Source organism: Ornithorhynchus anatinus, chromosome 17 (genome assembly GCF_004115215.2).
Source record: "Ornithorhynchus anatinus isolate Pmale09 chromosome 17, mOrnAna1.pri.v4, whole genome shotgun sequence".
Lineage (NCBI taxonomy): Eukaryota > Metazoa > Chordata > Mammalia > Monotremata > Ornithorhynchidae > Ornithorhynchus > Ornithorhynchus anatinus.
In genome coordinates, this window is record NC_041744.1 from 2,719,359 (window position 1) to 2,857,473 (window position 138,115).

A 138,115-nucleotide genomic window follows, 5' to 3' on the forward strand; every position below is an offset into this window, starting at 1 on the left:
CATCTACCCTCCCCAGGTGTCACCTCTCCAACTCCCACCCGGGCCACCTCCGGCCCCGGCCCCTCCCGCGCGTCTCCGCTGACCCGCTCCGTGACTTGGGCACCCGCTCCTCCGCGGATCCATTCTCTTTTCCCTCGTGGGCGGGAGACGAAACCCGCTTCTCTCTTGTACTTTCCCGAGCGGCCCCGGGGCCCGGCCGACGTTGCCGCGCCCCGAGGCCGCACGGCGGAGCCGCCGCGGGGACCCGGGTCCCCCGCCTCCCGGGCCCGGCCGCTCGGCTTCCGGCCTTTTGCGTCCGTCTCCCCTGCTAGCCCGGAAGCTTCTTGAGGGCGGGGATCCGTCGACCGGGGGTATCTGTCAAGTGCTTATAATAATGTTGGTATCTGTTAAGCGCTTCCTATGTGCCGAGCACCGTTCTAAGCGCTGGGGTAGACACAGGGGAATCGGGTCGTCCCCCGTGGGGCTCACGGTCGTCACCCCCATTTTCCAGATGAGGGAACTGAGGCCCAGAGAAGTGAAGTGACTCGCCCACGGTGGCAGAGCTGGGATTCGAACTCATGAGCCCTGACTCCAAAGCCCGTGCTCTTTCCACTGAGCCACGCTGCTTACTCTGCGCAGAGCGCTGTGCTAAGCGCTCGGGAGGGTCTAGACCGGTAGACCGGTCTAGAGGTCCCCTTCTCTCCCCCCGACTCCTGGATTTGGACAATCCCATCTCTTCCCTCCCCGGCCTTCTCACCTTCGTCGACCAATCCGTCCGCTGATAATCTGATACTGGCCGTCCGCCGAGCGCCGTACTGGACGCTCGCCGGGACGAAGCGCTGTGCTGAGAGCCCGTGGCGTGCAGAGCACCGTGCTGGGAGCCCGCGCCTCGCTAGGGGCCCGCTCTGGGCAGGGCTGTGGGCAGAGCGCTGTGCTCGGAGCCTACCGGGCTAAGGGCCTGCTGGGAGCAGAGCGCTGTTCTGAGCGCCTCCTGGGTGCAGGGGACTATGCTGGAAGCCCGCTGGGCGCCCGTTGTTGTGTGCGGAGAGCTACGCCGGGGGCTGCCGGGCGCAGAGCGCCGTGCTGCGAGGCTGCGCCGGGGAGCACTTACCTTCCCGGCACCTCCATGCAGGAAGGGGTTCACCGAGCCCCGGGGGCAGCTCGCCCCAGACACCCCCTCTTCCGCGCCGAGGGGGCCGGGAAATCTGCGCCCCGCTCCCCCGACGACGATGCCCACGTCGGCGGCTCCGCTGGGCGACCCTGGCCGAGGCGCTGGGCTTCTCTGGGCCCGGGTTCCTTCACCTGTAAAAGAAGATGAAGCGGCGGGGCTCAGTGGGAGGCGGAGGACGCGGGTTCTAATCCCGGCTCCACCGCCCGTTCGCAGCGTGATCCGGGGCAAGGCACTGAACTCCTCCGGGCCTCGGTTCCCTCGTCCTTAAAATGGGGATCGAGACCGTGACCCCCACGTGGGACGGGGACCGGGTCCGACCCTCCCATCGACCCCAGGGCTTAGAACAGTGCTTGGCACAGAGTAACGCTTAACAGATGCCACCGTTACGATTAAGAAAACGGGGATTAAGGCGGCGGGGCCCGGGTGGGACGGGGACGGTGTCCAACCCGATTCACCTGCGTCGACCCCGGCGCTTAGAAGGGTGTCTGACAGATAGTCGGCGCTTAACAGATCCCACTGAAAAAAAAAAACCCACAAAACAGGCCGGGGTCTGGGACCCAGAAGACGTGGGTTCTAATCCCGTCTCTGCCGAATCCTTGCCGTGTGACCTTGGGCAAGTCACTTCACCTCTCTGGGCCTGTAGTTCGCCTGTTCTCCCTCTTCCTTAGACCGCGAGCCCACGCGGGACGGGGACCGTGTCCAACCGTGTAATCACGGTAACGATTACGGTCCCGGCCGAGCGCTTACTGCGTGCCGAGCACCGTTCTGAGCGCCGGGGTAAAGAACCGTATTGGTTAAGCGCTCACTGCGCTGTACTAAGCGCTGGGGTGGATACAAGCGGATGCGAATTACTCAGGTTGCAGCCGTCTCCATCCCACGCGGGGCTCACCCTCTTAATCCCCATTTTCATTCATTCGTTCGATGGTATTTATTGAGCGCTTCCTGTGCGCAGAGCGCTGTGCCGGAAAGTACGGACGAGGGAACCGGGGCCCGGAGAAGTGACTTGCTCGAGGTCACCCCGGCGCTCGGAACGGCGTCGGCCCTCAACGCGCGCGGGGGGGCGGAGGACGGGAAGCAGAGGGCGGGCGGGGGGGGGGGGGCGTGTGGATGTTCTCGGGGGCGGGACGGTGGGGGGATTTGGGATCCTTCCATTTCCCCGGATCGGGGTCGACCTTTAACGCCCCCCTCCGGGGTCCCTTCTCCTCCCCCCGGGCCCGCGGCCCCCCCCGGCCCGGCCGGGGCCGCCTGCGGGTTTCGAGATGAGAGCGGCCAACCTGGCGCCGGATTGCTCGTCTGTTTCCGGGGTTATTTTTAGGGGGCCCATCCTGCGTCCCCCTGAGTCACCGCCGCCTCTCCCGCCCCTTCCGCGTACGGACGGTGGTTTTGGGCGACGGGGGCGGCCCCGGACTGCCCCCTCCCCTTAGCCGCCCCTCGGAACTGCCCGGGATCCCGGGGAACCTCGATCCCGCTCGGGCCGCGCCGGGTGACCGAGTCGTCGCGCCTCTCTGGGCCTCCTTCGCCTGTAAAATGGGGCCCGAGACCGGGGTCCCCCGCGCAGCGGCCCCGGCGTTGAGTACAGCGCCTGGCGCGGAGGAAGCGCTTAAAACAGAGGGAGGCGTGGGCCGGGCCTTGACGTCGGGAATCGTTAAGCGCTTACTACGGGCAGAGCACCGTTCTAAGCGCCGGGGGAGAGACGGGGTCGTCGGGTCGGCCCACGTGAGGCTCACGGTCTTCATCCCCATTTTTTCCAGATGGGGGAACCGAGGCCCAGAGAAGTGAAGCGACTCGCCCACGGTCACACGGCGGACGCGTGGCGGGGCCGGGATTCGAACCCACGACCTCTGACTCCCAGGCCCGGCCTCTTTCCACGGAGCCACGCTGTGCCTCTGCCCCACCCTCCCTCTTGAGCGCTTGCCGTGCGCAGAGCGGCGTCCCGAGCGCCCGCAAGGAGCCGGGAGAATTTGGAAGGTTTGATGGCAGTCCTCTAGACTGTGAGCTCGTTGGGGCAGGGAATGTGTCCGGTTATTGTTACGCCGGACCCTCCCAAGCGCTTAGCACAGTGTTCCGCACACAGTAGGCGTTCGATAAATTCGACCGACAACAGCCCAGACTCGAACCCGTCTCCCCAGAGCTCACGGTCCCCACGGACCCGTCCCGGGCCCCCCGCCCGCCCCCCGGACTCGGCCCAGCGGGCCGGTGGAGAGGGCGCGGCGCTGGAAGCCAGGAGTCCCGGGTTCGAATCCCCGCTCCGGTCCTCGCCTGCCGCGTGGCCTGGGGCGAGTCGCTTCTCCTCGCGGCGCCTCGGTTCCCTCGTCTGCAAAATGGGGATTCGCTACCCCTCTCCCTCCCTCTTGGACCACGAGCTCCGCGCGGGGGGCTGACGAGCTCGTAGCTTGCCCCAACGCTCAGTACAGCGCCGGGCACGCGGTAAGCGCTGAACAAACACGACGACTGTTCCTAGGGCCGCCGGCTCTTTGGTCTGGCGGGAAACGGGATCCGTCTCCTTCACCATCTCCGGGCAGGGGTGGGCCCGCTCTTCTGAGCCCGGGCAGATCGCCCGCCCGCATCCATTCAGCCGTATATCCACTGAGCGCTTACCGCGCGCAGAGCACCGTACTGAGCGCTTGGAGTGTACGATCCGGCAACGGATGGAGACGACCCGGGGCCTCTAATCCTCTGAGGAGAGCAGGGTGGCCTAGTGGAGAGAGCACGGGCCTGGGAGTCAGAAGGACCCGGGTTCCGATCTTGCCTCCGCCGCCTGCCTGCTGCGTGACCCCGGACAAGTCACCTCCCTTCTCCGGGGCTTCATCTAATAATAACGTCGGTATCCGTTGCGCGCTCGCTCTGCGCCGAGCACCGTTCTGAGCGCCGGGGTAGATCCGGGGTCATCGGGCCGTCCCACGTGAGGCTCACGGTTAATCCCCATTTGACAGATGAGGTCGCTGAGGCCCAGAGAAGTGAAGCGACTCGCCCACGGTCGCACAGCTGACAGGTGGCCGAGCTGGGATTCGAACCCGGGACCTCCGACTCCAAAGCCCGTGCTCTTGCCACTGAGCCGCGCTGCTCCGTCTGCGAAACGGGGATGAGGACCGCGTCCAGCCCGATCACCTCGGATCTCCCCCAGCGCTCGGTACAGTGCCCGGCACCTAGTGAGCGCTTAAACACGCGCCACCGGGTAATTTATCTCATTCGTTCAGCCGTACTTACGGCGCGCTTACTGTGCGCAGACCGCTAACGTCCCTCTCCCCTTCTCTCGGCCGTAAGCTCGTCGCGGGCAGGGGACGCGTCTGCCTACCGTCTACACGAGAAGCGGCGCGGCGGGAAGAGCCCGGGCATGGGAGTCAGAGGTCGCGGGTTCGAATCCCCGCCCCGCCACCTGGCAGCTGGGTGACTGTGGGCGGCGAGTCACTTCTCCCACTCGCTCCCCGGGGTGTCCGGCAGCGTGGCTCAGTGGAAAGAGCACGGGCCCTGGAATCAGGACTCATAAGTTCGAATCCCGGCTCTGCCACTTGTCAGCTGTGTGACTGTGGGCGAGTCACTTAACTTCTCTGGGCCTCAGTTCCCTCATCTGTAAAATGGGGATGAAGACTGTGAGCCCCACGTGGGACAACCTGCTTCCCCTATGTCTACCCAGCGCTTAGAACAGTGCTCGGCACATAGTAAGCGCTTAACGAATACCAACATTATTATTATTATTATCTTCATCTGCCTCCCTCGTCCCGGGGCCCCCGCCTCCGCCGCGGCCAAGAGAGGCGGTGGAGAGGAAAGTTTTCCACGCGGTCAGGGACGGCCGCGGTCACCCTTCGCTCTTCCCGAGACTCTCCCCGCCTCTGCCCTGCCCTTCGGGGAAACCCCCGCCGCCGGCCGGGCCGGGAGGGTGGGGATAAATAGGCGGGCGGGCCGGCCGGGAGGGAGGACCGGGACCCCCGACCCGTCCCGCCCGGAGACGTCCCCCGAAGAGCCGAGGATGAGGTCCCGCTTGTCCGCGGCGCTGGCCGGCCTGCTGCTCTTCTGTCTGTGGTCCCCGGACGTCCGGGGCGAGAGCAGTTGAGTGCCGGGAGCCGGGTGGGGTCATCCGGTCCATCCCCCCGCCTCCGCGGGGGCCACGGAGGCGGCCCGGCCCCGGGGCGGGGGGGGGGGTCTCTGGAAGGCAGAGGGGAGACCCTGCGGCCTACGGGACGGGCCGGGGGGCGCCGGGGGGCGGGGGGGACACGGCGCAGGGGAGAGGAGCCCGGAGGGGACCCGTGGCGGCGGAAAACAACAGCGACGATAATAATTCGGCCGTCCTTTAGGCGCTCACTAGGTGCCAGGCCCCGTCCCGGAGAAGCGGCGTGGCTCGGCGGAAAGGGGGCGGGCTGGGGAGTCGGAGGTCGCGGGTTCGAATCGCCGCCCCGCCGCCAACCGGGCGACTTGGGGCAAGTCGCTTCGCTTCCCTGGGCCTCGGGCAGCTCGTCTCTAAAATGGGGACGGAGACCGTGAGCCCCGCGTGGGACAATCTGATCGCCTCGTATCCCCCCTCGGTGCTTAGAACGGTGCTTTGCGCAGAGTAAGCGCTTAACAAATACCATCGTCAGTGATTACTCTTATTATCGAGCACCGGGGTAGATACGAGACGATCGGGTCGGCCGCAGTCCCCGTCCCACGTGGGGCGCACCGTCTCCGTCCCCATTAGAGGAGGGAACTGAGGCCCGGGGATGTGACCTGTCCAAGGTCGCCCGGCAGACAAGTGGCGTAACAGTATCTGTCAAGCGCTTACTATGCGCCAGGCACCGTACTAAGCGCTGGGCACAAGCAGATCGGGTTGGACCGCCGCCCCCGCCCCACAGCGGACTCACCTGTAAAATCCCCGTTTCACAGAGGAGGGAACCGCGGCCCGGGGAAGCCAAGTGGCTCGCCCGAGGTCGCACCGCCGGCGGAGCCGGGATCAGAACCCGGGTCCTTCTGACTCCCGGGCCCGGGCTCTACCCGCTAGGCCACCCTGCCTAGTAGAGGGGGGAGCGATGTGGCGGCGGGGGGGGGGGGGGGGAGCAGAAGGTCACGTGGCTTTCAGGCCGTTTACCGCTCTTTCATTCCTTAATTCATTCGGTCGTATTTATTGAGCGCTTACTCCGTGCAGAGCACTGTACTGAGCGTTTGGGAAAGAACAATTCGGCAATAAACAGTGACGATCCCTGCCCCCAACGAGCTCGTGGTTCGGGGGGACGGGGCGGGACTTACCCCCTCTATTTATTCCCCCCTTTCCCCGCCCCGGACCCTCAATCGATATCTGTCCTTCGATTTATTTGCGTTTAAGTCCGTCCCCCCGCCGCCCCAGACCGTCAGCTCGTTGCGGGCGGGGAGCGCGTCTGTTCGTCGATCTATCGGCCTCTCCCAAGCGCTCAGTACAGTGCCCCGCACCCGGCGGGCGCTCGGCAAATATAACCGATGGACCGACCGATCGGACTTCCTTTCCAGTCATCCACCAGTCCCCCAATTGCTGCTACCGGTTCCTGAAGAAGAACATCACCCACCTGGTCAGGGGCTACAAGCTAACGGCCTCCTCGTGCCCCGAGATGGCAGTGCAGTGAGTAATGATGCTAACAATATTAATACTAATAAGAGCGGCGCTTACTACGTAGCACCTGTTACTTACTACGTGCCAGGCCCCGTACTAAGCCCCCGGGGGGATCCGAGCCGGTCGGGGCGGACACGCGTGGGGCTCGCGGTCCCCCTCCCCGTTTGACCGATGGGGGAACTGAGGCCCAGAGAAGCGAAGTGACTCGTCCAGGGTCACGCGGCCGACGGGCGGCAGAGTCGGGATTAGAACCCGGGGCCCGCCGACCCCCGGGGCCCGGGCTCTGGCCACCGGGCCGTGCTGAGTCCCCGGGCCCTGGGCTCCCGGCCCCTCGCCCTTCCTGCCCCGGGCGGACCCGCTCTCCTTCCAGTCCATCGCACCGATCGGGCGCTTACTGCGTGCGGAGGACCGTACCGGGCGCTTGGAAGAGGACAACAATAATAAAACTGTAAAGATGGTATTTGTTAAGCGCTTACTATGTGCCAGGCACCGCGCTAACAGACGCGTTTCCAAGCGCTCAGTACAGTGCACTGGACTCATATAACAGACGCATTTCCAAGCGCTTAGTACAGTGCTCTGCACCTAGTAAGCGCTCAATAAATACTACCAAACGAATGAATCTCCTGCCCCTAAGAAGCTTAAAGTCTCGGGGGCGCCTGGGGTCGGGTGGGCCCATTCTGGGCTCCCTCCCACCCCCCACAACGAGGGTCCCGGGGGGCCCGAGTCTCCACCCGACTCTGAGAGCCGGTCACTCAACTGTATTTATTGAGCGCTTACCGAGAGCCGAGCACTGTACTAAGCGCTTGGAAGAGGGCAATGCAACGATACAACAGCAAATTCCCTGCCCCACAGGGCCCGTTTTTTCCTTTTTTTAAAAATGGTATTTGTTAAGCGCTTACCAGGTGCCAAACACTGGACCGAGGGATGGGGCAGATACAAGCGAAGCAGGTTTTTTTGAGGTATTTATTAAGCACTTACTATGTGCCAAACACTGGACTGAGGGTTGGGACAGAAACAAGTGAAGCAGTTTTTTTTTTAAGGTATCTATTAAGCATTTACCATGTGCCAGGCACGGTACTAAGTGCTGGGGTACTTACAAGCTAATCAGGTTCATTTTTAGGTATCTTTTATGGTGTTTATTAAGCACTTACTACGTGCCAGGCACTGTACTAAGTGCTGGGGTACTTACAAGCTAATCAAGTTCATTTTTAGGTATCTTTTATGGTATTTATGAAGCACTATGTGCCAGGCACTGTACTAAGTGCTAGGGCACTTACAAGCTAATCAGGTTAATTTTTAGGCTTTTTTACGGTATTTATTAAGCACTTACTATGTGCCAGGCACTGCACTAAGTGCTGGGGTACTTACAAGCTAATCAGGTTCATTTTTATGGTATTTATTAAGCACTTACTATGTGCCAGGCGCTGTACTAAGTGCTGGGATACATACAAGCTAATCATTTAAAAAAATACTATTTCTAAGCACTTGTTACGTGCCAGGCACTGTACTAAGCGCTGCGGGGAATAGAAGCTAATCAGACTGCACGATAATAATGACGATGGCATTTCTTAAGCGCTTCCTATGTGCCGGGCACTGTACTAAGCGCTGGACTCGCACGGGGCTCCCACCCTTCAACCCCGTTTTTCCAGATGAGGGCACTGAGGCCCGGGGAAGGGGGAAGGGACTTACCCGAGGTCTCCCAGCCAAGGCGTGGCGGAGGTGACATTGGAACCCAGGCTCGGGCTCTTTCTTCCTGGGGCGCTCAGTACACTGCACATTCTAAGCGGCGGAACACTGTAGGGGGTGGCGCCCCCTGCTGGACCGACCGCGTCACTGACGCTCAGCCCGCTGACACTTTTCCCGGGCACCGGCAGGGGGCGCACGGGGAGGGCCCTGAAACAGCGGGGAGATGGCGCCCCCTGCTGGACCGACCGCGGCACTGGCGCTCAGCCCGCTGACATTTCTCCCGGGCACCAGCAGGAGGCGCACGGGGGAGCCCTGAAAAAATGGGGAGACGGCGCCCCCTGCTGGACCTACTGCGGCACTGACGCTCAGCCCGCTGACATTTCTCCCGGGCACCAGCAGGGGGCGCACGGGGAGCGCCCTGAAAAAAGTGGGGAGACGGCGCCCCCTGCTGGACCTACTGCGGCACTGACGCTCAGCCCGCTGACATTTCTCCAAGACACCAGCAAGGGGGCGCACGGGGAGCGCCCTGAAAAAAATGGGGAGAGGGCGCCCCCTGCTGGACCGACGGCAGCACTGGCGCTCATCCCGCTGACATTTCTCCCGGGCACCAGCAGGGGGCGCACGGGGAGCGCCCTGAAAAAAATGGGGAGAGGGCGCCCCCTGCTGGACCGACGGCGGCACTGGCGCTCATCCCGCTGACATTTCTCCCGGGCACCGGCAGGGGGCGCACGGGGAGCGCCCTGAAAAAATAATGGGGAGACGGCGCCCCCTGCTGGACCGACCGCGGCACTGACGCTCAGCCCGCTGACACTTTTCCCGGGCACCGGCAGGGGGCGCACGGGGAGGGCCCTGAAACAGCGGGGAGATGGCGCCCCCTGCTGGACCGACCGCGGCACTGGCGCTCAGCCCGCTGACATTTCTCCCGGGCACCAGCAGGAGGCGCACGGGGGAGCCCTGAAAAAATGGGGAGACGGCGCCCCCTGCTGGACCTACTGCGGCACTGACGCTCAGCCCGCTGACATTTCTCCCGGGCACCAGCAGGGGGCGCACGGGGAGCGCCCTGAAAAAAGTGGGGAGACGGCGCCCCCTGCTGGACCTACTGCGGCACTGACGCTCAGCCCGCTATTTCTCCCGGGCACCAGCAGGGGGCGCACGGGGAGCGCCCTGAAAAAAGTGGGGAGACGGCTCCCCCTGCTGGACCTACTGCGGCACTGACGCTCAGCCCGCTGACATTTCTCCCGGGCACCAGCAGGGGGCGCACGGGGAGCGCCCTGAAAAAAATGGGGAGAGGGCGCCCCCTGCTGGACCGACGGCAGCACTGGCGCTCATCCCGCTGACATTTCTCCCGGGCACCAGCAGGGGGCGCACGGGGAGCGCCCTGAAAAAATAATGGGGAGACGGCGCCCCCTGCTGGACCGACCGCGGCACTGACGCTCAGCCCGCTGACACTCGTCCCGGGCACCGGCAGGGGGCGCAGGGAGCACCCTACAATAGCGGGGAGGATGGCACCCCCTGCTGGGCAGACCACGTCAGTGCAGCAGCGAAGAGCCCGGGCTGGGGAGTTAGAGGTCATGGGTTCGAATCCCGCCTCCGCCCCGTCTCAGCTGGGTGACTGTGGGCCAGTCACTTCACTTCTCTGGGCCTCAGTTGCCTCATCTGGAAAAGGGGGATGAAGACTGGGAGCCTCTCGTGGGACCACCCGGTGACCCTGCATCTCCCCCAGCGCTTAGAACAGTGCTCTAACAAATACCAACATTCCAAGCGCTCAGTACAGTGCTCTGCACATAGTAAGTGCTCAATAAATACTATTGAATGAATGAATGCTCAGCCGGCTGACACTGGTCCCGGGCACCGGCAGGGGGCGCAATCCTGAAATACTGCAGCCATGCAGGGCAGGGGAACGGCGCCCCCTGCTGGACAGACCGCGTCATTGATGTTCCGCCCGCTGATACTTCTCCCGGGCTCCGGCAGGGGGCGCAGGGGAGCACCCCACAATACTGCTATAATAATTAATAATAATAATAATAATGATAATAGTTAAAAGCTTACTATTTGTCTCAAGCACCGTTCTAAGCGCTGGGGTAGATACAAGACAATCAGATACAGGACCCACTCCCTATCCCACATAGGGGTCCCACTCAAAATAATAATGGCATTTGTTAAGCGCTTATTATCTGCCAAGCACCGTTCTAAGCGCTCGGATAGATATAAGGTTATCAGGTTGTCCCACTTGGAGCTCACAGTCTCGATCCCCGTTTTACAGATGAGGGAACTGAAGCCCACAGAAGTGAAGTGACTTGCCCAAAGTCACCCAGCTGACAAGCGGCAGAGTTGGGTTTAGAAGCCATGACCTCTGACTCTCCAGCCCGGGTTCTTTCCACTGAGCCACGCTGCTTCTCTAGTCCCCATTTTACAGATGAGGGAACCGAGGCCCAGAGAAGTGAAGTGACTTGGCCACGGTCACACTACAGACGAGTGGCAGAGCCGGCATTGGAACTCAGGTCTTTCCGACCTGCGCTCTAACCACTGGGCCACGCTGATCTCAGTCAGTCGATTACATTTATTGAGCGCTTACTGCGTGCGGAGCACTGTGCGAGGGGCTAGCCGGAGTCCAGTAGAGGACTGTAAGGGAAACATTTCCTGCCCTCCCAGGTTCACGCTGAAGGGGGGGAAGACGTTCTGCGGCAAACTCCAAGATGACTGGGTCCAGAAATTCGTGAAGGAGGCGGAGGACATGAGAAGGAACAAGCACAGCGCTGACAGAGGGTGAAGCACAGCGGCCGAATCCTCTCCCTGGGCCTCGGGCGAGGGGATGGGCCAGTACGAGACCATTATATTTATGGTACCGCCTGCGCCGTTCCCTCTCCCCCCAACCCGGCTGGCTGGACCCAGCCAAGGCCCCCACCTGGGTGCTTCGGTGATTTAAGCTACAGATTTTAAGCTCCAGAAATAAAGGCAGCGGAAGAATGGTCTATCTCTCGTGGTAATCACTGGGGCATTCGTCCAACGCTTACGACGTGTCAAGCGCCGTGCTAAGCGCTGGGGTAGATTCGAGATCACCCGGTCCCGGCTGGGGCTTGCGGTCTAAAGAGGGGGACAGTTGTTGAATCCCCTCTCATGCCAAACTACTTGCTGTATGTCGAGGTCGTCTCTCTCGCTGCCGACCCCTGGCCCACGTCCCGCCTCTGGCCTGGCATGCCCTCCCTCCTCATATAATAATAATAATAATGTTGGTATTTGTTAAGCGCTCACATATGCAGAGCACTGTTCAAAGTGCTGGGATAAATACAGGGGAATCAGGTTGTCCCACGTGAGGCTCACAGTCTTAATCCCCATTTTACAGATGAGGTCACTGAGGCACAGAGAAGTGAAGTGACTTGCTCCCAGTCACCCAGCTGACAAGTGGCACAGCTGGGATTCGAACCCTTGACCTCTAACTCCCAAGCCCGGGCTCTTTCCACTGAGCCACGCTGCTTCTCATTTAACAGATGAGGTGACCTGAGGCCCAGAAGTGACTTACCCGAGGTCACAGAGCAGACGTGTGGCGCAGCCGGAATTAGAATCCAGGTCCTTCCGACTTCCGGGCCGGGCTCTACCCGCTGGGCCACGAGTTTCGTGACTCCCTCGTGGTCACCCACAGCAGAAACGTGATGGAGGCAGCATTAGAACCCAGGTCCTCTGAAGCCCTGGCTCTATCCATCAGGCCATGCTGCCTCTCATGAGGCAGTCGATTAGACTGTAAGCCCGTCAATGGGCAGGGACTGTCTCTCTCTGTTCCCGATTTGTACATTCCAAGCGCTTAGTACAGTGCTCTGCACATAGTAAGCGCTCAATAAGTACTAATGAATGAATGAGGGACCCAGGTGACCCCTCACCCCCAACAGAAAGATGGATGTCTGAGGGCGGGACTGAAGGATGGCGGGAGAGGAAAGAGACCGTCAGCCCCCTGTGGGCAGGAAACGTGTCTGTTTCGTGTTGTACTGCGCTCTCCAGGCGCTCAGTACAGTGCTCGGCACACAGTCGGCCTTCAATCCCTATGATTGAACGAATGAATGGCTGAGGGGCCCAACCGGAAGTCCTCTCCCTTGGCTTCCGGTCCCCTCACCAGGCCCTACTTCATCATCCCCACGGCGGCTCCTAGGCCCGTCTCCATGGAAACCCCCGGAACGCCCTGCCTTCCCCCTCCCGCCAGTTACCACGGCAACCCCAGCCCCCCACGCATGCTCGGACCGGCGCGATGCCTTCTGGGGAATGTAGTTCGGAGAGGCGAAAAAGGCGCCGTTTCTGCGGCGCTCCCGCGCAGGCGCGACGCCGCCCGATCAGCTGATTGGCTGGCAGGGGCGGGGGGGGCGGAGCGAGGCTGGAAGGGCTGCCGGAGCCGGGGGGAGGGGGGCGGGCTGGAAAGGGTCGGGCAACTTCCGGTTTCCCCCTCTCGCCGGGCCCCGGGGATCTAAGGTTCCCAGGCAGTGCGGCCCCAGGGAGGTGAGTCCCAACGGAAGGGCCCGGGGGAAGGGAGAAGAAGGGACACCCCACCCTCCCCATCCCACCCAGCAGAGCACAGGAGTCAGGACTGGCCGGCCAACCGACGGGGCTGGAGCTGCAGGGGAAACTGAGGCCCGCCGCTGGGGAAGAGGAAGGGGCGGGGGGCCTGGTTCGGTCCAGATCCGCCAGCTCCTCGGGGAGGGGGCATCCCTGTAGGAGCCCAGGCAACGTCACAGGTGGATTGGAAGTCCCAAAGAGGTTGCCAGGGGGAGGGTCAGGGAGGGACAGGGGAGAGGCAGGGGTGGGGGAATGGTCCGTGCATGGGGCAGTGGGGAGAGTTGGGATGGAGAGGGGAGTGTTGGGTGGTCCATGCTGGGCCACTGGGGGAGAGTTAGGGATGGAGAGGGGAGAGTCAGGGGTGTGGGATGGTCCATGCTGGGCCACTGGGGGAGAGTTAGGGATGGAGAGGGGAGAGTGAGGGGTGTGGGATGGCCCATGCTTGGGGCACTGGGGAGAGTTGGGGATGGAGAGGGGAGTGTTGGCTGGTCCATGCTGGGCCACTGGGGGAGAGGGGAAGAGTGAGGGGTGTGGGATGGCCCATGCTTGGCTCACTGGGGAGAGTTAGGGATGGAGAGGGGAAGAATCAGGGGTGTGGGATGGTCCGTACTAGGGTCACCGGGGAGAGTTGGGGATGGAGACGGGAAGAGTCAGGGGTGTGGGATGGTCCATGAATGGATCACTGGGGAAGGGTCAGGGGTCAGGGATGGTTCGTGCTGGGTCACTGGGGGGAGAGTCAGGGATAGAGAGGGGAAGAGTCAGAGGTGTGGGATGGTCCATGCTTGGGTCACTGGGGAGAGTCAGAGATGGAGGGGAGAGTCGGGGGTGTGGGATGGCCCATGCTGGGTCACTCGGCGAGAGTCGGGGATAGAGAGGGGAGAGTCGGAGGTGTGGGATGGTCCATGCTGGGTCACTGGGGGAGGGTCAGGGTGAGGGATGGTTCGTGCTGGGTCACCGGGGGAGAGTCGGGGACAGAGGGGAAGAGTCGGAGGTGTGGGATGGTCCGTGCTTGGGTCACTGGGAAGAGTCAGAGATGGAGGGGAGAGTCGGGGGTGTGGGATGGCCCATGCTGGGTCACTGGGGGAGAGTCGGGGATGGAGAGGGAAGAGTCAGAGGCCATAGGATGGCCTCTGCCGGGTCACTGGGGGAAGAGTCGGGGATGATGGATGGTCCATCCTTGATCATGAGTGTCCGGGGTATGTCCAGCCCACCGACCTCCAAGGGTCCTGACACGTCGGAGAGAGATCGTGGGCCAGATGCCCCCCGTGGGCCGGGCCGGGAGGGCGGGGTGTCTCTCACGGTCTTCCGGCCTCATTTTCCCTCGGTCCCCCCCGCAGGTGGAGGTCCCCTAGAGACCCCCGGCTCCCCAGGGAGAGGACCCCCAGCGCCCCGGGAGCCAGATGATGCCGGCCACCCTGAGCCCCTCGGTCCCGGCGGCCCGGGAGCAGGAGGCCGCGGCGGCCGCGGTCAAGCTGGAGCAGGGGTGCGGAGCCCCGCCGGACGCCGAGGGGCTCCGCCGCCGCTTCAGGGGCTTCCGCTACCGGGAGGCGGCCAGGCCCCGCGAGGCCCTGAGCCGGCTGCGGGAGCTGTGCCACCAGTGGCTGCGCCCCGAGGCCCGCAGCAAGGAGGGCATCCTGGAGCTGCTGGTGCTCGAGCAGTTCCTCACCATCCTGCCCGGCGAGGTCGGGGCCTGGGTCCGCGAGCAGAGGCCCCAGAGCGGCGACGAGGTGGTCGTCCTGCTGGAGGACCTGCAGAGGGACCCCAGGAGGCTGCTGCGATGGGTGAGGATCCCGGGGGGCGCCCCGCGGGCCTGGGGCAGGGACGGGGGCCACCGGCGGTCGGTCGACGATCCGTATCGAGCGCTAACTGGGTGCAGAGCGTTCGTTCATTCAGTCGTGTTTCTTGAGCGCTTACTGTGTGCAGAGCACTGTACTGAGCGGTTGGGGGATACATTCCCCGTCCACAATGAGGCTTCAAGCCTTAGGCCTCACCCTTCGGTGGGTCTCGGACCCCACTGGACCCCAGGAAGAGGGGACCGCGGGGGACGGGGGGCGGTGAGGGGCGAGGTGACCCGCTTGTCGTGGGAACCAGCCTCGGCTTCAGCCCCCAGATCTCTCAGAACACTCCCTCCCCACATTTTTTCTGTTCTGTTTGCTAAGCGCTTCCTTTGTGCCAGGCACTGTACTTATGCGCCGGAGTAGACACCAGCTAATCAGTTGGACACCGTCCCTGTCCCACGGGGGGCTCACAGTCTTAATCCCCATTTAACAGATGAGGGAACTGAGTGACCGAGAACTGAAGGGACTTGTCCAAGGTCATGCAGCAGACAAGTTGCCAAGCTGAGATTATTATCATAATTATTATTACTGTTGTTAGTCGTTAATAATGATCGTTATGGGGCTCGTTAAGCCCTTACTATGAGCCAAACACTGTTCCGAGCACTGGGGTAGATACGAGTTAATCAGGTTGGACACCGTCCCTGTCCCACGTGGGGCTCACCCCCTTACCCCCATTTTACAGTTGAGGGAAGAGAGGCCCAGAGAAGGGAAGTGACCTGCCCGAGGTCACACAGCAGACGAGAGGCCGAGCGGGGATCAGAACCCAGGTCCTTCTGACTGTCGGGCTCAGGCCGTAGCCCCTAGGCCACACTGCTTCCCCCCACCCCGCCCCCCGCCCCTGAGATAGGACCCCGACCTGACTGGTGCCCCCCAGGTGACAGCCCCGGGGCAGGGGCAGGACGTCCTCTTGGAGAAGATGGCGTCTCTGAGCTACCTGCTGGGCCGAGCCGGGCCCCAGCCCTGGGAGGAATCGGAGCGGCCCGCCCCGGCCCCACGGGACCAGCCCGGGCACGGCATTAAAGAGGAGCCCAGCGCCCTCCCCAGACACGGTGAGGGGCACCGGCCGGGGGTGGGGGGCCGCGGTCAGTCCGTCGTATTTATCGAGCGCTCACCGTGTGCGGAGCACTGTACCAAGCGCTTGCGAGAATCCACTGGAACAGACACATTCCCTGCCCACAACGAGCTAAAAGTCTAGAGGGGGAGGCGGACGTTAATAGAGATTTAAAAAAAGTACAGGTATGTACGTAAGCGGTGTGGGGCTGGGAGGAAGGATGAATAAAAGGAACTAGTCAGGATGACGTAGAAGGGAGCGGGAGAAGAGGAAAAGGGAGCTCAGTCAGGGAAGGTCTCTCGGAGGAGATGGGCTTTCGGTAAGGCTTTGAAGGGGGGAGAGTCATCGTCTGGCGGTTATAAGAGGGAGGGCGTTCCAGGCCACAGGCGGGATGTGGGCCGGAGGTCAGTGGCGAGATAGAGGAGATGGAGGGACAGCGAGAAGGTTGGCATGAGAGGAGCGAAATGTGCGGGCTGGTTTGGAGCAGGAGAGCAGCGAGTGAGGTAAGAGGGGGCAAGGTGGGCCGGGCTGGAGGTTGATGGCCGCCCCCCTCCCCGATTCTGTCCCGCTCTCAGCTCTGCCTGCGCTGGAGGGCGGCGCTGGAGACCAGGAGGTGGTGCCTGCCCTATTCCCCGCCAGGCCCCAGGTGAGGCCCCAGCTCCCCTCCCTCCCACGGCCCCCATGAAGGAGGGGTCCCGGGAAGGGGGTGGAGGGCACCTCAGGGGTTCTTGCCATTCCCCGTGGGGCCCCGGGCATGCGGGCTGGGGGAGACCCTCCCCTCCCGGGAGCTCACGGGTCAGGCGGCTGGCCCGGCCGGGACCCCGGACCCACCCGAAACTGCGGGGACCGAGCCTGGGCACGTGGAGGGCCGGGAGGGGCCCGAGGGCAGCGGGGAGGGGCCTGGGGGAGAGGTGGGCAGCAGAGTGATTAGGTCCTCCCCTCCCCGCATTACCCCAGGAGGAGTGGGGGGGCCTGGATGCCAACCAGAGGGAGCTGTGCGGAGACCCCGAGCAGGACAAGTTGGAGAAAATCATCGCCCTCAGCCAGGAGTCAGGTGGGGCCGCCCCTACCCCTGCCGTCCCCCCGCGGCCCCCACGATGCCGGGGAGAAGGGGTGTCAGGAGCAAAATCGTCCCCACTCTCTGGGCCCGGCTGCCCACCGGAAGCAAAGCGGGAGGCCCGGGGCCCCTGGGGGAACGAGATGGCGTTTGAAACTCCGGGGGGGGACAGGGGGTGGGGGGAAGCCAAGAGCACTGTGGGTGCACCCGCCTCCCCCTTCCCCGTCCACCACGTCCAACCCTCCGCCTCCCCTCTCTCCCCCCGGCCAGCGGGGATCCCCATCCCCCACCCGGACCTGATGGCCATGCTGGAGCGAGGGGAGGACCCCTGGGGCCTGGAACCTCACACCGTGCAGGAAATGGACATCCCCAGAGGCGTCTGTCTGGGTAAGGGTCCGCGACCCCACCTCCGCCCGCTTCTCGCCAACAGCTCTGCCCCGCGGTCCTCCCGGATTCTCTGGTGGTCCCTCGGGCACCTGCGGCCAGCTGGGCGCTTCGCAGGGCATCCGCCGGGGCATCTGGTGAACGCCAGCTGCCGTGCTGGGCATCTGCCGAGTGCCGGGCACCACGCCGGGCGTAGGGCGCTGAGCCGGGCACAGCCGAATTAGTAGACGCGATCCTGCCCTCGAGGGACCTGCGATGCGGTAGGGCAGGCAGACGCTAAAGGAAATCCCCCCCGGCCGGGAGGAAGAAGGAACGGAGCCCCATCCCACCACGTCCTCAACGGGGCAGCCGACCGCTCCCCAAATCTCGGCGTGGATCGACACGGGGCCCCGGCCGTCGCCGGAGGCGTGGGCCAACCCTGTGGTGGGCAGCCCCCAGGCTCAGTCAGTCAGTCACCTTTCTTGGGCACTGTACTGAGCGCTTGGGAGAGTCCAATGGAACAATAAATGGACACGTTCCCCGCCCACAACGAGCTTACAGTCTAGAGGGAGAGGCAGACGTTACTAGAAGTAACTAAATTTCAGATAAGGACATTCATTCGTTCATTCAGTCGTATTTACCCAGCGCTTACTGAGCGCAGAGCCCTGTGCTGAGCGCTTGGAAAGTACATTTCAGCAGCAGAGAGAGACAATCCCCGCCCGCAACGGTGTGGGGCTGGGAAGGGGGATGGATAAAGGGAGCGAGTCAGGGTGACTCAGAAGGGAGTGGGAGAAGAGGAAAAGCAGGCTGAGGAGGGTGGTCTCCTCCCCCCTGCCCCGCGCTGAATGGCGTCTCGTCCTCCCCCACAGGGCCGGGCAGGAGGACCCCGAGGGACAACTGGCCGAGGGAAGAGCCGAGGGCCTGGGAGCCGGAGCCGGAGCCGGAGGGGATGCCCCCGCCCCGGGCCCAGGGGGCCTCCTGGGAGGAGGCGGCGGGGCGGGAAGCCCCCTCCGTCCCCGGGGAGGGAGCCGAGGGCGCCCGGGGCGTCCGGGCCCGGGGGGCCGCGGGCGGGGAGAAGCCCCACGCCTGCCCCGACTGCGGGAAGAGCTTCGGCCAGAAGTCCAAGCTGGTCCGCCACCAGCGCATCCACACGGGCGAGCGGCCCTTCAAGTGCCCCGTGTGCACGAAGGGCTTCAGCCGCGGCTCGGGCCTGCGGGCCCACCAGCGCGTCCACACCGGCGAGCGCCCCTTCCGCTGCCCCAGCTGCGGCCAGGGCTTCAGCAAGAACTCCCACCTGGCCCGGCACCGGCGGGTCCACACGGGCGAGAAGCCCTTCCACTGCCCGGTCTGCGCCAAGGCCTTCACACGCAACGCCAACCTGCGAGCCCACCGGCGGGTCCACACGGGCGAGCGGCCCTACCGCTGCCCCATCTGCGGCCAGGGCTTCAGCAAGAACTCGCGCCTGCTCGGCCACCAGGCCCGGCACGGCGGCGCCGAGCGGCCCGACGCCCCCCCGGCGGCCGCCCCCGCGGCCCCCGACCCCGAGGAGGCCGCCCGCTGCCTCGTCTGCGGCCTCGGACCCTCCGCCCGGCGGAAGGCCCGCCCGGGCGAGGGCCTGCCCGCCTGCCCCGCCTGCGACCCCGACCGGCCCGGGCGGGGCCCCCAGGGGCCCGGGCCCTTCCCGGGGTCCGCCTGCGCCAGGGGCTTCCGGGAGAGCCCCCAGCTGTACCCGCATCCCAGGGGCCAGTGGGACGGGGGCCGCGGAGCCGGGGAGCCCGCCGAATAAAGCCCCCTCCGACCGCGGACGTCCGCCGGGCGCCCGGGAGAGGAAACCGAGGCGGCGGACACGCTCCCCGCCCTCCGGGGGCTTGCGGTCCGGACGGAAGGACACGGCGATAAAGCGCCGGTAGGAGGACCCGACCCGGTGTCCGGGCGGGGAGGTGGCCGCGGCGGGGGGCGTGGGAGAACGGCGCTTAGGGACTGGCCCAGTGGCACTTGGAGGGGAGAGGTTAATCGGGGAAGGCCTCCCGGAGGAGAGGGTCCGGGCAGGGCTTTGGAGATGGGGAGGGCGGTGGGAGGGAAAGTGGGGAGGCAGTTCAAGGCTGAAGGAAAAAACTGCAGAGAGAGAAGATCCTACACACCCACCCACCCTCTCCATCTCCCCCCCCCGACCCCCTCCTTGTCCTCCTCGCTTCTCTCGTTCAAGACGCCCAACTCCAAAGCAGCCCAGCAGCCAACAATCCCCAAGAGCCCAGGGTTCAAACAGGAGACTCAGCTCCCCTTGGAGAGGGTCCGAGGGTGCGGGGGAAGGAGGTCGGGGTTGGCGGGGGGGCGTCCCACCCTCAAACGCTGCTCTGGAGCCTCTCTGGATCCCTTACGTGAGAGAACTGAGGTCTGGGGGTTACAATTATTATTTTTTAAATGGTATTTTTTCAACACTTATCATGGGCCGGTCCCTGTACTAAGCACTGGGGTAGGTACAAGATAATCAGGTGGGTCACAGCCCCCGTCTCCCCTGATAATTCTACTAATTGTGGCATTTTTAAAGCACTACGGGCGCTGTACTAAGCACTGGGGTACATACATGATAATTGAATCCCCATTTTGCAGCTGAGGGAATTGAGGTACAGGGAAGCGAAGGGACGCGCTCAAGGTCACACTACAGACAAGCCAAGATTAGAACCCAAGCCCTCTAACTCCCGGGCCCGGGCTCCATCTACTAGGCCGTGCCGCTTGCGGCACAGCAGGCAGGCAGGGGGGTCGGGTTTCGAACCCAGGTCCTACAACACCCCAGCACCCAGCCAGAGCCGCTGGCACTCCTGGAAAGGGTGTCGTCCCACCGGAGAAGCACCTGCCCGCCACACCTCATTCTAAATTCTTTTCAATAATAATTGTGGTATTTGTTAAACGCTTACTATGTACCGGGGGTGACCTAAGCGCTGGGGTGGATACAAGGTAAACGGGTTGGACACGGTCCCTGTCCCACATGAGGCTCCCAGTCTTCACCCCATTTTACAGATGACATAGCTGAGGGACAGAGCAGTTAAGTGACCTACCAAAGGTCACCTAGCAGGCAAGTGGCGGAGCCAGGATTAGGAGCCAGGTCCTTGTGACCCCTTGGCCGGGGCTCCATCCACCGTAGGCCACGCTACTTTAATCCGCTCATGTGATCACCAGCAGTGACAAGGCCACGTCCCCTGGATGTCACCTCCGGGCTGGAAGCCGGCGTTTTCCCTCCTCTCATCTACCTGGACCTCACCCTCTGCCCACGGAGAGGCCGAACTTACCCTTGGACTCCCCCAGGCGCATCGTCTCCAGATTTGAAGGGTCTGCCCTAAAGCAGTGGACGAGCCCTTTCCGGTAGCCACCCAGGGGAGCAGGGCAGCCTCACGTCCACCCGCTCCTCCCCAGACCCGGCTGCACCTGTCGGCCAAGTGACGGTAAGATGGCAGCCCGGAAGGTCCCCACGCTGGGTTCCTGGGGGAAAGGTCCAGTCCGGGATGTTTTAGTCATAATTCTGGCATCTGTTAGGCGCTTACTCTGTGCAGAGCACTGTTCTAACTGCTGGGGTTGATAAAAAGGTAATCATGTTGTCCCACGTGGGGCTCAGTCTTTAATCCCCGTTTTACAGATGGGGTAACTGAGGCACAGAGAAGTGACGTGACTCGCCCAAAGTCACAGCTGACCGTAGAGTGGGGATTAGAACCCACGACCTCTGACTCCCAAGCCCGGGTTCTTTCCTCCAAGCCACGCTGGAAGGCCCCGTCCCGGACTGGGCCACGGGCCGGGCCTGGAGAGAAACTGAGGTCACGAGGAGTTGCGGGGGGATGGGGTGGGGGGGCGTTCCCCTCAAAGTCAACTTGATTCTGGGATATGAAACCATCACCCTAGACGGCCGGAACACGTGACCCAGCAGACAGAGACTGGGCCCGGGTGTCAGAAGGACCTGGGTTCTCCCTGCCCTGCCAGCTGCTTGCTGTATGACCTTGAGCAAGTCACTTCTCTGGGCCTCGGTTCCACCATCTTTAAAATGGGGATTAAGACCGAGCCCCACGTGGGACAGGAACTGTACCCAACCCAATTTGCTTGTACCCACCCCAGGACTTGATACAGTGTCTGGCACATAGCAGGTGTTTACCTTACCACAGTTATTATTAATGAGTCACTTTGCTTCTCTCAGCCTCAGTTTCCCCAACTAATATGGGGATACCTGTTCTCCCACCTACTTAGACTCCGAGTTCCACAGGGGACAGGGACTGTGTCCGACCTAATTAATTTGTACCTACCCCAGCACTTAGAACAGTGTTCGATACATAGTAAGCGCTTAACAAATACCATTAAAAAAACCAAAAAACCCAAATCCTTAGGCTCCATCGGCTGATCAATAGGGGCTCGTGATGCAGTTCGGGCATCTAACCCTTAGAGAACAGCTTAATTTTCTTGTGATTTCAGTTCCCTGTGAGGAGACGGGGGGGGGGGGGGGGGGGGCGGCCCTGGACCCCTAGGATTATCCGGGGGGCGAGGGGGAAAGAAGCAGAATTTTCCAGGGTGGGTGCCCGGTTTCAGAACTTGGAGCACGGGCAGTGGAAGTGGGGAAAACTCTGCACATGCTTGGGATCTGGGATAGACTGTGAGGCCGTCGTTGGGTAGGGATTGTCTCTGTTGCCGAATTGTACTTTCCACGCGCTTAGTACAGTGCTCTGCACACAGTAAGCGCTCAATAAATACGATGGAAAAGAGGAATCCGGTCCCTGAATCCCAGGGGCTTCAAGCACTCCCCTCTTCCTCGCTACTCTCATATTTGTTATGACTCTAAGCTCGTGATGGGCAGGGAACATGTCTCCAAGTCCTGTTGCATTGAGCCCTCCCAAACGCTTAGTACAGTGCTCTGCACAGAGTCAGCACTCCATAAATACCATTGATCGACTGATAGGTGATATTCATCAAGCACTATGTGCCGAACACGGTGATAAGCCCTGGGGCAGATAACAGATAACCAGACATAGCCTTCACTAATAATAATAATAATCATAAGTCTAAGAGGAGGAAGGAGTGGGAGAAGCTGCATGGCCTAGTGGCTGGAGCCTGGGCCTGCTACTTGTTCGCTGTGTGACCTTGGGTGAGTCACTTCACTTCTCTAGGCCTCACCTCAGCGAATAATGTTGGCATTTGTTAAGCGCTTACTATGTGCAGAGCACTGTTCTAAGCGCTGAGGGAGATAAAGGGTCATCAGGTGGTCCCACGTGAGGCTCACAGTCTTTGACTTGCCCATGGGCGCACAGCAGGGAAGTGGCGGAGCGAGGATTAGAACCCAGATCCTTGTGACTCCCAGGCTCTATCCATTCAGTCGCGTTGCCCCTTAGCACTCAACAAGTACCATAATAGTAGTACAGACAATTATTATTGATGACATTTATGAAGCACTTACTAGGCGTCCAGCAAGGTGATAAACCCCGGGGTGGATAGAAGATAATAATGTTGGTATTTGTTAAGCGCTTACTATGTGCATAGCACTGCTGTAAGCGCTGGGGGAGATACAGGGTCATCAGGTTGTCCCACGTGGGGCTCAGAGTCCTCATCCCCATTTTCCAGATGAGGGAACTGAGGCCCAGGGAAGTGAAGTGACTTGCCCACAGTCACCCAGCTGACAAGTGGCAGAGCCGGGATTCGAACCCATGACCTCTGACTCCCAAGCCCGGGCTCTTTCCACCGAGTCACGCTGCTTAGTCCCGCAGGGGGCCGACTCCAAGAGGAAGGGGGAGTCGGAGGGCAGGACACCCCCGTAGAAACAGACAAATCTGCCAATGGACATTTTCTACATCCAACAATCCCCTTGACCCGATCTCCTCTCCCGCTGTCTGCGTTTCTGGCTGCCTCCACCCCGGGGGGCCGGCAGGTTGATGCTGCTGGTACTGGTTAAGCGCTTACTATGTGCCGAGCACTGTTCTAAGCGCTGGGGGAGATGCAAGCTAATGAGGCTGTCCCACGGGGGGGGGGGGGGAGGGTGCTCCCGGTCTTCATCCCCATTTTCCAGGTGAGGGAACTGAGGCCCAGTGAAGTGACTTGTCCAAAGTCACCCGGCTGACACGTGGCGGGATTAGAACCCAAGGCCGGGCTCTTGCCACTGAGCCAAGCCGGGGCTGGCGTTCGCCCACCGGGTCCAGGGGAGCTGCGGCTGCTCCTGCTGTGCGGTACGTTGTGCCAAGCCGGCTGCGAAGGTGGGTTTCGGTCCCGGTCCCGCTCCCGGTGACCGGTCCTGAGGTCGGACCGCAGACCCGCTCCGGCTTCGACCTCCGCCGGCCCACGTGGCAGGCGGCGGAGGGATCTGCGCCTGCGCCGACCCAGAGGGGCGGGGCCATCCCTCTTTATGCAAATGAAGCGAAGGCCGCGACCAATGGGGAGCGGGCCGAAGCCTTCAGTGGGCCAATGCCCACGGAGGGGGCGGGGCCTTGATTCCCCGGGAGGGAGGGGGAGTTCAGCAGCTGGAGACCTTTCATTCATCCATCCATCCGTTCGTTCGTTCATTCATTCATCCATCCATTCATTTGTTCATTCGCTCATTCATCCATTCACCATCCGTCCGTTCATTCATTCTGTTCGTCGTCCGTCCGTTCATTCATTTCATCCATCCATCTGTTCGTTCGTTCTTTAGTTCATTCATTCATTCATTCACCACATCCATCCATCCATTCGTTCATCCATCCATCCATCCATCCATCATCCATCCATCCATCCATCCATCCATCCATCCATCCATCCATCCATCCATCCATCCGTTCATTTGTTCATTGGTTCATCCATCCGTCAATTCATTCGTCCATCCATCCATCCATCCATCCATCCGTCCATCCGTCCATTTGTTCATTTGTTCATTCGTTCATTCAGCCATCCATCCGTCCATTCGTTCGTTCGTTCGTTCATTCATCCATCCATCCATTCATTCGTTCATTCATTCATTCATCCATCCACCCGTCCGTCCGTCCGTTCGTTCATTCATTCATCCATCCATCCATCCATTCGTTCGTTTGTTCATTCATCCATTCATCCTTCCATCCATCTGTTCATTGGTTCAACCATCCGTCCGTCCATCCGTTCATTCATTTATTCATCCATCCATCCGTCCGTCCGTCCGTTCGTTCATTCGTTCGTTCATTCATCCATTCATTCATGTATTCATTCATTCATGCATGCACTCACTCATCCATTCACTTATTCACTCATTCATTCGTCCATCCATATTGTGAGAAACAGCGTCACCTAATGGAAAGAGTCCGGGCTTGGGAGTCAGAGGTCGTGGGTTCCAATCCCGCCTCGGCCACGTGTCTGCTGTGTGACCTTGGGCAAGTCACTTCACTTCTCTGGGCCTCAGTGACCTCATCTGAAAAATAGGGATGAAGACTGTGAGCCCCACGTGGGACAACCTCATTACCTTCTATCTACCCCCGGGCTTGGAATAGTGCTAGGCACAGGAAAAGTGTTTAACGAATGCCATTATTATTATTTCATTCATTCGTATTTATTGAGCACTTCTGTGTGCAGAGCACTATATTAAGCATTTGGGAGAGGGCAATAGAACAATAAGAAGACACATTCCCTGCCTAGCCCCGGGGTCAGGGGTCCTCTCAGCATTTAGAGACCATCCATCCATCCAGTCATTCATTCGTATTTATTGAGCCCTCACTGTGTGCAGAGCACTATACTAAGCGCTTGGGAGGGCACAACAGAACAACAAGACGACACATTCCCTGCCCATTCCGGAGGCCGGGGCTCCCCTCAGTAGCTGGAGACCTTCCATCCATCCATCCATCCATTCATACATATTTATTGAGCGCTTTCTGTGCGCAGAGCACTGTACTAAGCGCTTGGGAGAGGACAATACAATGGACACATTCCCTGCCCGCTCGGGGGGGGGGGGGGGAGGGGGCGAGGAGGTCCCTCAGCAGCAGGAGACCCAAGGGAGGCTGCCCGGGGACCCCCTCTGCCAGGGATGATTACCTATCCGGGGCCCGAGACTCAGTTTCCCCTCTCCTCTCCCGGCCCCCTCCGGGTCTGCGATGCTGACGAGTGCCTTTTGCTAGATTAGTCTTAACTGGACCCTGTGGTCAACCCCTCCCTGGCTTGGCAAGCTCGGTCCTGCAAGAGATTCACTCATTCCATCTTATATATTGAGCACTTACCGTGCGCCCGGCACTGTACTAAGCGCTGGGCAGATCACACTATAGCATAGCTTAGTGGAAAGAGCTCGGGCTTGGGAGTCAGAGGTTGTGGGTTCTGATCCCTGCCCCACTACCTATCAGCTGTGTGACTCTGGGGAAGTCACTTCGCTTCTCCGGGCCTCAGTTATCTCATCTGCAAAATGGGGATTAAGACTGTACCTACCTCAGCGCTTAGAACGGTGCTTGGCACCTAGGAAGCACTTAACAAGTACCATAATAATAATAATTATTATTAATAAGAATAACAGACATTAGAGAAGCAGCCTGGCTTAGTGGCAAGAGCCTGGGCTTGGGAGTCAGAGAACGTGAGTTCTAATCCCTGCTCCCCCACTTGTCTGCTGCGTGACCTTGTACAAGCCGCTGCATTCATTCGATCGTATTTATTGAGCGTTTACTGTGTGCAGAGCACTGTACTAAGCGCTTGGGAAGTCCAATTGGGCAACAGAGACAATCCTTACCCAACAACGGCCTCACAGTCTTGAAGTGGGGAGGCAGACAACAAAACAAGTAGACAGGCATCAATTACCTCCTCTGTAAAATGGGGTTCAGACTGTGAGCCCCACGTGGGACAACCTGATTACCTTGCATCTACCCGGACGCTTAGAACAGTGCTTGGCACATAGTAAGAGCCTAACAAATTCTCACCTGTCCCGCCATCGGCCCCAGGCCCAGGTCCTACTACTGCCTGGAACGCCCTCCCTCCTCACATCTGCCAAACTAATTCTCTCCCTCTCTTCAAAGCCCTACTGAGAGTTCACCTCCTCCAGGAGGCCTTCCCAGACTGAGCCCTCCCTTTCCCTCCTCCCCTCCCCACTCCCCCTCCTCCCTCCCTCTGCTCTTCCCCCCTTCCCCTCTCCACCGCCCTTGTGTATCTTCGTATATATTATTTACTACTCCATTTATTTTATTAATGATGTGTCGATATCTATGATTCTATTTATCTTGATGCTACTGAGGCCTCTCTACTTGTTTTGTTTTCCTGTCTGTCTCCCCCTTCTAGACCGTGAGCCCGTCGTTGGGCAGGGATGGTCTCTATCTGTGGCCCAACTGGACTTCCCGAGCGCTTAGTACAGTGCTCTTCACACAGTAAGCGCTCAAGAAATACGATTGGATGAATGAATAAATACCATTATTATTATTATTAATAATAATATTATTATTAAGCAGGAGCTCTGTGCAAAGATAGGGAAAGGCCAGAAGGGGGCGTCACCTACCCGAGGAATCCGGGTCCGGAACCGCAGAAAAGCAAATTTTCCCGGATTTCTCTGCCAGGATGAAAGGAGGTCAGGCGGGCCCGGGCCCTGAGGGTCAGAAAACCCGGAGTTTGTATCCCACCTCCGCCACCTGCCTGCTGTGTGACCTTGGGTGAGTCACTTCACCTCTCAGTGACTCAGTTTCATTCATTCAATAGTATATATTGAGCGCTTACTATGTGCAGAGCACTGTACTAAGCGCTTGGAATGGACAAATCGGCAACAGATAGAGACGGTCCCTGCCCTTTGCCGGGCTTACGGTCTAATCGGGGGAGACGGGCAGACGAGAACAGTGGCAATAAACAGAGTCAAGGGGAAGAACATCTCATTAAAACAATAGTAAATAAATAGAATCAGGGTGATGTACATCTCATTAAACAAAATAAATAGGGTGATGAAGATCTATACAGTTGAGGGGACGAGTACAGTGCTGAGGGGATGGGACGGGAGAGGGGGAGGAGCAGAGGGAAAGGGGGGAGAAGAGGGTTTAGCGGCGGAGAGGTGAAGAGGGGGTAGAGGAAGCAGAAGAAAAAGGGGAGCTTCAATCTGGGAACCTGTGCAGTGGGATTCAATTCCTGTTCTCCCTCCTATTCAGAACAATAACAGTAATAATAATGGTAATAGTCAGTCAGTCGTATTTCTTGAACGCTTACCATGTGCAAAGCACTGTCCTAGAAGCAGCTTGGCAGAGTGGATAGATCACGGGCCTGGGAGTGAGGTCATGGGTTCTAATCCCGGCTCCGCCACTTGTCTGCTGTATGACCTCGGGCAAGTCACTTCACTTCTCTGGGCCTCAGTTACCTCAACCGTAAAATGGGGATTGAGACTGTGGGCCCCATGTGGGACAAGGGCCGTGTCCGGACGCGATTCGCTTGTATCCACCCCGGCGCTCAGTACGGGTGCCTGGCACGTGGTAAGGCGCTTAGCAAGAATACCTCATAATTCTAAGCACTTGGGAGAGTGCAATACAACAGTAAACAGGTACATTTCCTGCCCACAATGACCTTCATCGTGGAACTTATGTTTATTGATGTACCAGACACCAATTCCAATGCTGGGTAGAATCAAGATAATCAGGTTGGACACAGTCCCTGTCCCTCGTGGGGCTCACAGTCTTAATCCCATTTACAGATGAGGACTGGAGGCACAGCAGAAGTGAAGTGACTTGCCCCAAGATCACACAGCAGACACGTGGCGACCTGAGATAGAACCCGGTCATTCTGACTCCCAGGGCCCGGGCACTGTCCACTTCCAGCTCCACCACTTGTCTGGTGTGACCTTGGGGCAGACACCTCACTTCTCTGGGCCTCCAGTTCCCTCATCTGTAAAAGGGACTGAAGGCCCATCTCCTCCAAGAGGTCTCCCTGACTAAGGCCTCCTTTCCTCTTCTCCCACTCCTCTGCGTCGCCCTGACTCGCTTCCCTTTTCTTCATCCTCGATCCCAGCCCCACAGCCCTTATGTCCATAACTGTCATTTATTAATTTCTATTTCATGTCTGTCTCCCCATCTAGACTGTAAGCTCATTGCGGGCAGGGAATATATCTACTTATTATATTTTACTCTCCCAAGGGCTTAGGACAGTGCTCTGCACACAGTAAGAGCTCATAAATATGATGGACTGATTGATTGACTATCTGTGGCTGTGGTCCTTCCCTTCCTCTCCGGCTCCCTTTCCCGAGGTTCCCCTGGAAGTCCCCTGCCCGATGGAGGAAGAGCAGATCAGGGGCCGGGACACGGGCTGGGCATTGTGGAGTCCACCTTCAAGTGGCTTTTGCAGTTGAAAGGTTTTGCTTCTTGGGAATTTCCATGCTGGTTTCCCCTGCACAGGGAAAAATCCCAGAAACAACTTTCTCTTAAAAAGAAAGAAGTGGAAAACCAGGTTTCCTGCCCGCTGACCCGAGAAGAGCCACTTCGTGGCCTTTTTGGGGCACCTGTCAGGGGCTTGTCCTGCTCTCCTTGCATGTCCTGCTCTCCTTGCATGTCCTGCTCTCCTTGCCATCGGGTGCCCAGGGGCGCCTCAGTGCCTACCCTACCTCTCTGCCCCCAAATGGGCTACCCCTTCTGAAGGGGGCGGGAGATGGGTGGTGGGGGAGGGAAGAGCTGAGGGAAATGAGAGGAGAGGGGGGTGAGGTGGAGGAGGAAGGAGGAAGAGGGAACGAGGGAGGAAGGAAGAGGGAAGAGTGGGGAGAAAGAGGACGGAGGGCAGAGGGAGGAAGGAAGTGGGGAGGATGGGGAGGAAAAGAGAGGGGGAAGAGGGGAAAAAGAGGGGAGGAGTAGGTAAAAGAGGGGAGGATTAGGGAGGAAGGAGGGAGAAGGGGAAGAGGGGGGAAAAGGGAAGGAGTCGGGGAAAAGAGGGGAGGAGTGGGGGAGGAAAAGGGGAGGAGAGTGGAGAAGAATGCAGGGGAGGAGGAACAGGATGAGAAGGAAGAGAAGGAGGAGGAGAAGAAGAAGGCGTGTGAGGAAGAGGAGAAGATGGGGAAATAGGAGGAGAGGAGGTAAAGAAGGAGAAGGATGAGAAGGAAGAGGAGGAAGAGAAGGAGAAGATGGGGGAAAAGGAAGGGGATGAGAAGGAAGAGAAGAAGAAAGATGAGGAGAAGGTGGAGGAGGAAGAGGAGGAAGAGAAGGAGAAGGTGAGGGAAAAGGAAGGGGATGAGAAGGTGGAGGAGGAGGATGAGAAGGAAGAGGAGAAGGATGAGAAGGAAGAGAAGGAGGATGAGAAGAAAGAGGAGGAGAGGAAGGCAGGTGAGGAGGAGGAGAAGGTGGGAGAGAAGGAGGAGGAGGAGAAGAAGAGGAGGAGGAAGGATTTTGCTCTTGGATGGACGTGTCCCCTTTAAGCACCTGATATTCACTCCACCCTCAACCCCACAGCACAGCACATAGGCCTCATTTCTTTGTTTATATTAATGTCTGTCTCCCCCTCTAGATTGTAAACTCATTACTGGCAGGGAACGTTTCTGCTAATTCTATTGTACTGTACTCTCCCAAGAGCTTAGAGCAGTGCTCTGCGCATAGTAAGTACTCCAATAAATACCATTTGATTATGTGCTTAATTCACATCTTAAAAATCACATCTCCTCCGAGGGGGGCTTCCCCAACCAAGTCTCATTTCCTCTTCTCCCTCTCCCTTTTTTTTTATCACCCTTGCACTTCGATTGGCTCCCTTTATTCCCCCCTCCCTCAGCCCCACAGCACTTACTTCCATATCTATTTATTTATATTATTGTCTGCCTCCCCAGTTAGACTTTAAGCTCATTGTGGACAGGGAACCTGTCTGTCAACTCTGTTGTCCTCTCCCAAGCGCTCAGTACCGTGCTCTGCACACAGTAAGTGATCAATAAATAGCATTGATTGATTGCTAATGAGCATCTGGGAGAGGACAGTAGAGTTAGAAGATACAATCCTTGCCTTCAAGGAGATTTGCTGATTACTGTGTGCGGAGCACTGGGACTGAACAACTTACAAAAAAATTATGGTATTTGTTAAGCACTTACTGTCTGCCAGGCACTGTATTAAGCAGTGGGGTAGATAAAAGCTAAATCAGGTGGGCACAGTCTCTGTCCCACATGGGCTTCAGGTCTTTAATTCCTTCATTTTACAGATGAGGGAACTGAGGCACAGAGAAGTCAGATAATAATAATAATTATTGGTATTTGTTAAGCACCCGCTGACTCTTCCAAGCCCATCCCTGCTAACATCCCTGACCCCTCCTTGCCTCTGCCCTCACGGTTGAAAAATTTGGCATCTCTGGTCCCAGAAGGGCTGTGATAGATACTCGGTGAGTCAAGTAGTCAGTGAGCCTCAGAATACGTGTCCCAAAATGGGCTTGTCTCAGAGTCATGGATTGGAGGAGTTTTTTTCCTGGATTAAAAAAAAAATGGCATTAAGTGCTTATTATGTGCCAGGCACTGTACTTGGTGCTGGGGAAAATAACGGGCTTATCAGATTGGACACAGTCCCTGTCCCATGTGGGGCTCACAGTCTTAAACCCCATTTTCCAGATGAGGGAACTGAGGCCCAGAGAAGTGATGTGACTGTAAACCCCTTGAGGGTAGGGGTCATGTTTTGTGGCTCTACTTCTGCTCCCAAGTGCTCAGTATAGAGCTGTGATGATAATGTTCATCCAGCACCTACTATGTACTAAAGGCTGGGGAAGATACAAAGTAATTATATGGGCCATGGCAAAACCCTCCCACAGGTTACCCTGATTCATTCATTCTTTCAATAGTATTTACTGAGCACTTACTATGTGCAGAGCACTGTACTAAGCGCTTGGAATGGACAAATCGGTAACAGAGACAGTTCCTGCCCTTTGATGGACTTACAGTCTAATCAGACCTCCCTCATCTACTTGCCTTGGAACACTGGGCCATTGTGCAATTCCATCGCTGGAATACCGGGCCATTGTGCAATTCCATCCCTCCGATCCCCAAATTCCCCACTGTGGCAATTGGAAGAGCTGCTGGCAGGTGATAAACAGGCCTGAGTCACTGAGATGAGAAGAAAACGAAACTCAGTATCTTACTCGAGGCCAGAATGGCCTTCCCCTTGACCACAGCTGAAGTCCTCTTGACCACAGGGGAGAGGCGGGGGGGGAGATGCAGTGGGAGCGGGGCAGACTAACGCCTTCATGGGTTTTCTTCCAGTTTGTCTTTGAATTTCAGTGTGGCTTAGCCGCTCCCCCAAACAAGCCCCCCCTCAATCAATCAATCACTGGAATTTACCGAGTGCTTACTATGTGCAGAGCACTGTCCTAAGCGCTTATTTTATGGCATTTAAGGTCTTACTATGTGCCGGCCGCTGTACTGAGTGCTGGGATAGATTCAGTCTAATCAGGTTGGACACAGTCCCTGTCCCACATAGGGCTCACAGTCTTTATTCTTATTTCACAGTCTCATTAGACTGTGAGCCCGTTATCGGGCGGGGATTGTCTCTATCCGTTGCCAAATTGTACATTCCAAGTGATTAGTACAGTGCTCTGCACATAGTAAGCGCTCAATAAATGCTACTGAATGAATGAATTTCCCAGATAAGATAACTGAGGTCCAGAGAAGTGAAGTGACTTACCCAAGGTCACAGAGCAGACAAGTGGTGGAGCTGGGATTAGAAGCCAGGGAGTTGCTTGAGTAGGAAGGGAGGGCGGGGAAAGGAGGTGGAGAGGGGTTCAGGGGGTCATTGGTAAAGCAATTTATAAGCTATGATCTTCTTGGGGGTTCCATTTTTCTACCTCTGCCCTCCCACCTTGGATCTTGGGTTCCTGAGAATTGGCCCTTTCTGATGTTCTTCCCAATTCCAGCATAACAGCTAAAAATAACTGTGACATTTGTTTCACACACTTACTATGTGCCAGACACTACACTAAATGCTGGGGTAGGCTCAAGATAATCAATTGATTACAGTCCCTGTCCACCTGGGACTCACGGTCCAAGTAAGGAGGGAAGACAGGTATTGAATCCACTTTTGCAGATAAGGAAACTGAGGCACAGACAACTTAGGTGACTTACTCAAGGAGAAGCAGCGTGGTCAATGGTTAGACACGGACTTGGGATCAGAAGGACCTGGGTTCTAATCCTGACTCTGCCACTAGTCTGCTGTGCAACCTTGGGCAAGTCACTCTGCTTTCTGTGTCTCAGTTCCCCTCATCTGTAAAATGGGGATTATGAGTTCGAGCCCCATGTGGTACATGGACTGTGCCCAACCTAATTAGTTTGTATCTACCTCAGTGCTTAGAACAGTGCCTGGTTTACAGTAAGCGAACAAATACCTTTAAGAAAAAAAAATTCACACAGCAGGAAAGTAGCCGAGTTAGGATTCGAACTCAGGTCCTCTGACTCCCAGGCCTGCGTCCTTCAATACTCCAGTCCTCTGCACACACCAAGCGCTCAATAAATATGAGTAATTGATTGACCATGTTCATCCTGCAGAGTATCCTTCCAATCGGTCAGTGAATGGCTCCTCCCCGAGTCCTGGATGATGGATCGAGGGATCCATCGGTTTGCTGGGCTCTGCAGCTTTTGTTGTGATTCCCCGAAATCACTCAGCGTCCACTAGACATTTCTTGTCAGCCATGAGACTTACAGGAGTTGAAGTCTTGCCCGGGAGTTATGCAAGACATAAACCAGGCAGCGCTACCCCAGACTCTAGATGATTTAAAACCAAATTGGAGAGAAAAGCAGGATGAAGGAGAAAGAGAAAGAAGGCGAAACAGTGGAAAAAACCCAGGGCTTAGGAGTCGGAGGACCCGGCTTTTAATTCCGGCACTGCCGCTTGCTTGTTGTATGACACTGAGCAGGTCGCTTAACTTCCCTGAGCCTCAGCTTCCTGTTTTTGGAAAATTGGGATTCAATGCCTGTCTCCCTCCCACCCCTTTTTTTCTGTTGTTACGTTCTTACTGTGCCAGGCTCTGTACTGAGAGTCGGTGGAGATACAAGATAATCAAGTTGGACACCGTCCGTGTCTCACACGGGGCTCACGGTCTCATTTCCCTTTTTACAGGTCAGGTAACTGAGACCCAGAGAAGTGAAGTGACTTGCCCAAGGTCACACAGCAGACACGTGGCAGAGCTGAGATTAGAAATCAGGTGCTTCTGGCTCCCAGGGCCGTGCTTTATCCAAAAGGCCTCGCTGCTTCTCAGCCGAAACAGTGTCATTTAACCTGGGAGTCCCAGGTCGGGCAGAGAGTGTGTCTGATCTGATTATCATCTTGTTCATTCATTCCTTCAGTAGTATTTATTGAGCACTTACTAGGTGCAGAGCACTGTACTAAGCTCTTGCCAGCCCTTGAAACGTAGGAAGGGCTTGACAAGCCCCACAGTTATTAAGGAAAACGGGGGCCAAAGTTGACGGGAGTATTTCTTTTTATCTCCATTTTCTGCGCCATTTATCAGCGTGGCCCAGGCCCACCTCAACATGGTCGGCAGATGGAAAAGGGCAGAAGTAGGGGAGACCTAGATGAGTGAGGTTTTGGACTTGAGAAGCCTTCAGAAATCCCCCACACTAGAAGTGCCCAACAGGAACCCTGAAAGCAGCCAGCCAACACAGGTTGTGGAGACCAAGTCATTATTAATAGTAATAATAATAGTAATAATGTTTATAATGACTGTGGTAATTGTTAAACACATACCATGTGCCAGACCCAGGACTAAGCACTGGGGTGGATACAAGTTAATCGTTTTGGGCCCAATCCCTGTCCACATGGGGCTCCCAGTCTTAATCCCCATTTTCCAGAGGAGGGAACTGAGGCCCAGAGAAGTAAAGTGACTCGTCCAAGGTCACCCAGCAGACAAGTGGCGGAGTCAGGATTAGAAGCAGGTCATTCTGACTCCCAGACCCGGGCTCCATCCACTAGGCCACTCTGCATTTCACTGACTATGGCAGAGAGAGAGAGAGAGGGAGAGAGTGTTTGTGTGTGGGCCTGATGTCATGCAGTTCATTCACAAATCAAGGGTTTGTCTTGGAATGAGTCATTTCCAATTCAAGAGGAAGCTCAGGCTGCTCTCTCTCTGTCTCTGTCTGTGCGGCGGCTTCCAGCCTCCGCTCTAAATTCAGAGCTGAGCTCAGACCCGGTTTCCGGCCGCTCTCCTCTCTTCCCCTGCCGGCCCTGGATCAGCAGATCACTTTTCCCAGAATTTCTCCGTTTGCTTTCTGAGGCGGTCGGCATGTTGGGCTGACTGGCAACAGGGCATCGCATGCCCGGATTCCGGGAATCCCCGATGCCGCTCTGGCCTCTGCAGGGAGGCCCGCGTGCGAGGTCCTCCCCCTCCCCACCCTCCTGTTCAGATGGGGAAACTGAGGTTCAGAGTAGGGGGCAACGGGCCCATCTAAGGGCCCTAGCCAATGTGGGATGGAGTTGGAGCTCAACATACAGCTCTCTTTATAATAATAATAATGATAATGGTAACAGTAATAAAGAGAAAACAGTGTTTGTTAAGCACTTATTACGTGTCAGCCCTGGGACTGATATAAGATAATCAGAAAACAATTATGGTATTTGTTAAATGCTTACTGGTGTGCAAACACTGTACTAAGTACTGGGGTGTATACAAGAAAATTGGGTTGGACACAGTCCCTGTCCATGCGGGTCTCACAGTCTCAATCCCCATTTCAGATGAGGTAACTGAGGCATAGAGAAACCAAGTGACTTCCTCAAGGTCACTGCAGATGAGTGGCGGAGCCGGGGTTAGAACCATGACTTCTGACTCCAGGCCGGTGCTCTATCTACTTCGCCATGCTGCTTCCTCATCCTTCTCCTATTAATAATAATAATATCATCATCATTATTAATAATGTTGGTATTTGTTAAGCACTTACTATGTGCAGAGCACTGTTCTAAGCGCTGGGGTAGACACAGGGTCATCAGGTTGTCCAAGTGAGGCTCACAGTCTTCATAGATTGAGGTAACTGAGGCATAGAAAGTGAAGTGACTTGCCCGCAGTCACAAAGCTGACAAGTGGCAGAGCCGGGATTCGAACCATAGCCGCTGACTCCCAAGCCCGGGCTCTTTCACTGAGCCACGCTGTTCATGATAATAACAGTGATTGCTAAGCACTTAGTACATGCTAAAGGCTGGGATAGATGTAAATATCAGTTCGCACATAGTCCCTGTCCGACACGGCCTCACAGTCTAAGTGGAAGGGAGAACAGGAATGAGACTGCATTTTCCAGATGAGGAAACTGAGACACAAGACGGTTAAGTGACTCACCCAAGGTCACCCAGCTGGCAAGTGGCGAGATGGGACTTCGACCAAGGTCTCCGACTCCCCGTCTGGTACTTTTTCACTAAAAAGAGCAAGAGTGGTATTCGTTAAGCCTGATGAGCCAAACTCTGTGCTAAACAGTGGGTGGATAGAGGATCATCAGAATGGACACGGCCCCGGTCCCACAGGGCTTGCGATCTAGACTGTGAGCTTGTTGTGGCAGGGATGTCTGTTTATTGTTGTACTGGACTCTCCCAAGTGCCGAGTACAGTGAGCTGCACACAGTAAGCGCTCTGTAAATACATTGAATGAATGAATGAGAACACTGGACTCTTAATAAATTAAATATACAAGTTCTTAATAAGCACTCAATAATAATCTTAAGAGATATTAATAAATTCTGGATGTGGACATAACCACTGCAGGGCTGAGGTGGTGTGAATAAAGCGAGCCCAGAAAGTTGCCAGATTCCCTTAATATTATGATATTTATTAAGGACCTGTGGAATACACTGAACTCAAGTAGATAGGCGACGATCGATTGTACACAGCCCTGTTTTATTCATTCGGTCACTCATTCATTTATTCATTCGTATTTATTGAGCTCTTACTATGTGCAGAGCACTGTACTAAGCGCTTGAGTGAGTATAAATAGAAATAAACGGACAATTCCTACCACAATGAGCTTACGGTCTAGAGGGGTGGTGGCGAACATCGCAGAGAGCTTACAATCTAAGCAGAGGAAGTCCGATATCTTGTTCCTGTTGAGGAAACTGAGACCGACCGAGGTTAAACTTGGGGCTAGAACCTGGTCTCCCAACTCCCGGCCTTCCCAGTCTCCTATAGTTTCAACGGCATCACAAAAGCCAAGTTTTTTTTGGCAAGGGGAGGGGGGTTACGCTTTTTGACGTGCTAGTCAGGTTGACACAGTCTCTGTCCCACGTGGGGCCCACAGTCTCAATTCCCATTTGACAGATGAGGAAACTGAGACCGAAAAGCGAAATAATAATCGTAAATGTGGTATTGGTTAAACGTTGGGTAAATCAAGCAAATCCATGTGGGCTCACAGTTTTCAATCCCCATGTTCCTATGAGGGAACAGGAACACGGAGAAGTGAAGTGACTTCCCAAGGCACAACACAACAAGGGTCAGAGCTGGGATTGAAGCCATAATATATGAACTGGACTTGCCCAAGGTCACAGCGGAAGTGGATTGAAAACCACATCTTCTGCCTTTCGGGCCTAGCTCTATCTCCGAGGCCACGCCACTTCCAACTGTGCCCTCCCAAGTGCTCAGCGAGCACCGTCGATCGAAGGATCGAATGATTCGAGGAATCCTTTGAAGGATTCTTCCCTGTGACTCGGTTTCCAGGAATCGCAAGGTACCAAACTGGTCCCCGGTGGCCGGTTGGGAGAACCAAGCATTCAACAGTGATCCATGGGAGGGGGACTGAAGAATGGAAACTTAGCGAGCCGGGGGGGGGGGGAAAGGGAACTGGAAAACAGATGTTAGCAGATGAGTCTTACGGGGGGCTGGGGCGGTGGGTTTGGGTGAAGTGGACAGCTCTAGCTTGCAGCACATATCCGAGAATTGAGAATTAGGACAGCCGCTCTCTGGCTGAAAACCCGGGAGGACGGAGTAAAACCACAGGGATGAAATTTGGATTCCCGGCTCCAAACGGACCATCGTTGAGCAATGAGAGAGAGTCTGTCCGGTGATTGGCTCAACTGGAAACCATCCTCTCCTCCTCGTCTGAGATTGGCTTTCTAAGTTTCAATGGGCAGCTGGGTCGGATTTTCCTGGTAACAGTGATAATAATGATAAATAATAAGTATTAATTAAGGAACGAGTTAAGCATTACCACGTACCAAGCACTGTTCTAAGCGCTGGAGAAGATACAAGTCAATCAGGTGGGACACAGTCTCCTGTCCTACATGGGACTCACTGGCTTAGCTCAGTTTTACAGATGAGAGAACCGAGGCACAGATAAGTGAAGTGACTTGCCCAAGGTCACACAGTGGAGAAGCGGCAGAGCTGGGACGAGAACTCAGGTCCCTCTGACTCCAGGCCCGTGCTCTATCCACTGGGCCGCACTGCTTCTCCATTGATGCTGATTCCCGGCTCCACTACTTGTCCGCTGTGTGATCTTGGGCAAGTCACTTAACTTCTCTGCGCCTCAGTTACCTCATCTGTAAAATGGGGATGAGTCTGTGAGCCCCAGGTAGGACAGGGACTTTGTCCAACCCGATGAGTTTGTATCCACCCCACCACTTATTACAGTGCTTAAGTGCTTAAGAAATACCATAATAATTTTATTAATAGTGAAAATAATAATAATAACAACGGTGCTTACTATGTGCCAAGCCCTGAGGTAGATACGATAAAAATTAGATCACCTGAACCCCTGCCCAGTTAAGGTTTACGCATCCAATGGGGGAAAAAGAACAGGTATCGAATCCCCATTTTACAGATGAGGACACTGAGAACAGAGAAGTCAGGCGACTCGACCAAGGTCACGCGGCAGGCAGGCGGCAGAGCCGGGATGAGAAGCAGTGTAGCCTGATGGATAGAACACAGTCCCAGAAGTCAGAAAAACCTGGGTTCTAATTCTGGTTCCCCCACTTGCTATCTCATCTGTAAAATGGAGATTAAGACTGTGAACCCCATGTTAGACAGGGACTGGGTCCAGCCTGATTAGCTTCTATCTACCCCCAGGACTTAGTACAGTGCCTGGCGTGTGGTAAGCGCTTCATCAACCTAAAAAAATTTAAAAGGGAGCAAGGGAAATGGGGGAAACTGGAGGAGAGACAGTGACAGAGACCGGTTTTTCACAAGGGGAATGTTTTGGGAAGATCAGAGAGAGCATCCAAGCTTTTTGACCCGGAGGGCAGACACAGAGTCCAACGTCTTGACTACTTTATTGTGTTTTCTTGATCATATCTTCAGTGGGCGCAGAGCCTCAAAGTTACTGAAAACCGCAGGGCAAACAGTCCCGTACAGCTAAATCCTGGCTACTAACCACTGTTCCAGCTGGGCAGTTTCCTTTCTTGCAACTCGCTTGGAAAATAGAATTTCCCTTTTATTCAAGTAGCTTTGAGGCAGCATAGGCTGGAGGTTGGAGTCCGGGCCTGGGAGACAGAGGGCCTGGGTTCTAATCCCAGCTCCATCACTCTTCTGCTGTAAAAAGGGGATTAAGACTGTGAGCCCCAGGTGGGACAGAGACTGGGTCCAATCTGATTAGCTTTTATCTACCCCAGAAAAGTGCCAAGTGTCATTAAAAAAAATGATGCAACCTGTACCAAAAAGTGGAAACCAACTCTATCCCCGTCCCTGTCCCACAGCACTTGTGTATATATGCACATATCTATAATTCTATTTATTTATTATTAATGCCTGTTTACTTATGATGTGCATGTAGCTATAATTCTATTCACTTATACTGATGCTATTGATGCCTGTTTACTTGTTTTGATGTCTGTCTCCCCCCTTCCAGACTTTAAGCCCGGTGTGGTCAGGGATTGTCTCTCTTTATTGCTGAATTGTACTTTCCAAGGATTTAGCACAGTGCTCTGTACCCAGTAAGCGCTCAATAAATACGATTGAATGAATGAATGACTGAATCTAGCACCAGCGTGTGCCGCTTGGACATATCACTCTCCCACCCCACTGTACTAAGCGCTTGGGTCTCGCCCTCTAGACCGTAAGCTTATTGTGGGCAGGGATTGTGTCTGTTTATTGCTATTTTGTTCTCTTCCAAGCGCTTAGTACAGTGCTCTGCCTATAGTAGGTGCTCAATAATTGCGATTGAATGAACGAGTTTACCGTCTAGAGGGACGGGGGCTGTCCCACGTGGTAGATGGACTGTGTCCGACCCGATTCGCTTGCGTGTACCCCAGTGCTTAGTACAGTGTTCAGCACACAGTAAACGCTGAACAAATACCACAGTTATTATCTGCTAAGGCAACGCATGCTTAGGAATTTATCAATCAATGGTATTTATTGAGGGCTCTGGGTTCTGGTCATTCTCCTGCTGTGCAACCCAGAGCAAGCCACTTCATCTCTGTGAGCCTCAGTTTCCTCATCTGTAAAGTGGGATTAAATCCCAGCTCGCCCTCCCTCTTTGACCGCAACCCCCCCGTGGGACAGGGGCCGTGTCTGGTCTGACTGACCCGGGTTCTAATCCCGGCTTTGCCACTCGCCTATCGTGTGACTTTGGTCAAATTACTTCACTTCTCTGTGCTTCGGTTTCCTCATTTGTTAAATGGGGATTAAATACTGTTTCTCCCTCCCCGTTATACCCTGAGTCTTCTGTGAGACAGGGACTGTGACTGATATGATTATCTGGCATCTACTCCAGTGCTTAAGAATCCTCACTTTCAAGCTAGGATGAGGGGGTGGCCCCAGTGAGAAGCCACCCTGTGTGACCTTGGGCAGGTCATTTGACCTCTCCGTGCCTCGTTGGGTCGTTCATGCAAACGAGCAACTACCCTCCCGGGGCCAGAGGTGAGGAGTGGAATTATGAGATCTTCAGAGTAAAATAAAATTCTAGATAAATGATAGGCATCATTTCCTCTCTTGGCCTCTCACAATCCTCGGCGTTGGGACGGAGAGGACCCAGGGCAATAATGATAATTGTGATATTTGTCAGGGGCTTACTATGTGCCAAGCACTGGGGTAGATGAAATACAGTGAGATTAGACAGTCCCCATCCCTCAAGGAGCACGCAGTATTAGGAGAGCGCAGAATCTCCCTTTTACAGAAGAGGAAACTGAGGTTCAGAAAAGTGAAGTGACTAGCCCAAGGTCACCCGGCAGTCAAGCGCCAGAGCCAGGATTAGAACCCAGGTCCTTATGACTCCCAGCCCCATCCCCTATTCATTAGGCCACATTGCTCTGACTCTTGGGGAGCCCCAAGTAGCGCCTCTGAGCCTGAAAGGTTTTACGCTCTGGGTGGGGGGAGCAGGAGAGGAGGCTGGGGAGGAGGAGGAGGAGAAGAAAGCCAAGACGGCGAGGTGTGGGGGGGAGTTCATCATGTTTCGAACCCACTCCCCGAGTTCGAGCCGGCTCGGGGGCCGAGGTCCACCGGGGCCTCGGCCTGTCCAGGTCAAGTCACTTTCGCTTCTGCTCTTCCTTGTGGTGGGATCCCTGAGGCGGGGGTGGAATAGAAGTGTGGGAGGATATGGAAGAGGATCCTGGGGTCAGAGTTAACCCTCAAGCAGGAAACCAACGGTTTTCAAACAGGAAGAAAGTTTCCATTCTTCAGAATGGTGGGGAGTGGGGGAGGAGAGGAGAGTTGCAGAATGGAAACTTGGCAAGGAGGGTGGTGCACACGCTGGAATGCGCCTCTTTCCCAAAGAGCCAGAATCCATCTTTATCTCTGAGAGGGTCAGACGGAGAAGGCTCGGGGCTCCGGAGAGAAGAGAAAGCCTTGGGTGCCATCCAGCATTCCTGGGCTCTCAGCCCAGAGGCGAGTTTGTGGATCTCCTTCCAGGACTTTCCGGGGCTGCTCCAGTCTGGGAAACCCCTTCCCTCCCTTGGCCCTGGAAAAGACTCACGGCCCGGTGTCGTGGTCCCCAGGAGCAGGGTTTGAGGGAGCATCAAAGGGAAGCCTTTGTTTGGCGTGATTCACCTCTCACCCATCAGACATGATCGCATCCGGTCTGAAGCCAAAGAGCCGGCATCACCATCATTGTTCACGATTGCCGAGAGCGCCGGGGTCTCTGTTTCACGGAGTGGCGTGGCTTAGTGGAAAGGTGCCCGAGCCTGGGAGTCAGAGGGCCTGGATTCTCATCGCGGCTTTGCCGCTTCTCTGCTGGGTGACCTTGGGCAAGTCACTGTGTACTAAGAGCTGGGGTAGATACCAGATAATCGGGGTGGACACTGTCCCGGCGGGTCTGGATCCCCTTCTATTCTCCATCTCCACCCACTCCCTTGGAGAACTCATTTGCTCCCATGTCTTCAACGGCCACCTCTGTGCGGATGACACTCAAATCTCCATCTCCAGCCTTCATCCCTCTGCAGTCTCGCATTTCCTCCCGCCTTCGTGACATCTCCACTTGGATGTCCTCTCGTCACTTCAGACCCAAAAATGTCTAAAACAGACCTTATCTCCCCACCCAACCCCTGTCCTCCCCGTGACTTTCCCACCACAGAGATAGCACCACCATCTTCCCTGATCCCTCTCTCTCACTCAAGCCGCATATTCAATCCATCACTAAATCCTGTGGGTTCTACCTTCACATCACTAAAATCCATCTTTTCCTCTCCATCCAAACTATCCCGTCCTATCCCGTCTTAATTTCTGTACCAGCCTCCTTGCTGACCTCCCAGCCTCCTGTCCCTCCCCACTTCAGTTCCTTCTTCACTCTGCTGCCTGGATCATTTTTCTACAAAAACGTTCAGGCAGTGTTTCTTCACTCCTCAAGAAACTCCAGGGGTTGCCCATCCACCTCCGCATCAAACAGAAATTTCTCAATTCCTTAATAGAAGCAACATTTCATAGTGGATAGGCCACAGGCCTGGGAGTCAGGAGGTCGTGGGTTCTAATCCCAGCTCTGCCACTTGTCCGCTGTGTGACCTTGGGCAAGTCACTTCACTTCTCTGGGCCTCAGTTACCCCATCTGTAAAATGGGGATTAAAACTGTGAGCCCCATATGGGATATGGACAGTGTCCAACCTGATTATTTTGAATCTACACAAATGTCCAGTACATAGCTTGGCACAGAGTAAGCGTTGAACAAATGCCAAAAAAAACCCCAAAACCCCAAGAAACAAAAGGGCATCTTTCAATAATAATAGTCCCGGCTCCACCAGTGTCTGCTGTGTGACCTTGGACAAGTCGCTTCACTCCTCTGGGCCTCAGTTCCCTCATCTCTAAAATGGGGATTGAGACCATGAGCCCCATGTGGGACAGGGACTATGTCCAACATGCTTAGCTTGTATCTACCCCAGTGCTTAGCAGTGTGGCTCTGTGGAAAGAGCACGGGCTTGGGAGTCAGAGGTCATGGGTTCGAATCCCGGCCCTGCCACTTGTCAGCTGTGTGACTGTGGGCAAGTCACTTAACTTCTCTGTGCCTCAGTTACCTCATCTGTAAAGTGGGGATTAAGACTGTGAGCCTCACATGGGACATCCTGATTACCCCCTAAATCTACCCCAGTGCTTAGAACAGTGCTCTGCACATAGTAAGCGCTTAACAAATACCAACATTATTATTATTATTGCTGTATAGTGTAGCGTGGGGCACATAGCAAACATTTAACAAATACCATTTTTTTTTTTTAAAGGGAGGGAGATCCAGGCTGGGTGTTTGGAGGCAAGAAGTGGCCAAGTCTGAAATTGAGGCGAGTGAATTCTTCAGCTCCTCCTCCGCCAGGCTCGGCTGCCCCACCTGGAGCCATATGGGCAATCAAGAACATCTGGCCTTCGATCACGTCATCATCATCCCCCCGTCCGGCCTGCCTGGCAGAAGGCGACAGGCTGGCGTTTACAGGGAAAGGAGTGGAGGAATCTGAAATCGAGGGACAGCCGATTCTTCAGCTCCTTCGCCAGCCTCCGCCGCCTCACCCGGACCCATCTGGACACGGAGAACATCTGGGCTCCGATCACATCATCGGGTTTCCCCTCAGTCCTCCGCCGGCCTTTGAGAAGTTAACCGCCCTCAGATGAGTAAAGCGTCTCGGACCAGGGAATTGAAACGGGTTGGGAGCCCTAGGCCTTCTCCAGCTGTCCATGCCGGCCCTCGTGGATCCAACGGCTCTGAAGCGGCCGGCAGGAGGAAGAGGCGCTCTGGCCCTTCCGTGCTGTAGAAAGTGCGATGTTGGAGGTTTCATTTTCGGCTTTTACTTGAGGTTTTGTGGAGAGAGTTTCAACCGAAAGGAAAGATTACAAAACCGAACTGGCTCGGGACTTAAGTACTCAACCTCGAATCCCTAACCTTAGCACTGGTCTGCCCCCCCGGTCAGTTAATTTGTATATTCAGTCACTGAGTAAGCGTTTGATAATAATTATGGTATTTGTTAAGTGCTTACTATGTGCCAAGAACTGTTCTAAGCGCTGGATTCATCCTTATATGGTCCCTGGTGTAACTCAAACTCTCTACCCCTCTTCAAAGCCCTGCTGAGAGCTCACCTCCTCCAGGAGGCCTTCCCAGACTGAGCCCCCCTTTTCCTCTGCTCCTCCTCCCCTCCCCATCGCCCCGACTCCCTCCCTCTGCTCTACTCCCTTCTCCTCCCCACAGCACTTGTGTTTATTTGTATATATTACTCTATTTTATTAATGATTGTATATATCTATGATTGTATTTATCTAGTTTATCTATCATTAACCTATTTATTTTGTTAATGAAATGTACATCGTCTTGATTCTATTTATTTGCTATTGTTTTAATGAGATGTTCACCCCCTTGATTCTATTTATTGCTATTGTTCTTGTCTGTCCGTCTCCCCCAATTAGACTGTGAGCCCGTCAAAGGGCAGGGACTGTCCCTATGTGTTACCGATTTGTACATTCCAAGGGCTTAGTCCAGTGCTCTGCACATAGTAAGTGCTCAATAAATACTATTGAATGAATGAATCTATTTTGATGGTATTGATGCCTGACTGCTTATTTTGTTTTGCTGTCTGTCTCCCCTTTTTAGACTGTGAGCCCGTCATTGGGCAGGCATAGTCTCTGTCTGTTGCCGAATTGTACAGTCCAAGCACTTAGTACAGTGCTCTGCACACAGTAAGCACTCAATAAATACGATTGAATGAATGAATGTCTATCTCTCCACCTTGATTTTGAGCTCACTGAGGGCAGAGATGTGTCTGTGTATTGTTGTAATAATAATAATAATGGTATTTTTTAAGCACTTACTATGTGCCAGGCACTGTAGTAAGCATTGGGATGGATACAAGCAAACTGGGTTGGACACAGTCCCTGTCCAACATAGGGCTCACAGACTCGATCCCAATTTTACAGCTGAGGTAACTGCGGCAAAGAGAAGTGAAGTGACTTGCCTACGATCACACAGCAGACAAGTGGAGGAGTCAGGATTAGAACCCATGACCTTAATATCGTACTCTATCAGCGTACAATGTATCTACCACCTCTGTTATATCTTACTCTCCCGGGAGGTTAGTAGAGTGCTCTGTGCATTGTAAGCTCTCAATAAATACGATTGATTGATTAGATGGTTGGAGGATCAAACCCTGAATTATGGTACGGTCCAGATATGGTCTCAGCCCCGAACAGTTTTCTTCCCCTCCCTGAAAGAAGTGAGTGTAATGGGAATCCAGTCACTTGATTGACTTATTCATTCCTTCGGTCGTATTTACTAAGTGCTTAATGTGTTCAGAGCAGTATACTAAACGCTTGGGAAAGTACAATACAACAATAAACGGTGGCATTCCCGGCCCTCAACAAGCTCACACCCTCGGCCCCCCGGGACTTAGGTCCATATCGTAATTTTTCATCTGTCTTCCTGCCCGTCTAGACTGTAAACTCCTCGGGGTCAGGGTATGTGTCTACCTACTCTGCCATATTGTATTCTAAGTGCATAGTACAGTGTTCTGCACACAGTAAGGGTTCAGTAAATACGGCTGATTAAGTGTCACTGTGGGCAGGGAACGTGTCTACCAACTGTGTGTTATAGTGTGCTCTCCCAAGCACTTAGATCAGAGCTCTGCACACGGTGAGCACTCTGCGTCACCCTGACTTGCTCCCTTTACTCATCCCCCTTCTCAGACCCACGGCCTATTTACTTGTTTTGATGTGTACATAATTCTATTTATTTATATTGATACCTGTTTACTTGTTTTAATGTCTATCTCCCCCCTTCCAGACTGTAAACCCGGTGTTGGCTGGGATTGTCTCTCTTTATTTATTTATTGCTGAATTGTACTTTCCAAACACATAGTAAAGTGCTCTGCACACAGTAAGCGCTCAATAAATACAACTGAGTGAAGGAATGAGCACTTATGTCCATATTTGTAAATAATTTATTCATATTGATGTCCATCTCCCCCTCTAGACTGTAAACTTGTCATGGGCAGGGAATGTGCCTATTGTTTTGTGCACTCTCCCAAGGGTTGAATATGGTGTTTTGCCCACAGTAGATGCTCAATAAATATGATCGAACGAGTGAATGAATAAATACGATTGCCTGATGAAGCCAGCCTTGGTCTTCTTGAGGAAGTGTGGGCTACATTACATCACCCTCTGCTATGGTAACTGCATGACTTACTTAAACCCCCCCACATGCCACTGGTTTGGGGCTGGTGAAATGTATTTCCCTATCTGCAGGGTCCACCCCCTGCCCCCTCACCCCCATGGACTCTTAACAGCAAATCAGTTCCATGAGCCTCAGCAGCTCCTCTGGGTCAGAGGATGGACCAAAATTGGGGGCCACCATCTGGCTATTCCCATCCCCAGAGACGGAATTCCAGGTTGGATAAATTGCTGATTGAGTATCTAATAATGATGATAACTGCGGTTTTTGTAAAGTGTGCCAGGCACTGTACTAAGCCTGGGGTGAATACGAGCAAATAAAGGTGGGCACAGTCCCTGACCCTGGACGCACTGACACATTAATACCGGGAGCTCTTTTGTACGTATATTTTTATTTGTTTTGGATATTTATTTCTACGCTGAGGTGTCGATTCAATTATTCGGTTCTATCTTGATGTATGTGTCTGACTTCCTGACTTCTTTGTCCCTCCTCCTGTTCCCACAATTTGTAAAATTCCTTCATCTGTGCCTCCCATCCCATTAGGCTGTAATAATAATAATAACGATGATGATGATGATGGTGGTATTTATTAAGCACTTACTATGTGCCAGGCTCTGTACTAAGTGCTGGAAGCTCCGCGAGGGCAGGGAAAGTATATCTTCCTATTTTTGTCCCCTCCCAAGCACTCAGTTTAGTGCTTAGCCCTCAGTGGGTGCCTAATAAATACCACTTATGCCAATGATCTCCATTAGATTGTAAGAGGGCAGGGAGAACATGTATCTTGCTACTGTTGTCCCCTTCCAAACACTTAATACACTGCCTAGTTCTCAGTAATAATAATAAGCCCTTATTATGTGCCAAGCACTGTTCTAAGCTCTAGGGTAGATACTAGGTCATCAGTTAGGGCTCATAGTCTTAATCCCCATTTTTACAGATGAGGTAACTCAGAGAAGTGAAGTGACTTGCCCAAAGTCACACAGCAGACAAGTGGCAGAGCCGGGATTAGAACCTTTGCCCTCTGACCCAAGCCCGGGCTCCATTCTGCTTCCCAGTAGGTGCCCAATAAATAGCACTGATTGACCAAAGGCATTGATCTCCAATAGACTGGAAGTTCCTGGAGGTCAGGGATCATAAATCTTGCTACTGCTTTCTTTTCCCTGCAGTTCATCAGTTCCCAGGAACTTACCATCTCTCGGATGAGACAGACAAAAATTGATTTATAAACTGTGGGAACAGGAGGAAGAATGAAAATGAAGTCATTCGATTATTTATTTGGCTTGTCCTATCTTTAAATGAGAGGCGGGTGGGACAGGGGTCTATACCTGATCTGATTATTTTGTACCTACCCCAGAGTTGAGCAGAGTGTTTGGCATGCAATGAGCCCTGATGAAATAATACCAGAGTGGAAAGAGCACAGGCCTGGGAGTCAGAAGACCTGGGTTCTGATCCTGGCTCCGCCACTTGCCTTCCGTATGACTTGGACAAGCCACTTCACTATTTTTTAAAATGGTATTTGTTGAGCCACCTCTCAGGGTCGCTCCTGCCGAGTTTCCAGTACGTTACCAGTCTCGACTACAGGAGGGAGAGTAGAGCAGAGGCCTATCCATTCCACTCCTAGCTCGGCCAGTGGCCAGCGAGCGGCAGGCCATCGGCTACAAGTCAAAACTCCCCTGTTCTGGGCAGTAACGGCACGGGAGAAAGTCGAGAGCGGTGACTCAGGTTTACTATGCGGAAGGAGGCCGTGGTAAACCACTTTCAAATTCTGACCAAGAAAACTCTACGGATCCACAATCAGAACAATTGCAGATGGAGGTGGGGGGTTCTGGGAGAGAGGTGTCCACGGTGACGCTCTGGGTCGGAGACGACTCGACGGCGCTGAGGAAACTGAAGCCCGGAGAGGTTAAATGACTTGGCATAGCCGGGATTAGAACCCAGGTCTTCGGCCTCACAGGTCCAAGCTCTTCCCACTAAGCAATGCTGCTTCTCTGGGCCAGTTTTTTAATCTGCAAAAGGGGGATTCGATCCCTGTTCTCCTTCCTCCTCTGACCTCAAGCCCGGCGTGGGGCAAGGACTGCGTCCAAACTAGTGATTCTCAATCAACTTCAGCACTCTGTACTGTGCTAGCCATGCAGTAAACCGTTAAAAAAATAACAGAGTTATGAATAGACACCCGAAATTTCGAAGAATGTTGCTCCCAGCCCGGACCGGAGAAGTCGACGAAAGGATTCACTTCCCCCGGTCAGTCTCCATCACCCTGCTGCTGCTCCTTCCGGCTCCAGAGTGGAAACACGGAGTCATAAACCACAACTTCCCTCTCCCGTTTCCTGGCAAACTCCCTAGGGCCTAATTCCTCAGCTCAGCAGATCTGGAATCTAACGGGTCACCATTTTTGGGCCATGACGTGTCCAGAGCAGAGCTCCGGCCAAGGGACTTCCCCACCGCCCGCTGACTATAAAGGGAGGGGAGCGAGTTGGAGAATTCATTGAGGCGGTGAACAGCCTAAAACAGCCTGCTCCCTCCTTCCAAACTCTCCTACCTCCAGAGCAGGAAATATGAAGGTCTCCGTGGCCCTCGCCTCCGTCTTCCTGGCTGCTGCTGCTACCCTCCTCTGCTGGCAGGCTGAGGCTCAGCTTGGTGAGTTTCCTTCAATTTCTCTCCTGAACTTTCTCTTCCTCCTGTAATAGCAAATCCTCATCGGCAAATCCCCCTTTAGACTGTCAACTCGCGGTGGGCAGGAGATGTGCCTGATTATCGTTCTCTTGTACTCTCCCAAGCGCTGAGGGCAGGGCTCTGTGCATGGCAAGCACTCGCTAAATTTGACTGACTGAATGAATGAATCGGTGGTATCTACTGAGCGCTTACCAGGTGCCGAGCACTGCACTCAGCGGTTGGGAGAGAAGAGAGTCGGAGGATGCGTTTCCTACTTGCAACGAGCTCACGGTCTAGAGAGGGAGCGTAATGGTAATTGTGGCCTTCGTTTAAAGCACTTATTGTGTGCCAGACACTGTATTAAGTGCTGGGGAGATGCAAGATAATCAGGTGGGACACAGTTCGTGTTCCACGTGGGGCCACCACCTGAGAGGGAAGGAGAAAGTGAATTCTCATTTGTCATGGGCAAGGATGCTGTCTACTAACTCTGTTATATTGTATTCTCCCGAGTGCTTAGTACGGTGCTCTGCGCACAGAAAGCGCTCAATCGATCATATTTATTGAGGGCTCATTATGTGCAGAGCACCGTACTAAGCGCTTGGGCAAGTACAACAGAATTAGCAGACCCGTTTCCTGCCCATAACGAGCTTACAGTCTAGAGAATACAGTTGATTTTACAGATGAGAAAACTGAGGCACAAAGAAGTCAAGTGACTTGCCTCCGGTCACACAGCAGACCGAGCAGGGATTAGAACCCAGGTCTCTTGACTCCCTATCCCTGGTCCTTTCCGTTAGGCCAAACTGCCTCTTTTGGCTGTGGTTTACATTGGCATTCATTGACCTCTGATTGTGAGCAAGACTAATTTATTTTTTCGATAAAAGTGGTGAGGTCCAGCTGGGAGTCAGAGGTCGTGGGTTCTAATCCCGGCCCCGCCGCTTATCGGCTGGGTGACTTTGGGCAAGTCACTTCACTTCTCTGTACCTCAGTTACCTCATCTGTAAAATGGGGTTTAAGACTGTGAGCCCCACGTGGGACAACCTCATTACCTTGTATCTACTCTGGTGCTTAAAACAATGTCTGGCACAGAGTTAGAGCTTAACAAATGCCACCATTATTACTATTAGACCATAATCTCCTTGAAGACAGGGTTTGTGTCTTCCAAATCTGATCCGAGCGCTTAGTACAGTGCTCAGGGCGTAGCAGATGCCCAAAAAATGCGATTGATTATCATTTCCCAAGGTCCAGGCTTTCAAAGAAATCCCTGAATCCACTGTTCCTTCCAAAAGCCCTAGACCCTTTCCATCAGCAGCTTCCACATGGCTCAGAGGAGCGAGGAGTTGTCATCGAGGCACAGAGAGTTTAAGCTCTGGTGGCCGAGAACCGTTTGGGTTGGGGAGGCTCAGAACACCTGTTTCTTTTAGGTTGAGGATTTTTAAAAAAGCAAAAGCCTCAATCCCCCCCCCCCCTTTAATTCTTTCAGAAGGAGTCAACATCCCTCAATCCTGCTGCTTCAGCTGGTCGAAGAAGCCAATCCCTCTCCACCTGCTGTCTGGCTACTTTGTCACCAGCTCCAAGTGTTCCCTGGAATCTGTGATGTAAGTAAAACCTTCCCCTCTCCCCTACCCCAAGTAGCCCACCTCTCCCAGATCCAGGTCAAAAGGAGGGTTAGCCAGGATCCTTATGGTCTGGTGGAGAGAGGACGGGAGTCAGGAGCCTCAATTTTTTTAAATAGTATTTCTTGTGAGTTTATTATGTGCAGACACTGTACTAAGCTCTGGGGAAGATACAAGCTAATCAAGTTGGAGAGTCCCTGTCCCATAAGGGGGTCCCAGTCTTTATCCCCATTTTACAAACGAGGTAACCGAGGCCCAGAGCAGTGAAGTAACATGCCCAAGGTCACCCAGCAGACAAGTGGCGGGGGCGGGATTAGAACCCAGGTTCTTTTGACAACCAGGCCCGTGCTCTAGCCACTGGACCACACCGCTTCTTCAAAACTCCCTCTTTTACCTCAAACACCTGGCTGCTAATCCCAGGCCAGGGTAACTGCTCAATAAATCTTTCTCCGATTGGCTGCTCTGGAGCAAGGCTTGTCCCTTCCCAAGGGCGGCCAAGCCCAACGGATGAGCTAGGCAGAACCCAGTGGCACAAAGTCTTGACTTTATTCCCTTCCCTCAACAAATTTCTCTATCCCGGGGTGATCTCACCAGACCATCTTTTCTCCACAGCTTCAGAACCGTGAAAGGGGTTGAAATCTGCACGGACCCCAAGGAAAAATGGGTTCAGGATCGCATAAAGCGTCTGGAGTCCAGGCGCAAGAAGCCATGAGCCTTCCCTTCGACCTCTCCAGATCCGCTCAGACTCCGAGTTGTGGCCGAAACCTCCGAAAAGGCCTCCTTCTGCTGCTCTCTGGGAATTTTTATATAATATTTGAATGTGTTTCATTTCAACATGCACCCGTATTTAAATTATTATCTTGGTTTATTAAACCCTATTTGTGTTTTTTTTTTTAATTTCACCTGTCACATCCCTTGGTGTAGTAGAATATTTATTGAGTACCTGCTGGGTGCACTACTCTGTAATAAGCACCTGTTAAGTGGGGAAAATTGTACCTAATCTCCCTACCTCACAGGATATCACAAGTTCAATGAGATATGTGAAAGGTTGCAGAGAAAAGGTTGTGTAAAACTCTGAGAAATTATTATTTTTAGCATTTTTATGGAGAAGTTGCTAAAGGAAATATGAATTATTTTGTGTATAAAATCCTGGTGTTGTGTCTTCTGTGTGGGAAGCTGAGGGAGAGGGGTGGTTCGGAGAACGCACTGTGGGGTTAGGGAGGCCGATTACTGTTTCCACAAAGTTGGGCTTCAAGGTAATGTTATTGATTACAAGCTTACTGGGGTAGATTCAGGGTTTTCAGATCGCAGTCCCACATGAGGCTCACAATTTATCGGAAACTCCATTTTACAAATGAAGAAACCAAGGTCCACAACGAATCGGCGATTTGCCCCAGGGAACCGAGCAGGTGATTGGCAGAATTGGGAGTTGAACCCAGTTCTCCTGACTCCCGAGCCTGTGCGCCTTCCAATCAATCAGTGGTATTTATTGAGCGCTTACTGGGTGCAGAGCACTGTACTAAGTGCTTGGGAAAGGACAATGTAACACTATAACAGACATTCCCTGCCCACAACAAGTTTAGAATCTAGAGGGAGAGATGATAGAAATAAATAATAAATAGAAATTAATATAAATGAATAAAGAAACATTACTATGTGTCAAACACTGTTCTAAGTGCTAGGATAGGTACAAATTAATTAGCTGGACATATGCCCTATCCCTCATGGGGCCAAAAGTCTAAGTATGTGTGAGATTAGAGCTGGAATGTGAGTCCCATGTGGACATGGACTGTGTCCAACCTGATTCTCTACTCTAGCGCTTGACACATAGCGCATAACAAATACCATCATTGTCTTTAACGTGGGACTAAACCCTGTGCTGAGTGTTGGGGCTTCTTCAATATAAGGCACTCTCATTGCTCAGGAGTAGAGAGTTTCCCATGGCCCCCCAAGAGACTCCCCCCAAAAGTCTCCCACACAATCCCTACCCCCTAAAAACAGTCCTCCAGTCCCAAAGAGGTGGAAGCCTTGGCCCGGCCCCACCTCTGCCAACAGAATGATGACCCCAGAGAGACCACCCCCGGTCTCTGGAATGTTCCCTTTTGGTCAATGGGGCAGGAATGGAGGGTGGAATCACTGGACACAGCCCCGTCCGGTAGCACAAATGAATTCAAATAAGCCTACCTGTGATTCCCTCTCCTCCAAGAGGGGAGGCTGGGCTCCGGGAAAGGAAAAGATGGCTACCTCCTGAGGAGATGTGGAAGGCAGTGAGGCGAGGGTTGAAAGCAGGGTTGACTCTTGAATCCCCTCAGATCCTGTGTTGGGGTGGTGGTATTTATTAAGTACTTACTATGTGCAAAGCACTGTTCTAAGGGCTGGGGGGAATACAAGGTAATCTGGTTGTCGCACGTGGGACTCACACTTTTAATCCCCATTTTACAGATGAGGTCACTGAGGCACCGAGAAGTGAAGTGACTTGCCCAAAATCTCACAGCTGAGAGAGCCGGGATTAGAACCCATGACCTCTGACTCCTAATAAGCCTGTCACCTTTCTACTGAGCCATGCTGCTTCTCTATCCCCTCAGATCCCATGTCGGGGTCCCAGAGCGGAGCTGAGAGCAGTGGCTGATGTCAAGCTCTCACCGCTCCTGCAGGTCTCTGGTGTGTGGATCCTTCCACCTCAGCTGACCCCCATAACAAGTGCAGCTCAACTGAGCTGAAGCTTTTCTTCTCACAGAACCTAAAGGAACCCGAGTTTCCACCAGGATTCCTCCCAGAATAATAATGTTGGTATTTGTTAAGTGCTATGTACAGAGCACTGTTCTAAGCGCTGGGGTAGACCCAGGGTAATCAGGTTGTTCTACGTGAGGTTCACGGTTAATCCCCATTTTACAGATGAGGTAACTGAGGCACCGAGAAGTTGTTAGTCTTATTGAATGTACATCTCCTCCAGGAGGCCTTCCCTGACTAAGCCCTCCCCCCGAGGCCTTTCCTCTTCTCCCACTCCCTTCTGCGTCACCCCTTGCTCCCTTTGTTCTTCCACCCTCCCAGCCACACACCACTTATGTACATATCTGTAATTTACTTATTTTTATTAATGTCTGTCTCCCCTGCTCTAGACTGTAAGCTCATTGTGGGCAGGGAATGTGTCCATTTACTGTTGTATTCTCTCAAACACATAGTACAGTGCATTGTACACAGTAAGCACTCAATAAATACACTTGAGTGAATGAACGAATGGATGGCTCCGGAGAGACCACCCTCCATCTTCTGGAATGTTCCATTTTGGTCAGTGGAGAAGGCTTGGGGAGGTAGAGTTACTGGACACAGCCCTCTCCAGTAGCACAAATAAATTCAAATGAACCTACCTGTGTTTCAATCTCTTCTTGTTTCTAAGAGGAGGAGAGGCAGGAATCCAAGAAAGGAGAAGATGGCCACCTCCTCAGGAGAGGAGGAAGGGAGTAGGGTGAGGATTGAAGGCAGGGGAGACTTTTAAATCCCCTCAGGTCATGTGTGAGAGTCCCAGAGTGGGGCAAAAAGGGAAGGCTGATGTCAAGCTCTCACCTCTCCTGAAGGTCTCGAGTGTGTAGCTCTTTCCACCCCAGCTGATCCCCGTAACTAGCACAGCTCAGCTGAGGTGAAACTTTTCCCCTCACAGAAATTAAAGGAGCCTGCATTTCCACCAGGATTCCTCTCAGAATCTACTAACCCCTACGTGAGACCCCACCGCCACTGGCCTGAATTTCTATGAGTCTTTCTGCATGAGGGAGTGATGTGAAGTGGGAGCTGGTTGGCTTCATTTAGAGGCAGCGATTCAGAGAAGTGGGGGATGGAAGGTGGGAGTCGTAGAGAGGGGGTGAGTTGTAATAGACACCATCCAGGTGCCAAGTATAGTGCTCTGCTCCTCTAGGCATTCAGTAGATACTACTATGTCACTCTAGACGGTAAGCTCATTATGGGCAGGGGACATGTCTGCTTAACTCTGTTTATTGTACTCTCCCAACCTCTTAGAACAGTTCTCTGGACATAGTAAGTGCTAAATAAATACTACCGATTGATTGACTGTGGATTGTAAGTTTTTTGGGCAGGGAAAGCTATACTGTTGTTGTGTTGTACTCTCCCAAGCACTCAGAACAGTGCTGTGTACACAGTAAGTGCTCAATAAATACGATTGATTGATGACTGAGGGGCAGAAACATCAAATCCTTCCCAGATGGCCGCCCGTGACCTGTCGAATCAAGTCGTCTCCCACTCATGCCAGTTTTAGTTTGGACCTTCCCTCGCCTCCACGGGCGACGTTGCCACTGCCCTTGCGTTGGGGTGGGAGTCCAAGAGGCTACGACTCCTTGGTCTGATGGGGTTGGGATGGTCCTTGGGAGTGAATCCTCTCCCAGAGCCCCAGAGGACTAGGGGAGGAGAACAGCACTGCGGCGTACCGAGAGACATCTTCGTTCAGAGCTAATCCGTGGAATCGTCACCCGCCGAGTGGTGGCAGAGCGGCATCCCCCGAAAGTATCATGGGACATCTCCATTTCGACCCTCCCAACATCTCCCTGTGGTGGAAGTCTCCTGGTAGGGGAGGGCAGGAGGTTTATTAACATTCAAGTTCGAGCTGGGGACACTGAGGCCTGCGTTGCATAAGGTCTTTATTGAGAGAGAAAAGGTTTCCCGAAAGCGGTGTCCGCATTCTCTCTGGCCCCCACCCTGTTCTGGAACTGGACCCCGAGCTGCAGGTCTTCGGGCATCCATGAACGGTCAGGAGGCCATCTCTGGGTGGACAATCAGGCGACGGGGAGCCATGGGTCTGCAAAGAGGAAATTTGGTTGAGCTGGTCATCGGAGTCACCCCCCGCTCTCGGGAACAGTGGGTGGGATAAGAGAGCTGAGGGTTCTGGAAGTTGGCGTGTCCATTCATGTTAGCAAGTTCGTTGTGGGCAGGGAATGTTTCCGTTTATTGTTGTGTTGCACTCTCCCAAGGGCTTAGCACAATGCTCTGCCCACGGTAAATGCTCAATAGATATGATTGAATGAAAGAATTACATGGCTAAACCGGAGAGCAGAGGGGTGGGAGGGAGTTGAAGGCCAGGGGCCAATGGGTTGTGGGTGAGGCAAAAGCTGTACAGTTTCACAAGAAGCCACGTAGCTTAGTGGGTACGGCACAGGCCTGAAAGTCAGAAGGACCTGGGTTCTAATTCTGTCTCCTCCACTTGTTTGCTGGGTGACCTTGGGCAAGTCATTTGACAGCTCTGTGCCTCAATTCCCTTGTCTGTAAAATGGGGATTAAGCTCTTGAGCTCTATGTGGGACAGGGACTGTGTCTAAATGGGTTATCTTATATCCTCCCCAGCACTTAGAACAGTGGCTGGCTTGCAGTAAGCACTTAAATACCACAGTTCTTCTTCTTCTTCACGTGTTCCCCCTCTAGCCCACGGCCCTCTCCCGTGTCTCTGTGACATGGGCAGGACAAGATATCGATCTCTGGGCTCACGGCCATCATGGCAAACACCCCCAAGCTTCCGCCTATTTGTGTGCAGCAGACACGTGTGTTTACCAGGCAGGGAGAAGGGGAGATCAGGACACTGGTCTTCCGGTGAGTCACTGGCTCAGGGCTGCCCCGTGGATGGGCCCTGCTTCTCTGCCCCTCATCTCCTGCCTGGTATCACATCCGTTTGTGTTTCCCCTGCCCCCACCCCGCCACCCCCACCGCAACTCTCATAGTTCATGTTTCTGAGAAGCGGAGTTCTAGTACAACTTGGAAATAATTGCGTCTCCAAGGTGAGGGTCAGTCCTGGGCTGGAAGGGCCATGCAGGACTTCAAAATATCAAATGCAGCTAGAAGGTCAGCACGGAGTCCAGCAGGCCTTATAGGTCTTCAAAATATCAAATGTAGCTAGAAGGTCAGCACGGAGTCCAGCACACACCCACCCAGAAAGGGCGAGACCCCGGAGCAGGCCAGAACTATCACCCCACTAGAACTGCGGTCCGATCGGACGCTCCTGGCTCGCTCACTGTCTGTCACTGGTGTCATGCAGAAGCGGTGACATCCCCAGCTGCAGCACTTCAGTCCCTCAGGGCAGGACACAGTCCCTCAGGGCAGGACACAGTCCCTCAGGGCAGGACACTGTCTCCGGCACAGTCAACCTTGCAAATGGTAACAATTCCTTCAGGGGAAATCGGGCATCTCCCAGGTCTCTCTGTCAATGAACCACACAGGAAAGATTTCCAGAATCCGGAGTCTGGGACCTTCATTCATTCATTCAGTTGTGCCTTACAAATTGCGTGACTGGGGATGTCTGGTTAACTGGATCCTTCGGGAGTGGGCAGGATGGATAGTCTCCCCTCGACATTCCCCCTTCCACCACCCTCTGCCCCCCAACCGGTCCCGCTCACGTTCTCCCTCAGCCCCCAGCCCCGAGCTCCGCTGCCTGGCTTGACCTGTCTTCCCGGACACTGTGCGGGGTTGATGGGGACAGGATGGACAGGAGTCCTGACCTTTGCTCTTTTGTCCAGAACAGCTCCTCGGCCCCACAGCGAAGACTGCGGAGAAGCCCTGGGACCCGCTGAGCCCTGTGCCTCTTATGATCCCAACCCCATCACCCCAGGGACCTTTTCTCTAATCTCCCTTCCGTATGTGTGTGTGCGACCCCCTGGTCAGCATTTCATATGTTATACACTATGTTTAGCCTTCGAGAACAGTGGCAAAATACACTAATTAAGTTTCTTTGATCCTTTTGATGCTTCAGCCACTGGATTTAATATCTAATTTTAAGCCACAGCATCAGATGCTATTCCAACTTAGAATCCAGAGCTCTGGTCATTTCTTAGAGGCAAATTCAGACCCAAGGACATTTCTGGGAGGAATTTTTGTGTGAGTGTCAGGTTGCAATTAACAATAACGTTAATGTGTTTCTTAAGCATTTAGTCTATGTGTGGAGCACTGAGGTAGATACAATACTATTAGCTCGGACACAGTCCCTGTCCCACACGAGGCTCAAAGTAAAAGAAGGAGGAAGAACAGTTATTGAATCTCCATTTTAGAGGCAAAGAGAAGTGAAGGTCTCTTGGCAGGCAGAGAGCGGGGCTGGGATTAGAACCCAGCTCCCCTGACTCCCACCCCAGTGATTTCTCCAGTGGGCCAGGTTGCTTCCCTTTAAATCCATTGGGGGACAAGTCACCTGTCCATTCTGATTCCAATATTCAATATTCAGACCATAACCCTGCTCTCCTTTCAGTCTTAAACAGTGTGTGCCCTTGCAAAGATCCAGAGATGACGTGTTTGCAAATGTTTGCATTTGTTTGTCTTGCAGACTGTAGTGGACCATGGGCATGTGAATTTATTTATTCAGTTTTATTTTATCCCATTTAAGCGCTTACTCTGTGCACTTGCACTGTTCTAAGATGGGAAAGATACAAATCAATCAGGTCCACCAGAATTCTTGTCCAGATAGGAGGGATAACAGGTACTGAATTCCCACTTTTCAGTTTAGGAAACTGAGGCACTGAAAAGTTAAGTGACTCGCCCAAGGTCACACAACAGAAATGTGGCAGAGCTGGGATTAAAACCAGGTCCTCTGACTCCCGAGCCTGTGCTCTTTCCACTAGGTTGTGCTGTTTCCCCAGATATGGGCTTCTGTTCATTAACCAAGTAATGATAATAATAATAATAATAATGATAAAATTGGCATTTAGGTGCTTAGTAGGTGTAGAATACTTTATCAAGCTGGGGGGTATATACAAGATATTCAGGCAGGACACAAAGACCCTGTCCCAAAATGGGGTTTGCAGTCTAAATAAGAAGTACAGGTATTGAATCCCCACGAGAAGCAGCGTGGCTCAGTGGAAAGAGCCCGGGCTTCGGAGTCAGAGGTCATGGGGCTCGAATCCCGGCTCTGCCACTTGTCAGCTGTGTGACTGTGGGCAAGTCACTTAACTTCTCTGTGCCTGTTACCTCATCTGTAAAATGGGGATTAAGACTTTGAGCCCCATGTGGGACAACCTGATTCCCCTGTGTCTACCCCAGCGCTTAGAACAGTGCTCTGCACAAAGTAAGTGCTTAACAAATATCAACATTATTATTATGTTGCAGATGGAGAAACGGAGGTAGACGGAAGTTAAGTGACTTGCCCAAAGTCACACAGGAAGCAAGTGATAGATCCTGGATTAGAACCCAGGCCTCCTGACTCCCAGGCTCAGGCTCTTTCTGCTAAGGAGGGGGCTGGAGGCTGGGGAGAGGCTAAGGAACCCATCTTCAGGTGCTAGAGCTTGGGTGCCTGGTGGAATGGAGTTGCCATGGAATCCCTCATCAGCTGCTAGAGGAACAGGGGCTGAGTGGTGGGGCATCTGTGGAACCCAACCTCAGATGCTAGAGTCCGGGGGCTAATGGGAAGTGTGGCCTCCTGCTCCCAGTGACCACAGATACCTTCCCGTTTGTGCCCAGTTCTGCCCAATTTCATGCGTCCCCAGTACCGTCCCATCAAAACCTGGGCATACAGACCAACTTCTCCCTGCACTTCATGTTTGGCCAGCTGAGTGGTCAGCACCCCCTCATTGTCCACCCTGTCTTTTCACTACCAAAGCCCCAAGCCAGCTCATTGCCTAGAGGCCTCTACAGACATGGGAGAAAATAACTTTACTGCCTGGCTTCCAGATAGCTCCGGTCTCCCAGGCAATCTCTTCTTCCTGGAACCTGGTCTCTGGCCCTTTCCTCCACAGCGAGCCGTGCACTCTCCTACAGTCTTAAACTGGTTCTCCTTCCCCTGACAACCTCCATAGACAGTTTCCATTTCTTCTTTTTGGAGTTGTAATAGAACATGAACGTATTGGCCATACTCGGGACATCCTCCGTAGGTTTCTCACAGATGGGTAGGAGAGGGGGAAGGAAGCGGCGTCACTGATCTGTCCCACCTGGGATCCGTCCTCTGAAACCGGGGCCTCCCTGTCCCGCGTGAACCCGTCGGTTCAGGGCAAAGTCACAGATTATGGCATTCGTTAAATGTGCTAAACACTGGGGTGGATTTGAGTTTATGCAATCAGACACAATTCCTGTCACATGGGGCTCATAATGGGTTTTATCTCCATTTTACAGATGAGGAAACTGAACTCTCCAGCCGTTAAGTGAGTTACCCAAGGTCACCCAGCAGACCACTGGTAGAGCTGGGGCTAGAACCTGGATGTCCTGGATCTTCTGGCTCCTGGTCCCGGGATCTTTCCACCAGACCACACTGCCTCCCCCAAAGGCCACTCTACTCTGGCACCGCTGCCATGCAGACTTGGCCACATCCACTGCTGCAGCACGTCTCTCCCTGAGGGCAGGAAGAGTCTCCGTCGCAACCGTGTAGACAAATCCCTAGTGTTCCCGGTGGCGGGGTTGGGCAGGCACCGGGTCTCAGGGGCTCTGAAGCACACGAGACCTTCCAGAGCCTGGGGTTGGGGGCAGTCGGTTACCTATCAATACATCAGTCACTAGTATTTACCAAGCGATTACCATGTGCAGAACTCTTTACTTAACACTTTGGAGAGTACGATAGAACAGAGTTTAACAACTCTGACATGTAGCTAATGACATGTTCCCTGTCCACAGGAGCTTTGAGTGTAGAGGGAGGAGGTTACAGTCTAGAGGCAGAAGCTTCTCCTGAGGCCCGGGGAAGTGGGGGGCAGAGCTGAAAGTCTCCCCCGAGACTCCTGCCCGTCCCGAGCTGCCCTGTTGGGAGAAGGGAGATCTGGAGAGTCAGGGCGGGGAGTGGTTCGGGCAGGGTAGAGAGAACTCTCCTGGCCCCCAGGGACCCTCTCTTCCAACCCACTTCCCTCCCTCTTGTCCCCATGTGTGTGTTTGTGTGTGTGTCTATTTTCCCTAAAACCAGATTGGGATTGTCATCTGTCATTATGACCTCTGGCATATGCAGACACATATCCTTATTTAGGCCATACTAATAGAATAAAATGCCTTTGACCGTCTTCGAACGGTTGATCGATGGAATTCACTGAGGGCTTAGTGTGTGCGGAGCACTGTACTAAGCACTTGGGAGAGTACGATACCACAGAGATGGTAGATCCACTCCCTGCCCGGAGTGACTTTCCAGTCTAGAGTTTACAGACTTGAAGAGAGGATTTTTTGAATTCAATAGAGAAGTTTAGACAGGAGGATCAAATGGTGTTGTATGTGTGGAACCCTAAGCCCTGGTCTTCCCCTTACCCAGAAGGGACCCAGAGAAGTTTTATGATTTCTCCATCAAATCACTAACAATAATACTAATGATGGTATTTGTTGAGCACTTGTGTCAAACACTGTTCTAAGCACTGGGGTAGATTCAAGCTAATCAGGTTGGCCACAGTCCCTGTCCCACATGGGGCTCAGAGTCTTAATCCCCATTTTACAGATGAGGGAACTGAGACACCGAGAAGTGAAGGGACTTGCCCAGCATCACACAGCACAGAAGTGGCGGAGCGGGAATTAGAACCCAGGTCCTTCTGGTTCCCAGACCCATGTTCTATCCACTAGGTCATGCTACTGGAGGCCAAGTTCCCCCTCATCCCTCTACCCTGTCCCATCTGTGCGGATTTCAACCGATGCTCGGCTGCAGCTTTGGAGTCTAGGTTTCGCTACGCTACAGCTCACTGTCCAGCTGAGGAAGGTGGCCAGGAAGGACTGGGGGCAGGGGAGGACTGGTGGAGAACTCTATCCCGCAAACTGCCCCGCTTAAGCCTCCAGGGTCTCCGCTCTGGAAATGCAGTGTTTCCTAGAGGAACAGCAGCACCTACCCTCAAGCCTCCCTTCCCCCACAACCTCTCCCCAGACTCACAACCTGGTAAGATGCTGAGGGCCCCGGTCAGCCCCGATCCGAGGGCTAGGAGGGCCACCAAGACGAAGAGGCCGCTGGACTTCATGCTGTTGCCACCATGGAGTCTGAAAATCCTGGCCGAGCCCACCGGGGTTTAAACCCTCAGCCCCAGGAGGGACTCAGCAGGGGGAGAGGTTGGCACGGATGGACTCCTGGATCCGGTTTCACGCTAGAATACATTGCTTGTGCCAGTCGGTTTGGGCCAGGAGCCAAACCGCAAAGTCCAGGGCAACAGCCCCAGGGTTGGAACCAGCAATCTGGTGTTTTCCTGGACAGAGGGTGACCCAGGGCAACGGAAGCGGGGGGACTGGAATCTCCAGGCCCACGGCTGCCACTTACCTGCTGTGTCACCTTGGGCAAGTCATTTGACTGTTCTCTGTCTCAGTTTTCCCATCTGTAAAGTGGGATTAAAAAAACCTCTTCTCTCTCCTTCTGAGGTCGAGAGACCCATGGCGGGGGTGGAGTGAGCAGGGCTAGTGTCTCATCTGATCTTGTTGCCTCTACCTCAGTAGCTAGCACATAGTAGGCACTTGATAAATGCCATTATTATTATTAGACTGTAAACTACCTGAAGGCAAGAATCGTTTTTTCCAACTCTGATCCCAAGGCTTAGTCCTGTGCTCTGGCATAGCATGTGCTCAATAAATGTGATTGATTATTATTACCCAAGGTCCGGACCTTCACAGAAATCCTGAAATCCACCGTTCCTGCCAAGGGCCCAAGGCCCTTTCCATCAGCAACTTCCGCACGGCTCAGAGGAGCGAGGAGTCGACGTCGAGGCGCAGAGAGTCTAAGCTCTGGTGGCCGGGAACTGGTTTGGGTTGGGGACGCTCGGAACATCCGTTTCTTTCAGGTTGGGAATTTAGAAAAACAAAAGCCTCAATGTCATTTTTGCTCCCCCCTTTTGAAATTCTTAGAGTTGGAATCAACATCCCTCAATCCTGCTGCTTCAGCTGGTCCAAGAAGCCAATCTCTGCCCACCCCATACTGCTTGTTTGGCTACTTTGTCACCGGCTCCAAATGTTCCCTGGAAGCTGTGAGGTAAGTAAATGCCCCTTTTCCCTGCTCCTAACTAGCCCATTTCTCCCAGACCCAGGCTAAGAGGAGAGTTAGCCAGGACCCACCTTTGGCTCGGTGGAGAGAACCCAAGAGTCAGGAGCCTCAGGGTTGTTTTTTTAATGCTATATGTTAAGAACTTACTATGTTCCAGGCACTGTACTAAGCACTGGAGTAGAGACAAGCTAATCAGGTTGGACACACTCTCTGTCTCACTTGGGGCTCAGTCTTTATCCCCATTTTACAGGTGAGGTAACTGAGACCCCGAGAAGTGAAGGGAAATGACTAAGGTCACACAGCAGACAAGTGGCAGAGCCGGGATTAGAACCCAGGTCTTTCTGACTCCCGGGCCCGGGCTCTAGCCACCGTACCACACTGCTTCTCTGCAACCCCCTCCTTCTCCTCACGCACTTGGCCTTGTGATGCCTGGGGTGTTCTGCCAGTCCCAGACCAGGAAAACTGCTCAATAAACCCTTCTCCCACTGGTTGTTCTGGAGTTCTCCTTGACCCTTCCACCTCCCTTTCCCAAAGGTGGCCAAGCCCAATGGATGAGCTAGGCCGAACCCAGCATCACAATGACAACTTGACTCTGTTCCCTTCTCTCGGAAGCTTTCTCCATCAGGGGTTTATATGACCGGACCACCTTCTCTCCAAATAAATTCGGTTGGACGTAGTCCCCATCCCGCATGGGGCCAAAAATCTAAGTAGGAGGAAGGTTAGAGCTAGCAGGTGAGTTCCATGTCTGACGCGGACTGTGTCCAACCTGATTAGCTGGTATCTACCCCAGCGATCAGAACAGTGTTTGACACATAGTAATCACCTCATTTTCATTTCCTCTGGGCTATGCCCTGGGCTGAGCGTTGGGGTTCCTAAAATATAAGGTGTTCCCATTGCCCAGTAGGATAATCTCCCATGGCTCCCCCACAGCAGGGGAGACTCCTCCCAAAAGTATCCCCACATAAACCCAGCCACCTGAAACTACTCTTCCAGGCTCAAAGAAGTGGGCATCTGTGGACCAACCCCACCTCTGCCAATGATGGTTCTAGAAAGACCACCCCCCAGCCTCTGGAATAGTCCATTTTGGTCAGCAGAGGAGGTTTGGGGGGCTGGAGTCACTGGGCACAACCCTGTCTGGTAACACAAATGAATTTAAATGAGCCTACCTGTGTTTCAATCTCCTCTGGTTTCTAAGACTCTCAGAGGAGAAGTTGGGTTCTGGAAAAGGAAAAGATGGCCACTTACCGAGGAGACGGGAAAGGGATTGGGCCAAGGGTTGAAGGCAGGGGAGACACCTGAATCTCTTCAGATCCTGTGCTGGGGTCTCAGAGCAGGGCAAAGAGAGGAGGCTGATATCAAGCTCTCCCACCACCTGAAGGTCTCCAATGTTTGGCTTTTATCACCCCAGCTGAACCTGGTAACCAGCACAGCTCAGCTGAGGTGAAGCTTTCCCCTCATAGAACTTAAAGGAGCCTGCGTTTCCACCAGGATTCCCCCCACCCCCAACCCGAAGCCATTAACTCCTACCTGGGACCCCCACTGGCCTTTATTTCTGTGGGTCGGTTTGCCTGAGGGAGTGATGTGAAGTGGGAGCTGGATGGGTTCACTGAGAGACAGTGAATCAGAGAACCAGGGGATGAAAGGTGGAAGTCGTAGAGAAGGGATGAGCTGGGGCAGACCCCACCTAACTGTCTAGTACAGTGCCCTGCTCAGATAGGCACTCAGTAGATATTACTGTGTCCCTCTAGACTGTAAGCTCATCGTGGCAGGGAACCTGTCTGCTTAACTCTGTTGTACGGTACTCTCCCGAGTGCTTACAACAGTGCTTTGCACATAGTAAGCACTCAATAAATACTATTGATTGACTGACTGAAGACGGTAAGTTTTTGGTGGGCACGGAAAGTGTACTGTACTGTGTTGTACTGTATTCTCTCAAGTGCTTAGTACACAGTAAGTGCTCAATAAATACGATTGATTGATCAATTGATTATGAGGGGCAGAAACATCGAATCCTTCCCGCATGGCCACCCGTCGAATCAAGTTCTCTACCATCCTTGCCAGTTTTAGTTTACACTTTTCCTCACCACCATGGGAGTTGTCACCGCTGCCCTTGTAATGGGGCTGGAGTCCAAGAGGCTTCGTATCGCCTCCCTGGTCCGATGATGCTGGGGCGGACCCTTGGGAGCGAACGTCCCCCAGAGGCCCAGAGGACTGGGGGAGGAGAACAGCACCGTGGCGCACCGAGACACCTTCAGTCAGAGCAAACCCTGGAAGCGTCACCGGGCGAGCGGCAGAGCGGCATCCTCCAAGAGGAACATGGGACATCTCCACCTCGACCCTCCCAACGTCCCCGTGTGGTGGAGGTCGGGTGGCGGGGGAGAGCAGGACGCTTATTAACATTCAAGTTAGAGCTGGGGACACTGAGGCCCGAATTGCATGAGGCCTTTATTACCCAAGGAAAGGATCCCTGAAAACGCTGTCCACATTCTCTCTGGCCCCCACTCGGTCCTTGAACTGGACCCCCAAGACGCAGGTCCCCGGCTTCCGTGAACTGACGGGCGGCCATCCCTGGGTGGACGATCAGGAGAAGTGGAGCCACGGGTCTGGAAAGAGGAAATGCGGTTGAGCTCGTGGTCAGAATCGGCCCCTGCTTTCGGGTGCAGTGGGTGGGATCAGAGAGCCGAGGACCCCGGAAGTTGGCTTGTCCATTCGCTAACGTGGTTAAACCGGAGGGCAGAGGGGTGGGGAGGGAGTTCTAAGCCCGAGGCCATTGGGTTGTGGCTGAGGTAAAAGCTGTACAGTATCACGAGAAGCAGCGTGGCCTAGTGGATTGAGCAGGGGCTTGGGAATCAGAAGGACCTGGGTTCTAGCCCCAGATCCACCAATTGTCTGCTGGGTGATCTTGGATAAGTCACTTCGCTTTTCTGTGCCTCAGTTCCCTCATTGGTAAAATGGGGGTCAAGACAGTTAGCCCTAAGTGGGCAGAGTTTCCAACCAGGTTAACTAGAATCTGCTCCAGCGCTTAGAACAGTGTCTGGCAAATAGTGAGTGCTTAACAAAATATCACAGTCGTTACTATTATTCTTTACATGTCCCACCTCTATCACACAGTCAGTCCATTCACCCCACTCCCCTGAGCCTCTGCTCCCTGGGGTCTTGGTGACCTGGGCAGGCCAAGGGATTGGTCCAGGGCTCATGGTCATCACGGCAATCGGCCCCAAACATCTGCTCGTTCACACGCTGACGACACAAGCGTTTGCCAGGAGGGGACTCCCGGTGGGTCATTGGCTCGGGGCTGCCTCGTGGATTGGCCCTGCTTCTCTGTCTCCTTTCTCCTTCCTGGTGTCACATCCTTTTTTGTTTCTCCTGCCACCTGCCATCCCCATAGTTAAATAGTTCACACTGCAGAGGTCGCACTGGGACACGGGAATAATTGCGTCTCCAAGGCGCGGGTCAGTCCCGGTCCGGAGGGGCCGTGCAGGACTTCGAAATATCAAGTGCAGCTGGAGGGTCAGCGTGGAGTCCGGTGCACACCCGCCCTGAAAGTGTGGAACACCGGAACAGGCCAGATCTGTCACCTGACTAGAACTGCAGTCCGATCGGACGCTCCTGGTTCACTCACCGTCTTTCACCGACAACATGCAGACTTGACTACATCCGCTGACGCAGCACTTCTGTCCCACGGGGCAGGAATCATCTCCTTTGCACTCTTCGACACAAGGCTCAGAGATTTCTTTCCGGGAAATTGGGCATCTACCGAGTTTCACTGACCCTGAACGACAGAGGAAGGATTTCCAGAATCCGCGGTTGGGGATGCCCAGTTAGCAGGAGCCGTCGTGGGGAGAGGGTAGGACGGACGGTCTTCCCTCGATACTCCCTCTTCCGCCGTCCCCCGCCCCAAACCCATCCCGCTCACTTCCCCCATCAGCCCCAAACCCCACACTCCGTTGTCTGGCCTGATCTGTCCTGCCAGACACCACGCGGGGCTGATGGGGGCAGGACTGTGAGCCTGTCATTGGGCAGGGAGTGTGTCTATCTGTTGCCAAATTGTACATTCCAAGCGCTTAGTACATTGCTCTGTGCATAGTAAGTGCTCAATAAATACTATTGAATGAATGAATGACAGACAGGAGTTCTGACCGTAGCTCTTCCAGCCAGGGATGCGGAGAAACCCCGGGACCTTCAGCATCCCCTTCCCCCAGATGTGTCCAAACCCATCACCCCAGGGACCGTCTCTCCAATTTCCTTCCCTCTGTGTGTGTGTGTGTGTATGCATCCCCATCAGTGTGTCCCCTCAACCACCATTTCATATGTTATATACTCTGTTTAGCCTTTGAAAACAGTGGCAAAATACACTGATTCAGTTTTTGGCCCTTATAATATTTCAGCCTTTGGAATTTAGCATGAGATTTTAAGCCACAGCATCAAATGCTATTCCAAGTTAGAATCCAGTGCCCTGGTCCTTTCTTAGAGGCAATTTAGAGCTGGAGAAGTTCCTGGGAGGAAGTCTGGGATGTGTCAAGTTGTAATTAATAACAATTGTGGTGTTTGTTAAGCACTTCCTATATGTGTCAAATACCGGGGAATAAACAATGCCATTTGCTCAGACACAGGCCCTGTCCCACATAAGGCTCAAAGTAGAAGAGAGGAAGGATGGTATTTCATCTCCATTTTAGAGGTGGAGAAACCTGAAGTGACCCCTTATCTTTCCCCCCAAACTCTGTCCTCCCCTCGACTTTCCCATTACTGTAGGCGGCCCCACCATCCTTCCTGCTCACAAACCTCCTCCAACCCAGCCCGCACACCTTACTCCTCTAATGCTAACCTTCTCATTGTGCCTCCATCTCCCGTCTCGCCGTCGGCCCCTCACCGACGTCCTGCCTCTGGCCTGGAACGCCCTCCCTCCTCAAACTCATTCATTCATTCAATCGTATTTAGTGAGCGCTTGGAAAGTACAATTCAGCCATAGAGACAATCCCTGCCCATAGAGGGCTTACAGACTAGAAGTGGGGAGACAGACATCAAAACAAGTAAACAGGCATCAGTAGCCTCAATATAAATAAAGTGTAGATATATAGACATCAAAACAAGGAAACAGGCATTAATGTAAATAAATAGAATTACAGATATGTACATATGTTCACTAGTGCTATGGGGCAGGGGAGGGAGTAGAGAAGAAGCGAGTCAGGGCAATGGGGAGGGAGGGGGAGCTGAGGAATGAGGGGGTTTAGTCTGGAAAGACCTCTTGGAGGAGGTGTCAAATCTGACAGACAGTTACTCTCCCCGCCTTCAAAGTCTTATTGAAGGCACATCTCCTCCAGGAGGCCTTCCCTAAGCCCCCCTTTCTTCTTTTCCCATTCTCTTCTCGCGTGGTCTCCTTTGTTCATCCCCCACCCAGCCCCACACCACTTATGTCCATATCTGTAATTTTTTTCTATTAATATCTGCTTTCCCTCCCCTAGACTGTAAGCTCACTGAGGGCAGGGAATGTGTCTGTTTATTGTTGTATGATACTCTCCCAAGCGCATAGTACAGTCCTCTGCACACAGTAAGCACTCAATAAATACGATTGATTGAATGAATGAAGTGATTTACCCGGGATCTCACGGCAGGCAAAGACCGGAGCTGGGATTAATAATAATAATAATAATAATAATAATAATGTTGGTATTTGTTAAGCGCTTACTATGTGCCGAGCACTGTTCTAAGCGCTGGGGTAGACATAGGGGAATCAGGTTGTCCCACATGGGGCTCACAGTCTTAATCCCCATTTTACAGATGAGGGAACTGAGGCACAGAGAGGTTAAGTGACTTGCCCACAGTCACACAGCCGACAAGTGGCAGAGCTGGGATTCGAACTCATGAGCCCTGACTCCAAAGCCCATGCTCTTTCCACTGAGCCACGCTGATTAGAACTCAGATCCTCTGAATCCCCTGGTCCCCTGTGCTCTCTGCACTGGGCCAAGTTGCTTTCTTTTAAATCTCTTTGGGGACAAGTCCCCTGTCTATTCTGATTCCAGCCAATGTTCAGACTGTAACCCTGCCCTCTTTGACTGTCTTAAACCTGGTCTCTGTGCTCCGACAAACATCCATAAATGAAATATTTGCATTTCAGAGGGATATGAGCATGGAAATTTATTTTTATTTTATGATATTTGCGAATCATATGCACCGTTCTAAGTCCAAGTAGGAGGGGTAACAGGTATTGAATCCCCATTTTTTAGTTTAGGAAACAGAGGCACAAAGAAGTTAAGCGACCTGCCCAAGGTCAAACAACAGATACAAAGCAGAGCCGGGATTAGAATCCAGGTCCTCTGACCCCTGGGCTTGTGCTCTTTCCACTAGGTTGCATTGCTTCCCCGTACGTGGGCTTCTGTTCGTGGGCCAAATAACGATGATGATGATAATAATAATAATAATGATAAAATTGGCATTTGTTAAGTGCTTAGTAGATGCCAAGCACTATATCAAGCTGGGGGTATTTACAAGATCATCGGGTAGGACACGGAACCTGTCCAAAAATGGGGTTTGCAGTCTAAATAGAGGGGAGGACAGGTATTGAATCCCCATGTTGCAGATGAAGAAACAGAGGTAGATGGAAGTTAAGTGACTTGCCCAAGGTCCCACGGGAGGCAAGTGAAAGATCCGGGATTAGAACCCAGGCCCTCTGACTCCCAGGCCCGGGCTCTTCCTTCAAAGGAGGGCCCTGGTGGCTGGGGAGGGGAGGGGTTAAGGAACCCAACCTTATGTTAGAGTCCGGGGGCTGACGGGCAGTGGGGTCTCCAGGTCCCAGTGCCCAGAGGTGGCCTATGAGACAGATACCTTCCCGCTTATGGAGAAGCAGCGTGGCTTAGTGGATCGGGCACGGGACTGGGAGTCAGAAGGATCCGGGTCCTAATCCCGGCTCTACCACATGTCTGCTGTGTGACCTTGGGCAAGTCACTTCAATTCACTGTACCTCATTTATCTCATCTGGAAAATGGGGATTAAGCATTTGAGCCCCCATGGGACACTATGTCCAACATGATTAACTTGCATCTACCTCAGCACTTAGAACGGTGCTTGGCACATAGTAGGTGGTTAACAAGTACCGTTATTATTATTATTATTCCCCGTTCTGTCCAATTTTATGCAACCCTAGAGCCACCCCCCCGTCCCTCCAGTCATCCAGACCACCTCTCCCCGTGCTTCGTGCCTGACCCTTCGGCCTCTAGTGCCCGGTCAGCAGAATGGTCAGCCCCTTCTCCTTGCCCCTCCTCAAAGTCTCGCTGCCAAAGCCCCAAACCAGCTCAATTCCTAGTGGCCCACATAGACATGGGGGAAAAGAACTCTACCACTTGGCTTCCAGTCAGCCCAGGTCTCCCAGCGGATCCCTTCTTTCTGGAAGCTGGTCTCCGGCTCTTACCTCCACAGCGAGCCATGCACTCTTCTATGGTCTTAAACTGGTTCTCGTTCCCCTGACAGCCTCCGTAGATGAACGATTCACATTTCTTCGTCTTGGAGTTGTAGTAGTACATGGGTATGTGACCCATACATCGGCCTACCTCCACGGGCTCCTCACAGATGTCTCTGGAACCTGGGCAGGAGAGGGGCAACGAACGGGAGTCACTGACCTGTGCCACCTGGGAGCTGGCCTCCATCTCTCCGGTCACCTCATCAAGCGATCAAGAAATGGTATTGAGCGAGCGCTCACCGCGTGCAACTCGCTGTACTAAACCCTCGGGAGAGTACACTGTAACAGAGTTGGCAGACACGTTGCCTTCCCACAAGGAGGTGACGATCTAGTCTCAGCCCATTTAGACCCACTGGTACGGAGGAAGGTCAAAAATGATGGCATTCATTAAGTGCCTTTCTACAGGCTAAATGCTGAGGTGACATCATCCCTGTACTACGTGAGCCTCACGATCAGATTTGTTCCTGTTTTACAGATGAGGAAACAGAGGTCCGCAGAAGTTAAGCGATCTGTCCGAGGTCAACGAGGAGGCCAGTGGCGGAGCTGGGGCCAAAATCCAGGTGTCCCGGCTGCCGGGCCCAGGCTCCTTCTATCGGGCCACACCGCCTCCAAAAGGGCCACTCTACTCACTCACTCTTCATCACCACTTGCATGCAAACGTAGCCACATCCGTTGCTGCAGCATTTATGCCCCCAAGGGCAGGAAAAGTCTCCCCTGCACTGATGTGCACATGTTCCTTTGGTTCCTGGTATCACTCTTGGGCAGGTACCAGGTCTCTGAATCACTGAAACACATACACACACAAACACAAGAGACTTTCTAAAGTGTGGGGACGGAGACAATCAGTTATCTATCAGTCCATCAATCACTGGAATGAACTGAGCCTTCACTGTGTACTAAACACTTTGGAGAGTAAAACAGAACAGAGTTGGTAGACATGTTCCTTGCCCACAAGGAGTTTTGTGTCTAGAGGGAGGAGGGTTCGATCTAGAGGGAGGAGCTTCTCCTGAGGCCTGGGGAAGTGAGGGACAGAGCAGAGAGTCTCCCCCAAGGCCTTGGCCTCTTCTCCCTCCCCCAGCTCCCTCAGGGCCCGCTCACCTGCCCCGCTCAGCCCCACCCGCCACGCTTTCCTGCCTGGCTCGAGCTGTCCTGCGGGGATAAGGGAGATCTGGAGAGTGGGGGTGAGGAGTGGTGCGGGTAGGTTAGAGAGAGTTCTTCTGGCCTCAAGGGACCATCTCTTCCAACCCACTACCCTCCCTCTGCCCAAGATCATTCAACAGGCAAGAAGCACAGCCAGGATTAGAATGCAGGTCGTCTGATGCCCAGGCTCACTATGAGCCGGCGGCTGGGGTCTGAGCATGGGAGGGAGAACAAATGGGCACAATAACCTGTACCACCTGGGATCGGCCTCCGCCTCTGGGACTGCTTGGTCCCACTGAAACCCGTTGATTCGGACGAAGGTCACAGATTATGGCCTTCATTAATTGCTTACTAGTGCTATGATAATGATAATTGAGGCACTGGTTTAGCGCTTACTATGTGCCAGGCACTGTACTAAGTGCTTGGCTGAAACATGCAAATTGGGTTGGGCACAGTCCCTTCCCACAAAGAACTCACAGTCTCACTCCCCATTTGATAAATAAGGGAACTGAGGCCCAGGAAAGTGAAATGACTTGCTGAGGGTCACACAGCAGAGAAGTGGCAGGGCTAGGATCTGAACCCAGGTCCTTCTGACTCTCAGGCCCATGCTCTATCCACTAGGCTATGCTGCTTCTGAACGCTGGGGTGGATTTGAGTTTATGGAATCGGGCGCCGTACCTGTTCCACACAGGACTCATAGTTTTATCCTGGTTTTACTGATGAGGAAACTGAGGTCCCTGAGATTAAACGCCTTGCGCAAAGACAATCAAAAGGCCAGGGGTGGAGCTGGGGCTAGTAACTGGGTTCCTGGGCTCTTTCCACCCAAAGGGCCACTCTACTCACCGCCCTTCACTGGTGCATCGCAGACTTGGCCACATCCTTGGGCGCAGCACCTCTGCCTCTTACCACAGGAATTGTCTCCTCTACAATCTTGATCACAATTCCCTTTTGTTCCCGGTGATGGTGTTGAGCAGACAACGGGGTTCTTACTCCCTGAAACACACACACACACACAAACACACACACACACGACACTTTCCAAAGTCTGCTGTTGGGGACAGTTCGTTATCTATCATTCGATGTATTTATTAAGCACTTACTGTGTAAAGAGCACTGTACTAAACCCTCTCGTGGGGAGGCCTGAGGAAGCGGGGGGCAGAGCTGAGAGTCTCTCCCAAGCCCGCAGGCTCTCCTGCCTCCCCCAGCTCACTCCGGTCCCACTCACCTGCCCCGCTCAGCCCACCGCCCCAAGCTCTCCTGCCCGGCCTGAGCTGTCCTGCTGGGATAAGGGGGATTTGGAGAGTCAGGGCCAGAGGTGAAGCGGTCAGGGTAGAGAGAGCTGTCCTGGCCCCCAGGAAATTGGGCAGCTCCGGGGTCTCGTGATCCCCGAATGACAAAGGAGAGATTTCCAGAGTACAGGGTCGTGAATGTCTAGTTAGCTGGAGCCAATGAGGGGTGGGTAGGGTAGAGAGTCTCCCCTCAACATCGCCTCTTCCGCAACCCCTAACCAATCCTGCTCACGTCCCAAGCCCCTTGGTCCGCTGCCCACTCAGATCTGTCCTGCTGCACCGTCGGTACCCTCTGCCCCCAGGTGCCCCCAACCCCATCGCTCCAGGGACCCTTGCTCCAACCTACTACCCTCCGTGTGTGTGTATGCTCCTCAGTCATTTCATGGGCTATATATTACATTTGGCTTTTGAAAACAGTGGCAAAATAAACAAGTTTTCTTGACGCTTTTTAAGAGTTCAGCCTATGGAATTTGGCAACGAATTTTAAGCTACAGCAGTAAATGCTATTCCAAGTCTCACACTTTATTTTCGAACCAGATCAGTACCAAGGAAGTTTCTGGGAGGATTTGTTTGTATTTTTGTGTGTGTGTTTGTGTCAGGTTGTAATTAAAAATAACAACTGTGGCGTTTGTCAAGCACTATGTAGCAAGCTCTGGGGTAGTTAGCTTACACACAATCCCTGTCCCACAAGGGACTCGCGTTAGAAGAGGGAAGAAGACTATGTATATAATTTCCATTTTAGAGGCACGGAGAAGTGAAGTGATTTGCCCAAGGTTTTATGGCAGGCAGTGGGCGGAGTCAGAATAAGAACCCAGGTCCCCTGACTCCCAGGCTTGTAACCCTGCCCTCTTCTACGGTCCTAAGCTGGTTCTCCTTGCCGAGATGAGCCCGCATAGATGAAATGTTTGCATCTGTTTGTCTTGCAGTTTGTAGCGGAACCATGGATATGCAGATTTGTTCATTAATTTTTACTTCAAGATATTTATTAAGAGCTTACTCTGTGCCCTTGGACTGCTCTAAGCTGGGAAAGACACAAATCAATCAGGTTCACCACAATTCTGAGCCCACATGGGGTTCGCAGTCTAAGTAGGAGGGATAGCCATTGAAACCCCATTTTTCAGTTAGGAAACTGAGGCAGAGAGAAAGCGAAGTGACTTGCCCGAAGTCACGCAACAGACATAACCCAGGTCCCCTGATTCCCAGGCCTGGGCTCTTTCCACTAGGTTGCGCTGCTTTCCCACGTATGGGCCTCTGTTTGTGGACCAAATCATGATAATAATAATAATGTGTTAAGTGCTTTTAGGTGCCAAGCACTAAATCAAGCTGCGAGTACATGCAAGATCTGGTGGGACCCAGACCCTGTTCCACAATGGGGCTTGTAGGGGGGAGAAAAGGTACTGATCCCCTTGTTACGGATGATGAAACTGAAGCACGGGGAAGTTGAATGACTCGCCAAAGGCCAGACAGCGGACAAATGGCGGAGTCGGGATTAGAACCCAGGCCCTCTGACTCCCAGGCCCTGGATCTTTCTGCAAGAGAGGGAAATGGAACCTGGGGAGGAGAAGGGCTAAGGAACCTATCTTCAGCTGTTAGAGCCCTGGGGCTGGTGGAATGGGGTAGCCTTGGAACCCCTCATCTGCTGCTAGAGCACAAAGGCTGAGGAGTAGGGGTGTCTACAGAACCCAACCTCAGATGCTAGAGCCCAGGGACTGATGGGAAATGCCGTGTCCAGGGCCGGATGAACATCCCTTCCCGCGTGTGCCCGCTTCTGCCCTATTTCACGCAACCCCAGTGCCACCCCCTCCCCCTTTCCCCACGGTCATCCAGACCGCCTCTCCCCGTACTTCGCGACTGACCCCGGCCTCTAATGCCTGGTCAGCGGCGTGGTCAGTCCCTCCTCCTTGTCCACGCCTGTCATCTCACCGCCGAAGCCCCAGCTCAGCTCACTGCCTAGTAGCCTGTCCAGACACAGGAGAAAAGAACTCCACCAGCCCTGGTCTCCCAGCCGATCCCTTCCGTCTGGAACCTGGTCTCTGGCCCTTACCTCCACAGCGAGCCATGCACTCCTCGGCGGTTCTAAACCGGTTGTCGTTTCCCCCACAGCCTCCATACATGAACGCTTCACAGTTCTTCGTCCTGGAGTTGAAGTAGTACACGGCCATGTAAGACTTACACGGGCCTGGGTCCGCAGACTTCTCACAGACGTTTTTCGAACCTGGGCAGGAGAATGGTAACGAATGGGCGTCACTGACCTGTGCCGTCTGGGAGCTGGCCTACCGCTCTGGGGCCATCTCATCCAGCAATCCAGAGATGGTTTTGATTGAGCGCTCACCGTACACAGAGCACTGTACTAAGCTCTTAGGAGAATACGCTGGCCGTTGTTGGGTAGGGATTGTCTCTATCTGTTGCCAAATTGTGTTTTCCAAGCGCTTAGTACGCTGGTCTGCATACAGTAAGAGCTCAATAAATACAATTGAATGAATGAACAGAGTTGCTAGGCACATTCCCTTACCACAAAGAGTTTACAGTCTAACTCATTCATTCATTCAATCGTATTTATTAAGCGTTTAGTGTGTGCAGAGTACTGTATTAAGCTCTTGGTAAGCACAGTTTGGCAACAGATAGAGACAATCCCTACCCCAAGCGGGCTCATGGTCTAGAAATTAAAGCCGGAGGTTGTTTGCATGAAGTAACCTGCTCCTTTTTCACCTCCAATATTCCCTTTTGAGGTCTTCGAGACCTTAGGGAAGGAAAATGCTGGAGACGGTTTGCATGAAGGAAATTTCCCCTTTTGCGCCTCAAATATTCTCTCTCATCCCACTTTGGACCATTGGTTTGGAGTGTCGAGTCCAGCAAAACTAACTGTCGCAGCAATGCACCCTAAGGGGTTTTTCATCGCATGGTTAAGGACGGACATAGTCTGTGGCCCTAAAAGGGGACTCAACTCATCACCGAAAGTTTATAGTCCGTGGAGGGCAAGGTGTTCCATCACACCAGCAAGGGAATCCAATTAACTGTGACTCCAATTTTCTTAACTGATGACAGGGTGTGGCTGAAATTGATGACTGGGAAGGGTGTGGAGAAGCACGATTTAGGAAAACAACGGAGATTAATACAAAACGGGTACTGAAAGCAAGATGGAGCAAGACTGGTTAAAAGCTGGTTTCCACAGGAGGAAACTCAAAAATGCTGGCATTCATTAAGGGCTTTCTATGGGCTAAATGCTACGGTGACACAAACCCTGTCCTACGTGAGGCTCCCCATCAAATTTGTTCCCATGTTTCAGATGAGGAAACTGAGGTCAAGGGAGGTTAAATGACTTGCCCAAGGTCGCCCAGCAGGCTACAGGTGGAGCTGGGGTTAGTATCCGGGTAGTCTGGCAGCTGATCCCGAGCTCTTTCCCCCAGGCCAAACTGCTTCCCAAAGGGTCGCCGTACTCACCCTCTTCCACCGGTGGCGAGCAGTAAGAGTCACATCCATTGGAGCAGCACATCTGTCCCTTAGGGCAGGAATCATCTCCTCTGCACTGTTGTACGCAGGTCCCTTTCGTACTCGGAGACATGGGTGGGCAGGTGCTGGGTCTCTTAACCCCTGAAACACACACAGGAGACTTTCCAAAGTCTAGGCTCAGTGACATTCGGTTACCTATAGGTCGATCAATCGCTGGTATTCATTGAGCTCTGTACTCACCCTCTTCCATCGTTGGTGAGCAGTAAGAGTCACATCCATTGGAGCAGCACATCTGTCCCTTAGGGCAGGAATCATCTCCTCTGCACTGTTGTACGCAGGTCCCTTTCGTACTCGGAGACATGGGTGGGCAGGTGCTGGGTCTCTTAACCCCTGAAACACACACAGGAGACTTTCCAAAGTCTAGGCTCAGTGACATTCGGTTATCTACAGGTCAATCAATCACTGGTATTCATTGAGCGCTTACTCTGTGCAAAACACTGTACCAAATCGTTAGGAGAGTACAAGAGAACAGAGTCAGTAGACATATTCCCTGCCCACGAGAAGGTTTTGGACTAGAGGGAGAAGGGTAAAGACTAGAGGGATGAGCTTATCCTGAGGCCTGGGGAAGCGGGGAGCAGAGCTGAGCGTCTCCCCCAAGCCCTCAGCCTCTTCTCCCTCCCCCAGCTTCCTCCAGTCCCCTTCACCTTCTCCCGCTCAGCCCTCCTCTCCACGCTCTCCTGCCCGGCCCGAGCTGTCCTGCCGGGAGAAGGGAGATCTGTAGAGTCAGGGCCGGGGGTGATGCGGGCAGGGTAGAGAGAGAGACAGAGAGAGAGAGAGAGAGAGAGAGCGCTCTCCGGGCCCCCAGGGAATTGGCAGCTCCCAGGTCTCTTGCTCCCTGAACAATACGGGAGGGATTGTCTCTATCTTGCCAAATTGTACTTTCCAAGGGCTTAGTACAGTGCTCTGCACATAGTAAGCGCTCAATAAATACTACTGAATGAATGAATGAATGAATTTCCAGAGTTTGAGGTGGGGACGTTCGGTTAGATGGAGCCACTGAGGGTTGGGCGGGGAGGAAAGTCTCGCCTCAACATTCCTCTTTCCGCTACCCACCTGCCCCCAACCGGTCCCACTCACGTTATCCTTCAGCCTCAAACTCCAAGCTCCGCTGCCCTTCCTGACCTATCCTCCCGGACACCACCAAAGCGAGGGCTGAGGAGTAGCTCTGGGACCCTCAGCACCCACTGCCCCCAGTCTCATCCTCCCAGGGACCCTCTCTCCAACCAACTCCCCTCTGTGCATGCATGTATATGTGTGTGTGTGTGTGTGTGTGTGTGTGTGTAACTCAGTCACCACCATTTCATGTGCTCTGTATTATGTTTGGCCTATGAAAACAGTGGCACAATAAGCAAATTAAGTTTTCTTGACTTTTTTTAATATTTCAGTCTTTTGAATTGAGCATCTATTTTTAAGCCACAGCATCGAATGCTCTTCCAAATTCCAGATCCTTTCCTTGAACCAGATCAGAGCCAGGGAAGTTTCTGGGAGGATTTTGTGTGTGTGTGCTTGTGTGTATATGTGGGTGTTTCAGGTTGTAATTAAAAATAACAATTGTGGTGCTTGTTAAGCACTTACTATGTGTCAAGCACTGGGGTAGATAGATAGAATGCAATTAGCTCAGACTCAGTCCCTGTCCCACATGGGGCTTACTGTAAAAGAGGGAGGAAGAGTAGTTAGTTAAGCTCCATTTTAGAGGCACAGACAAGTGAACTGACTTGCCCAAGGTTACATGGCAGGAAATAGGTGGAGATGGGATTAGAACCCAGGTCTTCTGACTCCTAGGCCTATGCTCTTTCCTCTGCACTGTGAGGTTTCCCATTCCATCCATTTGAGGACAAGTCCCCTGTCTATTCTGAATCCAGCCAATATTCAGACTGTAATCCTACCCTCTTTTAGGACTTAAAGCAGGTTTCCATGCCCTGAGAGATCTTCAACAATGAAATGTTTTCATTTATTTGTCTTGCAGTTTCCAGCAGAACTCGGGTAAGTAAGCCCCAAGTGGGCTACTGTTCACAGGCATAATAACAATAACAATAAGAAGAAGAATAATGGTATTTGTTATACACCAAGAATTGTATCAAGCTAGGAAGATTTGAGATAATCTGGTGGGACCCGATCCCCATTCCAGATGGGGCTCAGAGCCTAAGAAGGAGGACAACAGGCATTGAATTCCCATGTTACAGGTGAGGAAACTGAGGCATGGAGAAGTTAAGAGATCTGCCAAAGATCATAAAGCAGGGAAGAGGTGGGCCCAAAATTAGAAACCAGCTCCACTGTTGCTCAGTCTAGCATCCTTTCCATGAGTTGGGGAATGGAGACAGGGCATGAGAGGGAGAACAAATGGGCACCACTGACCTGTGCCATCTGGGATCTGCCTCTGCCCCTGGAGCCGCTTCCTCCCACTCAAACCCATTGGTTCGGACGAATGGCACAGATTATCACTTTCATTAAATGCTTACTAGGTGATAGAATAATAATAATCGTGACAGTTGGTAAGGGTTTACTATGTGCCAGGCACTGTATTAAATGCTGGGGTAAAAACACGCAAATTGCACTGGGCACAACCCCTGTCCCACATGGGGCTCACAGTCTTTGTCCCCATTTGACGCGAGGGAACCGAGGCCCAGAGAAGTGAAGCGACTTGCTCAGGGTCACACAGCAGATAAGGGGCGGATCCAGGAATCCAACCCAGGTCCTTCTGATTCCCAGGCCCCTGCTCTATCCACTAGTCCGTGCCACTGCTGAAGGCTGGAGTGGATTTCAGTTTATGGAATAAGGCACCATCCCTGGCCCACGTAAGATTCACGGTCAATTTTATCCCGGTTCTACAGATGAGGAAACCGAGGTTACCGGAGTTTAAATGGCATGCACAAGTTCACCCAGCGGGTCAGCATTGAAGCTGGGGCCAGTACCTGGGTTGCCTGGCAGCTGATCCCGAGCTTACTGCCTCCCAAAGGGCCACTCTACTCACTGTCTTGTACGGGAGCCATGCAGTAATAGTCACATCCGTTGGTGCAGCACTTCAGTCCTTGAGGGCAGGAATCGTCTGTACTGCAATATCGTACACACGACCCTTTTGTTCTCGGTGACAGGTTTGGGCAGGTACCGGGCCTCAGAATTGCTGAAACACACACACACACACACACACACACACACACACACGAGACTGGTCAGTGACGGTCGGTTATCTACCAGTCATTCAGTCACTGGTATTTATTGAACACTTACTGTATGCAGAGCAACGTACTAAACCCTTTGGAGAGCATAATATAACAGAGTTGGTAGGCATATTTCCTACCCACAAGAAGCTTTCGGTAGAGAGGGAGGAGGGTTTAGTTTAGAGGGAGGAGCTTATTCTGAGGCCCAGGGAAGCGGGGGACAGAGCTGACAGTCTCCCCCAAGCCCTCAGTCTCTCTTCTCTCTCCCAACCCCCTCTGGACCCGCTCACCTGCCCAGCTGGGCCCTACTCCCCACGCTCTCCTGTCCGGCCCAAACTGTCCTGCGGGAAGAACGGAGATCTGGAGGGTCAGGGCAGGGGGTCGAGGGGGCAGGGTAGAGAGAGCTCTCCTGGCCCCTGGGTCACGTTGCTTCCCTTTACAACCCTTCGGGGACAAGCTCCCTGTCCATTCTGATTCCAGCCAATATTCAGAGTCTAACCCTGCCCTCTTTGGCAGACTTAAACTGGTTCTCCTTGCTCTGATGAGTCCCCCAGATGAAATATTTGCATATGCTTGTCCTGCAGTTTGTAGCGGAACAATGATACGTAAACCTTACATGGGCTGCAGTTCACAGGGAAAATAACAGTAAATAACAATGATAATAACAATGATAACAATAGTAATGATGATAATGACATTTGTTCTGAGCTTCCTATTTCCCTATTTCTAGAGAAGCAGCGTGGCTTAGTGGAAAGAGCCTGGGCTTGGGAGTCAGAGGTCATGAGTTTGAATCCCAGCTCTGCCACTTGTCAGCTGTGAGACTGTGGGCAAGTCACTTACCTTCTCTGTGCCTCAGTTCCCTCATCTGTAAAATGGGGATTAACTGTGAGCCTCACGTGGGACAACCTGATGACCCTGAATCTCCCCCAGCGCTTAAAACAGTGCTCTGCACATAGTAAGCGCTTAACAAATACCAACATTTTTATTATTATTATTTCCCAAGAATTATATCAACTTGGGAAGATACAAGATGATCCGGTGGGACCCAATCTCTGTCCCACGAGGGGTTTAGAGTCTAAGTAGGAGGACAACAGGTATTGAATCTCCATGTTACAGATGAGGTAACTGAGGCATGGAGAAGTTAAGTGACCTGCCAAAGATCATAAAGCAGGGAAGAGGCGGAGCCAAAATTAGAAGTCAGGTCTACTGTTGCCCAGGCTAGCGCTCTTTTCATGAGTTGGGGAATGGAGACTGGGCATGAGAGGGAGAACAAATGGGCACCACTGAGCTGTACCATCTGGAATCAGCCTCTGCCTCTGGGGCCGCTTCATCCCACTCAAACCCATTGGTTCACAGATGTCACAGATTATCACTTTCATTAAATGCTTACTAGGTGGTAGAATAATGATAATCGTGACATTTGTTAAGGGCTGACTTTGTGCTAGGCACTGTATTAAGTGCTGGGGTAAAACCAAGCAAATTGGGTTGGGCATAGCCCCTGTCCCACACGGGGCTCACAGTCTTCATCCCCATTTGACAGATGAGGGAACCGAGGCCCAGAGAAGTGAAACGACTTGCTCAGGGTCACACAGCAGATAAGGGGCAGATCCAGGAATCCAACCCAGGTCCTTCTGACTCCCAGGGCCTCGCTCTATCCACTAGTCCGTGCCACTGCTGGAGGCCGGAGTGGATTTCAGTTCATGGAATCAGGCACCATCCCCGGACCAAATTAGATTCACGGTCAATTTTATCCCGGTTCTACAGATGAGGAAACTGAGGTTACCGGAGTTTAAATGGCATGCACAAGTTCACCCAGTGGATCAGCGGTGAAGCTGGGGTCAGTACCCGGGTTGCCTGGCAGTTGATCCCGAGCTTACTGCCTCCCAAAGGGCCACTCTACTCACTGGTTTTTACGGGATCCATGCAGTAATAGTCACATCCGTTGGTGCAGCACTTCTGTCCCTGAGGGCAGGAATCGTCAGTCCTGCAACGTCTATCACATGCCCCTTTCGTCCTCGGTGACAGTTGTGGGCAGGTACCGGGTCTCTGAGTCACTGAAATACAAACACATGGGATTTTCCAAAGCCTACAGTGACGGTCGATCATCTATCGGTCGATCAATCACTGGCATTTATTGAGAGCTCACTGTGTTCAGAGCACTGTACCAAACCGCTGGGAGAGCGTAATAGAACAGAGGTGGTAGACACGATCCCTGCCCACAAGGAGCTTTCAGTCTAGAGGGAGGAGCGTCTCCTGAGGGTCTGAGGAAGTGGGGTGGGGGGGGAAGAGCTGAGAGTCTCCCCCAAGCCCTCACTCTCTTCTCCCTCCCCCAGCTCACTCCGGTCCCGCTCACCTGCCCCGCTCAGCCCTTCACCCATGCTCTCCTGCCCGGCCCGAGCTGTCCTATCGGGAGAAGAGAGATCTGGAGGGTCAGGGTGGTGGGTGGTGTTGGCAGGGTAGAGATTGCTCTCCGGGCCCCCAGGGAATCGGGCAGCTCCCGGGCCTCACGGTCCCTGAATGCCACAGGAGCGATTTCCAGAGTCCGGGGCCTGGGACGTCCAGTTAGCTGGAGCCATCAGGGTGGGGAGGGGCAGGGCAGAGAGCGTCCCCTTGACATTCCCTCTTCCGCCACCCTCCACCTCCAATCGGTCCCGCTCGCATTCCCCCTCAGCCCCACGCTCCGCTGCCCAGCCTGACCTGTCCTCCCCGACACGACGCGGGGCTGATGGGCGTAGGAGGGAGAGGAGTCCTGACCATTGCTCTTCCGGCCAGGGCAGCCCCTCGGCCCCACAGCGAGGACTGGCAGAGAAGGACCTCGGTGCCCTCTGCTCCCAGCCCCCAACCCCATCACCCCAAGGACCTGCTCTCTAACCAAGTCCCCTCCTTATGCCAGTGTATAAATACATGTGTGTGTGTGTATGTGCCCACCTATTGGTCATCATTTCATAAGAGTAATAATAATAATTACGGTATTTGTTCTCCATACAACATTTGGCCTTTGAAAACAGTGGCCAAAGAAAGGAACTAAGTTTTCTTGATGCTTTTTAATACTTCAGTCTTTTCAATTTAACATCTAATTTTAAGCCTCGGCATCAGTCCCTATTCCAAATCCCAGATCCTTTCTTTGAGCCAGGTCAGTCCCAGGGAATTTTCTGGGAGATTTCTTTCGTGTGTGTGTGTGCTGGGGAGGTTATAATTAATAATTAAGAATAAACAATTGTGTCACGCTGCTTTCTCCGTGTGACAGATAAGGAAACTAAGGTGTGGATAAGTGAAATGATCTGCTCAAGATCATGAAGCAGAGTAGAGGCGGAGCTCAAATTAGGACCCAGGTCTTTTGACGCCCAGGCTAGCGCTCTTTCTGTCAGTGGGGGGCTGGGCTTGAGAGAGAGAACAAACGGGCACCATTGACGCTGGGATTGGCCTCTGCCTCTGAGGACACCTCGCCCCACAGCTACCCCTTGGTTCAGAGAAAGATCGCAGATTATGGCCTTCATTAAATGCTTACTATGTGATAGGATAATGATAACTATAGTACTTGTTAAGGGTTTACTATATGCCAGGCGCTGTACTAAGTGCCGGGGATAATACAAGAAAATCGGGCTGGGTACCACCCCTGTGCCACCTGGGGCTCATGGTCTTAGTCCTCATTTGACAGATTAGGTAACTGAGGCGAAGGGAAATGACTTGTCCAAGGTCACACCGCAGATTAGGGGCAGATGAGGGTCTGGAACCCAGGTCCTCTGCCTCCCAGGCCCGTGCTCGATCCAAAAAGCAACACTGCTGCTAAATCCTGCAGTGCATTTGAGTTTTCTGATGAACTCGTATCTATTCCAGTGCTTAGTAAAGTTCCTGGCACACAGTAAGCTCTTAACAAATACTATTTTAAAACAAAACAAAACAAACTGAATCAAGGGTTTCACCTCATCTCTGCCCCAAGTAGGAATCACAGTCAATTTTATCCTGGTTTTACTGATGGGGAAACTGAGGTCGCTGGAGTTCAAATGATTTGCCCAAGGTCATCCAGTAGGCCAGTGGTGGAGCTGGGGCTAGAACCAGTGTCTCCTGACTTCTGGTCTCAGGCTCTTTCCACCAGGCAACACCACTTCCCAAAGGGCCACTCTACTCACCCCCTTTCACCGGTGTCGTGCAAACTTGGCTGCATCCAAAGCTGCAACACTTTTGTCCCTGAGGGCAGGTAGTGTCTCTCCTGCAGCTGCGTACACAATCCGCACTTCCTTTTGTTCCTGGTGGCGAGGCTGGGCAGGAACCAGATCTCTGAATCCCTGAAACACACAGGCATGAGACTTTCTCAAAGTCTGGGGTTAGGAAGGGTCGGTTATCTATCAGTCGATCGATCACTGGTATTTATTGAGCTCTTACTGTGGCGCAGAGCACTGTACTAAATGGTTGGGAGATTATAATAGAACAGAGTCAGTAGACACTTTCCCTGCCCACAAGGAGCTTCCGATGTAGAGGGAGGAGGGTACGGTCTAGAGGGAGGAGTTTCTCCGGAAGCCCGGGGAAGCGGGGGGCAGAGCTGAGAGTCTCGCCCAAGCCTTCAGCCTCTTCTCCCTCCCCCAGCTCCCTCCAGTCCCGCTAGGCTGCCTCGCTCAGTCCTCCTCTCCACGCTCTCCTGCCCAGCCAGAGCTGACCTGTTGGAAGAAGGGAGATCTGGAGAGTCAGGGCAGGGGTTGGTGCGGGCAGGGTAGAGGCAGCTCTCTTGGCCTCCAGGGAATCACGCAGCTCCTGGTTCTCACTTCCCTGAAAGACCCAGGAGGGATTTCTAGGGACGTCCGGTTAGTTGGATCCGTCGAGGGCTCCCCTCGACATTCCTCCTTCCCCCCGCCCCCAATCAGTCCCACTCACATTCCTCCTCTGCCCCAAGCCCCACGTTCCGCTTCCCGGAATGACCTGTCCTCCTGGGATGGGGACAGGATGGAGAGGAGTCCTGACCATTGCTCTTCCGGCCACTGCAGCCCCCCGACCCCAGAGCGAGGGCTGCCGAGAAGCTCCGGGACCCTCAGCACCTTCTGCCCCCAAATGGCCCCAACCCCATCCCTCGAGGGACCCTCTCTCTAACTTACTCCCTTCTGCGTATACATGTGCGTGTGTCCTAAACTAGGATTGGTTGTTCTCCGATATTTCCTTTGCTTTAGTAGTAATAGTACTTATTGTTTTTAATGGTATTGGTTAAAAGTGCTCACTTTGTGCCAGGCACTGTTCTAAGTCTGGGGTAGATACACAGTAATCAGGTTGGACACAGTGCCTGTCCCCCATGGGCCTCACAGTCTCAATCCCCATTTTACAGAAGAGGGAACTGAGGCCCAGAGAAGTGAAGTGACATGCCCAGAGTCACCAAGAGGACAAGTGGCGGAACCCGGGTTAGAACGCAGGTCCTTCTGACCCCCCAGGCCTAGGCTCTATCCACTAGACCATACTGTCTGCAGAGCACTGTACTAAATGCGCTTAGTACAGTGCTCTGCACACAGTAAGTGCTCAATAAATACGATTGAATGAAATGTGGGGAGGGAATACAGAGGTGGGAATTTAACGGTCCCCATCCCTCATGGAGGCGGAGTTCAAATATCAATTGAAGACAGCAGCACTAAGCCTTAGACTGCACTCTCTTGAAGTCACAGCTTTTAATAATGTTGGTATTTGATAAGCGCTTACTATGTGCAGAGCACTGTTCTAAGCACTGGGGTAGACACAGGGTAATCAGGTTGTCCCACGTGAGGCTCACAGTTAATCCCCATTTTACAGATGAGGTAACTGAGGCACAGAGAAGTTAAGTGACTTGCCCACAGTCACACAGCTGTCAAGTGGCAGGACAGGGATTCAAACCCATGACCTCAGACTCCCAAGACCGGGCTCTTTCCACTGAGCCACGCTGCTTCTCGCTGCTTTTAGTTCTTAGTATGCATGATTGAAACCCAGGTTCTCAGATGCCCAGGCTAGGGCTCTTTCCACAAGCAGGGGGCTGGAGCCCGGGCACGAGAGGGGGAAAAAATGGGCACCACTGACCTGTGCCATCTGGGATCTGCCTCTGCCTCTGGGGCCGACTTGTCCCGCTGAAATCCGTTGGTTCGGGGGAAGGTCACAGATTATGGCCTTCATTAAATGCTTACTAAGTGATAGGATAATGATAACTGAGGCATTTGTTAAGCTCCTACTAGGTGCAGGCACTGTACTAAGTGCTGGGGAGAACACAAGCGAATTGGGTGGGGCACAACCCCTGTCCCACATGGGGCTCACAGTCTTCATCCCCTTTTGACAGGTGAGGGGACTGAGGCCCAAAGAAATGTAGTGACTTGCCCAAAGTCGCCCAGCAGATAAGTGACAGATCAAGACTTAATAATAATAATAATAATAATAATGTTGGTATTTGTTTAGCGCTTACTATGTCCCGAGCACTGTTCTAAGCGCTGGGGTAGACATAGGGGAATCAGGTTGTCCCACGTGGGGCTCACAGTCTTAATCCCCATTTTCCAGATGAGGGAACTGAGGCCCAGAGAAGTGAAGTGACTTGCCCACAGTCACACAGCCAAGTGGCAGAGCTGGGATTCGAACTCATGAGCCCTGACTCCAAAGCCCGTGCTCTTTCCACTGAGCCACGCTGCTTCTCATGGGGCTCACAGTCTTCATCCCCTTTTGACAGGTGAGGGGACTGGAATCCAGGTCCTTCTGACTCAAGAGGCCCATGCTCTATCCACAAAGCCATGCTGCTGCTGAAAGCTGGAGTGGATTCGAGTTTATGGAATCAGTCTATTTTATCCCGGTTTTACTGATGAGGAAACTGAGGCCTCTGGAGGTAAAATGACTGGCCCAAGGTCACCCAGCAGACCAGTGGTGGAGCTGGGGCTAGAACAAGGGTCTCCTGGCTGCCGGTCCCCGACTTTCCTCCGGGCCAAACTGCCTCCCAACGGGCCAATCTACTCACCGACTCTCACCGCTACCATGCACTCACGACCGCATCCGTTGCTGCAGCACTTGTATCCCGGAGGGCAGGAATTGTCTCCTCTGCAGAGTTCCACACAACGCTTGGGAAATGTCCTCTGTGGAATTGGACATATCCCGGGTCTCACCCCGGTTCTCGCCATCCCTGAACGACACAAGAGGGGTAGTCAGAGTCCAGGATCGGGGACGTCCAGTTAGCTGGAGCCATCGGGGGGTGGGTAGAGCAGACGGTCTCCCCTCGACACCTCTTCCCGCATCCTGCAGCCCCCAAACGGCCCTGCTCACGTTTCCCCTCAGCCCCAAGCCCCACACTCCGCTGCCAGGTCTGACCTGTCCTCCCGGAAACCACGCGGGGCTGATGGGGACAGGATGGACAGGAGTCCTGACCCTTGCTCTTTTGGCCACGTAGTACCTTTGCCCCACATTGAGGGCTGCACAGAAGCACTGTGACCCTCAGTAGCCTCTGCCCCCAGGTGCCCCCAATCTCATCTCCCCTGGGACCCTCTCTCTATCCTACTCCCCTCTGTGTGCATGTGTGTCCTAAGCTACGATGGGTTGTTCTCTGATATTATTTCATAAGCTTTAATAGTAAGAGTACTTTTTTTATGGTATTTGTTAAAAGCACTTATTACGTGCCAGGCACCGCTCTAAGTACTGCATTAGATACGAAGTAATCACGTTGGATACAGTCCGGGTCCCACATGGGGCTTACAGTCTCAATCCCCGTTTTACAGAACGGGGAACTGAGGCCCAGGAAGTAAGTGATTGCCCAAGGTCACTAAGCAGACAAGTGGCAGAACTAGGATTAGAACCCACGTCCTGACTCCCAGGCCTAGACTCTCTCCACTAGGCCGCTGTGTGAAGAGCACTGCAATAAATGCTGGGAGGGAATATAGAGGCGGGAATTAAACGGTCCTCGGCCCTCACGGAAGCGGGATTCAAATACCGTTAGTAGACAGCAGCACTAACCCCTAGACTGGACTGTCACAAAGTCACAGATTTTAGATCTTAATAAGCAAATCCATGAAGCCATGGTAGTAGATGGGGGTGTGAAGCCCTGACTCTTCGATGAACTAGGAAATGGAGAACAAGGCCCTTCTCTGTAGGTCTCTTGGTGCTGGATTGTAGTTCGATGGGAGACAGCTGGGAGCCAAACCCTCTGTCCATCCTGGTTACAGGCTATGGTACAAGTTTTTTATGTTTCTTTTTAAGGGTATTTGTAAAGCTCACCATGTGTCAAGACGTGTTCTAAGCGTTAGGGTAAATGCAAGTTAATCAGGCTGGCTACAGTCCCTGACTCACAGGTGAGTAGGATGGAGAACTGCAAAATCCCCATTTTTCATTCATTCATTCATTCAATAGTATTTATTGAGCGCCTACTATGTGCAGAGCACTGTACTAAGCGCTTGGAATGTACAAATCGGTAACAGATAGAGACAATCCCTGCCCTTTGACGGGCTTACAGAGTTCTGACTGGACCACTCCAGCTGATGAACAGACATCTGCCCGCTGTCTAGCCGAGTGAGGAAGGGGGCGGTGAAGGATGAAGGGTAGGGGACGGCGGGCCTAGAACTCTGCCCCTGCCCTGTGCTCCCCGTTTCTGCCCTGGAAATGCAGCGCCCCCTATAGGAACAACAGTCTCGCCCCAGCACCCAACCCCCCCACCCCTCCAAACTCACATCCTGGAAGGGGGCTGAGAGCCACAAGGGCCACCAAGACGAAGAGGCCTCCGGACTTCATGCCGCCGCTGCTGAGGAATCTGAGGTTCCCGGCTGAGCCCGGACACGGTTTAAACCCTTGGCCCTGGGAGGGGCTCGGCGGGCAAAGGGTTGGCACGGTCGGACTCCTGGGTTCAATTTCGCAATCAAATTCATTGCCTGTGTCAGCCAGTTTGGGGTCGGAGCCAAACCACAAGGTCCAGGACAGCAACCCCAAGGACGAAATTGGTCGTCCGTTCCTTACCCGGCCACAGGCTGGCTCAAGACATCGGGAGCGGGACGACTGGATTCTCCAGGTCCGGGGCGTCAGGATCGGGAGGAATGGAATCTCCAGGTCTGGAGAACCAGGAACGGGATGACCACAGTCCAAGATCCAGGGCACTGGGAGTGGGAGGACCAGAGTCTCCGGGCCCGGGGCACCAGAAGCGGTAGGAACGGAGTCTGGAGGCCTGGGGCAGCAGGAACGGGAGAATAGGATTTTCTGGGCACAGTATACTGGGAGTTGGAGGCTTGGAGTGTCCAGGCCTGGGCCACTGGGAGTGGGAGGCCTGGGGTTGGTGCACTGAGCCACTAGGATCCCTGCGAGGGGCTCAGCCATTCCCAGTGGGAATGGGCCTCTCCTCCCCGACACCAGCCTCTTCTGCCACCTTCCAGCTGAGCCTGACCCACAGGGGTTCCCGTCCCCCAGGATCAGTGGGCTGGGCCGTGGCCGGTTGGGGCGGGAGGAACCTGGGAGACCCCCGCCCATCCGAGGTCGGAAGGGGCTGCCCACAGAGTCCGTAGCTCATTGGCTGAGCCTGGGGTCCACAGCAGGGGAGGGTTCTTAAACCCTAGTCCTGTGAGTGGGTGAGCCCCCTCCAACCATCATTGGGGGGAAAACCCGTGAGACAGGTAACGGGGGGCAAGTGCCCTTGGACTCGGGGGACAAGCCGGGTGACTAGACCCGGCCGGAACTTTGGGAAACCCAGGGGTCCCCCCCTCCTGGGGAGTGAATATGTCTCCCCCTCTGAATTATCTCTGATTTGCCGTTCCTGCTGACCATCCCACAGTGTCCGAAACAAGCTCCTCCACTTAATCAATCAATCAGTCAATCGTGTTTATTGAGTCCTTACTGTGTGCAGAGCGCTATTCTAAGCACTTGGGAGAGGACAATATGACAGACACAATTCCTGTCCATAGCAAGCTTATAGTCTAGAAGGGGAGACAGACATTCATAGAAATAAATGATAGATATGGACATTGTGCTGAGAGAAGCACTTCTCCTCCTTCTCTTCCTCCTCGACTCCATATACAGGGGGCTTAGTGGGAATGTGAAGGATGGCCTAGAGGTAAGGGTCCGGGCCTTAAAATCCGAGGACCTCGGTCTGCCACTCACCTGCTGTTAGACCTTAGGCAAGTCACTTGACTTCCCTGGGCCTCAGTTCCTCACCCAGCGCTTAGAACAGTGCTCTGCACATAGTAAGAGCTTAATAAATACCAACTTTATTATTATTATCTGTATAATGGGGATTTGATACCTGTCCTCCCTCATACTTAGACTGTGAGTCCCACGAGGGGAGTCTGCATCTAACCTGATTATCTCGTACCTACCCCTGTCCTCAGAACCGTGCCTGGCACATAGTAAGCATATAACATATACTGCAATTATTATTGTTACCATCATCATTATTAGTATGAGTAGTAGACAGATTCTACATGTACAATAGAAAGAACTCCTTGTATACTTTGATTTCCACTGCGGCGTCCTTGAACCAAACTCCCCTGTGCTGGGCAGCGGCGGCACGGAAGAGAGGGGAGGGCAGAGACTCAAGTTCACTGCCCAGAAGGAGGCGATGGTAAACCGCTTCCAGATTTTTACCAAGACAACTGTATGGATATAGTACCAGAACGATCGCAGATGGAGGCGGGGCATTTTGGGAGATGATGATGATGATGATGGTATTTGTTCAGCCCTTACTATGCGCCAAGCACTGTTCTGAGCATGGGGTAGATATGAAGTCATCAGGTTGTCCCACATGGGGCTCGCCTGGGGAGAGATGCGTCCACGGCGTCACTAGGGGTCGGGGACGACTCGACGGCATGGACAAGATCCTCCAACCGACTTTTGCTTTAATTCATCGATGGGTATATAAAGGGCGTATTTATTGGCATTTTCCATTGTTCGTTCGGCTGTCTTCTTTGTTCAGAAGTGTTAGTGCTGCTTCTCGCTTTGACCTTCTTCTTCCGCTAGCCTTCCCTATCTGCCTGCCATAATGGGGTCTACTGCTCCCATTAGACTGTAAGATCCTGGGCAGGGATTGTATGTTGGGCTGCTAGTCAATAAATCGTATGTAATGAGCGCTTATCACGTGCAGAGCATGGAACCAAATGTTGGAAGGGTACAATAAAACAGAGTTGTGAGACGCACTCCCTGCCCACAAGGAGCTTACAGTATACGGGACTTCGGGCATCTAACCCTCCACGGTTGATCAGTAATTGCCGCTGAATGATTGACTGCTCAGATCTCCGTTAGATTGAAAGCCTGAGGGGAGGGTCTATTTGTTTTATCTTGCCCTCTGTCTCCCCACTTCTAGACTGTGAGCCCTTTGTTGGGTAGGGATTGTCTCTATCTGTTGCCGATTTGTACTTTCCAACCTCTTAGTACAGTTCTCTGCACACAATAAGCGCTCAATAAATAACATTGAATGAAATACGGTTGAATGAATGAGGGAACCGGAGTCTTCCAGGTGCTTAGCACAAAGCCTAAACCATGGTAGTCACTCAGTAAATGTCATCGAGTGATTTATTGATTGCTCAGATCTTAGATTTTAAGCTTTTTGAGGGGAGGGAATGAGGGTGAGGGCCTCCCCGGTGCTTAATACAGTGCCTAACTCATTAGAGTTACTCAATAAATGCCATTAATTGATTGTCCAGGCCTCAGTTGATTGACAGATGGATGTCACTTAGATTGCAATCATCCCCTATAGCAGACAGAAATGCTTAAGGAAGGGTTGTGGCTCTTGTGGTGGTTACAAGCCTCTCAACCATATATGATAATAATGATATAATGAAGATGATAATAATAATAATAAGCTGTGTTATTTCTTAAGCACCTATATACCAAGCACTATAGGACTGAAAGATAAATCAGACACAGTCCCCGCTCCACGTGGGGCTCACAGTCAAGCAGGAGGTCAGCTTTCATCCCATTTTACAGATGAAGTAATTGAAGCTCAGAGGAGTCAAGCGACTTACCCAGGGTCACACAGCACCCAAGTGGCGGAGGTGGGATTAGAGATTAGTGGAGAATTAATTAATAGAGATTAATTAACCCAGGCCTTCTGACTCCCAGGCCCGCGCTGTTCTCACTGGGCCACGCTGCTTCTCGGTTGAAGGTGGGCAGCCCTTCAGCTCTAGGGGATCACGGCTCACTGCATAGAACTCGGGGCTAAGAGTCAGGAGGCCTGAGTTCTAATCCCAGTTCTCTCACTGGCCTGCTGTATGCCTTTGGGCAAATCACAACTTCTCTGGGCCTCAGTTTCCTTGGAGCTAGATGCTTTGTCAGCCTGGCTCTGGCTGTACGGGCAGTCACTTTCTGAACGATCCAAGCAACTAGTAGACAGTGCATCCCCACAGTGGGAGCTCATTAACCCTATTATTACTGCTACTAGTCCTACTAGTGGAAAGAGCCCGGGCTTGAGAGTCAGAGGACCTGGGTTCTAATCCCACCTCCGCCACTTGTCTGCTGTGTGACCCTGGGGAGACTACTTCACTTCTCCGTGGCTCAGTGACCTCATCTGGAAACGGAGATGAAGACTGTGACCCCCACGTGGGACAACCTGATGACCTTGTATTTACCCCAGTGCTTAGAACAGTGCTTGGCACATAGTAAGTGCTTAACAAATATCAACATTATTATTACTGATATTAATCTACTACTGCTCGACTACTATGACTCCCGGGAATGTCGATAATAACGCTCGGCCCTTTTTAGCACCTGACTCCCTGTCATCGAGCCAGGTCCTCTGCCAGTCTTGACCGAGATCTGGGCACCACCCGCTCACGGTGGCACGAGGCCAACCCCACTCTCGGCTCGAGCTGGAGCCCGGAGAGGCGACTCCTTTATTTTTTTGATGGTATTTGTGAAGCCCTTGCTGTGTGCCAGGAAATGCCCCAGGCGCCGGGGAAGATAAAGGTTGGACACAGCCCACGTCCAATGTGAGGCTCACGGTCTTAAGCCCCATTTACCGATGAGATGACCGAAGCACAGAGAAGTGAAATGACTTGCCTAAGGTCACACAGCAGACAAGTGGTGGACTCGAGATTAGAACCTAGGTCCTTCAAGCCTGCCCCTTGTAGCTTGGTCATGGTTGTTGTTTGCAGTACATGTGTACACAAGAGTTGAAAATGGGCATAAATAAACACAGAAGCACAACTCGACCCAGTTCAGTGGGTGGAGAATTAGATGGGCAAAGCTTATTGGAGGAAGGCTTCGAAAAGTGTTTTAGAGCAGGGGAGGCTGCGCGTTTGGGGGTGGGGGGAGTTCTAGGAAGTGGGGAGAACATGCCTGGAAGGTCAGACGTGGGCGAAATGAGATCAAAGTAGATTCACATGTGGGCTTAATAATAAAAATAATACTGGTGGTATTTGTTAAGCACTTGTTTTGAACCCTGCACTGTGATAAATGCTGGACCAGATACAAGATTTTCAGATCAGACGTAGTCCCTGTCCCAGATGGAGATCAGAGTCTCAGGGGGGAGGGAAAAATTGGTATTTTATCTCCATGGGGAAATTGAGGCCCAGGGAACTTAAGTGACTTGTCCAAGGTCACACAGCGGTCGAGAAGCAGAACTGGGACTAGAAACCAGGCCTATTGACTCCCGGGTCTGTGCTCTTTCTCAAGAGTCAGTAGAGTGTACTAACTCCAGTGGACTCTACCTGGTGCCCAGTTATCGCCTCATCTCCCTCCTACCACTCCTCTCCAAAGTCCTTGAGGGAGCTGTCTACACCCGCTGTCTCAATTTCTTCTCCTCCAATTCTTTCCTCGACTCCTTCCGATCTGGCTTCCGTCCCCTTCACTCCACAGAAGCCACCCTCTCGAAGGTCGCCAGTGACCTCCTTCTTGCCAAATCCAACAGCCTCTACTCCATCCTCCCCTCACCTCAAGCTTACCGTGTCCATAACAGAACTCGTCATCTTCCCTCCCAAACCCTGTCCTCCCCTCGACTTTCCCATCAGTGTAGACGGCACCACCATCCTTCCTGTGTCACGAGCAGGGAATCTTGGCATTTTCCCTGACCCCGCTCTCTCATTCAACTCACATATTCAATCCATCACTAAATCCTGTCGGTTCCACCTTCACAACATCACTAAAATCCTCCCTTTCCTCTCCATCCAAACTGCTACCACGTGAATCCAATCACATATCTCCCCCTTTCCCTCTGCTCCTCCCCCTCTCCCTTCCCCTCCCGTCAGCACTGTGCTCGTCCGCTCATTTGTATATATTTTTAATTCCCTATTTGTTTTGTTAATGAGATGTACATCCCCTTGATTCTATTTATTGCTACAGTTTTTGTCTGTCTCCCCCGATTAGACTGTGAGCCCGACAGTGGCAGGGATTGTCTCTATTTGTTGCCAAATTGTACATTCCAAGTGCTTAGTACAGTGCTCTGCACATAGTAAGCGCTCAATAAATACTATTGACTATTGAATGAATATCTTCTCCCACGGTGATTATTGTATCCACTTTCTTGCTGACCTCCCAGCTTCCTGTCTCCCCACTCCAGTATATACTTCACTTTGCTGCCTGGATCATTTTTCTACAAAAACGTTCAGGACATGTCATCCCACTCCTTAAGAACCTCCCGTGGTCACCCATCCACTTATGCATCCAACAGAAACTCCTCACCATTGGATTTGAAGTCCTCAATCCCTTTGCCCCCGCTACCTCACTTGGCTACTCTCCTGTCATTAACCCAGCCCACACACTTTGTTCCTCTAATGCTAATCTTCTCACTGTACCTCGATCTCATCTATCTTGGCACTAACCCCTCACCTACATCCTCCCTCTGGCCTGGAATGCCCTCCCTCCTCAAATATGACAGACAACTACTCTCCTCTGCTTCAAAACCTTATTGAAGGCACATCTCCTCCAAGAGACCTTCCCAGACTAAGCCCCCTTTTCCTCTTCTCCCACTGCTGTCTGTATTACCCTGACTTGCTCCTTTTATTCATCCCCCCTTCCGGCCCCAAAGCACGTGACCATATCTGTATTTATTTATATTTTTCTCCCCTCGAGACCGTAAGCTCACTGTGGGAAGTAAGTGTGTCTGTTTAATGTAACGTTAAACTGTACTCTCCCAAGCACTTAGTACAGTGTTCTGCACACAGTAAGTGCTCAATAAATATGATTGAATGAATGAACTCTGAGTGGACCTCATTCCCTCATTTGGAAAATGAGGATAAAGACTGTGAGCCCCATGTGGGACAGAGACTGTGTTCAACTTGATTAGCTTGTATCTATCCTGTACAGTGCCTGGCACATAGTAAGTGCTTAAATATCATTAAAAAAAAGAAAACTGAGGCTCCTGACACCTGTGCTCTCTCCACCAGGCGATAGATGGGTCCTGGCTAACCCTCCTCTTGGCTTGGGTCTGGGAGAGGTGGGCCAGTTAAGGTCGCGGGGAGAGGAGGGTTTTACTTACATCACAGCTTCCAGTGAACACTGGAAGCTGGTGACAAGGTAGCCAGACAACCAGTGGTGGTGGGGATTGGCTTCTTGGACCAGCTGAAGCAGCAGGATTGAGGGATGTTGACTCCATCTGAAAGAATAAAAAAGGGGGGAATTAAAGACACTGAGGCTTTTGCTTTTTCTAAGTCCTCAACCTAGAAGAAACAGATGTTCTGAGCCTCCCCAACCCAAACTAGCTCCTAGCGAGCAGAGCTTAAACTCCCTGTGTCTCGATGTCAACTTTTCGCTCCTCTGAGCAGTGCGGAAGTCGCTGACGGAAAGGGCCTTGGGCCTTTGGCAGGAACGTGGGATTTAGGGATCTCCTTGAAGGTCCAGAGCTTGGGAAACAATAATCAATCGCATTTACTGAGCACATGTTATACCAAGAGCACTGTACTAAGATTTGGGATCAGAGTTGGGAGATGCGATCCTTGCCCTTAAGAAGCTTACAGTCTAATAGTAATAATGATGGTATTTATCAAATGCTTACTATGTGCTAGACGCTGGGGTAGAGGCAATAAGATCGGACATTAGCCATGCCGACTCCACCCGTCATGGGACTCTCAACCTCAGAGGGAGAAAGAAGTCTTTTAAATCCCAGTTTACAGATGAAAAAACTGAGGCAGAGAGCAGTCAAATGACTTGCCCAAGGTCACAAAGCAGGCAAGTGGCAGCCCTGGGCCCGGAGACTCTGGTCCTCCCACTCCCTGTGCCCCGGGCCAGCCTGCGGTCAGGCACAGAAAAGACGACTAGTTCCGACCCTGGTGTCGTTGCCCTGGACCTTGTGGTTTGGTTCCTGCCCCAAACCGGCTGACACAAGCAACATATTCGATTGTGAAACTGGACCCAGGAGTCCGGCCATGCCAACCCCACTCTTCGCCCAGCTCCTCCCACAGACGAGGGTTTAAACTGTGGCCAGGCTCGGCCGGGACTCTCAGACTCCAGTGGCAACATGAAGTCCGGAGGCCTCTTCCTCTTGGCGGCCCTCCTGGCCCTCGGGATGGACCTGATCGAGGCTCTCGACATCGTCCAAGTGGGTGAGTCTCGGGGGAGAGGGGCGGGCATGGGTAGTTGCTGCTGTTTCTCTAGGGGGTGCTGCATTTCCAGGGCATAGATCCTGGAGCCCTGGGCAGGGGCAGAGTGCTTGGAGTAGAGTTATAGATCAGTCCTCCCCTGTCTCCTGTCCTTCACGGCCACCTTCCCCACCTGGCAAAGGAGGAAACGTTCATCTACGAGTTGACGTAGTGCAGCCTGGATTCCAAAACTGCAGCCGATCACTGGCTGGAATCCGCATGGTTGGTACGGAGTGCGGGGGTTGAGAGGAGCTTGGTCTCTAGTGATCTGATGGAGAAATCACAAATCACTACTGGGTAAGGGCAAGATCAGGGCTCAGGGCTCCAAACACACCACACCATTTGATTCTCTGGTTTAAACTTCAGTATTGAATTCAAAAGATCCTCACCTCAAGTCTGTAAACTCTAGACTGGAAACTCATCGTGGGCAGGGAAAGGATCTATCAACTCGGTGGTATCGTACTCTCCGAGTGCTTAGTACAGTGCTCTACACACACAGTAAGGGCTCAATGAGTTCCATTGATTGACTGATCCAAGTTGGTCAGAGATGATTTATTCTATTAGTGCATCCTTCGAAATAAGGATACGTAGCTGTGTATGCCAGAGGAGGTAATGACAGATGACGATCACAATCCAGTTTTGGGGGAGATGGACACACACTAACACCCATGCACACATACAGAGGACAAGAGAGAGGGTAGAGGGTTGGAAGAGAGGGTCCCTGGGAGCTAGGAGAGCTCTCCCTAACCTTCTCGCACCACTCCCCGCCCTGACTCTCCAGATCTTCCTTCTCCCCACAGGACAGTTTGGGCCTGGCAGGAGACCATGGGGAGTAGGGCTGAGGGGAGAGGGTGAGTGGCCCTGGAGGGAGCTGAGGGAGGGAGAAGAAGCTGAGGACTTGGGGGGGGGACTCTCAGCTCTACCCCCCGCTTCCCCGGGACTCAGGAGAAGCTCCTCCCTCTAAACCGTAACCTCCTCCCTCTGGATCGAAAGTTCCTTGTGGGCAGAGAACATGTCTAACAACTCTGTTCCATTACACTTTCCCGAGCATTTAGAACAATGCTCTGCATACACTAAGTGCTCAGTTAATACCAGTGATCGATCAACTGATAGATAACCGATTGTCTCCGACCCCAGACTGTGGAAAGTCTTGTGTGTGTGTGTGTTTTAGGGACCCCTAGATCCGGTGCCTGCCCAAACCTGCCAGTGGGAACAATAGGGATGTGTGCAGAATGGTGTTCGGGGGATGATTCCTGTCCTCAGGGACAGAAGTGCTGCAGCAACGGATGTGGTCATGCCTGCATGCCAGCGGTGACAGGCGGTGAGTAAAGTGGCCTTTCGGGAGGCAGGGTGGCCTGGTGGAAAGAGCTTGGGATCTGCAGTCGGGAGACCTGGTTTCTAGCCCCAGCTCACTGGTTGCAGTCAAATATTTGATTGGATTTCAGTTTCTTCATCTGTAAAGCAGAGATAAAACCGATTATGAGCCCCATGTGGGACGGGGATTGTGTCTGATTCCAAAAACTCAAATCCACCCCAGTGTTTAGCGCATTTATCGAATGCCGTAATTTGTGACCTTGGGTTAATGTGGGACGAGGCGGCCCCAGTTTCAAAGGACGGATCCCAGATAGCACAGTGACACCCTTTCGTTGCCCCTCTCCTGCCCATCTGTGAGAAGCCTATGGAGCAAGGCCCGAGTATGGCCAACATGCCCGTGTTCTATTACAACTCTGAGAAGAAATGTGAATCGTTCATCTATGGAGGCTGCCAGGGTAATGAGAACCATTTTAAGACCATAGAAAAGTCCATGGTTCACTGTGGAGGTAGGGCCAGAGACCAGGTTCCAAGAAAAAGAAATCCCCTGGGAGACCCGGGCTGTCGGGGAGCCGGGAGGTAGAGATCTTTTCTCCCGTGTCAATACGGGCCACTCGGCAATGAGCTGGTTTGGGGCTTTGGTGGTGAGAAGTCAAGGGTGGACAAGGAGGAGGGGCTGACCACTCCGCTGACCAGGCATTTGTTTGTGCCTCAGTCACCTCATCTGGAAACTTGGGATTAAGACTGTGAGCCCCATGTGGGGCAACCTAATTACCTTGTATCTGCCCCAGCACTTAGAACAGTGCTTGACACATAAGTGCTTACCAAATACCATAATTATGATTTGACAGCTCTCTGCCTCAGTTTTCCCATCTGTAAAATGGGATTAAAAAGACCTCTCTCCCACTAAGGTTGAGAGTCCCATGGCCGGGTGGGGGGGGGGGGGAAGTGGATAGGGCCATTTCCTGGTCTGATCTTGTTGCCTCTACCCCAGTGCCCAGTTCACAAGAAGCACTTGATAAATGCCATCATTATTACTATTAGACTGTAAGCGCTTGCAGGACAGGGACCACATCTTCCAACTCTGATCCCAAGACTCCGTACAGTGCTCTGATAAATGCCATCATTATTATCATTAAACTACAAGCTCCTTCAGGGCAAGGATCTTGTCATCCAACTCTGATCTGAGCACTTAGTACAGTATTCTGGGCATTGCATGTGCTCAACAATGTGACTGATTATTATTTCCCAAGCTCCAGACCTTCAAAGAGATCCCTAAATCCACTGTTCCTGCCAGGGGCCCAAGGCCCGTTCCATCAGCGACCTCCGAACGGCTCAGAGGAGCGAGGAGTCGACATCGAGGCACAGAGAGTTTAAGCTCTGGTGGCCGAGAACTGGTTTGGGTTGGGGAGGCTTGGAACATCTGTTTCTTTTAGGTTGAGGATTTAGAAAATGCAAAAGCTCAGTGACTTTTTCCCCACACCCCGTCCCTCCTCGCCTTTTTAATTCTTTCAGATGAAGTCCACATCCCTCAATCCTGCTGCTACAGTTGGTCCAAGAAGCCAATCCCTCTCCACCTGTTGTCTGGCTACTTTGTGACCAGTTCCAAGTGTTCACTGGAAGCTGTGATGTAAGTAAAACGCTCCTCTCCCCGTTACCCCAACTGGCCCACCTCTCCCAGACTCAAGCCAAGTAAAGCGTTAGCCAGGACCCACCTATGGACTGGTGGAGAGAGCACAGGTGTCAGGAGCCTCGGGTTTTCTCTTTTTTTTTAATGGTGTTTGTTAAGCGCTTACTATGTGCCAGGCATTGGGGCAGATACAAGCTAATCAAGTTGGACACAGTCCCTGCCCCACGTGGGGCTTACGGTCTTTATTCTCATTTTACAGATGAGGTAACCAAGGCCCAGAGAAGTGAAGTGACTTGCTCAAGGTCATAGCAGACAAGTGGCAGAGCTGGGATTAGAACCCAGGTCTTTTGACCACCAGGCCCGGGTTCTAGCCACTGGACCACACTGCTTCTATGTAACCCCCTCCTTCTCCTCACACACTTGGCTATGTGATGCTTGGACCATTTCTGCAAAACCAGGCCAGGGTAACACCTTAATGAACCCTGCTTGGCTGCTCTGGAGCTTGGCTTTTCCCTTCTACCTCCCGTTCCCAAGGGCGGCCGAGCCCAACGGACGAGCTAGGCAGAACCCGGTGTCATGACGACAACTTGTCTTTATTCCCTTCCCTCATCAACTTTCTCCATCCCAGGGTGATCTCACCAGACCATCTTCTCTCCACAGCTTCAAAACCGTGAAAGGGGTTGAAGTCTGCGCGGACCCCAAGGAAAAATGGGTTCAGGATCGCATGAGGCGTCTGAAAATCAGACGCAAGAAGCCATGAGCCTTCCCTTCAGCCTCTCCAGATCCACTCAGACTCCCTCCCGTGAGTTGTGGCCAACCCTTCCCAAAAGGCCCCCTTGCCCCTCTCTGCTCTCTAGGAATTTTAATATAGCATTGAAAATGTTACGCTTCAACATGCAACCGTATTTACGTTTTTGCCATCTTGCTTTATTAGCTCTATTAAACAAATTTCCACCTGTCACTCACCCCATGGTATTAGTAGTAATGATATTTATTAAGTACCCACTGGGTGCACTGCACTATAATAAGCGCTGTTAACAGGGGAAAATTGTACCTAATCTCCCTATCTCATGGGGTATTTCGTTTAATTAGTTCATTCAATTGCATTTCTTGAGCGCCTACTATATGTGGAGCACTGTACTAAGTGCTTGGGAGAGTACAATACAACAGAGTCGGTAGATATGTTCCCTGCCCAGAGTCCTCCTCACTGATGGTATTTATTGAATGCTTACTGTGTACAGAACATTATGCTAAGCACTTCCAAGAGTACAGTACTCTCAATGCAATATTTAATGAGATGTGTGAAAGGTTTCAGAGAAAAGGACCCAAGAAATTATTATTTTCACCATTATGGAGAAGCTTCCTAAGAAAATATGTATTATTTTTTGGATAAAACTTTGACATCGTGATTCTGTGTGGGAAGCTGAGGGTGGGGGTTTCAGAGAACTCGTGGGGGTGACGGTGAGACGAATCACCCATTCCAGGAAGTTGGCCTCAAGATAATGGCATTGATTACTTACTTACAGGGGTAGTTTCAAAGTTTTCAGATCCCAGTCCCACTGTCTATGGTAAACCCCATTTTACAAATGAAGAAACTGAGCTCCAAAGCGGGTGAGTGATTTGGCCAAGGTAACCGAGCCAGTCCTAGCAGAGCTAGGACTAGAACTCAGATCTCGAGACCCCCATCCTGTGCACCTTTCAATCAATCAGTGGTATTCATTGCACTCTTACTGTGTGCAGAGCACTATGCTAATTGCTTGGGAGTGTACAACAATATTACAGATACATTCCCCGCCCATGAGTTTATAATCTAGAGGGGGACACAGGCATTAATATAAACAAGCACTTACTACATGTCAAACACTGTTCTAAGTGCCGGGATAGGTACAAGTTAATTAGGTTGGACATAGACCCTGTCCTGCATGGGGGCGAAAGTCTAAGTAGGAGCGTCCCATGTGGGACACGGACTGTGTCCAGCCTAATTATCTGGTATCTACTCCAGTGCTTAGAACAATGCTTGACACATAGTAAGGGCATAATTATTATTAACTTTTGGCTAAATCCTGTGCAGAGCATTGGGGCTCCTACAATATAAGGTGCTCCCATTGTCTAGCAGGGGAGTCTCTCATGGTGCCCCCAAGCAGGGGAGATACCCCCCAAAAGTATCCCCACACAAGCCCAGACCCCTAAATCCAATCCTCAAGTCCTAAAGGGGTGGACTCCTGTGGCCCAGCCCCACCTCTGCCAGCAGAATAATGGCCCCAGAGAGACCACCCTCACCCCCTGAAATGTTCCATTTTGGTCAACGGGGCAGTCGTGGAAGGTGGAGTCCCTGGACTTGGCCCTGTCCGGTAGCACAGATGAATTCAAATGAACCTACCTGTGATTCCATTGCCCTCAGTTTCTAAATCTCTGAGAGGGGAGGCAGGGCTCCGAGAAAGGAATAGATGACCACCTTCTGAGGAGATAAGGAAGGCAATGGGGCAAGAGTTGAAGGCAAGGGAGACTCTTGAATCTCCTCAGATCCTGCGTTGGGGTCCCAGAGTGGGCCAAAGAGGGAAGGCTGATGTTAAGCTCTCACCCCTCCTGAAAGTCTTTGGTGTGTGGCTCCTTCCACCGCAGCTGATCCCTGTAATCAGCACAGCTCAGCTGAGCTGAAGCTTTTCTCCTCACAGAACTTAAAGGAACCTGAGTTTCCACCAGGATTCCTCCCAGAAGCCATTAACCCCTACATGGGACCCCCCCAGTGGCCTATAGTTCTGTGGTCTGTTTGCATGAGGGAGTGATGTGAAGTGGGAGCTGTTTGAGTTCACTGAGAGATGGTGAATAATCAGAGCAGTGGGGGATGGAAAGCGGGGGTCGTAGAGAGGGGGTGAGCTGGGACACCATCCACGTACAGTGGATTGTTCCAATCCACAGTAGATACTACTGTGTCCCTCTAGGCTGTAAGCTCATTGAGGGCAGGGGACATTTCTGCTTAACTCTGTTTATTGTACTCTCCCAAGAGTTTAGAGTAATGCTCTAACTGCTCAATAAATACTAATGATTGACTGTAGAATGTAAGGTTTTCGTAGGCAGGGAAAGTGTCTGTTAGATTGTTGTACTGTACTCCCCCAGGTGCTTAGGATAGTTCTCGACACACAGTCGGGGCTCAATAAACACGATTCACTGATTGATTGAATACTGAGGGGCCGAAACATCGAATATCTTCCAGATGGCCACCGTAACCTGTTGAATCAAGTTTTCTCTCACCCATGCCAGTTTTAGTTTGCACCTTCCCTCGCCTCCACAGGAGATGTTGCCGCTGCCCAGGTAAAGGGGCTGGAGTCCAAGAGGCTTCGTATCGACTCCCTGGTCCGACGGGGCTGGGGCGGCCCTTGAGAGTGAACGCTCTTCTGGAGCCCCAGAGGACTGTGAGAGGAAAACAGCACCGTGGCGCACTGAGAGACACCTTCAGTGGGAGCCAAACCCTGGAAGCGTCACCCCCTGAGCGGCGGCAGAGCGGAACCCTCCAAGAGGACCATGGGACGTCTCCACCTTGACCCTCCAACGTCCCTGTGTGGTGGAGGTCGGGTGGCGGGGGAGAATAGGAGGTTTAGTAACATTCAAGTTCGAGAGCTGGGGACACTGAGGCCTGGGTTGCATGAGGCATTTATTGCAAAAGGAAAGGCTTCCTGAAAGCATTGTCCATTTTCTCTCTGGCCCCCCCACCCTGTCCTGGAACAGGACTCCCTCCCTCCCCGCCCCCCCCCCCCCGAAGCCGCAGATCTCCGGCTTCCATGAGTGGGCAGATGGCCATCCCTGGGTGGACGATCAATTGAAGGAGATCCATGGGTCTGGAAAGAGGAAATTCAGTTGAGCTCATGATCAGAGTCAGCCCCTGTTCTGGAGCACAGGGGGAGGGATATGAAAGCTGAGAGCCCCGGAAATCGACGGGTCCACTCACTAACGTGGCTAAACCGGAGGGCAGAGGGGAGGGAAAGAGTTCCAGGCCAGAGGCCAATGGGATGTTAGTGAGGTAAAAACTGTCCTGTGTAGTGGCTAGAGCTCAGGCCCAGGAGTCAAATGGACCTGGATTCTAATCTCAGCTCCACCACTTGCTTGCTGAGGGATCTTGAGCAAGTCACTTGACTTCTCTGTGCCTCAGTTACCTCAGCTGTAAAATGGGGATCAAGACTGTGATCCCCATGTGGGATGGGGACTGTGTCCAACCCAATTTGCTTGGATCCACCCTAGTGCTTAGTACAGTGCCTGGAACATAGTAAGCACTTTACAAATACCATAATTATCATTATTATTGTTATTTCAGTTTCACGAGAAGCAGCATGGCTTAGTGGATAGAGCACGGGCCTGGGACTCAGAAGAACCTGTGTTCTAGTTCCAGCTCTGCCGCTTGTCTGTTGGGTGACCTTGGGGAACTCACTTCACTTCTCTGTGCCTCAGTTCCCTCTTCTGTAAAACGGATTAAGACTGTTACTGCTTTGTGGGCAGGGTCTCCCACCCAGTTATCTTGTATCTCACCCAGCGCTTAGAACAGTGCCTGACACATAGTAAGCACTTAACAAATACCAGTTATTATTCTTCTTCCCGTCCCACCTCTATCACACAGCCCTCCCACCCCACTCCCATGAGTCTCTGCTCCGCGAAGTCCTGGTGACCTGGGTGGGCCCAGGGATTGGACTCAGGGCTCATGGCCACCATGGCAAATGCCCCCAAGTGTCCATCTGTCCACACGCAGTGGACATGAGTGTTTGCCAAGTGGGGTGGAGGGTGTCCCGGTGGGTCACTGGCTCAGGGCTGGCCCGTGGATGGGCCCTGCTTCTCTGGCCTTTTTCTCCCCACGGGGATCACATCCCTTTGCATTCCCCTCCCATCAACCCCCGTCACCCTCATAGTCAAATCGTTCACAATACCAAGAGGTGGGGTTGCAGAAGAACATGAGAATAATTGCGTCTTAAAGGTGCGGGTCAGTCCTGGGCCAGAGGGGCCATGCAGGTCTTCAAAATATCAAGTGCAGCCAGAGGGTCAGCGTGGAAACCGGCATACCCCCCCCCCCAAAAGGGCAAGGCCCCAGAGCAAGTTAGAATCGTCACCCCACTAAAACTGCAGTCCGATCAGACGCTCTTGGGTCACTCACTGTCTGTCACCGCTAACTTGCAGGAACGACCACATCCGTTGCTGCAGCACTTGTGTTTCGGAGGGCAGTACTGGTCTCCTTTGCAGGATTCGTAACAGCTTCCACGGTATCCTTTCGGTGGAGGTGGGCATCTCCCGGATTTCGTGCTCCCTGAACGACAGAGGAAGGATTCCAGAATCCGGGGTTGGGGAAGCCCAGTTAGCCGGAGCCGTCGGTGAGGGAGGGCGGGGTGGACTATATCAAGTTGGGGGTATATACAAGATAACCTCTCCTGAAATGGGATTTACAGTCTAAATAGGAGGGAGAATAGATATTGAATCTCCATGAAGAAACTGAGACATGGGGAAATTGTTAGTTGCCCAAGGTCATACAGCATGCAAATGGTAGATCTAGGATTAGAAACCAGGCCCTCTGACTCCCACACCCATAGCCTATCTGCAAGGGAGGAGGCTGGAGGCTGGGGAGGAGGAGCTAAGGAATCCATCTTCAGATCCTAGAGCCTGGGGACTGGTGGAATGAAATTCCCATGAACCCCCTCATCAGCTGCTAGAGCCCAGGGGCTGATGGAAAATGCCCGTCCCCAGGCCCTGATGACCATTGGTGGCCCATGAGACAGATACCTTCCCTTTTGGGCCTGATTCTACCCAATTTCATGCATCCCCAGTGCTGCCTCCTCCCCTTTTTCACCCAGTCTTCCAGACTGCCTCTCCCCGTACTTCGTGCCTGACCCCATCCTCTAATGCCTGGTCAGCAGAGTGGTCAGCCCCTCCTCCTTGCCCACCCTTGACTTCTTACCACCAAAGCCCCAAACCAGCTCATTGCCTCGTGGCCCGTAGAGACACGGGAGAAAAGAACTCTACCACCTGGCTTCCAGATAGCCTGGGTCTCCAAGCCGGGCCCTTCTATCTGGAACCTGGTCTCTGGCCCTTACCTCCACAGTGAGACTTGCACAAGTCCATGGTCTTAAACCGGTTCTCGTTCCCCTGACAGCCTCCATAGATGAACGGTTCACATTTCTTCTTCTTGGAGTTATAGTAGTACATGGGCATGTGGCCCATACATCGGCCTACCTCCACGGGCTTCTCACAGATACTTCCAGAAGCTAGGCAGGAGAGGGGCGACGAACGGGCATCACTGACCTGTGCCATCTGGGAGCTGTTCTCCAACTCTGGGTCATCTCATTAAGCGATCAAGAAATGGTATTGACTGGGCTCTCACTGTGTGCAGAGCACTGTACTAAGCCCTTGGGTTACACCGTAACAGAGTTGGTAAACACGTGCCCTTCCCATAAGGAGCTTACACTCTAATCTCATCCCACTTAGACCATTGGTCTGGAGGAAAGGCAAAAATAATGGCATTCATTATATGCTTTCTAAGTGCTAAATGCTGTCCTGTCCTACACGAGGCTTGCAATCAAATCGGTTCCCATTTTAGAGAGGAGAAAACTGAGGTCCACAGAGTTTAAATCATCTGTCCAACTAGGAGGCCAGTGCCAGAGCTCGGGGAAAAACCCAGGTTTCCTGGCTTACGGTCTCGGGTTCTTTCCGCTGGGCAACACTGTCTCCCAAAAGGCTGTTTTACTTACCCTTCGTCGTCGCTGGTGCACACACTTGGCCACATCCGCTGCTGCAGCATTTATGCCCCCGAGGGCAGGAATAGTCTCCCCTGCAATTCTGTGAACACTTCCCTGTTGGAGATGGTGGCAGTTTGGGGCAGATACCGGGTCTATGAACCACTGAAACAAACGCACACGAGACTTTCTGAGATCTGGGGTTGGAGACGGTCGGTTATCTGTCAGTCGATCAATCACCAGTATTTATTGAGCGCTTACTGTGTGCAGAGTCCTGTACCAAATGCTTAGGAGAGTATAATAGAAGAGAGTTGGTAGACATGTTCCCTGCCCACAAGGAGCTTCTCCCGAGGCCCTGGGAAGCGGAGGGCTGAGCTGAGTGTCTCCCCCAAGCCCTCAGCCTCTTCTGCCTGCCCCAGCTCCCTCCGGTCGCCCTCACCTGCCCCGTTCAGCCCTATGCCCCCCCACTCTCCTGCCCGGTTTGAGCTGTCCGGCTGGGAGAAGGGAGATCTGGAGAGTCAGGGTGGTGGGTGGTGTGGGCAGGGTAGAGAGAGCTCTCCGGGCCCCCAAGGAATCGGGCAGCTCCCGGGCCTCACGGTCCCTGAATGACACAGGAGGGATTTCCAGATTCCGGGGTCGGGGACATCCAGTTAGCCGGAGCAGTCGGGAGGCAGGCAAGGCGGAGCATCTCCGTTCGACATTTCCTCTTCCCCCGCCCACGTTCTCCCTCAGGGCCAAGCCCCACGCTCCGCTGCCTGGCCTGACCTGTACTGCTGGACCCTCAGCATCCTGTGCCCCCAACCCCATCACCCCAGGGACACTCGTTTCAACCTACTCCCCTTCGTGTGTGTGTGTGTGTTTGAGTGTGTATGTGTGTGTTTATGAGCAAATTAAGTTTTCTTGATGCTTTTTAATAGTTCAGCCTTCTGACTTTAGTATCTAATATTAAGCCAAGGATCAAGTTCTCTTCCAAGTCCCAAATCCGTTCTTCGAACCAGATCAATCCCAGGGAAGGTTCTGGGAGGATTTTTTGTGTTTGTGGGCGTGTTTGTGTGAGGTTGTCACTGTGGTGTTTGTCAAGCAATTGCAAAAGTACTGAGGAAGATATAACGCTATTACCTCAGACACAGACCCTGTCCCACACTGGCCTCATGATTGAAGAGGAAAAAAGAGCAGGTATTTAATCCCCATTTTAGAGGCACAGAGAAGTGAAGTGACTTGACTGTGGTTAGACGGCAGGCAATAGGTGGAGCCCGGATTAGAACCCAGGTCCCCTGACTTCTAGGCCTGTACCCTCTCTTCTGGGCCAGGTTGCTTCCCTTTACATCCATTCAGGGACGAGACTCCTGTCCATTCTGATTCCAGCCAATATTCAGACTCTGACCCTGCCCTCTTCTACGGTCTTAAGCTGGCTGTCTGTGGCCCGACAAACCTCCACAGTTGATATGTTCGTATTTGTCTTGCAGTTTGGAGCAGAACATGGGTATGTATGCCCCCTACATGGGCTGCTATTCACAGGCAATAATAATAGTAATCATTATAATAACATTTATTACAACCTTACTATATGCCAAAAACTATATCAAGTGGGGAAAGCACAAGATACGTATAAGAAGCGGCATGGCATAATGGATAGAGCACAGGCCTCTAAGTCACAAGATCATGGGTTCCCATCCCAGCTCTGCCGCTTGTCAGCTGTGTGACCTTGGGCAAATCACTTCACTTCTATGGGCGTCAGTTACCTCATCTGTAAAATGGGGATTGAGACCCTGAGCCCCAAGTGGGACAGGGACTGTGTCCAACCCGATTTGCTTGTATCCACCCCAGGACTTAGTACAGGGCCTCACATGTAATAATGTTGGTATTTGTTAAGCGCTTACTATGTGCAGAGCACTGTTCTAAGCGCTGGGGTAAACACAGGGGAATCAGGTTGTCCCACGTGGGGCTCACAGTCTTCATCCCCATTTTACAGATGAGGGAACTGAGGCACAGAGAAGTTAAGTGACTTGCCCACAGTCACACAGCTGACAAGTGGCAGAGCTGGGATTCGAATTCATGAGCCCTGACTCCAAAGCCCGTGCTCTTTCCATTGCGCCACGCTGCTTCTGTACAAGCACATGCAGTAAGTGCTCAACAAATTCCATAATAATAATAATTATTATTGATAAAATTAATAATCCACTGGGACAGAGTCGTTGTCCCACTGGGGTTCAGAGTCAAAGTAGGAGAAGAGTTACTGAATTCCAGTGTTACGAATGAGGAAACCAAGGCATGGATATATTGAGTAAGCTGCCCAAGATCATACAACAGGCAAGAGGCATAGCGGGATTAGAACTCAGGTCCTCTGACGCACAGGCTCACTCTCTTTCTGAGAGTTGGGGAGTGGAGCCTGGCTGGGCATGAGAGGGAGAATGAATGGGCACCACTGACCTGTGCCATCTGGGATCGGCCTCTTCCCCTGGGGCCACCTTGTCCCACTGAAACCTGTTGGTTCAGAAGAAGGTCACAGATTATGGTCTTCATTATACTCTTACGAGTGATGTGATAATGATAACTGAGGCACTGTTTAAGCGCTTACTATGTGCCAGGCACCGTTCTAAGTGCTGGGCTGAAACATGCAAATTAGGTTGGGCACAACCTCTGTTCCACATGGGGCTCGCCGTCTTAATCTCCATTTGACCGATGAGGGAACTGCGGCCCAGGGAAGTGAAGTGACTTGCCCAAGGTCACAGAGCGGGTAAGTGGCAGGGCTAGGATTCGAAACCGGGTCCTTCTGACTCCCAGGCCTGGGCTCTAGCCACTAGGCCACGCTATTTCTCAATGCTGGGGTGGATTTGTGTTTAAGGAATCAGGCACCATCTCTGTCTCGCATAGGAATCGGTCCATTTTATTCCAGTTTTACTGATGAGGAAAATAAGGTCTTCAGAAGTTAAATGACTTGCCCAAGGTCACCCAGCAGACCAGTAGTGGAGCTGGGGCTAGAAGCCGGGTCTCCTGTCAGCTGATCCCGGATTCTTTCCACCAGGCCACACCGCCTCCCAAAGGGCCACTCTACTCACTGCCTTTCGTTGGTGGACCGCAGGCCTGTCCACAACCTTGGCTGCAGCACTCCGGCTTCCTTTGGCAGGTAGAGTCTTTCTGGCAATCTTGATCACATCTCCCTTTTTTTCCCGATGGTGGGGGTGGGCAGGGGGGGCGTTTTGGAATCACTGAAACAGAGACAAACAAGACTTTCTGAAATCTGGGTTTGGAGACTGTCGATTATCTATCAGTCGAAAAACCACTGGTATTTATTGAGCAATTACCATGTGCGGAGCACTGCACTAAACCTTTGGAGAGTAAAAGAGAAGAGAGTCGGTAGGCACACTTCCTGCCCACAAGGAGGTTTCGGGCAAGAAGGAGGAGGGTACGGTCTAGAGGGAGGAGCTTCTCCTGAGGCCTGGGGAAGCTGGGGGCCGAGTTGAAAGTCTCCCCCAAGCCCTCAGCCTCTTCTCCCTCCCCCAAGTCCCTCCGATCCCGCTCACCTGCCCCACCCAGCCCTACCCCCCACGTTCTCCTGCCCGGCCCGAGCTGTCCTACTAGGAGAAGGGAGATCTGGAGGGTCAGGGTGGTGGGTGATGTGGTCAGGGTAGAGAGAGCTCTCTGGGCCCCCAGAGAATTGGGCAGCTTCCAGGCCTCACGGGCCCCTGAATGACACAGGACGGATTTCCAGAGTCCGGGGTCGGGGACGCCCCATTAGCTGGAGCCATCGGGGGGCGGGCAGGGTGGACGGTCTCCCTTTGGCATTCCCTCTTTGGCCATCCCCTGCCCCCACCAATCCCGTTCACTTCCCCCCTCAGTTCCAAGCCCCACAGTCCGCTGCCCGGCCTGGCCTGACCTCCCGGACACCACACGGTGCTGATGGGGGCAGGAGGCAGAGGAGTCCTGACCATTGCTCTTCCGGCCAGGGCAGCCCCTCGGCCCCACAGCGAGCTGAGGAGAGCCCTTACGACTTCAGTGCCCCATGTCCTCTGTGTCTCGACCTCTTCTATTATCCAGTTATCTATTCTATTATCCCAACCCCATCTCTCCAGGGACTCTCTCTCTAACCTACTCCCTCTGTGTGTGTGTGTTTGTCACTCTGTCATCGTTTCATGTGCTATATATTATGTTTGGTCTTTGAAAACAGTGGCAAGATAAACAAATTAAGTTGTTTTGACACTATTTAATATTTCAGCCTTTTGAATTTAGCATCTAATTTTAAGCATCAAATTCTATTTCAAGTCCCAAATCTTTGAACCAGATCACTACCAGGAAGCTTCTGGGAGGATTTGTGTGTGTGTGTATGTGTGTGTGTGTGTGTTTGTTTTTCTGGTTGTAGTTAATAAAACGATTATGGTGGATTATGGTGTTTGCTTAGCACTTACTATGTGTCAAGCACTGAGGTAGATATAATGCCATTAGCTCAGATATAGGCCCTTTCCCTCACGGGGCTCACTGTAGAGGAGGGAGGAAGAGCAGGTATTTAATCTCCCTTTTAGAAGTGAAGAAAAGTGAAGTGACTTGCCCAAGGTTAGGCGGCAGGCACTGGTGGAGGTGGGATTACAACACAGGTCCCCTGCCGCCTAGGCCCGGGATCTCTCCACCGTGCCAAGAGGGTTCCCTTTACATCCATTTGAGGACAGCCCCCTGTCTATCCTGACTCCAGTCCACATTCAGACTGTAATCCTATCCTCTTTTACAGTCTTAAAGCAGGTTTCCTTGCCCCGACAGATCTCCAAAGATAAAATGTTTGCATTTGTTTGTCTTGCAGTTTGTAGCAAAACATGGGTATGTCAGCCCTACATGGGATGCTGTTCACAAGCATAATAAAAATAACAATAATAAGAAGAATAATGATATTTGTTGTGTGTTTACTATATACCAAGAACTATATCAAGTTACGAAGATACAAGATAATCTGGTGGGCCCCAGATCCCATCCAACATGGGGTTCAGAGTCTAATAGGAGGAGGACAGGTATTGAATTCCCACTTTCCAGATGAGGAAACTGAGACATGGAGAAGTTCAGTGATCTGCCCAAGATCGTACAGCAGTCAAGCGGTGGAGCTGGGATCAGAAATCAGGTTTTCTGACTCCCAGCCAAGCTCTCTTTGCATGAGCCAGGGGCTGGAACCTGGGCATGAGAGGGAGAACAATTGGGCACCACTGACCTTTGCCATCTGGTATCGGCCTCTGCCTCTGGGGCTGCCCGTCCCCCTGGAATCCATTGGTTCGGAGGAAGGTGACTGATTATGGCCTTCGTTAAAAGTTTACTAGGTGATAGGAAAATGGTATTTGTGACATTTGTTAAACACTTACTATGTACCATGTACTGTAGTAAGTGCTGGGGTGAATATGAGCAAACCGGGTTGGGCACAGTCCCTGTCCTACATGGGGCTCACAGTCCTGGTCCTCATTTGACAGATGAAGGAATTGAGGCCCAGAGAAGTAAAGTGACTTGCCCAAGGTCACAACATATAAGTGGCAGGGCTAGGATTTGAACCCAGGTTCCTCTGACTCCCAGGCCCATGCTCTATCCACTAAGCCACGCTGCTGCTGAACGCTTGGGTTGATTGAAGTCTAAGGAATCAAGCACCATCCCTGTCCCACATAGGATTCACAGTCAATTTTATCCTGGTTTTACAGATGAGGAAACTGAGGTCCCCAGAGGTTCGATGACTCGCCCAAGATCACCCAGCAGGCCAATGGTGGAGCTGGGGCTAGTACCTGAGTCTCCCGGCAGCTGATCTCAGGCTCTTTCCACCAGGCCACACTGCCTCCCAAAGGGCCACTCTACTCACCGGTTTTCATTGGCGGCACACAGATATGGTCACATCCGTTGGAGCAGCACTTTCTCCCGGGAGGGCAGGATTCGTCCCCTTTGCAATTCTGTACACATCTCCCTTTTGTTCTTTTTGGGATGGGTGGGCAGATGCCGAGTTTCGGTTTCGCTGAAACACACATGTGAGATTTTCCAAAGTCGGATGACATCCGGTTATCTATCAGTCGCTCAGACACTGGAATTTATTGAGGGATCACTGTGTACAGAGCACTGTACCAAATGCTTGGAAGAGTACAATGTAACAGAGTTAACAGACACATTCCCTGCCCTCCGGAAGTTTTCGGGCTAGAGGGAGGAGGGTACAGCCTAGAAGGAGGAGCTTCTCCTGAGGCCTGGGGAAACCGGGGGCGGAACTGAGAGTCTCCCCCAAGCCCTCAGCCTCTTCTCCCGACCCCAACTCCCTGCCCCGCTCAACCCTACCCACCATGCTCTCCTGCCCGGCCCTACCGGGAGAAGGGAGATCTGGAGAGTCAGGGTGGTGGTTAGTGTTGGCAGGGTAAGGAGAGCTCTCTGGGCCTCCAGTGAATCGGGCAGCTCCCGTGCTTCATGGCCCCTGAATGACACAGGAGGGATTTCCAGAGTCCGGGGTCAGGGGCGTCCAGTTAGCAGGAGCTATTGTGGGTGGGCAGGGCAGATAATCTCCCCTTGACATCCCCTCTTCCGCCACCGCCAACCTCCAACCGGTCCCGCTCGTGTTCCCTTTCAGCCCCAAGCCCCACGCTCTGCTGCCCGGCCTGACCTGTGTTCCTGGACACCACACGGGATTGATGGGGGTAGGATGGACAGGAGTCCTGACCACTGCTCTTCCGGCCAGGGCAGCCCCTCGCCCCATAGCAGGGGCTGCGGAGAGGTTCTGGGCCCCTCAGCACCCCGTTTTCCCAGGTGCCCCTAACCTCATAACCCCAAGGACCCTCTCTCCAACCTACTCCCCAGAGTGCGTGTGGGTGTGTGTGTGTGCATGTGTCCCTCAGTCATCATTTTATGTGCTATAGATTATGTTTGGTCTTCGAAAACAGTTGCAAAATAGACAAATTAAGTTTTCTTGATGTGTTTTAATATTTCAGCCTTTTGAATTTAGCATCGAATTTTAAGCCGCAGCATCAAATGCTATTCCAAGGCCCAGATCCTTTCTCCGAACCAGATCAGCTCCACAGGAGTTTCTGGGAGGATTTGTGTGTGTGTGTGTTTTAGGTTGTAATTAATAATAATGATTGTGGTGTTTTTTAAGCACTTACTATGTGTCAAGCACTGGGGTAGATAGAATGCAATCAGCTCAGACACACTCCCTGTCCCATAAGGAGCTCACAGTAGAAGAGGAAGAGCAGGTATTTAATCTCCACTGTAGAGGCACAGAGAATTGAAGCGACTTACCCAGGGTTAGATGGAAGGCAGTGAATGGAGCTAGGATTAGAACCCAGGTCCCCTGACACTTAGGCCTCTGATCTCTCCACCGTGCCATGAAGCTTCCCCTTACGTCCATTTGAGGACAAGCCCCCTGTCCATTCTGATTCCAGCCAATATTCAGACTAACCCTGCCCTCTTCAACAGTCTTAAACTGGTTCTCCTTGCCCTGATGAGCCCCCATTTCATCTATGATATGCTTGAAATGATATGAAATGTTTGCATTTGTACATCTTGCAGTTTGTAGCGAAATACAGGCAAGGAAGCCCTACGTGGGCTGCTGTTCACAGGCATATAGCCATGACAATAATGATAATAACAATAATAATAATAATATTTGTTATGTGCTTACTACATGCCAAGCACTATATCTAGATGGAAAGATACAAGATAATCCGGTGGGACCCAGGCCCTATCCCACCTGAGGTTCAGAGTCTAAGTAGGAGGAGAATAATTATTGAATCCCCATGTTACAGATGAGGAAACTGAGACATGGAGAACTTAAGTGATCTGCCCAAGATCCAACGGCAGGCAAGCGGTGGGGCCGGAATTAGACCCCAGGTCTGCTGACACTCAGGCTGGGTCTCTTTCTGTGATCAGGGGGCTGGAGCCTGGGCATGACAGGGAGAACAAACGGGCACTACTGACCTGTGCCATCTGGGATCGGCCTCTGCCTCTGGGGTCGCCTCATCCCACTGAAACCCGTTGGTTTGGAGGAAGGTCACAGATTATGGCCTTCATTAAATGCTTACTAAGTGGTAGGATAATGATAATTGTGGCATTGGTTATGCACTTACTATGTGCCAGGCACTGTATTAAGTGCTGGGGTGAACATAAGCAAATTGGGTTGGGCACAGTCCCTGTCCCACATGGGGCTCACAGTCTTAGTCCCCATTTAATAGATGAGAGAACTGAGGCCCAGAGGAGTGAAGTGACTGGCTCAAGGTCACAAAGCAGATAAGTGGCAGAGCTGGAATTCAAACCCAGGTCCTTCTGAGTCCCAGGCCCATGCTTTATCCACTAGGCTACCCTGATTCTGAACACTGGGGTAACTTGGAGTGTATGGAATCAGGACTATCCCTGTCCCACATAGGACTCACAGTCAATTTTATCTTGGTTTTACTGATGAGGAAACTGAGATCCCCAGAGGTTAAATGACTTGCACGAGGTCACCCAGCAGGCCAGCGGTAGAGCTGGGGCTAGAACCCGGGTCTCCTGGCTGCCGGTCCCAGGCTCTTTCCTCCATACCAAACTGCCTACCAAGGGGCCGCTCAACTCACCCGGTGGAAACTCTGGAGCACAGACTTGGCCACATCCACTGCTGCAGCATTTTTGTGCCGGAGGGCAGGAACTGTCTCCCCTGCATTGGTGTCCACACCTTCCTTTTGATGGCTGGGTTTGGCACGGAGGGGGTTTTGGAGTCACTGAAACACACACACAGAAGACTTTCTGATGTCTGAGGTCGAGCAGGTTTGGTTATCTATCAGTGGAAGAGTTAGGAGGCAGAGCTGAGAGTCTCCCCAAAGTCTTCAGCCTCTTCTCCCGCCCTCAACTCCCTCCGGTCCCACTCACCTGCCAGCTCGGCCCTACGTCTCACGCTCTCCTGCCCGGCCTGAGCTGTTCTGCTGGGAGAAGAGAGATCTGGAGAGTCAGGGTGGGGGGCAGGATAGAGGGAGCTCTCATGACCTCCAGGGAATTGGGCAGCTCGTGGGTCTTATGGTCCCTGAACGACACAGGAGGAATTTCCAGAGTCCGTGATCGGGGATGTTGGGTCGGCTGGAGCCGTGGTGGGGTAGATAGGATGGAGAGTCTCCCCTTTACATTTCTTCTTCGGCCACACCCCACTCCCAACCAGTCCCACTCACATTCCCCCTCAACCCCGAGCCCCCACTCTCCACTGTACGGCTTGACCTGTCCTCCCGGACACCAGGCGGGGCTGATGGGGGCACGAGGGACAGGAGTCTTGACCATTGCCCTTCCAGTCAGAGGAGCCCCTCGGCTCCACAGAGAGGGCTGTGGAGAAACCCCAGCTCCCCCTGCCTCAGGTGTCCCCAATCCCATCACACCAGGGACCCGTTTTCAATCCTATTCCCCTGCGTGGGTGTGGGTGTGTGTCAGTCAATGTTTCATGTGCTCTATATTAGGTTTGGCTTTTGAAGTCACAAAATAAATTAAGTTTTCTCGACGCTCTTTAGTATTTCAACCTTTTGAATTTAGCATCTAATTTTAAGGTACAGCATTAATTGCTTTTCCAAATCCGAGATCCTTTCTCCGAACCAGATCAGTCCTACAAGAGTTTCTGGGAGGATTTTTTTTTTTGGTGTGTGTGTGTTTTAGGTGGTAATTAATAATAACGATTGTGGTGTTTTTTAAGCACTTACTATGTGTCAAGCACTGGGATAGATAGAATGCAATTAGCTCAGACACAGTCCCCATTCCACACGGGCCTCAAGGTAGAGGAGGGAATATTTAATCTCCATTTTAGAGGCACAGAGAAGTGTCTTGCCCAAGATCATGTGGTAGATAATAGTGGAGCAGGGATTAGACCCTAGTTCCCCTGACTTCCAGGCCTGTGATCTCTCCACTGGATCCATGTTACTTTCCTTTAAATCCCTTTGGGGACAATCCATTCTGATTCTGGCCAACATTCAGTCTGTAACCCTGCCCTCTTCTATGGTCTTAAACTGGTTCTCCTTGCCCTGATGAGCCTCCATAAATGAAATGTTTGCATTTCTTTATCTTGAAGTTTGCACCAGAACACAGACAAGGAAGCCCTACCTAACCTGCTGTTCTCAGGCATATAACAATAATGATAGTAATAATATTTGTTATATGCTTACTATATGCCAAGAACTATATCAAGCTGGGAAGATATAAGATAATGAGCTGTGATGCAGTCCCTGTCCCACATGGGGTTCAGAGGCTAAGTAGGAGGACAACAGGTAATTGAACTTCTCCATGCCTCAGTTTACTCATCTGTAACATGGGGATTCAGTGATCTGCCCAAGATCGTACAGCAGGCAAGCAGCGGAACTGGGATCAGAATGCAGGTCCTCCGATGCCCAGGGTAGCTCTCTTTCCGTGAACAGGGGGATGGATCCTGGGCAAGATTAGGAGAACACATGGGCATCACAGACCTGTGCCATCTGGCATCGGCCTCTGAGGTAAAATCACTTGCCCAAGGTCACCCAGAATGCCAGAGGTGCAGCAGGGGCTAGTATTTAGGTCTCCTAACAGTCCTAACTGCGGCGGTCAGTGCTGAGCTCTCTCCACCAGGCCACACTGCATCCCAAAGGGCCACTCTGCTCACTGGTTTTTATCGGTGTCATGCAGACATAGCCACATCCGTTGCTGCAGCACTTTTGCCCTGGAGGGCAGGAATCATCTCCCTTGCAATAATATACACAGTCCCCTTCTATTCCTGGTGGTGGGCGTGGGCAGATACTGGGTTTCTTAATCCCTGAAACACACACATGAGACTTTCCAAAGTCTGAGGTGGGAGAAGGCTGGTTATCTATCAGTCAGTTAATCACTGGTATTTATTGAGGGTTTACTGCATGCAGAGCACTGTACCAAGTGGTTGGGAAAGTATGATAGAACAGAGTTAGTAAACATTTTCTCTGCCCACAAGAAGGTTTTGGTCTAGAGGGAACAGCTCCTTAGAGGGAGGAGCTTCTCCTGAGGCCCTGGGAATCGGGGGCAGAGCTGAGAGTCTCCCTGAAGCCCTCAGCCTCTTCTACCTTCCCCAGCTCCCTCCGGGCCCGCTCATCTGCCCCGCTTAGGCCTATGCCCCACGCTCTCCTGCCGGGCCCAAGCTGTCCTGCGGGGAGAAGGGAGATCCTGGAGAGTCAGTGTGGTGGGTGGTGCGGGCAGGGTAGAGAGAGCTCTCCTGGCTCCCAGGGAATTGGGCAGCTCCAGGGTGTCATGGTCCCTAAACTTAACAGGAAGGATTTCCAGAGTCCGGGGGCGGGGACGTCCAGTTAGCTGGAGCCGTCGGGGGGCAGGCAGGGTGGATGGTCTTCCCTTTACATTCCCTCTTCGGCCACACCCCACCCCCAGTTGGTCTAGCACACATTCCCGCTTAGCCTCAGCTCCCTTTCATTCATTTATTCATGTATTAATTAATAAATTAATTCATTCGTATTTATTGAGTGCTTGCTCTATGCAGAGCACTGTACTAAGCAACTTGGAGACTACAATCTCCCAACATTCCCCCAAATCTGCCCTTTCCTCTCCATCCAAACTGGTACCACATTAATGCAAGCACTTATCTTATCCCGCCCTGATTATTGTATCAGCCTCCTTGCTGACCTCCCTGCCTCTTGCCACTTTCCACTCCAGTCCATGCTCCATTCTGTTTGCCAAATCATTTTCCTTCAAAAACGATCAGACCTTGTTTCCTCACTCCTCAAGAAACTCCAGTGGTTGCCCACCCACCTCCACATCAACCAAAAACTCCTCACCATTGGCTTTAAAGCCCGCAATCCCCTTGCCCCCTCCTACCTCACTTTGCTACTCTCCTCCTACAACCCAGCCCACACACTTTGTTCCTCTGGTGCTAACCTTCTCACTGTACCTCGATCACACCTGTCTCGCCGCCGACCTCTTGCCCACATCCTACCTCTGGCCTGGAACGCCTTCCCTCCTCATATCAGACAGTTAATTGCTCTCCCTGACTTCAAAGCCTTATTGAAGGCACATCTCCTCCAGAAAGCCTTCCCTGACGGAGCCCTCCTCTCCTCTTCTAATAATAATAATAATAATAATCATTATGGTATTTGTTAAGTGCTTTCTATGTGCCAGGCACTGCCCTAAGCGCTGAGCTAGGTACAAGGTAATCAAGTTGTCCCACATGGGGCTCACAGTCTTAATCCTGATTTTACAGATGAGATAACTGAGGCCCAAAGAAATGAAGTGACTTGCTCAAGGTCACCCAGAAGACACGTGGCGGAGCCGGGATTAGAACCCACGATCTCTGACTCCCAAGCCTGTGCTCTTGCCACTAGGCCATGCTGCTTCTCTTCTCCCACTCTCTTCTGTGTCGCTCATACTTGCTCCTTCATTCATCTTCTCTCCCTTCCCCAGGGCACAGATATATACATATCTGTAATTAATTAATTTCTCTGTTTATATTAATGTCTATCTCTCCCTCTAGATAGTGAGCTCACTGTGGGCAGAGATCATGTTTGATGTTATATTGCATTCTCCCAAGAATTTAGTAAAGTGCTTTGCATAAGGTAAGTGCTCAATAAATATGATTATTACTATTAATAATAATAATCAAATAGGACAGTAAACAGACACATTCCCAGCCCACAGCACACTTATAGTCTAGTGGGAGAGACAGACATTAACAGAAATAAACTACAGATATTTACATAAGTGTTTTAGGGCTGGGAGGGGGAGATGAATGAAGGGAGCAAGTCAGAAAGATGCAGAAGGGAGTGGGAGAAGAGGAAAGGAGGTTTAGTCAGGGAAAGTCTCTTGGAGGACTTTGGCTTTGAAATAAGGCTTTGAAGGGAGGGAGACTAACTGTCTGTCAGATTTTAGGACGGAGGGCACTCAAGGCCAGAAGCAGGACCCTGGGCTAGGGGTCGACGGTGAGATAGATAAGATTGAGGTACAGTTAGAAGGTTGGCATTAGAGGAGCGAAGCGTGCGGGCTGGCTTGTAGGAGGAGAATAGCGAGATGAGGTAGGAGCGGGCAAGGTGATCGAGGGCTTTGAAGCCAACGGTTAGGGATTTTTGTCTGATGCAAAGGTGGATGGGCAACCGCCGGAGTTTCTTGAGGAGTAAGGAATCATGTCCCTGAATGTCGAAAAATGATCTGGGCAGGAGAGTGAAGTAGGGACTGGAGTGAGGAGAGACAGGAGGCTGGGAGGTCAGCAAGGAGGCTGATGCAGTCAGGGCAGGATAGGATAAATGATTAGATTGACGTGGTAGTAGTCTGGATGGAGAGGAAAGGGCGGATTTTAGCGATGTTGAAAAGGCGGAACTGTCGGCCTGACCCGTCCTCCCGGACGCCACACGGGGTTGATGGGGGCAGGACGGACAGGAGTCCTGACCATTGCTCTTCCAGCCAGGGCAGCCCCCCCAGCCCCATAGCAGGGGCTGTCGAGAAGCCCCAGGACCCTCAGTGCCCTCTGCCCTAGGTGCCCCCAACCCCATCACCCTAGAGGTCCTCTCCTTATCCTACTCCCCTTTGTGTGCACGTGTGTATGTACCCAAAACCAGGATGGGTTGTTCCTTAACTTTATTTCATGTGTTTTATTAATGATAGTACTTATTTTTTACGGTATTTGTTAAAAGCGTTTATTATGTGCCAGAAACTGCTCTAAGTGCTGGGGTAGGTACAAACTAATCAGGTTGGACACAGTCCAGATGCCACATGGGGCATACAGTCTCAATCCTCATTTTCAGATGAGGGAACTGAGGCACAGAGAAGAAAGTGATTCGCCCAGGGTCACAAATTGGACAAGTGGCAGAACTGGTATTTGAACCCAGGTCCTTCTGACTCCCAGGCCTTAGCTCTAACCATTAGGCCATGCTGTGTGCAGAGCACTGCACTAAATGCTGGGAGGGAATACAGAGGTGGGAATTAAAGGGTCCCCGGCCCTCACGGAAGTGGGGTTCAGATACCAGTTGTAGACAGCAGCACTAACCCTTAAACTGAACTGCCTCGAAGCCACAGCTTTTAGATCTTAGAATGTAAATCCGTGAAATCACGATAATAGGTTGGGGTGGAAAGTCCCGACTCTTACATTAACTAGGAAATGGGAACTGGTCCTTCTCTGCAGATCTCTTGGCTCTGGATTGTAATTCGACGGGAGACAACTGAGAGCCAAATCCTCTGTCCATCCTGGTTGCAGGCTATGGTACCAGTTTTTTGTGTTTCTTTTTAAGTGTATTTGTTAAGCGCTTACCATGTGTCAAGAAGTGTTCTAAGCGCTAGGGTAGATACAAGTTAATCAGGCTGGATACAGTCCCTGACTCTCAGTTGAGTAGGAGGGAGAATTGAAAACTCAAATTGCAGTCGAGGAAACTGAGGCATAAGGAAGATAAGTGCCCCAAGGTCACACAGCAGTCAGGTGGCAGAGCAGGGATTAAAACCCGGGTCCTCAGTCTCCCAGACCTGGGCTCTTTCCACTAGACCACAGCGCTTCCCGTGATGCTGTCCTGGAATTCTGACTGGACCACTCCGGCTGATGAACAGACATTTGTCCGCTGGCCAGCTGAGGAAGGAGGCAGGGAAGGATGAAGGGCAGGGGATGGAGAGCCTAGAACTCTGCCCCAGCACTGCCCCTGTCCAGGCTCCCTGTGTCTGCTCTGGAAACGCAGCGTCCCCTGTAGGAACAAAAGCCCCTCCCCTGCACCCGGCCCCCCATTCCCCAAACTCACGACCTTGGACGGGGCTCAGAGCCACAAGGGCCACGAAGACGAAGAGGCCTCCGGACTTCATGCCGCTGCTGCCGCGGAATCTGAGGATCCCGGCCGAGCGCGGTCACGGTTTAAACCCTTGGCCCTGGGAGGGGCTCGGCGGGCGAGGGGTTGGCACAGATGGACTCCTGGGTTCAATTTCACAATCAAATATGTTGCTTGTGTCAGCCGGTTTGGGGTAGGAGCCAAACCACAAGGTCCAGGGCAGTGGCCCCAAGGACGAAACTGGTCGTCCACTCTGCCCGACCACAGGCTGGCCCAGGGCACCGGGAGTGGGAAGACTGGAGTCTCCAGGCCTGGGGCACCAGGAGCGGGAGGATCGGAGTCTCCAAGCCCAGGGCACAAGAAGCGGTAGGACCGGAGTTTCTAGGCCCAGGACACCAGAAGCAGGAGGATCGGAGTCTCCAGGCCAGGGGTTGGAGCGCCGAGCCGCTGGGGAACGGCTATTCCAATGGGGAGAAGGCCTTTCCTTCCCAACGCCAGTCTCTTCTGCCTTGCCGCCCAGTCGACCCCGGCCCGCAGCAGTTCCCTTCCCCTGAGGTGGCCGGTTGGGGTGGGAGGGGCCTGGGAGACCCCCACCCATCTGCAGGGTCTGTAGCTCACTGGTTAAGCCTGGGGCCTACCGCAGGGGAGGGTTCTTGTCCTCAGTCCTGTGGGGTGAACCTCCCCCCATCTTTGGGGAGAAAACTCGAGTGATGGGTAGCAAAGGGGCAGGTGCCCTTGGACTCAGAGGGCAGGTGGGGCGACCAGACCCGGCCGGAACCTGGGAAAGCCAGGGACCCTCCCCTTCTGGGGAGGGAATATGTCTCCCCGTCTATAACTGTCTCCTGCTGACTGTTCCCCAGTGTCCGATCCAAGCCCCGCCACTCAATCAAACAATTGTATTTATTGAGTGCTTAATGTGTGCAGAGAACCGTACTCAGTGTTTGAGAGAGTACAATATAAGACTATAACAGACACATTCCCTGCCTACAAGAGCTTACAGTCTAAAGTGAGAGGCGGACATTAATAGAAATAAATAAATGACTAATATGGACACAAGTGCTTTGGGTTTGGGAGGACGAGGAATAAAGGGAGCAGGTCAGGGTGATGCAGAACGGAGTGGGAGAGAGGAAAGGAGGGCTTAGTCAGGGAAGACCTCTCGGAGGAGATGGGCCTTCAATAAGGCTTTGAAGGCGGGGGGAGTAATCGTCTGTCAGATATAAAAGGGGAGTGGGGGGCATTCTCAGCCAGAGGCAGAAAACCCTTGCAGGCCAGGAGGTGTCCAAATCAGCCTCCTCGTGGCTTTTTCCCAGTGCTTGTCAGTCAATCATACTTACTGAGCGCTTTCTGGTTGCACAGAGGTCCCGGGAGAGAGGGGCGCCATGTTACCCATGGTTCAGTACAGCAGGCTTGCAGGGGTGGGTGCTAATTAATTAATTCATTCATTCAATCACACTTACTGTGTGCAGAGCACTGTCCTAATCTCCTGGGAGAGCACAAAATAACAATCAGCAGACACATTCCCTAATAATAATAATAATTGTGATATTTGTTAAATGCTTACTATGTGCCAGGCACTGTATTAAGTGCTAAGGTGGATATAAGTAAATAGGATTGACATAATCCCTCTCCCATGTGGGGCTCACATCGAGGAAGCCCTCCTTTCCTCTTCTCCCACTCCCTTCTGTGTCACCCTGACTTGATCCCTTCTTCCTCCTCCTCGATTCCATTTATCGGGGTGCCTAATGGGAACGGGAAGGTGAGCCCAGCAGAAAGGGCCTGGGCCTGGTGGTCAGAGGACCTGCGTTCTAATTCTGGCTCTGCCACCTGCCTTCTCACTAACCTTCTCACTGTACCTCGATCTCATCTCTCTGGCCGCCAACCTCTGGCCCACATCCTGCCTCTGGCCTGGAATGCCCTCCGTCCTCATATCAGACAAACAGTTGGCTCTCCCTCCCTTCAAAGCCTTTTTGAAGGCCCATCTCCTCCAAAAAGTCTTCCCTGTCTAACCCCTCCTCTCCTCTTCTCCCACTCCCTTCTGCGTCATCCTGACTAGCTCCCTTCGTTCACCCCCGTGCCCAGTCCCACAGTACTTATGCAAGACGTAGCGGAGAGAGCCCGGGCCTGGGAGTCGAGGTCTTGGGTTCCAATCCAGCTCCGTCACTTGTCTGCGGTGTGGCCTTGGGCAAGACACTTCACTTCTCTGGGCCTCATCTGTAAAATGGGAGATAAGACTGTGAGCCCCTCGTGGACAACCTGACAACCATGCATCTACCCCAGCACTTAGAACAGTGCCTGGCACACAGTAAGCATTTAACAAATACCGTTATTATTATCTCTGTAATTTATTTATTTATTTATGGATAGTATTGTCTGTCTTCCCCTCTAGACTCTGAGCTTGTTGTGGACGGGGAGTGTGTCAATTTATTGTTATATTGCACTCTCCCAAGTGCTTAGAAGGGTGCTTTGCAAACAGTTAAGTGCTCAATAAATGCGACTGAGTGAATGAGTGAATGCCTGCTATGTGACCTTGGGCAATCACTTCACTTCTCTGGGTCTCAGTTCCTCATCTGATAGATGGCGATTCAATACCTGTTCTCCCTCCTACTTAGACTGTGAGCCCCAGGTGACCTGATTATCTTGTACCTACCCCTGTGCTTAAATACAATGCTTGGCACATAATAAATGCTTAACAAATACCACAATTATCATTGCTTTTATTACACAATCCACATAAAATATACAATCGCTGCCCTGAAGGAGCTCGTAATCAAACGGAGGACAGACAGACACTACAGGGATAATAGAAGAAACTCCTTGTGTACTTTGATTTACCCCACGCACCCTTGTACCGACATTTATTTTAATTCATCAATGTGTACATCACATGCATGTTTATTGGAGTTTTCAACTGGTCATTCGGCCGCTTTCTTTGTTCAGAAGTATTCATGCTACTTCCCACTTTAAACCTTGTTCTTTTGCTAACTGCATGACACAGTGTGGTCTACTGCTCCCATTAGATGAAAGATTCTTGAGGGCGGGGATTATATGTAGACCTGCTAGTTAATCAATCAATCAATCAATCAATCAATCAATCGTACTTATTGAACGCTTACTGCGTGCAGGGCACTCTACCAACTAAATTACCGTCCTCTCTTGGTTCTCTTCCTGTCTCTCCCATCCTGCTAGTATCCCACCGCTACAACTTCTGCTGTTACTTCTCAAGAGTTTAAAATAATAATAATAATAGTTATGCTATCTGTTAAGTGCTTAGTATGTGCAAAGCACTGTTCGAAATGCTGGGGTTGATACAAGGTAATCAGGTTGTCCCATGTGGGGCTCACAGTCTTCATCCTCATTTTCCAGATGAGGGAACGGAGGCACAGAGAAGCGAAGTGACTTGCCCAGAGTCACACAGCTGATAAGTGGCAGAGCCGGGATTAGAACCCATGTCCTCTGACTCCCAAGCCCGGGCTCTTTCCACTGAGCCACACTGCTTCTCCAACTCACTGTGGGCAGGGAAGGTGCCTGCTCTATTGTTCTCTACCAAGCGCTTAGTACAGAAGCTTCATGGCGCAGTGGATAGAGCACGGGCCTGGGAGTCGGAAGGTCTTGGGTTCCAATCACGGCTCCGCCACTTATCTGCTGTGTGACCTTGGGCTTTCCTTCTCGGGGCCTCAGTTACCTCATCTGGAAAATGGGGATTAAGACTATAAGCCCCACGTGGGACAACCTACCTTGTATCTATCCCAAAGCTTAGAACAGTGCTTGGCACATAGTAAGTGCTTAAGAAATACCATAATTATTATTATTACAGTACACTAAACGCTCAATAAGTACAATCGCTGACTGACTGAACACAACTATTATAGTAGAAGCCAAAATGGGAGTGAGCATCTGTCCAGGTGTGACGGTAACGTATTTGGGAGCGAATGACCGGACGGAAAACTGTGGTCGGGTGGCGGTCATTCCCGCCACGGTTCAGCCCTTTCCTTCCTCCTCCCCGCGTGTCCCTTACCTCGGTTTGCGTGTCCCGATGTGACCGGTGGCAGCTGGACGCCTCAAAGCCTTGGGGTGACTCCCCGGAGCGTCGCTAATAACGCTCAGCCCTTTAACGTCTGACTCTCTGCCATTGAACCAGTCCCGGTGGCCTGTGCCAGTCTCGACCAAGATCTGGTCACCGCTTGCTCACAGAGGCGCGAGGTCATCCCCACTGAGCTCAAGCCGGAGCTTGGAGAGGCGACTCCCTTATTTATTTTCTTTATGGCATTTGTTAAGTGCTTACCATGTGCCAGGCATTGTACTAAGTACTGGGGAAGTCACGAGGTTGGTCACAGTCCATACCCCACGTGGGGCTCACGGTCTTAAGCCCCATTGGCAGATGAGGTGACCGAGTCCCGGAGAAGCAAAGTGACTTACCCAAGGTCACACAGAGCAGACAAGTGGCAGACTCGGTAGTAGAACCCAAGTCCTTCTGTGCACTCCAAAAAGCCTGGCCCTTGGTTGTCTTGTTGGTTGTTTGCAGTACATGTGTACACAAGAGTTGAGAATGGGCATAAATAAACAAAGAAGGGCAACTTGACACAGTTCAGTGGGTGGAGAATTCGTTGAGCAAAGCCTATTGGAGGAAGGCTTTGAAGAGGGTTTTGAAGCGGGGGTGGGAACTGAGCATTTGGGGGTGGGGGGGAGTTCCAGGAAGTGGGGAGAACATGACTGGAAGGTCAGAGTGGGTGAAATGAGATCAAAGTAGATTCACATGTGGGCTGAATAATAAAACAGAATAATGGTGGTATTTGTTATGCCCTTATTATGAACCCTGCCCTGTGCTAAGCCCTGTGGCCGGAGGTAGGCGGCGAGATAGGTGAGACGGAAGTACAGTGAGAAGGTTGGCATTAGAGGAGAGAAGCGTGAGGGCTGTGTTGGAGTGGGAGAGTAGCGAGGTCGGGTAGGAAGGGGTGAAGGGATGGAGGGCTTAAAACCAAGGATGAGGACTTTCTGTTTGATCAGAGATGGATGGGCAACCGCTGGAGTTTTTTGAGGAGGGGGGTGACGTGTCCTGAACGTTTTTGTAGAAAAATGATCTGGGCAGCAAAGTATGGCCTGGAGTGGGGAGAAGACGGGGGGCTGGGAGGTCAGCGAGGGGGCCGATGCAGTAAGCCAGGTGGGACAGGATGAGCGACTGTATTAGCGTGGTAGCCGTTTGGATGGAGAAGAAAGGGCGGATTTTAGCGATGCCGCGAATGTGGGACCGGCAAGATTTAGTGTCTGTTGTGAGACCTTGGACAAGTAGCTTCCCTTCTCTGGGCCTCCGTTTCCTCATCTGTAAAATGAGGCTTAAGACGGAGAGTCCCGTGGCCTGTGTCCAATGGACCTAGTCTGCAGCACCAGACACCTAGGAAGTGGTTAACAAATAGTCTAAAAAGCAAATTCTGGGACTGGGCTGCTTTTTCCTGAGTCCACCCTGGTTGCAGATGAGGCCCCGCGGGGGCAGGAGGGAGGTTGCCGGGGGCTGCGGGTCAGGGGTCAGAGGTCAGGGTCAGGGGGTGGGGGCAGGACTGCGGGACCCAGTGGGCTGCCCACAGGCCGGGGAAGGGGCCGGGCAGGAGGACGAGGAGGAGGAGGTGGCAGAAGCGCGGGGCTCCGCGGGGCTCCATCCCGCCTGCAGATGCCACCCGGGACAAGGAGGGCCTGGCAGCCACCCTCCTTTATGCCCGAGGCAGGAGGTGCCAAGGCAGGGGGTGAGGCTAAGATGGGCAGGATCCGTGAAAAGTGGGCCGGCCACACCGCTCCCCGGCCACACCGCTCCCCGTTGCCCATCAACCCCCGTACCAAACAAAAACTCCTCACTCTTGGCTTCCAAATTATCCATCCCCTTGCTCCCTCTACCTCACCTCTCTTCTCTCCTTCGCCAGCCAACACCCTCCTGTCCTCGGCTGCCGCTCACCTCCTCACTGGGCCTCCTTCTCCTCTGTCCCGCCTGAGAAGCAGCTTGGCTCAGTGGCAAGAGTCCGGGCTTGGGAGGCAGAGGTCATGGGTTCCGATCCCGGCTCTGCCGCTTGTCAGCTGCGTGACTTTGGACTTCTCTGTGCTTCAGTTCCCTCATCTGTAAGATGAGGTTAGAGACTGTGAGCCCCATGTGGGACAATCTGATCACCTTGTTCCTCCCCCACCCCCAGCGCTTAGAACAGTGCTTTGCACATGGTAGGCGCTTAACAAATACCATTATTGTTATTATTATTATTGTTGTCCACCCCCGGTTCACGTCCTCCTACCCCTGGCCTGGAATGCCCTCCCTCCTCACATCCGCCAAACTAATTTTCTTCCCCTCTATCTGTTGCCTAATTATACTTTCCAAACTTTTAGGACAGCGCTGTGCACACAGCAAGCACTCAGTAAATACGACTGAACACTGCTCCCGGCCACTAAGAGCTCACCTCCTCCAGGAGGCCTTCCCATACTGAGCCCCCCTTCCCCCTTCCCCTCCCCTCAGCACTGTGCTCATTTGTATATATTATTTATTACCCTATTTATGTTGTTAATACTGTGTACATCCCCTTAGTTCTATTTATCGTGAAAATGTTGTCTTGTTTTTGTTTCGTTCTGTTTTGCTCTGCCGTCTGTCCCCCGTTTAGACTGTGAGCCCATCACTGGGCAGGGATGGTCTCTGTTGCCAAATTGTACATTCCAAGCGCTTAGTACAGTGCTCTGCACATAGGAGGCGCTCAATAAATACTATTGAATGAATGAGCCTGGAGCCCCGCCCTCTGCTGGTCCAGCGCCCCCTGCTGACAGCCGGGGAGCAGCCGGGGAAACTTCATCGACATCGACACTGTACTAAGCGCTTGGGAGAGGACAGCACTACAATACGTAGACACATCCTCTGCCCACAGCGAACTTTCAGTTTAGAGGTGGGGAAGCAGACGGTAATAGAAATAAATGATATATGGATATGGACATAAGCAGCGGGGGCTCAGTGGAAAGAGCCCGGGCTTGGGAGTCAGAGGTCATGGGTTTGAATCCAGACTCTGCCACTTCTCAGCTGTGTGACTGTGGGCAAGTCACTTCACTTCTCTGGGCCTCAGTTACCTCATCTGTAAAACGGGGATGAAGACTGTAAGCCTCATGTAGCCTGATTACCCTGTATCTCCCCCAGCGCTTAGAACAGTGCTCTGAGCATAGAAAGTGCTTTACAAATACCAACATTATTATTATTATTAAGTGGTGTGGGGCTGGGAGGGGGGATGAAAACAAGGAAACAAGTCAGGGCGACGCAGAAGGGAGTGGGAGAAGAGGAAAGGGGGGCTTAGTCAGGGAAGGCCTCCTGGAGGAGATGGGCCTTCAATAAGGCCATGAAGGGGGGAGAGTCATTGTCTGTCGAATTTGAGGAGGGAGGGCATTCCAGGCCAGGGGCGGGATGTGGGCGAGAGGTCTGTGGCGAGATAGATGAGTTCAAGGTACAGGGTTGGCATTAGAGGAGCAGGGTGTGGGGGCCGGGGTGGAGTAGGAGAGTAGAGAGGTGAGGTAGGAGGGGCCGAGGGGATTGAAGCCTCTAAAGCCGACGGTGACGGGTTTCCGTTTGATGTGGAGGCGGATGGGCGACCGGTTCTTGAGGAGTGGGAGAAACGGCCTGAATGTTTTAGTAGAAAAATGATGCAGGCAGCAGAGTGGATTCTGGACTGGAGTGGGGAGAGACAGGAGACGGGAAGGTCAACAAGGAGGCTGAGAGAGGAGATGGAGGAGGGGGACTACATCGCTGGCCTGGGAGGCCTAGAACTTGTTCTTGGCCACAGGGGCCAGGGAAATGGGACTGACCTAAGCGGAGATCATCCGGCACTGATCCATCTACCCAGCACAAGCAGAGCGTCAGAACAGTCTGCCAAACAGAGGCATATACTCATTACCTTTGGGAAGCAGCGTGGCCTAATGGGAAGAGCCCAGGCCTGGGAGTCGAGAGGACCCGTGTTCTAATGCTGGCTGACCCACTTGCCTGCTGGGCGACCTGGGGCATAAGACCTGATTAACTTGTACCTACCCCAGCGCTTAGAACAGTGTTTGGCACATTGTAAGTGCTTAATAAACATCTGGTCTTGTCTTATGCCGTCAAGTCGTTTCCGAACCCTAGCGAGACCACGGACACATCTCTCCCAGATTGCCCGGCTCTCCATCTGCAATTATTCTGGTAGCCTATCCGTAGAGTTTTCTGGGTAAAAATACAGAGTTGGTTTAGTATTGCCGCCTTCCACACAGTAAAACAAACATCATTATCATCAGAACTGTCTCCCCCGATTAGACCGTAAGCCCGTCAAACGGCAGGGACTGTCTCTATCTGTTGCCGACTTGTTCATTCCAAGCGTTTAGTACAGTGCTCTGCACATAGTAAGCGTTCAATAAATACTATTGAATGAATGAATGAATGAATGAATGAATAAGAAGAAGAAATCTAGGCACCAGTGGGACTGTCAAACCAAGGCTGAGTAGAAGAAACAAGAGCAGAAAAAGTCAGAACTGTGGGGACTTATAGTCATAATTAATTATGAGGGGGATGATAATAGTAGTAATAATAAGGATAATAATAATAATGATGGCATTTGGTAAGCATTTACTATGTTCCAGGCACTGGACTAAGCACTGGGCTGAACACAAGCAAATCGAGTTGGACGCTGTCCCTGTCGTATGTGGGGCTCAAAGTCTCAATCCCCATTTTGCAGATGAGGTAACTGAGGCCCAGAGAAACAAAATGACTTGTCCAAGGTCACACAGCAGACAAGTGGCAGAGTCGGCACTAGAACCCATGACCCTCTGACTCTCAGGTCCATGGTCTATCCACTATGGCATCCTATTTCTGCTTGATACTATTTGCGAAGCACCGGATTAGATACAAAATAATCACCTCTGACACAGTCCTCATCCCACAGGGAACTCACAGTGTAAGTAGGAAAGACAACAGGTATTGAATCCCCATTTTACAGACGAGGTAACTGAGGCACAGAGAAGTGAAGTGACTTACCCAAAGTCATACAGCTGCCAAGTGACGGAGCAGAGATTAGAACCCATGATCTCTGACTCCCAAGCCCTTGCTCTTTCCACTGGGCCATGCTCCTTCCACACAGAGGGGAAAGGGAGGGAGAGAGCGACGCTTTTATTGTCTTGTCTCTCTGAGGGTCAAGACCATCTTCAGTTTGTTTTGAGACTGTTTTTAAAATACCAATTACATTTATTTTGGTGGTGTGGAGAAAGACTTAGTCCACATTCCCTGCTAACTCTTCACATGGGTTTCACTCTAATCCTCACATGAAAGACATGCATCAACAGTGCTCACTGAACAGTGCTCACTGAGTACTGACTGTGGACAGGGCACTATAGAAGCCCTATAGTGCCCTATTGGAGAAGCAGCCCTATTGGAGAAGCAGCGTGGCTCAGTGGAAAGAGCAGGGGCTTTGGAGTCAGGGCTCATGAGTTCGAATCCCAGCTCTGCCACTTGTCGGCTGGGTGACTGTGGGCAAGTCACTTAACTTCTCTGGGCCTCAGTTCCCTCATCTGTAAAATGGGGATTAAGTCTGTGAGCCCCACGTGGGACAACCTGATTCCCCTATGTCTACCCCAGCACTTAGAACAGTGCTCGGCACATAGTAAGCGCTTAACAAATACCAACATTATTATTATTATTATTAGAAGCCAACTAGAGGAGCTCTCACTTTAATTATCACACACACATACTCACACCCACGGTCATACGGCAGCCCAGTGGTGGAGGCAGGATTAGAACCCAGGTCCTTCTGCCTCCTAGGCCCGTGCTGTAATCACCAGGCCACACTGCTTCTCCCCACACTTCATGCCTGATCCTCAGGCCTCTGATGCTTGGCCAGTAGAGTGGTCAGTTCCTCCACCTTGACCACCCTCGTCTTCTCACTACCAAAGCATTATCATTTTAATGTCCATCTCCCCCTCTAGTCTGCAATCCCCTTGTGGGCAGCAATCATGTCTACCTAACTCTCCACCTTGCTCTCTTTACTCATTCATTCAATCATATTTGTTGAGCGCTTACCCTGTGCAGAGCACTGTTCTAAGCGCTTGAGAGAGTACAATACAACACAGACATATTCCCCTCCCCTAGCGAGCTCACACCAACCTACTCTATTATAATGTACTCTCCGCGTAGATCCCTTTATTCATTCAATCATATTTATTGAGCGCTTACTATGTGCAGAGCACTGTACTAAGAGCTTGGAATGTACAATTCGGCAACAGAGACAATCTCTGCCCCATGACTATTCATCCCAGCCCCACAGTACTTATGTATATATCTGTAGTTTATTCCTATTAATGTCTGTCTCCCCCTCTAGTCTATAAGTTCCTTTTGGGCAGGGATCATGTCTATATACTCCATTGAATTAATAATAATAATGGCATTTGTTAAGCACTTACTATGTGCAAAGCACTGTTCTAAATGGTGGGGGGATACAAGGTGATCGTGTGGGGCTCGCAGTTTTCATCCGCCTTTTACAGATGAGGTAACTGAGGCCCAGAGAAGTTAAGTGACTTGCCCAAAGTCAGACAGCTGTCTACCGGCAGAGCCAGAATTTGAACCCATGACCTCTGACTCCCCAGCCTGTGCTCTTTCCCCTGAGCCACGCTGCTTGAATTGTACTCTTCCAAGTGACAGTAATCGCTTAATCAACACCAGTGATCGATTGAAATTAGAGGTGGAAACACCAAAGCTTGAACACAGAGCTAACCATTTATTGTGCAAAGAAAAGCTTCCCATAAAACACCTTCACCCTCTGAAGCCCCCATGGTGTCCTAGAGCCGGACCACCAAACCGCAGCTCCTCCGCTTCCGGGATCGGAATTCCAGGAACGGTCAAGCGGCCCATCCCCGGGAGAGTGTTTTTCAAAGGATCCTAAACTTTCTGTTTACCTGAAAATGGAGAGAAAAACGAAATTAAATGGGAGGTATCCTTTCAGTCTGTCTGCAGTCCAAGGTCAGTCAATCGTATTTATTGAGCGCTCTTTTTGAAGTGTCTTGGAAGATTGGGGGAAATGGCTTGGGCCCAGAGCCCAGGGGTTGATGGGGAGGGGTGGCTATTGGACCCATCTTCAGAGGTTGGAGCGCAGGGGGGATGGGCCCGGTGCTAAGAAACCCATGTTCAGTTGCTAGAGCCCGGGGGCTGGTGGAATGGCATTGCCATGGAGCCTCATCTGCTGCTGGGAAATGCCGTCTCCAGGTCCTGATGACCGTAGGTGGCCCACGAGATAGACCATCTTCCCACTTGTGCCCGGTTCTGTCCGGTTTCATGCCTCCTCAGTGCAGCCCCCTCCCTCTCTCCCCCCGGTCAACAAGACCGCCTCTCCCCGCACTTTGTGCCTGATGCTCCGGTCTCTAATTCCTGGTCAGCAGAGTGGTCAGTCCCTCCTCCTTGCCCACCGACAAAGCCCCAAACCAGTTTACTGCCTAGTGACCTGTGTAGACACGGGAGAAGAGAACTCTACCGCTCGGCTTCCAGATCACCCGGGTCTCCCAGCCGATCCCTTCTTCCTGGAACCTGGTCACTGGTCCTTACCTCCACAGCGAGCCATGCACTCTTCTACGGTGTCAAACCGGTTCTCGTTCCCCTGGCAGCCTCCGTAGATGAACGATTCACATTTCTTCGTCTTGGAGTTGTAATAGAACTTGGGCATGTAAGCCATACACAGACCTTTATCCATGGGTTTCTCGCAGATGTTTCCGGAACCTGGGCAGGAGAGGGGCAAGGAACGGGCGTCTCCGATTTGTGCCACCTGGGAGCCGGCCTCCAGCGCTGGGGCCATCTCATCCAGCGATCAAGTAATGCTACCGATTAAGCACTCACTGTGTGCAGGGGACTGTACTAAGCCCCGAGGAGCTGCAACCGAGTTGCTAGGCACGTTCCTTCCCCACAAGGAGCTTACACTCTAGTCTCATCCCACTTAGATCCATTGGTTCCGAGGAAGGTCAAAAATGATGGCAAGTGCTTTCTAAGGGCTAAACGCTGGGGTGACGCATTCCCCGTCCTACAAGAGGCTCCCAGTCAAATTTGTTCAAATTGTACAGATGAAGAAACTGAGGTCCACAGAGGTTAAGTGACCTGCCCAAGGTCACCCAGACTAGCACCAGAACTCAGGCTAACGGGGCTCCTTCCACCAGGCCACACTGCCTCCCAAAGGGCCACTCTACTCACTGCCTGTCTCCGGTGTCATGCAGACATGGCCACATCCGTTGCTGCAGCACTTCTGTCCCCGAGGACAGGAGTCATCTCCTTTGCAGGCTTCCGTACAAATCCCAGCATTTCCTTTCTTTGGCATCGGGCAGGTCCCAGGTCTCACGGACCCTGAATGGCACGGGAAGTAATTCCAGAGTCAGGCGTGGGGGAGGCCCAGTTAGCTGCAGCCATCCCGGGGGAGGGCAGGGTGGACGGTCTTCCCTTGACGTCCCCTCTTCCCCAGCCCTCCAACCCCAACCGGTCCCGCTCACGTTCCCCCTCAGCCCCAACCCCCTCGCTCCGCTGCCCGGCCTGACCTCTCTACCCGGGCACCAGGCGGGGGCCGATGGGGGCAGGACGCAGAGGAGTCCTGACCATTGCTCGATTAGACTGTAAGCCCGTCAAACGGCAGGGACTGTCTCTATCTGTTGCCAACTTGTTCATCCCAAGCGCTTAGTACAGTGCTCTGCACAGAGTAAGCGCTCAATAAATACTATTGAATGAATGAATGCTCTTCCGGCCAGGGCAGCCCCCCGGCCCCACAGCGAGGGCTGTGGAGAAACCCCAGGACCCTCAGTGCCCTCTGCCCCCAGGTGCCCCCAGCCCCATCACCCCAGGGACCCTCTCTCTACCCCACTTCCCTTGGTGTGTGAGCATGTCCTAAGTCATCATTTCATGTGTTATATACTGTATTTGGCCTTTCCTCTCCATCCAAAAGGCTACCACATTAATCCAAGCACTTATCCCATCGCACCTTGATTACTTTACCAGCTTCCTTGCCCAACTCTCAGCCTCCTCTCACTTAGAGGTACAGAGAAGTGATGTGACTTGCCCAAGGTTACCTGGCAGGCAGTGGGCAGAGCTGGGATTAGAATCCAGGTCCCCTGTTTCTTAGGCCTGTGCCTCTGGGCCACGTTGCTTTCCTTTAAATCCATTTGGGGCCAAACCCCTCTTCATTCTGATCCCAGCCAATATCAAGGTCACATGGCTGGCAAGCAGCGGAGCGGGGATTAGAACCCGGGTACTCTGGCTCACGGGCCTGGGCTCTTTCCACTAGGCCACACCGCTTCCCTTGTTATAGTTCTGGAGTTCCAGCTGGACCACACCAGCTGAAGAACAGACATTTGTCCGCTGGCCAGCTGAGAAAGGTGGCAGGGAAGGATGAAAGGCAGGGGACGGAGGGCCTAGAATGCTGCCCCGGCACTGGCCCTGTCCAGCGCTCCCTGTCTCTGCCCTGGAAACGCAGCGTCTTCTGTAGGAACAACAGTCCCTCCCCTGCCCCCCGCTCCTCAAACTCACCTCCTTTGACGGGGCTCAAAGCTCCAGTCAGCTGCGACTCAAGGACCAGGAGGGCCACCAAGACGAAGAGACTTCCAGACTTCATGGTGCTGCTGCTGTGGTGTCTGAGAGTCCCAGCTGAGGCCGGCCACAATTTAAACCCTAGGCCCTGGGAGGGGCTGGGCAGGGGAGGGAGTGGAAGCACTCCTGGGTTCAATTTCACAATCAAATATGTTGCTTGTGTCAGCCTCTTTGGGGCAGGATTCAAGCCACAAGGTCCAGGGCAGTGGCCCCAGGGATGGAACCGGTCTTCTACTCTGTGCCTGACGACAGGGTGGTCCAGGCCACCGGGAGTGGGAGGACCAGAGTCTCCAGGCCCCGGGTTCCCAGGGTTCCCTGGGATGGGATCAGCCATTTCCAGTGGGAACGGGCCTCCCCGACACCAGGCTCTTCTGCCGCCGCCCTGCCGAGCCCGACCCGCGGCGGTTTCCTCCCCCAGGGGTCAGCGGCCGGACAGGGGCCGGGTGGGGCGGAAGTGGCCCGGGAGACCCCCGCCCACCCGAGGTTGGAGGGAGCTGGAGAGCCTGTAGCTCACTGGCTGAGCCTGGGGCCCACGGCAGGGGAAGGTTCTTGTCCCCAGTCCTGTTGGTGACCCCCCCTCCAACCGTCACTGAGGGGATAACCTGTCTGACAGGTATCAGGGGGGTAGGTGCCCTTGGGCCTGGTGGGTCAGGTGGATGACCAGACCCAGCCGGAACCTTGGGAAAGCCAGGGACTTTCCCCTCCTTAGGAGTGAATATGTCAACCCTGCCTTACTGTGGGCAGAACACTGTACTAAGTGCTTAGGAGAGTCCACGCCCTAATTATGAGCTTCCAGACTAGAGGGGGAGACAGCCATTAATAGAAATCAATGTGTTACAGATATGTAATAGGGGGCTCTGGTACCTATTTGGTTAGGTTGTCCCCATGACAGCTGAGCGCGACGTGTTTCCCCTGACCTCCACCGAGTGCCTTCCCGCGGGGAAATATAATAATAATGATGATGATGATGATGGTATTATTAAGCGCTTAGTCCGTGTCAAGCACTGTTCTAAGCCCTGGGGTAGATGCAAGGTAATCAGATTGGAGGCAGTCCCTGTCCCCCACGGGACTCGCAGTCTTCATTCAGTGCTTAGAACAGTGCTTGGCACATAGTAAGCGCTTAAAAAATACCATCATCGTTATTATCATCACCATTTTACAAATGAGGGAACAGAGAAGGGAAGTGACTTGTCCGAGGTCACAACAGCAGACAAGTGGCGGAGACGGGATTAGAACACAGGTCCTTCGGACTCCCAGGCCCGTGCTCCGTCCACTAGGCCGTGCTGCTTCGGCTCCCACCGTCGTCGTCCGAGGTCAAGGGCGGAGTGCCTGCTGGGAAGGAAGCGGGACCATCCGGAGGGAAGCGGACGGTGCTTGGAGACCCGCTGGTTGGGGTGGGGCCCAGTTGAGGGGTGGGACCTGTTTGGGGTGTGGGGCCCGGGGCTACTGGTCCAGTTGGCCCCACAGTGGGGACATTCCTAACTGGAAGATCCAGGCTTTTTTATGAGCTGGGAACCCCCCACGCATTGGTCCACAGACCAGTTTCTCTGGTTTTGGGGAGCACGCAACGAGCGCTCCTGGGTCCGGCCGGGCAGTAAGGAGGAAGAGGCCGCGCAGCTGTAACTGGGCACGTTGGACCAGGATGCCCGGCTGCCACTGGGGCTCGCCGACGTAATCGGTGGGTGGTGGTGGGGTGTTGAAATTGGGCTATGGAGGCCCCCAAGAATAATAATGATAATAATGATATTTTTCAAGTGTTTACTATGTACCAAGCACTGTTCTAAGTGCTGGGGTAGATACAAGGTAATCAGGTTGTCCCATGTGGGGCTCACGGTCTCCGTCCCCATTTTTAGAGAAGACGTCACTGAGGCCCAGAGAAGTTAAGTGACTTGACCAAGGTCACCCAGCTGACAAGTGGCAGAGTCGGGATTAGAACCCACATCCTCTGACCCCCCAGCCCGGGCTCTCTTCACTAAGCTATGCTCCTTCTCAGTGATAGTAATGATGAAGTGCTTACACAGCAGTGAGTCCTGTGCTGAATGCTGGAGTAGATACATGATAATCAGATCTATAGAGGTCGGACCTGGGAAGCAGCGTGGTTCAGTGGAAAGAGCACGGGCTTGGGAGTCAGAGGTCATGAGTTCGAATCCCGCTTCTGCCACTTGTCAGCTGTGTGACTGTGGGCAAGTCACTTAACTTCTCTGTGCCTCAGTTACCTTATCTGTAAAACGGGGATTAACTGTGAGCCTCACGTGGGACAACCTGATTCCCCTGTATCTACCCCAGCGCTTAGAACAGTGCTCGGCACCTAGTAAGCGCTTAACAAATACCAACATTATTATTATTAATCTAGAATTTCTCACTCTAGGCTTCAGGGCTCTCCATCACCTTGCCCCCTCCTACCTCTCTTCCCTTTCTCTTTCCACTGCCCACCCCGCACGCTCTGTTCCTCCGCCACCCACCTCCTCACCGTCCCTCGATCTCGCCTATCCCGCCATCGACCCCCGGGCCACGTCCTCCCGCGGTCCCGGAACGCCCTCCCTCCTCACCTCCGCCAAACTGATTCTCTTCCCCTCTTCAAAACCCTACTTAAAACTCACCTCCTCCAAGAGGCCTTCCCAGACTGAACTCCCCTTCTCCCTCTACTCCCTCTACCACTCCCCCTTCACCTCTCCGCAGCTTAACCCTCTTTTCCCCCCATTTCCCTCTGCTCCTCCTCCTCTCCCTTCCCCTCCCCTCAGCCACGTACTCGTCCGCTCGACTGTATATATTTTCATTACCCTATTTATTTTGTTAATGAAATGTACATCTCCTTGATTCTATTTATTTGCTGTTGTTTCAATGAGATGTTCATCCCCTCGATTCTATTTATTGCTATTGTTCTTGTCCGTCCGTCTCCCCCGATTAGACTGTAAGCCCGTCAAAGGGCAGGGACTGTCTCTATCTGTTACCGATTTGTATATTCCAAGCGTTTAGTACAATGCTCTGCACGTAATAAGCACTCAATAAATACTATTGAATGAATGAGTGAATAATCCCAGCTCGGCCACTTGACTGCTGCGTGACCTGGGGCAAATCACTTCACTTCCCTGTGCCTCAATTACCTCACTTGTAAAATGGGGATCAAGACTTTGAGACCCTGTGAGACAGGGACTGTGTCCAACCTGATTAGTTTATATCCACCCTAGAGCTTAGAACAGTGCCTGGCACATAGTAAGTACTTAACAAATACCATAAAAAAAAGAAAAAAAGAAAAAGTCGGCCCCAGACCCCGACCCTCAGGGGACTCACAGCCTAAGGAGAAGAGAGAGCAGGAATCCGATCCCCATTTTACAGGTGAGGAAACCGAGGGGGAGACCCGGAATCGACAGCATGGCCTAAGTGGATAGAACACGGACCTGCAAATCAGAAGGTCATGGGTTCTAACCCTGGATCCACCACTTGTCGCCTGTGTGACCTTGGGTAATTCGCTTTACTTCTCTGTGCCTCAGTTACCTCATCTGTACAGTGGCGATTGAGACTTTGAGAGACTGTAAGCTCGCTGTGGGCAGGGAATGTGTCCATTTATTGTTGTATTGTACTCTTCAAAGCACTCAGTACAGGGCTCTGCGCACAGTAAGCGCTCAATAAATACGATTGAATGAATGCGGGACGGGGACCGTGTCCAACCCGATTTGCCTGTACCCACCCCAGCACTTAGTGCAGTGCCTGGCACATAGTAAGCGCTTAACAATACCACAATTATTATTAGCTGAGGAAACCGAGGGGCCAACCGGGAATCCAATCCCTACTTTACAGACAAGGAAATCGAGGGAGCAAACGGGAACCCGATCCCCCTTTTTGAGGAAACCGAGGGGGCGACCGTCAAAACTGACAGGCCGCCGGGCTACAGGCCGCCTGCTCCGAGCCCACCCACCGTCCTCCTGCCCCCGGCAGGCCCCGGGTGGGACCGGAACCTAGATGTTCCCATGGTTTATCGCCCGAGTCCAGGCGGCGTGGCCTAAAACACAGGGGATTCGTCACTTCTTGGCTTGCACCGAATTCGCCTCCTCCTATCTTTCTTTGCACAAGACTTCACGGTTCCCTGAGACTAGGAGGCTGAGAAGAGGATTAACTAAAGCAGAGGAAGCTGAAAATCTGTAAACCACTCCCTGGCCAAGAGGCCCATCCCTCTGAATCATGGATAGCTTCCTCCCCCCCTCTTCCTCCACCTCCTCTTCCACGCCATTTACTGGGGGGGGGGCCCAGTGGGGAGGTGAGAGGTGGCCTAGAGGAAGGGGCCTGTTCCGTGGGGGTCAGGATCTGGGTTCTAATCTTAGCTCTGCCACTTGCCTGCTCTGTGACCTTGGGCAAGTCACTCAGCTTCTCTGGGCTTCGGTTCCTCATCTGGAAATGGGGGACTCAATATCTGTCCACCTTTCTACTTTCCTGTTTCACAAGCCCGTAACCTTGGCGTTATCCTTGATTCTTCTCTCTCATTCAACCCACATATCCAAACCATTACTAAACACTGTTGATTCCACCTTCCCGACATCGCCCAAATCCACCCTTACTTCTCTGTCCAAACTGCTGCCACGTTAATACAATAACTCATCCTACCCCAGCCTTATTACTGTATCAGCCTCCTTGCTGACCTCCCGGCCTCCTATCTCTCCCCACTCCAATCCCTACTTCACTCTGCTGCCCGGCTCATTTTTCTAACAAAAACGTTTAGGACATGTTTCCCGGCTCCTAAAGAGCCTCCAGGGGTGGCCCAACCACCTCCATATCGAATAGAAACTCCTCACCGTTAGCTTTAAAGCGCTAAATCACCTTACCCCCTTCTACCTCACCTCACTATTCTCTTACTATAATCCATCCTGCACATTTCGATCCTCTAATGCTAACCTTCTCACTGGGCCTCAATCTCATCTATCTCACCGCCAGCCTCTCACTCACATCCTGCAACGCCCTCCCTCCTCAAATTTGACAATTACGCTCCTTCCTTCAAAGACTTATTGAAGGCCCATCTCCTCCAAGAGGCCTTCCCAGACTAAGCCCTAAGCCCTTCTCTAAGCACTTAGAGAAGCAGCGTGGCTCAGTGGAAAGAGCACGGGCTTTGGAGTCAGAGTTCATGGGTTCGAATCCCGGCTTGGCCACTTGTCTGCTGTGTGACTTTGGGCAAGTCATTTAACTTTTCTGTGCCTCAGTTCCCTCATCTGTAAAATGGGGATTAAAACTGTGAGCCCCACGTGGGACAACCTGATTCCCCTGTGTCTACCCCAGCGCTTAGAACAGTGCTCGGCACATAGTAAGCGCTTAACAAATACCAACATTATTATTATTATTATTATTATTAAGCCCCCCTCTCCTCTTCTCCCACTCCCTTCTGCGTCACCCCCCGACTGGCTCCCTTTCTTCATCCCCCCTCCCAGCCCCACAGTACTTAGGTCCATATCTGTAA

General features: G+C 52.8%; 7 protein-coding genes and 2 long non-coding RNA genes across 16 annotated transcripts; 5 read left to right on the top strand and 4 right to left on the bottom strand.

Moving 5' to 3' along the window:
• The first annotated feature begins 3,020 nt into the window (after positions 1-3,020).
• Positions 3,021-11,366, top strand: LOC103166783 (C-C motif chemokine 7-like). Of its 2 annotated transcripts, none has more exons than XR_003765769.1 (3): positions 3,021-3,118; positions 6,605-6,713; positions 11,043-11,366. XR_003765769.1 is itself a non-coding variant. In XM_029082605.1 (3 exons), exons 1-3 carry the CDS (start codon positions 5,118-5,120, stop codon positions 11,158-11,160), a joined length of 306 nt encoding a protein of 101 aa, XP_028938438.1. In that variant the 5' UTR covers positions 5,109-5,117; the 3' UTR covers positions 11,161-11,366. The 2 variants fall into 2 exon arrangements, 1 of the variants encoding a protein (XP_028938438.1); XM_029082605.1 differs by lacking the exon at positions 3,021-3,118 and adding an exon at positions 5,109-5,196.
• Positions 11,367-12,819: 1,453 nt separating this feature from the next.
• LOC103167890 (zinc finger protein 213-like) lies at positions 12,820-19,024 on the top strand. The gene is made up of 7 exons (XM_029082486.1): positions 12,820-12,872; positions 14,267-14,710; positions 15,642-15,816; positions 16,394-16,464; positions 16,776-16,872; positions 17,146-17,262; positions 18,108-19,024. Exons 2-7 carry the CDS (start codon positions 14,330-14,332, stop codon positions 19,022-19,024), a joined length of 1,758 nt encoding a protein of 585 aa, XP_028938319.1. The 5' UTR covers positions 12,820-12,872; positions 14,267-14,329.
• Positions 19,025-48,093: 29,069 nt separating this feature from the next.
• LOC100089603 (monocyte chemotactic protein 1B-like) lies at positions 48,094-51,015 on the top strand. Its single transcript, XM_001518914.4, has 3 exons — positions 48,094-48,240; positions 49,736-49,850; positions 50,481-51,015. The coding sequence occupies exons 1-3, from the start codon at positions 48,159-48,161 to the stop codon at positions 50,578-50,580; spliced, it is 297 nt and encodes a 98-aa protein (XP_001518964.2). The 5' UTR covers positions 48,094-48,158; the 3' UTR covers positions 50,581-51,015.
• A 3,480-nt stretch (positions 51,016-54,495) lies between these two features.
• On the bottom strand, positions 54,496-63,069 carry LOC114817736. Of its 2 annotated transcripts, none has more exons than XR_003765593.1 (3): positions 63,003-63,069; positions 61,370-61,550; positions 54,496-54,672 (listed from the first exon to the last, which is right to left on the bottom strand). It is a non-coding gene; the product is annotated as an uncharacterized LOC114817736 (long non-coding RNA). The 2 variants fall into 2 exon arrangements; XR_003765594.2 differs by having other exon boundaries at positions 62,924-63,003.
• Positions 63,070-64,162: 1,093 nt separating this feature from the next.
• Positions 64,163-87,053, bottom strand: LOC100081858 (balbiani ring protein 3-like). The gene is made up of 13 exons (XM_029082487.2): positions 86,947-87,053; positions 85,251-85,412; positions 82,438-82,593; positions 80,212-80,361; positions 78,121-78,270; positions 75,330-75,479; positions 75,081-75,230; positions 73,684-73,854; positions 71,194-71,343; positions 69,845-69,994; positions 69,163-69,333; positions 65,380-65,529; positions 64,163-64,360 (listed from the first exon to the last, which is right to left on the bottom strand). Exons 1-13 carry the CDS (start codon positions 87,005-87,007, stop codon positions 64,338-64,340), a joined length of 1,794 nt encoding a protein of 597 aa, XP_028938320.2. The 5' UTR covers positions 87,008-87,053; the 3' UTR covers positions 64,163-64,337.
• Positions 87,054-94,623: 7,570 nt separating this feature from the next.
• On the top strand, positions 94,624-101,388 carry LOC120638922 (C-C motif chemokine 20-like). Of its 3 annotated transcripts, none has more exons than XM_039914450.1 (5): positions 94,624-94,731; positions 95,939-96,088; positions 97,594-97,708; positions 98,369-98,510; positions 100,970-101,388. In XM_039914450.1, the coding sequence occupies exons 1-4, from the start codon at positions 94,647-94,649 to the stop codon at positions 98,466-98,468; spliced, it is 450 nt and encodes a 149-aa protein (XP_039770384.1). In that variant the 5' UTR covers positions 94,624-94,646; the 3' UTR covers positions 98,469-98,510; positions 100,970-101,388. The 3 variants fall into 3 exon arrangements, with proteins under 3 accessions (XP_039770384.1, XP_039770383.1, XP_039770382.1); XM_039914449.1 differs by having other exon boundaries at positions 101,001-101,388; XM_039914448.1 differs by lacking the exon at positions 100,970-101,388 and having other exon boundaries at positions 98,369-98,673.
• Positions 101,389-101,460: 72 nt separating this feature from the next.
• Positions 101,461-121,211, bottom strand: LOC103170722 (WAP four-disulfide core domain protein 3-like). 4 transcript variants are annotated; one of them, XM_029081806.1, is made up of 10 exons: positions 121,190-121,211; positions 120,434-120,582; positions 112,959-113,102; positions 110,237-110,386; positions 107,475-107,624; positions 106,846-106,899; positions 104,431-104,580; positions 103,777-103,947; positions 102,846-102,995; positions 101,461-101,544 (listed from the first exon to the last, which is right to left on the bottom strand). In XM_029081806.1, coding segments are annotated over exons 2-10 (993 nt in total). In that variant the 5' UTR covers positions 120,435-120,582; positions 121,190-121,211; the 3' UTR covers positions 101,461-101,521. The 4 variants fall into 4 exon arrangements, with proteins under 4 accessions (XP_028937639.1, XP_039770380.1, XP_028937638.1 ...); XM_039914446.1 differs by lacking the exon at positions 121,190-121,211 and having other exon boundaries at positions 120,434-120,598; XM_029081805.1 differs by lacking the exons at positions 120,434-120,582; positions 121,190-121,211 and adding an exon at positions 119,079-120,055.
• On the top strand, positions 107,151-109,287 carry LOC114817737. The gene is made up of 2 exons (XR_003765595.2): positions 107,151-107,542; positions 108,255-109,287. It is a non-coding gene; the product is annotated as an uncharacterized LOC114817737 (long non-coding RNA).
• Positions 121,212-129,815: 8,604 nt separating the features above from the next.
• On the bottom strand, positions 129,816-132,725 carry LOC100081773 (WAP four-disulfide core domain protein 18-like). The gene is made up of 4 exons (XM_029082408.2): positions 132,613-132,725; positions 131,293-131,442; positions 130,657-130,827; positions 129,816-130,013 (listed from the first exon to the last, which is right to left on the bottom strand). The coding sequence occupies exons 1-4, from the start codon at positions 132,695-132,697 to the stop codon at positions 129,997-129,999; spliced, it is 423 nt and encodes a 140-aa protein (XP_028938241.1). The 5' UTR covers positions 132,698-132,725; the 3' UTR covers positions 129,816-129,996.
• Positions 132,726-138,115: the final 5,390 nt, after the last annotated feature.

What these genes read in the sequence shown, in the direction of transcription:
- LOC120638922 (XM_039914450.1), top strand. Translation starts at nt 94,647, where the DNA reads ATGAAGTCCGGAGGCCTCTTCCTCTTGGCGGCCCTCCTGGCCCTCGGG. An exon ending in TCTCGACATCGTCCAAGTGG is followed by an intron (nt 94,732 to 95,938) that starts GTGAGTCTCGGG and finishes TGTGTGTTTTAG; the next exon opens with GGACCCCTAGATCCGGTGCC. An exon ending in CATGCCAGCGGTGACAGGCG is followed by an intron (nt 96,089 to 97,593) that starts GTGAGTAAAGTG and finishes TAATTCTTTCAG; the next exon opens with ATGAAGTCCACATCCCTCAA.
- LOC100089603 (XM_001518914.4), top strand. Translation starts at nt 48,159, where the DNA reads ATGAAGGTCTCCGTGGCCCTCGCCTCCGTCTTCCTGGCTGCTGCTGCT. An exon ending in GCAGGCTGAGGCTCAGCTTG is followed by an intron (nt 48,241 to 49,735) that starts GTGAGTTTCCTT and finishes TAATTCTTTCAG; the next exon opens with AAGGAGTCAACATCCCTCAA. An exon ending in TGTTCCCTGGAATCTGTGAT is followed by an intron (nt 49,851 to 50,480) that starts GTAAGTAAAACC and finishes TTTTCTCCACAG; the next exon opens with CTTCAGAACCGTGAAAGGGG.
- LOC103170722 (XM_029081805.1), bottom strand. Translation starts at nt 119,136, where the DNA reads ATGAAGTCCGGAGGCCTCTTCGTCTTCGTGGCCCTTGTGGCTCTGAGC. An exon ending in TGTGCCGCCAATGAAAACCG is followed by an intron (nt 107,625 to 110,236) that starts GTGAGTAGAGTG and finishes TCTCTGTTTCAG; the next exon opens with TGATTCCAAAACGCCCCCCC. An exon ending in CAAGTTAGCGGTGACAGACA is followed by an intron (nt 101,545 to 102,845) that starts GTGAGTGACCCA and finishes TCCTCTTTCCAG; the next exon opens with ACCCATGGATCTCCTTCAAT.
- LOC100081773 (XM_029082408.2), bottom strand. Translation starts at nt 132,697, where the DNA reads ATGAAGTCTGGAAGTCTCTTCGTCTTGGTGGCCCTCCTGGTCCTTGAG. An exon ending in TTTGAGCCCCGTCAAAGGAG is followed by an intron (nt 131,443 to 132,612) that starts GTGAGTTTGAGG and finishes CGTGCCATTCAG; the next exon opens with GGTCCGTGAGACCTGGGACC. An exon ending in CATGACACCGGAGACAGGCA is followed by an intron (nt 130,828 to 131,292) that starts GTGAGTAGAGTG and finishes TCTCCTGCCCAG; the next exon opens with GTTCCGGAAACATCTGCGAG.
- LOC100081858 (XM_029082487.2), bottom strand. Translation starts at nt 87,007, where the DNA reads ATGAAGTCCGGAGGCCTCTTCGTCTTGGTGGCCCTTGTGGCTCTCAGC. An exon ending in CATGGTAGCGGTGAGAGTCG is followed by an intron (nt 82,594 to 85,250) that starts GTGAGTAGATTG and finishes TGTGTGTTTCAG; the next exon opens with GGATTCAGAGATCTGGTTCC. An exon ending in CATGCAAGTGGTGATGAAGA is followed by an intron (nt 69,334 to 69,844) that starts GTGAGTGAGTAG and finishes TCTCCTGCCCAG; the next exon opens with GTTCCAGAGACATCTGTGAG.
- LOC103166783 (XM_029082605.1), top strand. Translation starts at nt 5,118, where the DNA reads ATGAGGTCCCGCTTGTCCGCGGCGCTGGCCGGCCTGCTGCTCTTCTGT. An exon ending in GGACGTCCGGGGCGAGAGCA is followed by an intron (nt 5,197 to 6,604) that starts GTTGAGTGCCGG and finishes CTTCCTTTCCAG; the next exon opens with TCATCCACCAGTCCCCCAAT. An exon ending in TGCCCCGAGATGGCAGTGCA is followed by an intron (nt 6,714 to 11,042) that starts GTGAGTAATGAT and finishes CTGCCCTCCCAG; the next exon opens with GTTCACGCTGAAGGGGGGGA.
- LOC103167890 (XM_029082486.1), top strand. Translation starts at nt 14,330, where the DNA reads ATGATGCCGGCCACCCTGAGCCCCTCGGTCCCGGCGGCCCGGGAGCAG. An exon ending in TATTCCCCGCCAGGCCCCAG is followed by an intron (nt 16,465 to 16,775) that starts GTGAGGCCCCAG and finishes GCATTACCCCAG; the next exon opens with GAGGAGTGGGGGGGCCTGGA. An exon ending in CGCCCTCAGCCAGGAGTCAG is followed by an intron (nt 16,873 to 17,145) that starts GTGGGGCCGCCC and finishes CCCCCCGGCCAG; the next exon opens with CGGGGATCCCCATCCCCCAC.